General features: G+C 41.5%; 1 protein-coding gene across 3 annotated transcripts; it reads left to right on the top strand.

Annotated features, from left to right (window-relative positions):
• Positions 1 to 52067: 52067 nt before the first annotated feature.
• Positions 52068 to 113668, top strand: LOC147616524 (uncharacterized). 3 transcript variants are annotated; one of them, XM_086777605.1, is made up of 7 exons: positions 52086 to 52220; positions 52390 to 52420; positions 52507 to 53967; positions 96616 to 97332; positions 111396 to 112701; positions 112871 to 112914; positions 113005 to 113222. In XM_086777605.1, the coding sequence occupies exons 3-5, from the start codon at positions 52688 to 52690 to the stop codon at positions 112618 to 112620; spliced, it is 3222 nt and encodes a 1073-aa protein (XP_086633731.1). In that variant the 5' UTR covers positions 52086 to 52220; positions 52390 to 52420; positions 52507 to 52687; the 3' UTR covers positions 112621 to 112701; positions 112871 to 112914; positions 113005 to 113222. The 3 variants fall into 3 exon arrangements, with proteins under 3 accessions (XP_086633730.1, XP_086633731.1, XP_086633729.1); XM_086777603.1 differs by having other exon boundaries at positions 112871 to 113668; XM_086777604.1 differs by having other exon boundaries at positions 52068 to 52420; positions 112871 to 113668.
• The last annotated feature ends 30511 nt before the right edge of the window (positions 113669 to 144179 follow it).

Here is a 144179-nt window from a genome sequence, read left to right as displayed (position 1 = left end):
ATAATAGGCCAAGTAGACCATGATGTGGACTTGAAGCCAAAAGGGTTAACAACATCCATGCCCAAGCCAAGACGTAAGTGACAGGACTCACCTTTAAACTCTAGCCATTGATGCTCAACATGTTGCCATGCCTGTGAATCAGCTACGATCCTCATGATGCCATCAGCTAAGCAATGAGTTACATGTCATGTCATGAGTTCTACAATACCCTTACATTGAAACATGCGTTGGATGTGAGGAATGATAGGAAAGTGTCTCAACAACTTTTGAAAAATTTTGTCTCCTTTTTACAAATCATCTCTATAGCGGCTCTATTAACCTCTCTAAATGGCATGCAATCATTGGGACATGCGTGTATTTTTGTATAATCCATACCTAGCATAGATAGGAATTTATGAGACCCATCCTGTGAGTCTGGCAATAGATTTTGAGGGGGAAGAATTTTCTTGAGAAACCTACAACATAACATAAGAAATAATATCTACAAGGAGAGTATATAAACAAGAGACATTTTCTATTTAAGAGAATATATTGATTGGATCTTACCTAAGAAGACTTGTGATACTTGCATCACTCCATCCATAAGTTGTTGCAAATTTAATAGCTCCAAGTTTACTCAAAGTTTAGAGTACAAACATCCCTCATACAAAGGGGTTCTTGCCTCCCTACACAAGGTTTGCTCCCCTATTATGACATTGGAGCTATCTCTCTATCATGTATGATCTCTTCCGTTCAAATAAGTCATTCACCATGTCTTCCATGATGAGATCATCTTCCTCCTCATGTGGCAATGGTGGAGGCACCTCATTCATTAGTTGGCGAAGATGATTCTCAATCATCATGCTTTCCCAATGAAGCCTTGCCACCTTTCGCAATCTACCCAATGTCATTGAATGGTGGCATATTATGTAATAATCTCCTATGGTTCTCCTCCATATCATCATCCTTGGTCATGCAAATTCCTCATGAAGCCCATATGTACAGACATGCTCAATTGTTATACGACATTGTCGTATATATTGGCCCTTACATTGATTATACATACAACGTATTTTTTCTCTTAACCATGCTTTGGAACCAACATCCAGTCCTTGATCACTATCAGACATCTAAAATCAGGCCAAAACTGAATATGTATTACTATAAAGAGACATGAGCTATCCAGAATTGCCAGGTGGAAAGTTGCCAAGGGTTTTGCTGCTATGCAACATTTACAATAGTGAAATATTGCATCTCAACAAACAAAATTAGTAGCAAAACTTTACTTCTTAGCAGTGACCTACAAACTGGTACTCTCACCTAAATCGCCACCACCATGATTCCTGTCTACCTACCCCTTTGTCGTACATGGCTAGGACGACGAATGCAACAGCTCTTCCTCCCACTCAAGTCCTTCCACCTCTCCCTCCATCAAACCTCTCTTCCTCTCCAAGGTATGTGCTTCTCTCCCTCTCCTATTCTTCATTCCTTTCTTCTTTTCTCTCAAGATTTCATGGAAAGCTTCATTCCTTTCTTATTTTCAAGATTTCATGGAAAGCTTCAACCATGCTCTCTATGTGAGCTTTTCTTTTTCTTCCCCTCTCTTTCCTTTCTCTTTCTCCTCTCTTTTTGCCTTGCCCTAATCATAGATTTTACATAGAAGTGCTAATAGAGAGCTTTGATGGAGAGCTCTCCATCAAAGCTCTCTATTATACTTTCTGTGTAGAAACTAGGATTAGGGCAACAGAACCACCAAGCTTTCAATCATTTATGCATTAGGGTTAGGTTGAAGAAACTTACCTTGTTTTTCTACTCTTATCCTTCTCCACTTTCACTTCTCCTCTTGCTTTCTCATATGTTACAATGAAGTATACTTTCTATCTTTTTGTTTTATATTGTTGCTATTATGTTGGCTTATTCAAGTCAATAACCCACAACTCTAGCTTCTTAAGGTAAGAGCTCTCTCCTTTCTATTATGTTTTTAGGGCTTTTTAGGGTTTTGTGAATTTTTTAGGTCTCTGCATGCATAGAGCTCCCAATGCATGCATAGAACTCTCAATGCATGCATAGAGCTTTTAGGATTTTATATTTATTTTTAGGGTTTTATGACCTTAGGGTTAGCATAGAGCTCTCAATGCATGCATAGATCTCCTAATGCATGCATAGAGCTCCCAATTCATGCATAGATCTCCCAATGCATGCAATAGAGCTCTCCATGCGTGTATAGAGCATGCATAGATGTTTAATCTTATATTTAACCTACTAATTAATTTATTTAATCTTTTATTTTGTAGGTCTCAATGCTTGCATAGAGCTCTCAATGCATGCATAGATGCTTAATCTACTAATTACTTTGTTTAATATTTGGTTTTGTAGGTCTTTCACAAATCCTCTCCTTTGGCTTCACAAAAAAGAGGTAAGCCCTCTTTTTCTTTTAATTGTTTATGCTTTTATCTAAGTTTATTGCACCCTTGGGTGCCGGGTTTAGGTTTAGTTTAGGTTTGCAAGCTCTATGCATAGGCTTCTTGCAAGCTTTATACATAGGCTTGCATAAAGCTTGCATAGGCTTGTATAAAGCTTACCCATAGGGTTAGAGCTTACATAAGGCTTACTCATAGACTTAGAGATTTATGCATAGGCTTCTTGCAAGCTTATGCATAGGCTTAGAGCTTGCGTAGGCTTGCAAGCTCTATGCATAAAGCTTTATGCATAGTCTTCTTGCAAGTTCTATGCATACAATTTATGCATAGAGCTTTATGCATAGGCTTGGAAGATTTATGCATAGTCTTCTTGCAAGCTTTATGCATAGCCTTCTTGCAAGATCTATGCATAGGCTTTATGCATAAAGCTTGTATAGGCTTGCAAGCTCTATGCAAAAAGCTTTATGCATAGACTTGCAAGCTCTATTCATAAAGCTTTATGTATAGGCTTCTTGCAAGCTCTATACATAGGCTTGCATAAAGCTTATGTTTAATCATTTAATAACTTTGTTTAATCTTTTATTTTATAGCTCTTGCACTAATCCTTTCCTTTGGATTCACAAAAAGGAGGTAAGCTCTCTCCTTCTTTTAATTGCTTATGCAAGTTCTACCTTTATTGCACCCTTGGGTCCAGGTTTAGGTTTAGCGTAGGTCTACCTCTATGCATATACTCTATATATAGCTCTATGCATAGATCTCTACTTGTAAGCTCTATGCATAGAGCTTTATACATAAGGCTCTATGCATAGGCTTTATGCGTAAGCTCTATGCATAGAAATATTTATGCCTAAGGCTCTATACATAGGGTCTATTCCCATGCTTTATGCATATAATATATGCGTAGGCTCTATGCATAGAGCTTTATGCATAAGGCTCTATGCCCATGCTTTATGCATAGGGCCCATGAATAGGGCTTTATGCGTGGACTCTATGCATAGGCTCTATGCATAGAGATTTATGCATAAGGCTCTATGCATAGATCTTTATGCATAAGGCTCTATGCGTAGGCTCTATACATAAGGCTCTATGCATAAGTTTTATACATAAAGCCTTTATGAATAGCTATTTATGTATGTTTTATGCTTCAAGCAATTGACTCTTATGCATGTATTTGGGTTGGGTTATATGTATAGGCAATGTTGATCGTTCCATCGAGACCCAGATGTGGCAAATCTGCTCAATATCATCAACCAATGATATGGGTAGCAGGCATGGACTCAGTTCTCTCACAGACACAGATACGATTTGACAAAACCTTTTCACATACACATAGTCTATTATTTATGCATTTTGTACGTCAATTCCTTTAATCTTATATGCAGGCCAACATACCATCAAGCCAATCGACTCCATATGGGTAAACTACCCCATATGGGCAGTCGTCTCCATGGGGATAGTTCACTCCTTTGATAGGCGCAAGTTCAAGTGGTGCAGGTCTATCACCTTATGGATATGATGAGCCTACACCACCAAGTCAACTAGAAGCACCCTCACTTCCTCATCACGTCCATCTTCGACGACATAGTAGGGAGTCTTGGGGGGGCTAGTAGACATAGTAGTGAGGGGGAGCAAGCTGCTTTTACTTTGGAAAAAGCAGCACTAGATCTCCCGAGTCATCTCCCCAATGGGGGGTTTTTCATCCACTCATTTTGGTCCACCGCCAAGGAGAGCATTCCCACCATTTGATCCAAAAACCCACCATACAATGTGGATGTTGATAGATGCACGAGGGAAGCAAGTTATCAACCACATGCATGTACTTGCTAACCTGGACTTCACAAACTCCCTTAAGAAGTGGAAAGCCTAGGATGAGCTTTTAAAATAATATGTTACTGATGTGCTCAAGATTGAGTTTATTATTCCACATGTGGGCATCGCCTTCTCGGAGAACTCAATGAAGACGAGCAACTGGGTTTGTTGTTCCACATGTGGGCGTTGCCTTATCGGAGGACTCAATGAAGACGAGCATGAAGCTTTTGCTCTTTAATAGGAGAGAAAACATTAAGAGAGTGGCAAAGAACAATTTAGAAAAGCCAAGCATTTTCTCACAGGAGGAGTGGAGGCACGCATGAAGCTTTGTGAGAAAGCATCCATGTACTTTTCAACAACAAGCGGTGGTGCGTGCTTCGTGACTACAAAAGCAAGGGGCTTCACACTTTGGCTTGGTAGGAAAATTCTCCTTCATTGCTCACTTTTTGTAAGTATCTATTTTACTATTTTCCTTCTCCTGTTTCTTTTTTTTTGTACTATATTGTTTCCTTTAACTAATTGTATATTTTTTACTTTTTTTTTGTAGAGGGAGATTGTTGGGCATGATGCAAGAAAAGAGGAGTATGATTATAGATATAGAGCCCCCCATTTGTGGGCTTGGATGTGTATGCTAGGTGTACGCTTGAACGAGTCCGTTTTAGGGACTTAAGAAGAAAAGGTAAGTAGCTGCTATCATTCAAAGTTCATAACAATTAGTAATGATCTCGTGCATGCATGATTGCAAGATTTGAAAACTGAAGCTCAAGGTATTTGTGACAAAGTTGGTTTAAGTACAGATGCAATGATCTACAAAAAAATGGATGCAGGTTTATGTATCTCACTTTGATGTATGGTCCCCATTATGAGGAGTAGCCATGGTGCATATGTCTTTAGTGGGAACCCCGGCTTAGACGCCAATGGGATCATTATTGTGACCATTAATGATGGTTAGGAGATGGTCAGGTAAGTACGAGTGTTAGCTGGGGCCAGGGTTAAGCAACGGTATGAGGAATATTCCCTAGAAGATTCTGTCAGATACCAGGTCCATCATTAGTTGTTGGGAGGTGATCGGTGCGCCACGTTCTTAATACACGGGTGGTGACCGTGTCTATGCAGTCGTGTCTATGTAGTGTAACCGCCCTCATTGTATATGCATCTACCACATCGCCTCTACAATTCTATATATGGACATGATTGCCATGAGCTTAGGCATCCAATGTTCGTGAGTATCCACCCCCTTCTACACTTAGTACATCCTCCATCTAGAGTCTGTCTAGATTTCCATCTAAGCTCTACTTGAGAGCGCACGGGTCGACAACACCATCACTTGTACCTCTTTGGTATAATCATAATTTTTAATTCTCTCCATTGTGTATCTATTGCACTTTGTCTTACTATCTCTCTTTCCACTGTGTGCCATATTCTTATAGGGTATCAGAGCATAAGTGCTCTTAGCATGAATAGTGCATAAAGTTTAGTCTTTCTTTGCATAGAATCCTAGGAGTGATCTATTGCACGAGTCTTACACATTCATTCACCTACCCTCACGGAAGGCAAGCTTGATGGGACAAACTACACTCTCTAGAAATTCAAAATCAATGCCATTCTAGACTCTTATGAGAGCTCTTAGAAACTATTCTGGAAATGATGCAGAACCAGTGGGAAGTCCCGACCCCAACAACCCTACAAACATGCTTCTACACTCCAGATGCTACACTTCTTCGGACATGGAGAAGGCACAATGCTGACGCACTTTGTGCCGTTGTCACCAGCATAAGTGATTCTTTTCTCACTCTGATTCAATATACTACCAAGGCTATAGAGGCTTGGATCATACTGACAACTCAGTATGAGACTAGGAATCGTCACCAGTATAAGTGATTCTTTTCTCACTCTGATTCAATATACTACCAAGGCTGTAGAGGCTTGGATCATACTGAGAAATCAGTATGAGACTAGGAGTCAAACTAGGATTTAGAACCTAGAGAATCAGCTTGTGCTAAAAAGTTTGCTAAAGGAGAAGCTATTGAAGCATTTATCTCGTGGATAAAAAATCAACGAGATCAAATGGATGTTGTAGTTAGGGATTACACACACTAGTGATGAGTTGGCCTGAAGGTACATCTGAATTATTCTACAGAAGTATGATGGCTTGGCTACATCACTAAACACTCAGGTTAGAGTACCACCTTTATCATTTGATGAATTTAGTGCTATGTGACTTGAGGAGGAGATGCAATTGAAGACCCGCGATGGTGGTGATGCTACATTTTCGGCCCAATGCTAAAGGTAAAGGCACGACATCTTCTGATGAGAAGAAGAAGAAGTTTTAAGGGAGCTGCTATTATTGTGACAAGAAGGGTCACGTTGTCAAAGACTATAGAAAGAAGCAGGTTGACGAGAAGAACGGCACCTTGAAGTCTTCATGGAAGGGAAAGGAGTCAGTCATGTTGAGACCAAGCTTGAACTGGATCGCCATTGTTCATCTTCTCAAGATCTAGTTTTGTTGATGATTCATGGATTTTGGATAGTGGAGCATCCTGACACATAACCAGAGCAGGGTTGGTATAATTCCTAGAAGCCTCTACAGGAACCCATCAGTGTTGTTGTCGCTCGGGAATAATACTTTGGGCAAGCAACAACACAAGGCATTTCCACAGAAAAGCAACAATCGGGCGGCAAAGACTCCTCTAAAGATGCTACATGATGCTGATCTTTTGGTAAAATATCTACTACTACATTAGGGGGATCTTCTTACTTTATGCTGTTAGGCGACGATTACAATAGGAAAATGTGGGTTTATTTCCTTCGAGATTAGGCTAAAGCTTTTGGCAAGTTCAAACAGTGGCATAAGCTTATGGAAAATGAGACAGGAAAGAAGGTGAAGAAGTTTTGTAGAGATCAAGGAGGAGAATTCCTTTCAACAGAATTTGACAGCTACTACAAGGATAATGGCATCAAGCGCCAACTCACCACTTCTCACACACCTAAGCAAAATGGTGTTGTAGAACGTCGCAAATCAAACTGTCATGGAGATGGCTCGATGCATGTTGAAGGCAAAGGGTTTGCCCAATACATTGTGGGCTGAAGCAGTCAACACATCAGTTTATGTCCTCAATCGGAGCTACACAAAGGTACTCAAGGATGTTAAACCCCACCTCAAGAGGTCTACTTTGGTAAGAAACCTTTAATTTCTCATTTCAAAACATTTGGTTTGTGAATGTTATGTGTGTATTCTAGATGCATCCATGACCAAGCTAGATGCCAAAAGCAAGAAGTGTATCTTTCTTAGATATAGTCAAGAGTCAAAGACATATTGACTCTATGACATAGAGGCAAAGAAGATTGTGGCTAGCCGAGATGTGGTATTTGCAAAATAGCCACACTCAATAAAGGAAGAAGGTCCATCCTCTATCGGAGAAATAGTCCAACCCACCATTTAGATTTCCTCTCAAGGAGGAGGAGTTTTAAGAGGATGAAGACTCTCACACATCACAACAACTTACTGCTACACCACAAGGAAAGCCACTTCTAAAGTGGGGACAATAGCTCTTTGATAAGCGTAATCCAGTACCTGAGAAGCCATAATCTTCAGCAGATGGACTACATAGATCAAGGAGAATAGAGGAGCAGAGAAGAGAATCTGATCTCATTTTTAATTGGCTAAGATATGGGAACAGTGAAGGATCCAACCACCTTGGATGAAGCCTTAGCAAATCCAAAGTGGAAAGCCACGATGTAGTCTGAGTATGATAGCATCATAAAGAACAACACCTGGGAGCTAGTTGACCAACCACCAAACAGAAAGGTAATTGGTACCGAATGGGTTTGGAAAGCTAAGTATAAGGCTGATGGCTCACTTGAAAAATATAAATCTAGGTTGGATGCATAGGGATTTGCACAAGTAGAGGGTTTTGACTTTAATGAAACCTTTGCTCCCATAGCTCGTATGACAACTATCACAGTGGTACTTGCCTTGGCTGCTCACAAAAAGTGGCTAGTCTTTCACATGGATGTCAAATTAGCATTTCTGAATAGCCATCTCAAGGAGGAGGTATATGTAGCTCAGCCACCAGGTTTGGAGATACCCAAATCAGAAAACAAAGTTTGCAGAGGTTACAAAAGGAAATGTATAGGCTAAAGGAGAATCTTGTTTGACATGGGAGTTCAGATCAGGGAGGCTATAGTCTTGTTGTGCGACAATCAGAGTTGCATGGCTATCTCCAAGAACCTTGTGTTTCATTCTTGCGCGAAGCACATTGAGATTCAGTATCATGATGTGCAGGAACTGATAGAGGATGAGATAGTGGAACTCGAGTAAGTGGGAACCCCAACTTAGATACCGATGGGGTCATTATTGTGACCATTGATGATGGTTAGGAGATGGTTAGGGGTACAAGCGTTAGCTGGGGCCTGGGGTTAAGCGACAGTATGAAGAATATTCCCTATAATATTTTCTCGGATACAAGGTCCATCATTAGTGGGCGTGGTCGGTGGTCCGCATTCTTAATACGTAAGGGATGACTGTGTCTATGCAGTGTAATTGCCCTCGTTGTATACGCGTCTACCACACTGCCTAGAATACTATATATGGACATGGTTACCATGATCTTAGGCATCTAATGCTCGTGAGTATCCACGCCCTTCTACACTTAGTATATCCTCCATCCAGAGTTTATGTAGATCACAATCTAAACTCTACTTGAGTGTGCACGTGTGGATAGCACCATCATTTGTACCTCTTTGGTATAATCAAAATTTTTAATTCTCTCCATTGTGTATCTATTGCATTGTCTATTGTGCTTTGTCTTGCTATCTCTCTTTCCACTGTGCCATATTCTTATATTGGATGTGTGCAAATTACAAGCTGTAAATGGTGAAGTTCTATGATATGTCTATTAAAGAATGTGGTGGCACACTGAAATCTGTACTAAAACTTGATGAGAGTGAAATTGTGAAGAATCAAAAGATAGAAAGAGTAAGGTTGTTATATGTACATTTATATGTGGTATGTTATATACACATTATGTGTGCATATACTAGGAGGCTAACCCACATTAGGCTTGTGAGCATGGGAGCATGGGAACAAGCTCTAGTGGAGCATGGGTTAGGACTAACCTTAAGGGTTAAGGTTAGGGTCAGGCATCCAAGGGTCACACATGAGGAATGGAAAGTCAAGAGTCACTTGAGGGCCCTCCTATATAATAGGGGCATGGGGCACACTCAAGGGGGCTTGGGAGCTTGGAGCTTGAGGGCTTGGAGGCTTATGCTATGGTCTCTTGTGTAGAGGTCCATATCTACTCATCTACCATTTCACACTTTAGCTACATGACTTTAGCTCTGGAAAATACTGAAAATTACGAGATTTGAGGAAAAAAATCTCTAAAAATTCCTGGAAATTTCTTCTTGAAAATTTTTGGCTTTTCATCTTCCGGAAAACCTTTGGCTTTCCGTTTTCCTGAAACCTTTTGGCTTTCCGAATTCCGGAAAAACTTTTGATCTTCCGTATTCCGGAAACTTTTGACCTTTCACATTCCAAATTTTTTTTTTGTCTTTTCATTTTCCCAAAACTTTTGGCTTTCCGTATTCCGGGAAAATCGTTGGAATTCCGAAATTTTTTGACCGTTCGTATTCTAAATGTGTTCGGGGTAATTTAAAAATTTCAAAAAATTCCTGAAAATTAGTGAAAAATTAGACAAAGGTTATTTTAAATTTTGGAAAAATGTGGGGTTGGTGTTTGGCATGTGGCGTGTCCATTCGAGCGCCCGTAACCATACAAATTCTTTTAAAAATATATTTTTTGACCTAAAAAATTAGAAAAATCCATTAAAATTAAAAATTTTCATTGGATTTGAGAATTGTCGGGCGGAATCGAAAATTTCGTGAACAATGGGATTCTCAAGAAAAATTAGGAATATTCTAAAATTATTTTTAAAAATCTAAAAAATTGGTATTTTTAAAATATCGACAAATTTAATTGCTAAAAATTTTCTAAAAAAATATAAGTTTGGAATGCCATAAGATAGGTTTGGTGGAATTCAAAATTATTATATTTTGAGGCCCTAGAAAATTAGAAAAAATTAGGAAAAAAATCATGATAATTTTTTTTCTCGAGAATTTAATATTTTCGAGGGTTATTTAATGTTGAAGTATGTTTTCTCGAACTGACATTAGATATATGTGAGTTGTTCGCATATTATTAATACGATTATACCTCGTATTAATGGATATTTATGTTTGGATTAATTCTAAACGATGTATTCATGATTTTTTACCATTATTTAGCCATTCTTTTTGGACATGTTCCTTAATTTCTTTGATGGCTATAATTTGCGTTCAAAGTGTGTTTCACCTTTGACACTTTTCCATGATAATTTATTTTGCACTTATTTATGATTTATGCATAAACATGCATAAATCAGGCATAAACTCAACCACCTAACCACCCCCGAGCCCAAGGGATGCACACATGAATCATAAATGAAATACATCATACCTCTACCTTGATGTCCCATACCATCAAGAGGTATAACACAATCCAATAGCATGTAGCTAAAGTGTGAAATGGTAGATGAGTAGATATGGACCTCTACACAAGAGGCCATAGCATAAGCCTCCAAGCTCCCAAGCCCCCTTGAGTGTGCCCCATGCCCCTATTATATAGGAGGGCCCTCAAGTGACTCGTGACTTTCCATTCCTCATGTGTGACCCTTGGATGCCTGACCCTAACCTTAACCCTTAAGGTTAGTCCTAACCCATGCTCCACTAGAGCTTGTTCCCATGCTCCCATGCTCACAAGCCTAATGTAGGTTAGCCTCCTAGTATATGCACACATAATGTGTATATAATATAACACATATAATGTACATATAACAAAGGTTGACATTGATGAACATGGCATTGGATCCTTTCAAAAAGATCCTCATTACTTCAGTGTTCAATCTCAAAATGAAATTTGGTGGCTCGCAGCATTTGAGGTTCCAAAAGAGGATCATGAAATCCTAAATATATTTTTCAATCTTATAGAGATTCCTACTATGGTTTTGGAGACTACTCATTAGTGGAATGGCATCTTGGATGTGATCTAAAGATACTAAAGTACATGTTTGGTGTCTCAAATGCTATAAATGTAGAGTTCGCTTATTTGTATTGCATGCGCTCAAGGAAAAAGGGTAAGAATAGAAAGAAGGCATGGAATACACATATACAGGGAAGGATGGTGAACCGACTCGTGATCAATTCATATGGGATGGGAGAAAAATGGTTAGAGTGGATCCAAAGTGGCACCCTATATTTGACATTCCTTTAACACGAGTACTACATGTCATATGTAAAATTGTGGAAAATTTGGTTTATGAATATATATGTTTTGCATATAAGATGCAACCGATATCAAAGGCCCAAGAAATGTGTAAGAAGGCATGGAATACACATATACTAGGAAGGATGGTGAACCGACTCGTGATCAATTCATATGGGATGGGATAAAAATGGTTAGGGTGGATCCAAAGTGGCACCCTATATTTAACATTCCTTTAACACGAGTTCATCCTTGTACACTACATGTCATATGTAAAATTGTGGAAAATTTGGTTTATGAATATTATATATTTTGCATATAATATGCAACCGATATCGGTTGCATATAAGATGCAACCGATATCAAAGCTCGGGGGGTGCACCTCAAAAAATGTAAGTCTACCACGTGCGATCATTAGGTGGGGTTTTTTTAATCCAAAATATTGGGTAAATTTACAAAAATACAATTACAAGAGGTGTATTTTAATTGTACTTTGGAAAAAAACCCGTAAGTCTATAAAGAAAAAGGGGTAGTTTTATTAGCTCAAAATTCACAGATAAGGGGTTTTTTAAATACCCCTTAAACGCACGTCATAGGAGGGGCTTCCATATAGTGCACCCCCCGAGTATCAAAGGCCCAAGAAATCTGTAAGAGAGTGGAGGAGGTTCTTTCATGAGTGGGTCTACACAAAGGAAAAGTGAAAATCAAGAAATATGAGAGGAGGTCAGGTGCTAGTGGAAATGTGTCGAGTAAACGAAGTATTGGTGGAGCCTAGGCTAGAAAATTTTTATCACCACCAAAGAACCATGAAGGCCATTTATTAGGTCTTCAACCATGGAAGTATGAGGCATGGAGGAGGAAGCTACACATGGTTATCCCAGATTGTAATAATTATGGCGAGACTAGAATTGCAAAGGCTAATGTATTGATTGCCTTTGATAAGGTTGCTACACTTCTACAGAAAATGACATTCAACAAAGAAGATGCCAATGAATTTAAACAAGCTATGACCACATTTTACAAGTAAATCATGGAAGCATGGACATCAAGTAGCATAACACAGTATATGGTAAGATCCCCAATTTTGTATGTTCCTATGTTTTCTTATTGAAAATAACCACTGTGCATATACTATTGTGACCATTGATGATGGTTAAGAGATGGTTAGGGGTACAAGCGTTAGCTGGGGCCTGGGGTTAAGCGATAGTATGAAGAATATTCCCTATAATATTTTCTCGGATACAAGGTCCATCATTAGTGGGCGTGGTCGGTGGTCCGCGTTCTTAATACGTGAATGATGGCTGTGTCTATGCAATGTAATTGCCCTCGTTGTATACGCGTCTACCACACTACCTACAATCCTATATGGACATGGTTACCATGATCTTAGGCATCTAATGCTCGTGAGTATCCACGCCCTTCTACACTTAGTATATCCTCCATCCAGAGTTTATGTAGATCACAATCTAAACTCTACTTGAGTGCGAACGTGTGGATAGCACCATCATTTGTACCTCTTTGGTATAATCAAAATTTTTAATTCTCTCCATTGTGTATCTATTGCATTATCTATTGTGCTTTGTCTTGCTATCTCTCTTTCCACTGTGCCATATTCTTATATTGGATGTGTGCAAATTACAAGCTGTAAATGGTGAAGTTCTATGATATGTCTATTAAAGAATGTGGTGGCACACTGAAATTTGTACTAAAACTTGATGAGAGTGAAATTGTGAAGAATCAAAAGATAGAAAGAGTAAGGTTGACATTGATGAACATGGCATTGGATCCTTTCATAAAGATCCTCATTACTTCAGTGTTCAATCTAAAAATGAAATCTAGTGGCTCGCAGCATTTGAGGTTCCAAAAGAGGATCATGAGATCCTAAATATATTTTTCAATCTAATAGAGATTCCTACTATGGTTCAATATCAAAAAGCAGGTGAAATTCCACATGTGGATGGTTTTGGAGACTACTCATTAGTAGAATGGCATCTTGGAGGTGATCTAAGATACTAAAGTACATGTTTGGTGTCTCAAATGCTATAAATGTAGAGTTCGCTTATTTGTATTGCATGCACTCAAGGAAAAAGGGTAAGAATTGAAAGAAGGCATGGAATACACATATACTGGGAAGGATGGTGAACCGACTCGTGATCAATTCATATGGGATGGGAAAAAAATGGTTAGGGTGGATCCAAAGTGGCACCCTATATTTGACATTCCTTTAACACGAGTACTACATGTCATATGTAAAATTGTGGGAAATTTGGTTTATGAATATATATGTTTTGCATATAAGATGTAACCGATATCAAAGGCCCAAGAAATGTGTAAGAAGGCATGGAATACACATATACTAGGAAGGATGGTGAACCGACTCGTGAGATCAATTCATATGGGATGGGAGAAAAATGGTTAGGGTGGATCCAAAGTGGCACCCTATATTTGACATTCCTTTAACACAAGTTCATCCTTGTACACTACATGTCATATGTAAAATTGTGGGAAATCTGGTTTATGAATATTATATATTTTGCATATAATATGCAACCGATATCGGTTGCATATAAGATGCAACCGATATCAAAGGCCCAAGAAATCTGTAAGAGAGTGGTGGAGGTTCTTTCATGAGTGGGTCTACACAAAGGAAAAGTGAAAATCAAGAAATATGAGAAGAGGTCAGGTTCTAGTGGAAATGTGTCGAGTAAACGAAGTATTGGTGGAGCCTAGGCTAGAAAATTTTTATCACCACCAAAGAACCATGAAGGCCATTTATTAGGTCTTCAACCATGGAAGTATGAGGCATGGAGGAGGAAGCTACACATGGTTGTCCCAGATTGTAATAATTATGGCGAGACTAGAATTGCAAAGGCTAATGTATTGATTGCCTTTAATAAGGTTGCTACACTTCTACAGAAAATGACATTCAACAAAGAAGATGCCAATGAATTTAAACAAGCTATGACCACATTTTACAAGTAAATCATGGAAGCATGGACATCAAGTAGCATAACATATTATATGGTAAGATCCCCAATTTTGTATGTTCCTATGTTTTCTTATTGAAAATAACCACTGTGCATATACTATTGTGACCATTGATGATGGTTAGGAGATGGTTAGGGGTACAAGCATTAGCTGGGGCGGCCTGGGGTTAAGCGACAGTATGAAGAATATTTCCTATAATATTTTCTTGGATACAAGGTCCATCATTAGTGGGCGTGGTTGGTGGTCCGCGTTCTTAATACGTGAGCGATGACTGTGTCTATGCAGTGTAATTGCCCTCGTTGTATACGCGTCTACCACAGTACCTACAATACTATATATGGACATGATTACCATGATCTTAAGCATCTAATGCTCGTGAGTATCCACGCCCTTCTACACTTAGTATATCCTCCATCCAGAGTTTATGTAGATCACAATCTAAACTCTACTTGAGTGCGTACGTGTGGATAGCACCATCATTTGTACCTCTTTGGTATAATCAAAAATTTTAATTCTCTCCATTGTGTATCTATTCCATTATCTATTGTGCTTTGTCTTGCTATCTCTCTTTCCACTGTGCCATATTCTTATATTGGATGTGTGCAAATTACAAGCTGTAAATGGTGAAGTTCTATGATATGTCTGTTAAAGAATGTGGTGGCACACTGAAATTTATACTAAAACTTGATGAGAGTGAAATTGTGAAGAATCAAAAGATAGAAAGAGTAAGGTTGACCATGGCATTGGATCCTTTCATAAAGATCCTCATTACTTCATTGTTCAATCTAAAAATGAAATCTGGTGGCTCACAGCATTTGAGGTTCCAAAAGAGGATCATGAGATCCTAAATATATTTTTCAATCTAATAGAGATTCCTACTATGGTTCAATATCAAAAAGCAGGTGAAATTCCACATGTGGATGGTTTTGGAGACTACTCATTAGTGGAATGGCATCTTGGAGGTGATCTAAAGATACTAAAGTACATGTTTGGTGTCTCAAATGCTATAAATGTAGAGTTCGCTTATTTGTATTGCATGCGCTCAAGGAAAAAGAGTAAGAATGGAAAGAAGGCATGGAATACACATATACTAGGAAGGATGGTGAAGCGACTCGTGAGATCAATTCATATGGGATGGGAGAAAAATGGTTAGGGTGGATCCAAAGTGGCACCCTATATTTGACATTCCTTTAACACGAGTTCATCCTTGTACACTACATGTCATATGTAAAATTGTGGAAAATTTGGTTTATGAATATTATATGTTTTGCATGTAATATATGCAAGCGATATCAGTTGCATATAAGATGCAACTGATGCAACCGATATCAAAGGCCCAAGAAATGTGTAAGAGAGTGGAGGAGGTTCTTTCATGAGAGGGTCTACACAAAGGAAAAGTGAAAATCAAGAAATATGAGAAGAGGTCAGGTGCTAGTGGAAATGTGCCGAGTGAACGAAGTATTGGTGGAGCCTAGGCTAGAAAATTTTTATCACCACCAAAGAACCATGAAGGCCATTTATTAGGTCTTCAACCATGGAAGTATGAGGCATGGAGGAGGAAGCTACACATGGTTGTCCCAGATTGTAATAATTATGGCGAGACTAGAATTGCAAAGGCTAATGTATTGATTGCCTTTGATAAGGTTGCTACACTTCTACAGAAAATGACATTCAACAAAGAAGATGCCAATGAATTTAAACAAGCTATGACCACATTTTACAAGTAAATCATGGAAGCATGGACATCAAGTAGCATAAAACATTATATGGTAAGATCCCCAATTTTGTATGTTCCTATATTTTCTTATTGAAAATAACCACTGTGCATATACTATTGTCATTTTTATCCCAGCACATTTTGGAGGCTCATGGTCCCTACTTTGCAAAAATCAAGGAAGCTTAACTATCTGGTCTACCCAAGGAATGAAGCACTCACATTAGTAAGCTTGTTTGTGGATTTCAGAAGGCCACCTCGCATGGCAGTGGAATCCATGAAGTTAGTGCATTATTGAGGTAACTACTCATGTGGTGGTATAGGAGGATTGCAATTAAGATAGAGGAGAAAGAATCCAAATCCGATAGAGCACATTGAACTCATGAGACTTAGTGCTTTGGATATTAAAAATTTGATACTTCAATAAGCTTCACAATTATAAACCAGTGACTTGAATAAATTTTGATTTGTTTCAATTTACGCTTCACTGTATTCACCACCTTCCCTGGGATACTTTAAAATTTTGACATTAAAAACATGGATATAACAATAGAGCTAAATTAAAAAAACCCTGCTCATACTCCATGATCCATGATCAACAATTTTACTTCAAAAGTGTCATTGTAATACATTAAAAAATCAATTTTTCACTTGGGATGGGAGTCTACTACTACTCATGATCTTGCTGACTAGTATCCTCTTTAAAGATGGCTTGGCATCATCCTACAACTGTAAAATTGGCAAAACTCTCAGTCTTTTGAATCTAAGAAGCTCCCTTTTACCATTTCCACTTAGCATCTTGGGATCCCTGATCCCACATGTTAATCCATATGTGGTATAGGCTAAGTAATATTTTCTCCTTATAGTATGCACTACAAGGCCCTACCCGAAGATTCGCACTGCTAAAATTACTTCTCCAGAAGCATGATTTTGTCTACATTCCACCTGATGGGGTATCCCCCAAGATATCTAGACAATGTCTTGATTGAAAACAGTGTAAATTCAGCTTTATCCTTTGAAATTTTTTTGTGGAAATCGATTAATGTACTCTCCCAGCTAAGTCCTTTCCGAGTCCTCCCACTCGTGATCTTAATGTGCACACAAGAAAATAATCCTAATACATGACCAGCTACAAAACAAAGTTGTCCATAAGCCAACAAAACAAATGCAATATGAAGCTTCATCACAATATTCAAAATTATTGTAATCAGGCCTTATGATTCTTGTCATTAACAAGTGAATCATTTGTCCATATATTGATTGATGACTCAGCATCCAGGTTCTAACCTTTACAGTTGAAACCTTGGTAAGGTAGTCTTCACCCTACAAGCTTTCGGATTAATTGTGAGCAGTAATTGGGTACTAGACATAATAGTAATCCAACGTTATGTCAAGCTTCATATTCTTTAAATCTTTCCAGAGATTGTACTCAAAAGCTATCGTCTTTCCACATCTGGAATTTTTCTACTTTCCAGACTCCTGGATAGTATCATGGGTAAACTACCAAGACGATATGTACATGGTAGGGGTTTGCTCCCCCTTCTAACTGAAGCTTCGTGCTTCTTATGGCTTGTGTATAACTTCCAGCCTTTTCGGCGGCGGTTGCATATCGTCCAGCTGGATTTCTTTCATGCATCCTATGTAAACTGGCACTTTCTAGCTTCCTTCGTCCTTTGTGATTTCCTCTGGGATGTCGGATTCTTCGTACACTATCTGCAAATTGCTTCTTACTTTGGCCTTCACCACCACAGAAGTAGGGAACGATAAGCGTACTTGCCTTATTGTGCTTTGTTGATTGCAAAGTTATACTTGTCGTTCCCTACTTCTGACAGAAGTAGGGAATGACAAGCATACTTGCCTTACTATAACTTTGCTGATTGCAAAGTTATACCTGTCGAACGGACGACCCTCAACTAATTGGATTTGGGAAGGAACCTGTTGATTATTCTGAACTGCCCCTTGTTCTTCTTGCACTAACTTGGCAACTTGTCTTGAACATGCTTTTGTTTCACCTAATCTGTGGGTTTGTCCTTTGTCCTTGGCAAATCATGATTCTCTCTTGCCACTGGCTCCTATGAGCATGTCACGGCCAATATAGCCCATTGGCGGAGGATTGTCTTCCACCAGAAGAGGCTCAATCTAGACCATATTAATTTTTGAAGCCTAAGAAGTAGACCCCTCTACCTGACTTTGTTGTGATTCCCCTTGATGGTGCTTCTAGACCGGACATTCACCAGATATTAATAACAATGAAAATTACCACTGGGTTCACCTCTGGATCTTTCGTGCCCATAAAGATGATAAGGTGATGCGCCAACATTTACCGGATTGAAGGGCGCCATTTGTTGTATAGAAACACTGGGTTACACTAGACCTGCAGCTCGTTGTGGATGATAACACGACTATTGTATCTGCAAACCTCTATATGATGTGTGTTAGTCTCGTAGATTGCACAATACGCGGTTAGCTTGCACTCCTCCTTGGTATAGGCTTTCTTGGAGCTCTTGGCACACCAATCACGAGGATATAATCCAAATCCAGTCCCTCTTGCACTTCCTCTAGTGAACTTCACCAACATTGCCAACACAATCGTTCATTGACTTCCTTATTAAACTTCTAGCTCCAGTTCTTCTAGTTCTTGTGCTTTGAGTCTAAATCCGAGTCCACATCCAAAGTGTCCACTTCTTGGTCATCATCCGAGGAATCCAAATTGTTCTTATGCTTTCCCTTCTTAGAAGTACGACTTGTCAAGCTACGCTCAACATGCCAGTGTTGAGATATTGAGCTCAACTAGTGCGAACATTAATGACCCACCTAGGTGACAGCTTCCGTACTTTTATGCCACTAGCATGGTTGGTGAGATTATGGTCGATATGCCGCTAGTGGATGACAGGATGTGTGACAGCCACTTTAGAGTACTTGAGTTATGGCATAATTACAGCGCCAGCTCATATAGTCGGGCTCACACTATAGACCGACCACTTTGTATGCTTTTGTAGGGGAGTACTTTCCCTTCATGTATGTACTCTTATCCTTTAGTTATATGGTTGTAGAGAAAAGAAGAAGATGGAAGAAAATTTAGCCATCCATCTCTCTCGTGTGTGTGTGTGTGTGTGTGTGTGTGTGTGTGTGTGTGTTTGCTTGCAAGGAACTCAAGCTCTCTCTCTCCCCCCCACATTCTCTTTATGGTATGAGAGCTCCTGTGAGAGTTAAGGAGGCAAGCAAGAGGAAAGAACAAGTAAGGAAGCCATACACGGGTAAGAGCATCATCATCTCTTTCCCTTCTTACCCCTTGGTAGCTCTAGGAGCTACACATTTCGATTGTGGAGCTGTCTTCGCAGACTTGGAGGTGCCTATATGGTATATAGTATTTTCTACTAAAGTTTTACGGCCAAAATTATGTTTCGGGTGCATCTTAGTCTCTGTTTTATTGCTGCAAAGTATTTTTGATAGTTTTGGGAAGTTCTGGTTTAGAACTGTCTCTGGTCAAAATCTAGTTATTGTAGTGCAACAGTGCATTTTGGGAGTGCAGACGGTGTTTGCATATGTATTGTTGACATTGGGTGTATGTAAATGTACATTGGTCAGATCTGGTGACCTACATGAGGTTGTGTTGAAGTACCGCAGCAGTAGTCACATAAGATATTCCTATGTTATAGGTTGCATAAAGAAATTGTCTGTTGTAGTTTTTTGATTAGCAAGAAAACATGTATGCTGACAAAATCAATCAAATTATCAGTGTGGGAAGCTAGACAAAATTAACTTCCATACTTGGAAGTTCAGAATGACTAATTTCCTTATGGGTAAAGGATTTTGGGACTATGTCAAAGGAGACAATGAGGAGCCTCCTAAGTTGTTTGAAGAGAATGTCACTCTAGCAGACATAAAGGCATTCAAGGATTGGAACTAGGGTGCAAGGAAAGCCATGTATTGGATTTCAATTAATGTCAAAGACACAACGATAGGACACATACATGATGCCAACACTCCAACAATTATGTGGCAGAGCCTGGTATAGATGTTCTAGATCAATACAAAGGCAATAAAATTGCAACTAAAGCAAGAGCTGCATAATGTGAAAAAGAAAAGCATGTCTATCAATGAGTATTCTTTAAAGATCAAGGGCATTGTTGAATCCCTTGGGTCCATCAATGTATTGATGGAAGATGATGATTTGTGTCTGTTTAAATGATTTTGGCAAAGAGTACAAGCCATTCAAGACCTCCATTGCAGTTAGGGAGAATATTCCCAACTTTCGGAACTTGGTGTCTATGTTGATAATAGAAGAAAATTCACTAGGTGAGGACTCTTCTTCATAAATCAAGAACACATCGGAACAGGCCTTTTACTCTACTTTAGGTAGAGGTAGAGGTAGAGGTAGAAGTCGTGGTCAAGGCCAAGGTGGTAGCCAACAAGGAAATCAGAATTCTGGACAACAACAGTCTAATTATTCGGAGCAGCAGAAATCATACACATGTGGAAGAGGCTAGACTAGAGGCAAGGGGAGCTAAAGAGGCCGAGGTGGTTAACAAAGAAACTAGAATGCAAATAGCATAGAGTGCTATTATTGTGGCAAACTAGGGAACATGGCAAAGGACTGCTATAAAAAACAGAATGACATTAAAAGTGGAAAGTTGCAGCAAGGCAACTATGCATCATCTAGTAAACAGGGAGGTGATGAGATAGAAGTCAGGAGCTGTTTATGATGTAGTACATGCTCAGTTCCATAACAGGAGATGTGTCAGGATCTCAAGATACATGGTATGTGGATTCTAGCGTCTCTAACCACATGACCAGTCATGCTGAGTCATTTAGCGACATACAAAAAATGAAAAAACTTGGTTATGTAGAAACAAATAATGATACTACGCATCCTATTGCGCATGTTGGTAAAGTGCCATTATTTATGCAAGATGGCAAAATGAAGTACTTGGTAGATGTACTTCATGTTCCAAATATTACAAAGAACCTAGTTTCTGTTGGGGTGGACAGATTGAGCGGGGTTTGCAACAACAAGTGTGATTTAATCCTCAAGGATGTTTTGTGGAAGACATTAAAAATCATTGTCTTTTGGTTGCAAAGGGTAACAGAAATGGCAAGATGCTTACTTTGGATGTGAGCATACCTGAAGTAAAGGGAATCATGTTTGCGCATGGAACAGTTGTCGTTGTTGCAGACATTAACATATGGCACAAGCGCACTGGTCATGTGATGAAGTGAGAAAAAAGTTAGAGTCTAAGGTTCAAGATCTAGGGTTCTAGATCTAGGGTTCAGGGTCTAGGGTTTAGGATTTAGGGTTCAATGTCTAAGGTTCTAGATCTAGGGTTCAGGGTCTAGGGTTTAGGATCTAGGTTCAAGGTCTAGGGTTCAAGGTTTAGGATTTATGATTTATGGATTCAAGGGCTAGGGTTCAAGATTTAAGGTTAAAGGTCTAAGATTAAGGATCTAGGGTTCAGGGTCTAGCAATGTTTAGGGTTTATGGTTTAGGATTTTTATTTTAGGATTTGAGTTTTAGGATTTAGGGTTATGGTTTAAGACTTTGATTTTAGGATTTAAGGTTTAGGATCTAGGTTTTGGGATCTAGGATTTAGGGTTTATTCTTTGGGATCTAGGGTCTAGGGTTTGAGTTTTAGGATTTTAGGGTTTGAGTTTTAGGATTCAAGGTTTAGGGTCTAGGCTTTGGGATCTAGGATTTAGGGTTTAATCTAGGGTTTAGGGTTTATTCTAGGGTTTAGGGTTTATTCTTTGGGATCTAGGGTTTGGGGTTTGGGATTTAGGGTTCAGGGTTTGAGTTTCAGGGTTTAGGATATCAGGGCTTAGGCTCTCCCATGATAAAAGGATACTTGTAGGCACATGTGTGAATGTGCACATTTGTGTAATGCTATAACGTAATAATATAAATCCCAATCAAAGAGTATACCTCAAATTTGACATATGACTTGCTTCTTAAATATGAAGTACGGGTGGTCATGCCTCTTGTAAAATAAAGTGGGATATCTAGAGGATAAAGGATTATGATAATATTTTGATTTTATAGTTTATGAGTATATTTAAAAAAGTGATAAATATAATGAATTGAGCCATTTGATCCATTTTAATACATGTGCGTGTGTATGTGTGTGTTTCCAAACATGTGTGTGTGTGTGTGAGGGACCCGATTAAATGAAAGTAACATTTGCAGGTAAGGGCAGTATGGGTAGCAAGTATTATACTCATTGCATGCTTAGGCTAGCGTTGGTAGTAGTAGACACTCTTGCAATTGAACTGGAACTAATGCATAGCTTGAGTCCATTTATCTATGTTTAAGCTTCTCTTTACCTCTTCTCTCCATGTTCAATAATTGTGATTGCAAATGTGTTTTTGCAAAACAATATGACACACGTAAGATCCATAACTGTGGCACATCTCATGTTTTCTTGTATATTTGTTGAATGTGGCACCTGTGTACATTATCTCTCTATCTCTCTCTCTCTCTCTCTCTCCCTCAGATTAAGAATTGCAAATATGTTTTTGCAATATAATATGGCATACATAAGATCCATAGGTGTGGCACACCTCCTATTTTGTTGAATGTGACACATGTGCACATTCTCTCTCTCTCTCTCTCTCTCTCTCTCTCTCTCTCTCTCAAACTCTGAGAGAGAGAGAGAGAGAGAGAGAGAGAGAACTCTCAAACTCTCTCTCATAGTTAGAGAGAGTTAGAGAGAGAGTTTAAGAGTTTGATAGATACTCTCTCTCAGTCTCTCTTAGTCTCTCTCATAGTTAGAGAGAGTTAGAGAGAGAGTTTGAGAGTTTGAGAGATACTCTCTCTCAGTCTCTCTCTCTCTCTCTCTCTCTCTCTCTCTCTCTCTCTCTCTCTCTCTCTCTCTCTCTCTCTCTCTATATATATATATATATATATATATATATATATATATATATATATATATATAACTCTCAAACTCTAGAGAGAGAGAGAGAGAGTAAGAGATATAGTAAGAGGAAAGAGGGGGTGTGAGAGAATTACTTATGTTAAGAATGAATATGCCCAAGCTTGTAGATTAATCATTTTCTATAATAGCCTAGGTGAATTTTCTCTGTGTGTGTGTGTTATATAAGCTAAAAAAATATGATACATGTTTAAAATGCCTAGGGACTATGAATTGAAGCAAGATAGCCATACAAGGCAAACGAAGAGTTGACGAGAGAGAAAATAGAAATGCTATATAGCAAAAGGTTGTATTTGCTATATAGAATACATATGATATGTAGAAAAATACTTGATTTTGCTACTTATGCATGATGTTACTTTACTAGATAGACATCTATGGGCACCTAGTAAATTAAATTTACTAGTTAGAGAGCTAAAATTTCCTAGTTATTTACAACTAGGAAATCACCATAATTTTACTAGTTAGATAGAACTTTTCTATATAGCACCAACTTGTTTACAATCCCTTGTGATGTTAGAGTAAGAGAATACAATATGAGAATGAGCCCTGGTTACTCATATGTATACTTACACTAAACTTATATATATATATATATATATATATATATATATAGTTATCATATTTATATTTATAGTCAAAAATATCTTTACACTTATACTAATACTTATTCACTCATAGTTATTGTTTTTTTATATTAATAATTATATTCATAGTTAAAAATATCTTAATACTTATACTTATTCACTCAGAGTTATAGTTTTATTTATATTAATAATTATATTTATAGTTAAAAATATCTTTATACTTATACTAATACTTATTCACTCATACTTATAGTTTTGTTTATATTTATATTTATATTTATGGTTAAAATCTTTAATGGTGGGTGTAGCCTAATTAACAACATAATGATAATCCTAATAACTTAATCAAACTTGACTAGCACAATTAGGTTACAAGATAGAAACTTGTACTCATAGAGAGGCTTGAGAGCTGCTTGCGTTCATTGATTGAAAATTTTCCTTTTTATATGAGGAGGGTACACCTCTTACAAATGTGCTCATGTGGGATAATGTCCAAATGTGATGTGGCTTCATTCTCCTAATCCTAGTCCGCTACTCATACCTCGCCCTCAATGGCACCATAAATTTCAACACCCCCCTTGGTTCCATGATGTATAGGCTGTTGGGCAAGGCGGTTGGATGTGAACTACAAAAGATCCATTGCTTCCTCTTAATGCAACATGATACTCAAGGTAATCAAGTGTGGTGATATAAGATGTCGTCACTCCCCCCTGGGTGCATAAATTACTACTCTCGTGCTATTAGGTGTGATAAGAAAACACGATCTAAAGGACTAGGTCTACTCATCGGTGACCTTTTATAATCATGGGCTAAGGTGGTGAGGCTTGTCGATGTAGCTTTGGTTTAGAGGATATCCTCATCGGGGATCTTCTCTTTGCTTGATGAAGCCTCCACGTAGTTGGCCTTCTAGTTCTTTAGTCTGCATTCTTCTTTCTTGTGCTTCAGCTTGTTGTAATGTCCACGTTTGGGCTTGTGTTTGAGCTTGCATTCTCTTTTGAAGTGCCTTTTCCTTCCACAATGTTAGCATTCTTTTATGCCCTTGTTAGTGTAGAATGCTTGTTCTCTTGATGTACTTTGTATTCCATTCTTTAACTACTTCTCTTCTTCAAGTAGTGATGAAATACAACCCTCAAATGTTGGTTCAGGTAAATTCTTTAGAGTGGTCACTAGTGCACCATATTCCTTTGGGCATGCTTTTTTATAAGTATGGCAATTGCATCCTTTTCACCCATCTTCGCATAAATGCCATCCAACTGGGTCATGATACTTTTCATTTTGCTTATGAATTATGTTAGTAACTCATGAAATTCCATCTTTAAACCATAAAATTCTATTTCAAATGAATTTCCTGATTATTGGCCTTAGAACCAAATATTAAATTTAACTCATCCCATGCTTATTTGGCCGTGGTTTTGGAATTAATGTGATGAATAAGATTAATACCCAAGTGCAATCCAATTAATAATAGTGCTTGTTCATCTTTTTCAATCCAATCCTCAATTGGATTAATAGGTTCATTCTCCTTAATTAATTTCCATAACTTCTTGTGAATGAGAAGATACTTCATTTATGTGGCCTAGGTGTGAAATCCTGCCCCAGAGAACTTCTCAACATTCATGATAGTGCTTGATGCCATTGCAAAAGTCTTATCAGAGTTTGACTCTCAACAGTATCTAATTATGATTTTCAAGCTTAAGAAGTTGTAATAATGCAAGTGATTTGAAATGATTAGAGTGCAATGAATTGAAATTGGAGAGCCTTACAATAATTTAGGTTTCTAAATCTTCAATTTTTGCTCTAGTTTAGCTCAAATTTGACTAATTAATCACTAGTGACAATGATTAATGAAATCTAAAAGATTACTGCAAAACTACACCTTCTTGCATAGCTGATATCTCCTCCTACGTCCAGAATCATATTGCACTTAAATTTTATGGGCTCATAGAACACAATGTGGTTGAGCCATATCAATGATAAACAAGCAAGGTATAGTTTTCATTATTCCAAACAAAAGGGAAATACTGATATAATTCTCTATAAGGTTGAATTAGGGAAACCAAATAAGCATTGCAAATCTGAATTAGGGCAACCAAATGAGCTCTATGACAATAGTTCAAGAAGGAGAATAAAATGGCCAAAAGGCTTTTACAAATTCTAGTTGAATACCACCAAGGAAGAGGCCTTGTTAAGCAATGTAGTAGAGTGAGTAGAATTGGTTATAAAATAGTTTGAATGAATTAAGCAGATGTAGCTAGTCAAATACGTGATAAAGGGATTGGAAAAAATTGATGTCATTGTACAAGTTTCGTATAGTTCATTTTGGATATGTGCTAGAGTCAAAGCTTAGCTTCTTTGTCTACATGGGAACATGGCTATAAGACAAGCATGCTATTGATGGACCTACTCCACATTTAGATTGCATCCTCCATGAGAGCTATTATTTAGGAGGCCAAGTCCTAAAAGCATTGGGTTTATTGGTGCTTTGTAGATTTTTGTAAAGCTTTTGATGTTGTCCCCCAAATCATGCCTCCTTAGGTGTTTACAAGATTTGGGTGTACCCTTCAAGATGAATAGGGTATTTTAACACTTTATAATCCATCTACTAAGCCCCAAGGGGGCTTTGTCACAAAAGAAGTTCCTTAGCATGAACAAGAATGCCCCATCTCCACAACTCTGTTTGGGCTTTACATCAATGAGATCTCAGACTCTATTATCAAAACTAAGTGGCACAAGTTCTCTCCTTGCAATAAGTAGTAGGCATGCATGGATTTTTAAGGGCCATTTCTTGTCCTGCCAAATTCTAGTTATATGGGAACCAAAATAATCAAGGTGAAGAGACTTGATAATACGGAGGTTCAGGTCATGTTCACAGTGGATGCCATCAAGGATGTCTTGCATAATTCCTCACTAGTTATGACATAGCAACTAAAATAGTCAAGGTGAAGAGACCTAACAATACGGAGGTCGAGGTCATGAGTGATCACAAATGGATGCCATCAAGGGTGTCTTGCAACCTACCATCATAGACGTGGAAGCAAAAAGGCAAGCAAGAAGGAGGAACTACCTACCACTAGTAGATATGATGCACATATAAAGGACAAAAATGGCACCACAATCTCTAATGTCAAAGAGGCAGCATACTACAAGATCACTAATAGAGCCATGTCTATGCCACGCCCATAGACAATTACAAAATAGGATAAGTTACATATAGATCAACCAAATTATTGGTGGGAATATCACATCCATAGAGAGATGACCAACTACCTCAAGGTGTACTCATGTAAGATTGCAAACCCCTACTTGCTAACAAAAGTTATTAGCCACGTGGGTAGTGTGTCTTTGCTAGATGTAGTGGAGGAAGAGAATGTCCCCAAGGTCAATTGACTAAGAGAGCATCAAGGAGGTAGAGGAAATAGGAGAAGCCCTAATTACTAACATAAAGACCTTACTAAATACCTTGGGAGGTGCGAAGACCTCAAAAAAGCAAAGATGGAAGCTTGCATAAAAGAGAGGCGAGAAGATAGTAAAGCCTAAACCATAGCAGCAAGATGACAATGTAGAAGAAGAAGTGCACAATGACTTACCACCGTCTCCAATTAGAACATCCAAACCACTAAGTATACTTGGGGATAACACATAATTCTTAACATATGTGGACTCAATAGGAATAGAAGTGATGACATGCCATTGGACGACAACACAACGGGAATAAAAGTGATGGCATATACCATGGACGACAACACCATTTGACAATAATACCAAACACCATTGGTGTGGACGATAATACCATTGGATGACAACACCATTGGTGGACGATAACACAATGATTGTCCCCATATATGGAGGATATGCCACTATCCATAAAATGTCTGTGATTGCTTAGTATAGGTTTCAATAGTATATACAGTTGTTTGTTGAGACTACCATGGGTCAAAGTATTGTAGTGGCATTGCCTATGCCCAATAAATCTGTCCTTGTCTATGATAATGCTAATTCTTGTGGTCACAAAATTGATGCCTTGACAATGCCAATGTCTATGCCTATTGCCACAATACTAAATGCACAAATTTAAAGACAAGATATGAAGGTACATGTATAGCCACATAGAACATAAAGTAACTAAAAAATGACACAAGTCTCAACCTAGGCCATTGAAGCAATAGTAAGTGCACAAATAGAGACAAGACATGAAGGTACAAGTAAAATAGCCACATAGAACATAAAGCAACTAAAAACATGACGCAAGTCACAACCTAGGCCATTAAAAGTAAAGGTAAAGGGATATTGGAGATGAGAATCAGCTCTTTATGTACTATAATGGTTGACATGCACAAGGAGTTGGATGCCCAAAAGGAGTAAATGCAATAGCTATAGGAGGCCAAAATGCAGAGTAAGGATGCCAAGATGCAGAATGTCTTAGAGATCTCTCGTGGGCTACATCATCTCAAGAAGAATAAATAAAACTAGATTATATGCAAGAAAAGGTTACATATAGCAAGAGCCATGAAGAATATGTGGAAAGCCACCTAGTCTTCATGGTAACAGGAGCCATGAAGAATATGTGGAGAGCAAGATAGTGGAGCTCCAAACACAAGAAGACTCCCTTACTACACAAGAATACTTCCTTACTACACAAGTAGCTAACTTAAAAGAAACAATGGGAGTAGCATAATAAAGATCATGCTCTAGCACTCCAAGATTTGAATTCTAAGTACATGACAAGCCAAATTTGAGGTAAAAGCATTATATAAAGAGAAAGAAGGCATGCTAAAAATCCACTAAGTGCGTGGTCATATGGATGAGAAGCTCAAAGCTTTCCAAGAAGGATCAAATAAGTTGTAGGCTACCCTCCATACGTAATAAGAAACCAATAAGGTATAGGTCACCCTCCCAAAAGCACAAGACCAACTAGAGCTAGCATAGCAAACAACCAAAGCTTCCCAAGAAAAAATCAATAAGGTATAGGCCACCCTCTAGAAGCACAAGGCTAACTTGAGCTAGCACAATAGATAACAGAAGCCACAAGAAGAAGTATGAAGACTTTTTTATGACAAGGCAAGAAAGAGAAGATGTGTAGTGTCTTTAGAACAAAGGCTTGCCAATAGCACATGGCCATAGAACGAGAGAGGTGGCAAGATTACAAAAAGTGGATGCAAACCCTCACATCATGCATGTGCATAGGGTATCGTGTAGGATGGTCCATGGAGATAGGTGGGACCCAAGTGGGAGATTAAAAGAGACATTGAGGATGGAGGGGGTATGGATGATGGTGGTTGGGTAGGTATATGGGAGATGAAATATTTGAGGGGCATGGAAGATAGAAGGATGGAGGGGGCGGGAATGGGATGGGAGATGAAATATTTAAGGGGAATTGAAGAAGATAGGAGTATATGAAAAGTTGTATAAGAGACATGCTGATGATAGGCAAATGTCTTTTTATTGTTATTTTCCAAAACAAAACAAATAAGGAGTGCGTGAATGATAGAAGGAAAAAGTGGGTGATAGAAATGCATAGGAAATGGTGTTTCAAAACATGTACGAAGTTCTTTTACTAAGGTTGGTGAAGCCTCCAATTGGGCCTAATTACCTTGCTAAATCCTTTCATTTATGAGCTCTAATTAAACACCATTTATAGTAACTCTAATCAAAGATTAACTAACAAAAGGTATATATTGGATCAAGCATGAATTATACATTCTTCAAAGACCTAGTTATTAAAAAATTTAGTGCTAAATTATGGCTTTAATTACGGCATGCTTAAGCCATTACCTACCTCTTTTTTGATGCACTAACAATATTGGTTGTCTACCAATTACTATAGGGATTCTTAAAAAAAGTACCTTTTTGCAAGGCTTTATAAGCCTTGACAAAGGCTTTATAAGCCTTGAGAAAGGCGTTAATTGGCCTTATTTAGAAACCCAAATCATGCACTAGATGCAAAATGGTCGAAAGTTCACTTGATGGCTACTTCCCGTTGAAGTTTTAATGCCTTTATCATAAGGCTTTTTCAATGGATGCAAAATGCTTGGTAGTCCACTTGATGGCTACTTCCCACACTGAAGTTTCAATGCCTTGATTATAAGGATTTTTCAACCTTTTTGGTACTTTGAAGTGTTGAAATATACAAGTGAATAGGGTGTGTGCGGGAACAAGCCCTTGGCAAGACGCTGTAAAAGAGAATCTATAAATGTGAGAGCACCTGTGAAAAGGTGAGAAGTATCTACTGGGAGAGAATAAAGGGTAGCATGAGGAGATTTAGGAGGTGTGGAGATATTCTGGGAGAGGTGGAAAGAATCAAGCAAAAGAGATGGAGTGAATGAAGAAGAAATCAGTGGGATTAGATGCTTGGATGTAAACTCTATAAATTGAGGCATTGGCCTAATGAGAATTTGCTGGTTTTTTATTATCCATGCCTACATTAAGCTATCAATTAATTGCTCACTAATCACATCTTAATTATCATCTAATCTCTTTGTTAATGATGTTGATTCTAGCATTTGATCTACCATAGCTCATCACATTGCTGCAAATTCAACATGGTATCAGAGCCTAGCCTAGAATCCATCAAATTTATGAGCCCATTATCTTGCTAATTAGGATTAGTAGATGATTAAGAAATAATCATTTTTTAGTTGTTTTCAACAAGCTCTTTGCACCCCCAGCTAGTGGAGGGGCTTGATCTCCCTCCAGGAGCAACATTAGGGAAAGTGCTTCTAGGCAAGCATAGTCCAACCAGCCCATCAAATTGGCACGTCAAACTGCCAAGCAAAGCTCACGAAAATCGCGATTTAGTAGGCCCCGTTTTTCTGAGGGAAAAATGAAATGTCTTCTTCTCCAGATCAAATTTCTCTAATTCCTCTTGGCCCTAGGGGTTTTTAAGGGTGCTCTACAAGCCAATGAAGACAGATTTTGATTTGATCAAGTCTACAGTGAGATACAAGCTCTTCATCAAATCTGAAGGTGACTTTGGTAAAACAAAGATTAAGCATTCAATGTTTGGTCAAATCTTGTGTTTCTTGGCTTAATCCTCTACTAGAATAATTGCTATTGATGGCCTTGAAAGGATTTGAGCTCATTTGAACTCTAAGGCCTCAGATCTGGGCTCCCTACATACTCTATTTTTTGCACACAAAATAGAGGATTAATTTGCTAATCAGTGATTAATCACAACACTAATCACTATATTTTGGTACAATTGAGGGTTCAAATTAATCATTAGGTATCTGATACAGATCCCTATAACTTCATATTGCAATTCGGAGATGGTTTGATACTCCAACCATTCCGTACAGATTTGTTACCCTTGATTTAATGTAATTTTTGGTAAAATTATGCTGATAAATTTGTGGTAATCATCATCTTGCATTTACCACTTGGTTAATGCCTGCAAATCACATTCAAATTCAAGATTATTCATAGCCAGAGTTGCATTTGGGAATGTGCATAAGAATGAATGCTACATGCATTATGTATTGGGCACACATGGGTGATTACATCATTGTAAAAATGGGATCAGATGCTGCCCTTGTCCAGAATAAGGCAAGAGGTAAGACCTCCCACATAGATTTGGGTTTGCATTGCATAATGACACAAGATAAACATCAAAAGCCCAAAAGAACTGTCAACGATACATTAAAACATGTTGCTCATGGAGCAAGAATTGACGGACAAGCTTGTGGCCCCAGCCATGAAAGAAGAAGATCTCTTTCCAAGAGGAGGATCAACATCGAGAAGAAGAGCTAGAGGAAGCATTGAAGGAAGACATGGACGCGTGAAGAGAAGCTGCCACAACAAGAAGACTAAAAGAAGAGGAAGACATGGACGCGTGAAGAGAAGCTGCCACGACAAGAAGACTGAAGACAAGAGAAGATGTGAGGCTCCAAGAAGTGAGGAGCCATGTGAAAATCTCTGAGAGAGAGAGAGAGAGAGAGAGAGAGAGAGAGAGAGAGAGAAACCCCACAACCCAATGTAACCTGCCCCAACAGAGTAAAACCACCTCTGAGCCACCGATGATGTAGGCCATGTGGTAGATGTATGTGTGAGCACTTTAGTCAAGGTCACGGGCACTTGTAGTAGCCTTGGACACATAGAGAGAGAGAGTGTCAAGGACTATGAGTTTAGGGACTTGAGGCACTGGTCGCGGACTATCAAGTAAGAGGGAAACTTGGTATAGGGTCTAGGTGTGCTAGGAGTATTCACTTGAGGAGAGGTGTTGAAATATACAAGTGAATAGGGTGTGTGCGGGAATAAGCCCTTGGTAAAAGAGGCTATAAAAGAGAATCTGTAAATGTGAGAGAACCTGTGAAAAGGTGAGAAGTATCTACTGGGAGAGAATAAAGGGTAGCATGAGGAGATTTAGGAGGTGTGGAGATATTGTGGGAGAGGTGGAAAGAATCAAGCAAAAGAGGTGGAAAGAATCAAGCAAAAGAGGTGGAGTGAATCAAGGAGAAATCAGTGGGATTAGATGCTTGGATGTAAACTCTATAAATTGAGGCATTGGCCTAATGAGAATTTGTTGGTTTTTTATTATCCATGCCTACATTAAGATATCAATTAATTGCTCACTAATCATATCTTAATTATCATCTAATCTCTTTATTAATGATGTTGATTCTAGCATTTAATCCACCATAGCTCATCACATTGCTGTAAATTCAACATGAAGATGGTCATTAGAAGGGCCTAATAGTAGTCGATTTGAGCTTAAATTAGACATAATCAAAGCAAAATTCAAGTTAAACTTTTTATAGCCTAATTAAACAATGATTAATTTATCTTAATTAGCATAAATTATAGCTTTTTTAAGAAAGATAATTAAGATATTTTCATCTTGATTAACCACTTCACTAATCTTGATTAAAAGACTAGTATGAGCTTTAATTTATAGCTAGTTAACTTCATAACTAAGTGGTCGATTATCTTCTCAATGATAAGAGCAACTTTATTTGTAGGTTTTATTTTGGTATATATTTATAATTCTAAAAACAGATAGCTAAGTAAAATTAATTCTTGTCCTTAATAATATGATTATTTATATTATAAATAATACTATAGATACGTAATACTACAGATATATCATGTTCAATAAAATTATGTCATATATAACTTTTAGTAACAAGGCAAAGATGTTAACTATCCTAATATGGGATTGATCAAGGTGATAGACACAAGATTAAGCATAAGATAAAGGTGGGTTATACCACACTAAAAACTCCATGAGAGAGAGAGAGAGTAGCACACTCAGTACAAGATCTCTATTGCATTCACAATGAACCATACAATGATATAGGCCTTCTAGCCTTATCCTGCTTTACACATCATCATGCCATGTGGCACTCCCTTTTTCACTCTTTTGGTCAACAGTCACACACCAGACAATATCACTTGTGGCATTCTTATCTTACCACAATATCTTGCGCCTCTAGGGTGCTTTCCCACATATAGACAACACTGAAATTATATCTCTCAACACCCCCTCTTAATTGACGTGTTCCACAACTCACCCATCACCCATAACACCAATGTAGCATTGCCAAATGCAACGCGTCTCTCAACACTCCCCCTCAATCCAAAATTGGAGTGTTAGCCAACGAACGTGTGGTAGCAGAACTACTGAGTTCGATTTGAACATAGAAGTTCGGGTGGGAACCAACCCATGCGCATGCTCCTCGCACGTGCATCACCTATGCACACTATTACAAAACCATTTTGAGCTTCTCGGTGAGCTCGAGTATGGTTACCCTCATACCAATGGGTGAATACATATCTCGTTTTGAGCACACAGGCTCGGGCATAGTTGCCCTCACATATATGAGTGAAATAAATACAATGCCTTTTGGCCGAAGCCGGCGGGCAACGAACCCATATGTGTGTACATCTTCTTGTTTGGGGTAAGTGTGTGAATCCACCCTTAACTTTGTTAAGGATTAAACTTGTTTTTTTCATTTAGTTAAGAAAAAAAACAATTTGTTGCTAATCAACAGGGTCCACTTGTCTTGCTTCCATGTTGTTACACACTCACTGCACCCGCTATGCACTAGAATTGCAGTTACTCCTCTGGTCATCTTCCTAGTCACATTGTCAGTTGTGCAGCTTTCGTATGCCATAGCAAAAAATTCATGGTAACCTGATTAAGCTCGCCATAGCTGCTGCTCTTAAGCTTTTATGACAACGTTGCCACTTCTACTTGCAATCACACTTTGGTAATTTAAGGTTCTCATAAGCTATCGTCTCTCACAGCTCAATCTCCATGTTGCTTTGCTCTGCTTCTGTTGATGTGCTACTCCTGCTGTGAATCTAGATGATATTCTGCTACTTGTTGACTGTACTATTCGCGGGTCAAGCACAGACTCCTTGTCCCATACTTGCAAGCTTTTCTCATGGTCTCATACAGACCTTATATGTTACCAAAAAATCTGCCACCTCTCTTCTCTGGGCATGGCTGAGGAGTGTGCTAGCATCTCAAGTTGCCAATGATGTTGCTATCGCTTTGCAAAAGCTCAATGAAGGCTTCTGGTCTCTAAGACACTCTTTCATAAATGTGCCTTTTGTTTGAAGTCATTATGGCTTCCACATGTAACTTGCAAGCTCTATGCTTTCTTCTCTATGGGGACATAGACCCGTTTTGTCACCTCCGCTCTGTCTAAAATAAACATTGGCTTTGCTTTCATTTCTCCAAGATGGTCGTTGCTCTTGAAGAAGGTTTCACTTTTTGTTGCAATACTCTTTTCCTCAAACAACTCTTTGTGAGCTTTTCCATGCTGCTATGACCTTCATTAGCTCTTAATTGAGCTTTTCTTCTTGCCTCAATCTTTAGAACTCCTTAATCTTGAGGTACCTAGCACCATTAGTATGGCTACATTGAGCTCTCCATTGAGCTCCAAATTTTGCATGCTTCTCCTCTTTGCATGCTAAACCTTGAAGGGTGATTCTCAACACGGTTTCTCTTGAAACCAAAGGTGCATACCATCATGAAAGCCATCAATAGCGTCCACACTAGTTTGCTCATCTTCCATGAGCAAATTTGCAGCACTACCCCTTTCTTTTGATGTGCTCAAGATGGGCTCCATCCTCAGCCCATAACCACTTATCCCTTGCTTGGATAAGCCTACACCTACTTATGCTCTTTGCCAAATGCTAGGAATCAAAGGCCTACCACATAGCAACCCTTCACAAATACGAGCATTCTTCCATGCTCAAACACCAAATTAGAGGCAAAAATACCAAAATACCTTAACAAATCTCCTTGGCAGCTTCCTTGTTGACATAGAATACTCCATAGCCTTCATACCTATTGAAAATTCTTATTTCAGCTTCTTTGATGAGCAGGCTTCTTTGATGATGAGCAGCTTCTTTGATGATGAGCAGGCTCTCCATGTTGCAAAACTCCCATTTGCAACTCTCTGGGGAGCTTCTTTGATGTCGATGAAGACTTCATAGTCTTCATATTACTAAGAGCTCCATTTGCAGCTTCCATGCCAGCTTCAAGACTCTCTCCAATCACCAACATAATCTCTCTCCAAATGCAATACTGATGACAATGAATGCGCTAAATTTTTTCATAATAAAATAAAAATAATGCTTATTAGTCTATCCATTTTGTGAAAATCTCCTAATGCTATGCTTTGGCACAACAAAGCTTTTCTTAATACTCCCCCTTGGTGCCAAGTTGTCCAATTTCTCTTAGGTCAAAGGTTGAACTTGTCCATGTTTTCTTGGCTCAACAATTCAACTTGGCTTCTGTAGTGGCTTTTAGAGGTCACACTTCAACCTATGAGCTAAGATAAAGTGGACAAGTTAGCACTAAGGGAGAGTGTTGAGAAAAGTGGTGCCAAAGCATGGCACTGGAAGATTTCCATAAAATGGGCTTGTCTTTGCCTATACCCTACAACTTGTACACAAGGCAAAAGCAAATGCCAATGCTGAGGTAAACGACAATGGCTCTGATACCATGTTGGAAATTAGGTGTCCAGAGAGGTCACCCATCTCAGTTTTGTTCACGCTAATGCACGCTTAACTGGATGTTTCCCACGAGTTGGTCTAGCCATCCAAATCCCAAAACCTTAAGGTAATGGAGGACCTCCAGTATATCCATTTTGTGGAAATATCCTATTGCTACGCTTTGGCACCACTGTTCTCAATACTCTTTCTACATTGTCACACATGGAGACATAAACCCTATCGTATATATATGCATAAGAAAAAGGAATACATGTGTATGTTTCTACATGAGTTATCACACATGTAGACCTAAATCGTATTGTATATATATGCATAAGAAAAAAGGAATACATGTGTATGTTTCCACATGAGTTATCACTCATGTAAACCTAAACCATATTATATATATATTTACAAGAAAAAGGAATACATGTGTATATTTTCTTTATACAAAATTTAACCCAAAAGTTAGATTTGTTTCTACATCTTATCCTTGACTCCTATCCTCCAACTAAAACTGGCTATAAACTATCTAGCTTTCTAAACACACATTTGTACCTAGGGTTTCCTTTAAAGAGTGTCCTTTAAGATATCACATTTGTACCTAGGGTTTCCTTTAAAGAGTGTCCTTTAAGATATCACATAGAACATAAGATATTCAACAACAAATAACCCAAGTTTCCCATAAATAAGGGTGGGAGAGGCTAGTTAGCCAACTCCATGTCCAACATTTTTCAGCTTTCTAAACACACATTTGTACTGATGGTTTTCTTTAAAGAGTGTCCTTTAAGATATCACGTAGAACATAAGATATTCAGCAAACAACAAATAACCCGAATTTCCCATAAATAGGGTGGGAGAGGCTAGTTAACCAGCTCAAAAGATCATGAAGAACGTAAGATATCCAACAACAAATAACCCAGATTTCCCATAAATAAGGGTGGGAGAGGCTAGTTAGCTAGCTCCATGGTCAACATTTTCCGACACTTGTTTGCTCTCATCAATATATAGTGCCTAGCCCAATCAATTTGCACTTGGGTGTCCATACCTTGATGCCCAATCAATCCACACTTGGTTGCCCTTGCCTTATTGGCTTGGCCACCGAACAGTTGACCATAGCATTGTAAAATTGATTTACCAAATTTGTAGGAGTTATGATCCATCACATTCTCCCCTGCTAAACTCACAACTATCCTTGACTCCTCAATATCTCTAGAGACAAGTACTACAAAATTGATTTACCAAATTTGTAGGAGTTATACATGTATCACGTTTCTTCCCTACTAGACTCACAACTATCGTCGATTCTTCACTATCTACAGACAAGTATAGAAACTCCAATCAAAGTGCAAAGGTATTGTGATTAGCTTGATATTGGAAAATCACTTAAAACTAATTCTAAAAGGTAACATTCCTACCATGCCTTGTCATTTTGTGAGAGCATCCTTCTATATAAGCTGTGCAAGATTTGCCTCCTATTTAACTCCCTTCAAAATTTAAGGTAACTCCACCCACTAATGTTTTGGCTCAAATGGATCACTAAATCCAATGCACTTGTCCAAATGACAAAATACCATCCATGCACTACTTATCAATGTTTTATCAAAAATGCATGCACTCATATGCTTAGATCAACACCCACACCATCCATGTCTTAGTCTTCTTGAGGTATACCTTTATGTGGTTGAACATACTCCAAGACATACAAACTTTTGATAGAACTTCAATCCATAGTTACATAGAATTTAAGATATCTATCTCATGTTGTTATGAGGATGAATTCATGGAATATTTTATGTATTCCCATGTTGTGTAAATTATGGATTCTTAAAAGAATTCATGGAATATTTATATTCCCCTATTTTCATGTTATGAATTCTCTCAGATGGGTTTAGATTGGGATGCCTTTCTAAACCCGGGTGATCGTAGCTTACTTTACGCGTAAACAGGTGAATCCGTACATGCATGGAAAGTATTGGTTGCGTCATCTTGTTGATATGAACTTTTATATGGATGTTTATTTTAATCAATTAATTTATTACTTGATTGGCTATTTGATGCAAGTCCAAGGTAGTCTATTTTTACATACAATTGAATTTATCAAAATGGACCATGGGGTGGGTTGTAGAACGACACTATTTATCATGTCCTCTAATGGTGCAACAATGACATCAAAAACTAAAGACACTTCATCCAACTGTGCAAATGGATATGAAGAGATCTCTTACATTATCATAAAAACTAAATCAACCACAAGTAAATATAAAGACCCTCAATATAGCTCCTTTAATGGCTGTGAAGAGACTCTCTCAAATTTTTGGCTTGAAACTTTCATCTTCTATGATCATGGCCTTGGGAAAGGGAACCATTTACAAAAAAAAAAACCCAACCGTGCGACCTAATTTGGCTAGGATAAGCCTATGGGTAGGAAAATGATTAAATACTAGAAAGTGGGTGGACCCAAGAAGCAATTACTTTCCAAACCGAAACAAATTTGTATCTTTTAGAACAAGAAAAACTTGAGCAAACAATGAATATTTTTAAACATAAAGCAAAGAAATTATCTTAATTTTTACGCATGTTGGCGAAAAATATACCTTTTCCATTGTATTTTTTATTTGGATATTTCGTTGTATTGACTCTTTTTTCTTTTCAAAAGAATAGTGTTTTTTGAAATTGTAAGTTATTTTGTGAAAGTAATGTGCCTAACACTTTGGCAAAAATGATGCTTTTTCAACTTTGTTTTCTAAAAAATGCAACTAACTTGCGTTTTTTAAAACCTACGCATTTTTTAACCTATGCGTTTTTTAAATGTTTTTTCACACAAAAATAAATAAATTGTTTGCACGATTTTGATATCATTTTTCATGACTTGTTGCTAAGCAACATTATAAGCATAAAGAGTTTCATGCATAAGATGTAATACTATGCGTAAAGAGAATATGCATAAGAGCATAAAGAGCTTCATGCATACGATGTATGCATAAAGAGCATATGCATAATAAGCTTGTGCATAGCCTCTTATACATAATGCACATTCTCTTATGTATTATGCATGAAATCTTACACATTAAATCTCTTATGCAAAATCTATGATGTATAAAGCTATTAGTCTCTATACAAATCCTACTTTAATGCATAAAGCTATTAGTCTGTATACAAATCCTATACTTAAATTCATAATCTATGATGTATAAAGCTATTAATCTCTATACAAATCCTATACTTAAATGCTATAAAAGTAAATGGGGGCCTAGTAGACTGAAAGAGACTTTGATAAGAAGAAGGTAAAAGAAGATATGACAAGTATTGTTAGTAGAAAAGGAAGGATAAGATTTTTAAAAAACTTGAAATTATCTATATCTTTAAAAACATAGATAGAAAAGCACGGATAAGGTTTTTAAAAATCTTCAAATTATCTATATCTTAAAAAACATAAAACATCATATTCTAATCTTTTAAAAAATAAAAATAAGAGAACATTTTATTAACTTTACGATTTCCACTTTAGCACGTAGCCTATTTGACACTGTGCCAAATCTATAGCCGAAGCCATCTCTAAAAATTTGACCTCCTGGCCACCATCCCCTAATGAATACATGGACGTCGGGTGCTCGGGTGCTCCCAACCATGGATCCTCCTCATAATGGGAGGTGTAATGACCCACATTCAAATATAGTTATATAAATATATGATTATAGATTTTGAGTAGCTCTCTACTTTGCCTTAGAAAGGTAAGCTGTTTTTCTTGAGGGTTCTCATGGGGAGCTTACCCTTGGGCTTTGAGATGCCCAAAGGAGCACGGCCTTAGGGGAGATTTCTAAGATGCAGGGCTAAGGATGAAGACTCTTGGCATGCCATGCCTTGTTATCAAGATTATGTGGACATTCTTCAATAGATGGGCTACACATATATGGATCGAGGAGCGGAAGTGCGTTGTAGGTATACCTTGAACAAATGGGCCACACATATATGGATCTAGGGGTGGAAGTTCATAGTAGGTATACCGTGAACAAATGGCTACACATATCTGGATCGAGGAGTGGAAGTGCGTAGTAGGTATACCTTGAACAAATGGGCTACACATATATGGATCGAGGTGTGGAAGTGTGTAGTAGTTAGGTATACCTTGAACAAATGGGCTACACATATATGGATCAAGGAGTGGAAGTGCGTAGTAGGTAATAGGTACACCTCTTACTAAACCTAAGACAAGTAATGAAACTAGTGATCAAAAGAGGGGTAATTTTTCTTACTGGAAAAATAATTAAAGGCTAAGTGGCTTGAAGAGGTTCTAAGTAGCAAGTTATTGGGAGTCTACTTTGCCTTAAAAAGGTAAGGTGTCCCTACTATTGAAGAGGCTCTAAGTAGCAAGTTACTTTGCCTTAAAAAGTTAAGGTGTTCCTATTGAGGGTTCTCATGGGGGCCTTACCCTTGGGCTTTAGATGCTTAAAGGAATATGATCTTAGGGAGATGCTAACATGCCTTGCTATCAAGTCTATGTGGACATCCTTGAACATATGGGTTGTAAGATAACCCGATCCCATTACCGTGAGCATAGTCAAGGATGTAATGACCAAGAGGAGAGGTGAGAATAATGTTAACAATCTAACTCCCATATACAACTGAATGGCTAATTTTTCCTTGTGAGGGTGCCTGAACCTAATCAAGCACGATGCCCTAAATTAAACAATTGAACCAAAGGTTACTTGTGAAGAAATATTAATGAGATGGGATTATAAAGTATGGAAAGAATATGTAGCACCAAACTTCACCATAATCCAAATTGAAACAATACATAAAATTACAATCCAAAGAAAAATCATGTATATTACATGGCATGAAGTACACAACATTATATGGCAAAAAAAGGCTTCCTTAAAAAAAGTAGCGTGATAAGTTTTGATTAACCCATATGGAAACATATAACATATTGGCAAAACATGTTAATGCTTGTAAGGAATCCCTAAACTAGCAGGAACACATGTTAAACTAATAGTAAACCATCCAAGTGTGCCAACCAACATTATTATACATTATCCCCCAAAACAATATAGGTATCATAGAAAGTGTTTCAGAGTGGTAATTCTTAGCCTTTAAATGGACACATACCATCATACATGTGCAAGTCATGACATATGATTAATGTCCAAGTGTTCCAATTGACATTATTGTACATAATCCCCCAAAGTGTTGTAGGTACCAAAGCAAGTGTTTCATGATATATGATTAATGTCCAAGTGTTCAAAATATTGTAGGTACCATATTAAATGAAAGCAAGTGTTTCATGATATATGATTAATGTCCAAGTGTTCAAAATATTGTAGGTACCATATTAAATGAAAGCAAGTGTTTCATTTATGTTCTATTATAAGGGTAAGCTATTTTGAGTGGTGATTCTTAGCCTTTATATGGGATAACCAACCATGCATAGCAAGTCATGACATTTGATTAATGGTGGTCACTTATTAGCCTAAATGTTTTTAACACATGAATGACATTGCATGTTGATCTTGTCATGGTGGCTCATTTGATACAAAGAAATGCATGCTGATGTGAATTTTACCATGCTATAATTAGAGCATCGTTGACATGAAGTTTGCTAATCGCATTTGCATCCATCGTGCACAATATTAACAAGATCCCAATGCATTGCTCATGTTTTCCTTTTATGAACACATCCCATCAACACATTTGATCATTTCTCACTATCTTGAAAAAATGTTCATAAGTGTTATATCGAAACATTGTTTTGGCTTATGGCTACTTAGTAAAAATGCTTTTTATATGTTTAAAGACTTCAAATATCAATTACATGAAGAGTTGGTTTTCATAGCTCGTTGCACATGAATCTCCTTGGACTAGATTGTTGTGCAATTCAAAAGCTATATATCTTGAGAAGAAATGAAATTTTGGTGATTGCTCAACTACTGTTCCTTGAAATCAATGCAACCATGCAAAAATGAGTTACATAAATCAAGGGAAAATAGGGGGGAAGAAAGTACATTGTTGTGTAAACATTATGAAATATAACTAGAGTCACTAGTCAAGGTAAAGAGACAAAGAGATTTTGTCTTTAACTTCGATCAATTGATCATAAAGTCTTTACCAAAATTTGACTTCTCTTTGTGTACAATTGATCATTTCTCACTATCCCAAAATTTGACTTATGAACCTTTTTTCAAGATAGTGAGAAATGATCAAATGTGTTGATGGGATGTGTTCATAAAAGGAAAACATGAGCAATGCATTGGGATCTTGTTAATATTGTGCACGATGGATGCAAATGCGATTAGCAAACTTGACTAGTGACTCTAGTTATATTTCATAATGAACACATCCCATCAACACATTTGATCATTTCTCACTATCTTGAAAAAATGTTCATAAGTGTTATATCGAAACATTGTTTTGGCTTATGGCTACTTAGTAAAAATTCTTTTTATATGTTTAAAGACTTCAAATATCAATTACATGAAGAGTTGGTTTTTATAGCTCGTTGCACATGAATCTCCTTCGACTAGATTGTTGTGCAATTCAAAAGCTATATATCTTGTAAGAAGAAATGAAATTTTGGTGATTGCTCAACTACTGTTCCTTGAAATCAATGCAACCATGCAAAAATGAGTTACATAAATCAAGGGAAAATAGGGGGGAAGAAAGTACATTGTTGTGTAAACATTATGAAATATAACTAGAGTCACTAGTCAAGGTAAAGAGACAAAGAGATTTTGTCTTTAGCTTCGATCAATTGATCATAAAGTCTTTACCAAAATTTGACTTCTCTTTGTGTACAATTGCACTATATCTCACTTTGATGACCAAGATTGGGCCATCTATTCAAAGATCAGTGCAATTCAAATGGGTGCGCGGTGCCATATATGCGAAACATTTTATCACAACAAAGTTCATAAAAGTAGTTGGTTATATCAAGACACCTTGATTCAAAGAGAGGTGCCAAGATTATGGCATGAGCCCTCAATGAGTGGTGCTTTGGCATGGGTTGGATTTTGATGCATTAAGGCCAAGCCATAATTCAAGCTACCAAGGTGGCCTCAACAAGGAAATGGAATAGGTGTACAAGGGAAGGAGGAGGTCTCTCTCTCTCTCTCTCTCTCTCTCTCTCTCTCTCTCTCTCTCTCTCTCACACACACACACACACACACACACACACCCCTCTTCTTCTACTTTATTGTTCTTCCCTTTTCTTCTACCCTCTTGTTTTCCCACCCAACCCCCCACAAGCAAAAGTAGGTTCTTGATCATGTTTTAGGTCTTAGCTACCTAATGTTTGTATTTGGGTCCCATGGATAGTATTCAGGCTACATCCACATTAATTAATTAGTGTCGGCAAAAGCGGGCATGATCTGCCTAAGATCTAGGACTTGGCTTAGACCATAGTTTTTTTTAAATAACACCGAGCTCGCATGCAGGTATTGTCGTGTGTGTGTGTGTGTGTGTTCGCGACAATGCCATTCTCTCTCTCTCCGGCGTGCTTACAAGTATATCTCCAGGGCGTCTCTCTCTCTCTCTCTCTCTCTCTCTCTCTCTCTCTCTCGGGCGTAGAGCCTCAAAATGGCACACTCAGCGGGCTTATAAAGCCTTCATCGAAGCATCGAGAAAAGAGAGCTCGGGAATGTTCGTGAAGCATCAAATCCGCGACTTTCCACACTAAGGTAGCCACAATGCCTTTCATTTTCAAAAGCTAAGGTTCAAGCTAATTAATGTGTCAACAAAATCTCGGTCCCATCTCTATATTATCTTAAGGAAGAGTTTCACAAAGTTGCCATGTGGTAAGAATTTGGAGGTCCGGGAGGAAAGAGAGGAAGAGGTTTGGGTAGAATTTGAATTTGGAGTTTCAACAAAAGACCTTCGGGTTGCCGGCTAGTATAAATAAATTGGAGTGTTAGCCAAACGTGTGTGCGCATGTCTACCATCTTAGTCATGGAGTCCATTTTGAGTCAACTCGCTCATAGCAGAACTACTGAGTTTGATTTAAACATAGAAGTTTGGGTGGGAACCAACCCATGCGCATGCACCTCGCACGTGCATCACCTATGCACACTATTACAAAACCATTTTGAGCTTCTCGGTGAGCTCGAGTATGGTTACCCTCATACCAATGGGTGAATAACACATCTCGTTTTGAGCACACAGGCTCGGGCATAGTTGCCCTCACGTATATGGGTGAAATAAATACAATGCCTTTTGGCCGAAGCCGACGGCGGGCAACGAACCCATATGTGTGTACATCTTCTTGTTTGGGGTAAGTGTGTGAATCCACCCTTAACTTTGTTAAGGGTTAAACTTGTTTTTTTCATTTAGTTAAGAAAAAAAACAATTTGTTGCTAATCAATGGGGTCCACTTGTCATGCTTCCATGTTGTTGCATGCTCACTGCACCCGCTACTACGCGCTAGAATTGCAGTTACTCCTCTGGTCATCTTCCTAGTCACGTTGTCAGTTGTGCAGCTTTCGTACGCCATAGCCAAAAATGCATGGTAACCTGATTAAGCTCGCCATAGATGTTGCTCTTAAGCTTTTATGGCAACGTTGCCACTTCTACTTGCAATCACACTTTGGTAATTTAAGGTTCTCATAAGCTATCGTCTTTCACAGCTCAATCTCCGTGTTGCTTTTCTCTGCTTCTGTTGATGTGCTGCTCTTGCTGTGAATCTAGATGATATTTTGCTACTTGTTGACTGTTCGCGGGTTAAGCACAGACTCCTTGTCCCATACTTGCATGCTTTTCTCATGGTCTCATATACAGACCTTGTATGTTACCAAAAAATCTGCCACCTCTCTTCTCTCGGCATGGCTGAGGAGTGTGCTAGCATCTCAAGTTGCCAATGATGCTGTTACTATTGCTTTGCAAAAGCTCAATGAAGGCTTCTGGTCTCTACGACACTCTTTCATAAATGTGCCTTTTGTTTGAAGTCATTATGGCTTCCACATGTAACTTGCAAGCTCTATGCTTTCTTCTCTATGGGGACATAGACCCGTTTTTTCACCTCCGCTCTGTCTAAAATAAACATTGGCTTTGCTTTCATTTCTCCAAGATGGTCGTTGCTCTTGAAGAAGGCTTCACTTGCAGTTCCTTTTGTTGCAATACTCTTTGCCTCAAACAACTCTTTGTGAGCTTTTCCATGCTGCTATGACCTTCATTAGCTCTTAATTGAGCTTTTCTTCTTGCCTCAATCTTTAGAACTCCTTAATCTTGAGGTACCTAGCACCGTTAGTATGGCATGGTGATAGACACAAGATTAAACATAAGATTAAGGTGGGTTACACCACACTAAAAACTCCAAGAGAGAGAGAGAGAGTAGCACACTTAACACAAGATCTCTATTGCATTCACAATGAACCATATAATGATATAGGCCTTCTAGCCTTATCTCACTTTACACATCATCATGCCATGTGGCACTCCCTTTTCCACTCTTTTGGTCAACACTCACACACCATACAATATCACATGTGGCATTCTTATCTTACCACAATATCTTGCACCTCTAGGGTGCTTTCCCACATACACACAACACTACGATTACATCTCTCAACAAAAGACTCTATGCTCCCTTAGATCTCTCTTTCTTTCTCTATATATTTTTTAAAAAAAATGCTTCTAGGGACATGACCAAGAACAAGAGCACAAGCCAATGGAGCTAGGGCAGGGTGGGGGATGGTAAAGTAGCATAATAGGGCATGCCAAGGTAGAGAGAGAATATGCCCTATATAGTGGACCCTCGGTCTTAGTAGCCTTACTCTACCTTTGTGCAGTATCATCCATGGATAATTCTTTTTCTCCCTCCCTCCCTCCCCTCTCTCTCTCTCTCTCTCTCTCTCTCTCTCCCCCCCATTAATCTCATTAGTGGTTGGACAAGCATGATCAATAAGGTAGGGTAGATGTGTTAATGCTATCTATTTCTTGTGCCCACTACCTTTTTGCATAGTGACTCTCTCTCTCTCTCTCTCTCTCTCTCTCTCTCTCTCATTTCATCTAATTGAGTTCATTAGTGGTGGAGGATAAATCTTAAGTGTGTAGATGATGACTATTTCCTCTCCCACTACTTTTTTTGCATGACATATCTATGTCTTAGTGTGTGTATGTGTCACACACACACACACACACACTATATTAGCTCATGAGTTATCACATGTAGCCCTAAACCCTATCATATATATATATGTATATATATGTATGTATGTATGTATGTATGTATGCATAAGGAAAAGGAATACGTGTGTAGGTTTCTTTATATAAAAGGTAACCCAAAAGGTACATCTCTTTCTGCATCTTACCCTTAGTTATCACACAAGACCTAAAACCTACCATACATATATGCATAATCCAAAGGCAGATTTCTTTCATAGAAATTGGGTGGGGTACATGTCTCGAGAGTTCACCCATCCTAATTGTCTTCATGCTAATGCATGCTTAACTAGATGTTTCCACAAATTGGTCTAGCCATCCAGACCCCAAAACCATAAGGCAATGGAGGACATTTAGTCTATCCATTTTGTGAAAATCTCCTAATGCTATGCTTTGGCACAACAAAGCTTTTCTTAATACTCCCCCTTGGTGCCAAGTTGTCCAATTTCTCTTAGGTCAAAGGTTGAACTTGTCCATGTTTTCTTGGCTCAACAATTCAACTTGGCTTCTGTAGTGGCTTAGAGGTCACACTTTAACCTATGAGCTAAGATAAAGTGGACAAGTTTGCACTAAGGGAGAGTGTTGAGAAAAGTGGGGCACTAGAAGATTTCCATAAAATATATAGACCATAACTTCAACCTCTAAGCTAATAAAAAGAGGACAAGTTGGCACCAAGGAGTTGAGAAAAGTGGTGCCAAAGCATAGCACTAGGAGGTTTCCACAAAATGGATAGACCTAGCAACGGTCTATCTATTTTGTGGAAACCTCCTAGTGCTACGCTTTGAGTGGTGCCAACTTGTCCACTTTTTCTTAGCTCTGATGTTGAAGTGTGACCTCTAAGTCACTACATAAGCCAAGTTGAGCCTTTGAGGCAAGAAAACATGGACAAGATCAACTTTTAAGCTAAGAAAAAGTGGACAAGTTGGTACCAAGGAGGAGTGTTGAGAAAAGCGGTGCCAAAGTGTAGCTCTAAGCGATTTTCACACAACTACAGAGGCTGTAGCACAAGGGACGGCTTGGCTCAAAGGTTGTAGCATGACGGATGGCTTGTTTACTTAGAGGCTGCGAGTAGCTTGGGCTCAAAGGCGCTTTGGCTTGGTTTATGGCTCTAACCAGCTTGGCTCAGAGGCACATGGTAAGCTTGGGCTCATAGGCTCATGGGCTTGTCTTTGCCTATACCCTACAACTTGTACACAAGGCAAAAGCAAATGCCAACGCTGAGGTAGATGACAATGGCTCTGATACCATGTTGGAAATTGGGTGTCCCGAGAGGTCACCCATCTCAGTTTTGTTCACGCTAATGCACGCTTAACTGGATGTTTCCCACGAACTGGTCTAGCCATCCAAATCCTAAAACCTTAAGGTAATGGAGGACCTCCCGTATATCCATTTTGTGGAAATATCCTATTGCTACGCTTTGGTACCACTGTTCTCAATACTCTTTCTACATTGTCACACATGGAGACATAAACCCTATCGTATATATATGCATAAGAAAAAGGAATACATGTGTATGTTTCTACATCAGTTATCACACATGTAGACCTAAACCGTATTGTATATATATGCATAAGAAAAAAGGAATACATGTGTATGTTTCCACATGAGTTATCACTCATGTAAACCTAAACCATATTATATATATATTTACAAGAAAAAGGAATACATGTGTATATTTTCTTTATACAAAATTTAACCCAAAAGTTAGATTTGTTTCTACGTCTTATCCTTGACTCCTATCCTCCAACTAAAACTGTGGCTATAAACTATCCAGCTTTCTAAACACACATTTGTACCTAGGGTTTCCTTTAAAGAGTGTCCTTTAAGATATCACGTAGAACATAAGATATTCAACAACAAATAACCCAAGTTTCCCATAAATAAGGGTGGGAGAGGCTAGTTAGCCAACTCCATGTCCAACATTTTTCAGCTTTCTAAACACACATTTGTACCGATGGTTTTCTTTAAAGAGTGTCCTTTAAGATATCACGTAGAACATAAGATATTCAGCAAACAAATAACCCGAATTTCCCATAAATAAGGGTGGGAGAGGCTAGTTAACCAGCAGCTCCATGTCCAACATTTTCCCATTTGTTACTATAACTAGAGACACTTGTTTTCTCTCATCAATATATAGTGCCTAGCCCAATCAATTTGCACTTGGGTGTCCATACCTTATCAATGTATAGTGTTGATGCCCAATCAATCCACACTTGGTTGCCCTTGCCTTATTGGCTTGGCCACCCACCGAACAGTTGACCATAGCATTGTAAAATTGATTTACCAAATTTGTAGGAGTTATGATCCATCACATTCTCCCTTGCTAAACTCACAACTATCCTTGACTCCTCAATATCTCTAGAGACAAGTACTACAGAATTGATTTACCGAATTTGTAGGAGTTATACATGTATCACGTTTCTTCCCTACTAAACTCACAACTATTGTCGATTCTTCACTATCTACAGACAAGTATAGAAACTCCAATCAAAGTGCAAAGGTATAGTGATTAGCTTGATATTGGAAAATCACTTAAAACTAATTCTCAAAGCTAACATTCCTACCATGCCTTGTCATTTTGTGAGAGCATCCTTCTATATAAGCTGTGCAAGATTTGCCTCCTATTTAACTCCCTTCAAAATTTAAGGTAACTCCACCCACTAATGTTTTGGCTCAAATGGATCACTAAATCCAATGCACTTGTCCAAATGACAAAATACCATCCATGCACTACTTATCAATGTTTTATCAAAAATGCATGCACTCATATGCTTAGATCAACACCCACACCATCCATGTCTTGGTCTTCTTGATGTATACCTTTCTGTGGTTGAACATACTCCAAGACATACAAACTTTTGATAGAACTTCAATCCATAGTTACATAGAATTTAAGATATCTATCTCATGTTGTTATGAGGATGAATTCATGGAATATTTTATGTATTCCCATGTTGTGTAAATTATGGATTCTTAAAAGAATTCATGGAATATTTATATTCCCGTGTTTTCATGTTATGAATTCTCTCAGACGGGTTTAGATTGGGATGCCTTTCTAAACCCGGGTGATCGTAGCTTACTTTATGCGTACGCGGGTGAATCCGTACATGCATGGAAAGTATTGGTTGCATTGTCTTGTTGATATGAACTTTTATATGGATGTTTATTTTAATCAATTAATTTATTACTTGATTGGCTAGTTGATGCAAGTGCAAATCATTGGATATGACATGCATATCTATCGACACCCAACGTTGAGTCTCATAAAAGATATTCCTGACACCAGCAACTCGCTTCCATTATCCAAAATGATTGTTATGAATAATTTAAGGTTGATTATTATTATAATTATCTTTATTAAAATTTAAATAATATAAAATATCAAAGTAAAAATAATATACTTTTATATTATATAATAATAATATATGTATACTAAAAAGCTAATTGATAGAAAAAGTAAATTTTTCTTAAAATAGGCCTCTCCAAGGTAGTCTATTTTTACATACAATTGAATTTATCAAAATGGCCCATGGGGTGGGTTGTAGAACGACACTATGTATCATGTCCTCTAGTGGTGCAACAATGACATCAAAAACTAAAGACACTTCATCCAACTGTGCAAATGGATATGAAGAGATCTCTTACATTATCATAAAAACTAAATCAACCACAAGTAAATATAAAGACCCTCAATATAGCTCCTTTAATGGCTGTGAAGAGACTCTCTCAAATTTTTGGCTTGAAACTTTCATCTTCTATGATCACGGCCTTGGGAAAGGGAACCATTTACAAAAAAAAAACCCAACCCCGTGACCTAATTTGGCTAGGATAAACCTATGGGTAGGAAAATGATTAAATACTAGAAAGTGGGTGGACCCAAGAAGCAATTACTTTCCAAACCGAAACAAATTTGTATCTTTTAGAACAAGAAAAACTTGAGCAAACAATGAATGTTTTTAAACATAAAGCAAAGAAATTATCTTAATTTTTATGCATGTTGGCCAAAAATACACCTTTTCCATTGTATTTTTTATTTGGATTTTTTGTTGTACTGACATGCAAAAATGAGTTACATAAATCAAGGGAAAATAGGGGGGGAAGAAAGTACATTGTTGTGTAAACATTATGAAATATAACTAGAGTCACTAGTCAAGGTAAAGAGACAAAGAGAAGTCAAATTTTGGTAAAGCCTTTATGATCAATTGATCGAAGTTTGCTAATCGCATTTGCATCCATCGTGCACAATATTAACAAGATCCCAATGCATTGCTCATGTTTTCCTTTTATGAACACATCCCATCAACACATTTGATCATTTCTCACTATCTTGAAAAAAGGTTCATAAGTGTTATATCGAAACATTGTTTTGGCTTATGGCTACTTTGTAAAATTGCTTTTTATATGTTTAAAGACTTCAAATATCAATTACATGAAGAGTTGGTTTTTATAGCTCGTTGCACATGAATCTCCTTGGACTAGATTGTTGTGCAATACAAAAGCTATATATCTTGTAAGAAGAAATGAAATTTTGGTGATTGCTCAACTACTGTTCCTTGAAATCAATGCAACCATGCAAAAATGAGTTACATAAATCAAGGGAAAATAGGGGGGAAGAAAGTACGTTGTTGTGTAAACATTATGAAATATAACTAGAGTCACTAGTCAAGGTAAAGAGACAAAGAGATTTTGTCTTTAGCTTCAATCAATTGATAATAAAGTCTTTACCAAAATTTGACTTCTCTTTGTGTACAATTGCACTATCTCTCACTTTGATGACAAAGATTGGGCCATCTATTCAAAGATCATTGCAATTCAAATGGGTGCGCGGTGCCATATATGCGAAACATTTTATCACAACAAAGTTCATAAAAGTAGTTGGTTATATCAAGACACCTTGATTCAAAGAGAGCAGCCAAGATTATGGCATGAGCCCTCAATGAGTGGTGCTTTGGCATGGGTTGGATTTTGATGCATTAAGGCCAAGCCATAATTCAAGCTACCAAGGTGGCCTCAACAAGGAAATGGAATAGGTGTACAAGGGAAGGAGGAGGTCTCTCTCTCTCTCTCTCTCTCTCTCTCTCTCACACACACACACACACACACACACCTCTTCTTCTACTTTATTGTTCTTCCCTTTTCTTCTACCCTCTTGTTTTCCCACCCAATCCCCCACAAGCAAAAGTAGGTTCTTGATCATGTTTTAGGTCTTAGCTACCTAATGTGTGTATTTGGGTCCCATGGATAGTATTCAGGCTACGTCCACATTAATTAATTAGTGTCGGCAAAAGCGGGCACGGTCTGCCTAAGATCCAGGACTTGGCTTAGACCATAGTTTTTTTTAAATAACACCGAGCTCGCATGCAGGTATTGTCGTGTGTGTGTGTGTGTGTGTGTGTGTGTGTGTTCGCGGCAATGCCATTCTCTCTCTCTCCAGCATGCTTACAAGTATATCTCCAGGGCGTCTCTCTCACTCACTCACTCTCTCTCTCTCTCGGGGGCGTAGAGCCTCTAAATGGCACTCAGCGGGCTTATAAAGCCTTCATCGAAGCATCGAGAAAAGAGAGCTCGGGAATGTTCGTGAAGCATCAAATCCGCGACTTCCCACACTAAGGTAGCCACAATGCCTTTCATTTTCAAAAGCTAAGGTTCAAGCTAATTAATGTGTCAACAAAATCTCCGTCCCATCTCTATATTATCTTAAGGAAGAGTTTCACAAAGTTGCCATGTGGTAAAAATTTGGAGGTTCAGGAAGGAGAGGAAGAGGTTTGGGTAGAATTTGAATTTGGAATTTCAAAAGACTTGCGAAGCACGGGTTGCCGGCTAGTATAAATAATAGTTGGCCATAAAGAAATCCTTGTGCCATATGAGATGATGTCACTCCTAAAAATTATAGATTATCCTTTGTCTTAAATGCAAGGTGTGGCCAAAAAGGTTAAAGAATGTTTGATTGTCCACACGTGGGCACGTGTCAGACATCGATACTGCAAGTACGCATCGAGCGGCCAAGGCGAGTCCTGCAGGCCATTAACTGAAAGTTACAGCTCCAAAAAGCTTCGAGCCAAAATTAGCAGGCGTCTTCCTCGTCGACTTGCGAACAGGTCAATTTCTGCATTCCCTTTTTCCCCAATTTTTTTCTCGTCATGGTGCTTAATTAACTTAGCCCAACTATTATTATTTTTCGCTCCCTCTTCAATTTGCAGAAGAACGATTACCATAAAAAGAAATAAATAAATATAAATTTTTACCAGGTGGAGCAAAAAGCTTGATGCGCTTTGGATTAAAAGAGCTGCTCTACAGTGAAAGACAAAACCACGCGTTTTCGGACAGGGATCGCAGAGAAAGTCCTGACTCCTGAACCAGAATTTTGCTTAGTGGGTCAATTGCAGAATGGAGAAACTGGTGCTTTTTCTGCTCAACACAAAAAACTGTGCTTTTTTCTTCTGTTGAGTCACTTGCAAACACGCAGTCGTGTGCTTTTTTCATGTTGGGTCTGTTCTTTTCTCATGTTGAGTCGCTTGCAAACGCAAAAATCTGTGTTTTTCGTTTGATGGGTCATTTGCAAATGCAGGAATCCGTGCTTTTTTCAAGTTGGGCCACTGGTAAACTCCGACGCCTGCAAGTGTGCGAATTGATGCTTTTTAAATTTTGCGGTTGTAAAACTGTATTTTTTGATGGCCATGTGCAGAACAAGCTTCATGAGGGTTTGGGCAGCTGCCAATCAAAGCGCATTAATTACTAGAAGTTCGATTATCAGCTGTGCAACACTTTGGCAGGTTCACAGTGTTAAATTGTGGTAAAGTAGCCGGAGTAAGCTCCTGCTGAAGGTGCATGTGCTTTTCAGAGATTTGAAGAGGCTTGGCTCCAGCATGGATACAGAATCAAATATGAGTTGCATCAGAGAAGTGGCCATTGCATGGATCGCTGGGCGGCAGAATGAGTTAGGATCAATCACCATGAGCTTTGTTGACATGTCTGATTCTTCTATCATACTGGAAGCCAATGGCAGGTTAATACAGATTGTTATCCCATCATCTTTCTGTATGGTGGGATGCCAATCCACTGCTACAACTTCGTCTGATGAGGTCTTTCTTGTAACCACCATGGGATCTAAATCGGATGAAGTTTTTGAAAACGCACTCATGACACTCAATGAGAAGCTAGAGCGCGTGGACATTCAGCCGGATGCACTAAGCCAAGTGCTAGATTATTTGTTTCTAGCATTGCAAAAGTATGAAGCCAGGAGAGGGGAAAGGTTGCAGAAGGGGGTGACAGGAGATGCCAAGGAAGTGAGCTCAGAAGACCGAAATCCGGTAGCCAAAGATGGCGATGATGACGATGATTCACTTAGTGGTGGTGAAGAGTCTGACATGGCGGTTGACTCTGATGACGACTCTCCGGATCACTACGGCTATGATCTAGCAGCTTGTGAGAATGTAAATAGTGCAGTGCAATTGCAGTATCGGTCTAAGGGTTTTCTATATGCCATGGCTGAAGATGCAAGGCTACGGAGTGAATTTGCACAGGAGATAGCTGATTGGAAAGAGCCAGATTCCACTGTTTTTGATTGCAGTAAATTTATACGGTGGTGTATTGTGAAGCCAGATCCCAAATTGCTCAATGTACATCTACTCATCCACATTGGTGGTATTGTTCGGGATGATGATGCGGCATCAGCTCTTGGTTTCTTTCTAGATACACCCGTGAAAATTTCTCTGCAGTTTAGTAAGGAATTATGGGCGCAAGTGGATTACAAACCAGATGCCCACCCAATGAACCTTGACGGATTGCAAGTTACACAGGAAGCGCCCACATGCTGGAAAGGCCCTGCAGAGGAGTCTGATGAAGAGCCCCAGAAGCTGAGGTTCAAGGATCAAACTCATCTGTACGGGATTGAAGTGCTTTTGCCAGAGTTGATCTGTTCTTACTTTGAGTTTTTGGTGAACAAGACTATCACAACAAGAAATAAGCAGCAGAGCCAAGAGCTTTTAAGTGAGCTTCAACAGTTTACTTCTATGGAGAATCTGTTTGAAGGTCTCTTGTGTTTCCTATGTGTTCGATTCAGGGCGCTTCCAGATTGGTGTGTAGTTTGTTGGAACTCTCTTCCTTATTCGGTATGCCGGTTACGCACTTGCGACAGGGAATTCTGGTCAGTGTTCTCATCACTTATGTTATCTGCTTGTAGCACAACATGGTTTCTTTCACGATTAGGGTTGAATGCAAGTTTTCATTTTAGCACATGCTTGAGTTGTGACCAGTGTGGATGTGATCTTGGAAGTTGGACCTACTGCTTACCTTGTCACATGTGCGTCCTTGCTGTACTTGTTATGTGCCTTGTGGAGCTTTCTATCTTCTAGCCACTAGCAGTAGTAGTGTTGGCTCTTACAAATTTTAGGGGCTGTATAAGAGGACAGATTTCTTACTGTATCCAATGAGCAGAGAATACAAAAACAAAGAGCAGCTTATAGCATATTTATGAGCTATGCTAACCCGCGTCACTTTTTATTGAATGCATTGCTCCCAGGTGACTGCTATATAGCAGTCATGCTTATATTACAAACAAATAGCTTATCAGTAACCTACTACTAATCTCTATATTAATGTGTGAGCAATGCTCCAAATTACAAAGAATGTTTCACAACTAATTGTGAGCCTAAGCCATAGGGTGACCAATTGCAGAAGAAGCCCAAGTTGATGAAAATGCTAAACGCTTATTGAATTCTGCTGTACTCTGTCTTCAAACTCATGCTTATGAGCATTCGGGCTGCTTGACTGCTACAGCTTGTTCCTCTGTAGAACAATAGATGAATTCCACTTCCTTTTCTTGAATCTTTCCACGAACAAAATGATAATGAACTTCAATATGCTTTGTTCTCTCATGAAAACTGTGTTCTTTCCAAGTTGAATACAGCTTTGGCTGTCACAAAATATTGGAGTTGGGTCGTGTTGATTCTTGTAGCCACCAAGGGTGCCCACATGGACTATCCACTACAACGGACCATCCACACATGGACCATCCACCGCAAAGTGACGGTGTGACAGTGAGTCAACGGAGGTGTCAAACATTGGGATCATCGAGTGAAGATGCACTATTTGTGGAAATATGCCATTTTATCCAGCCCAAAAAGGGCACCTTTGGATATTTTTGGTTTTTATTGTCTTGTGCTGCTGGCTGCCACTTCACCTTGACCGACCAGCAGCCCTTCACTCATATAAAAGACTCCAACGTTTTCTTCAATCACAAATACATCAAGTCTTGCTGCTGTTGGTGCAGGCCGCCTACATCAGGTGCAACTGTCAGAATACGCGGCGGAGATGATGACAAAATCTGGAAACACTAGAGCAAGAACAGTGCAGAAAAACAGCACAAGAGAAGGAGAGAGATAGAGGCGTGTAACTGTGCTCTATATACACAAGAAGATCCCGAATACAACACAATACAAGACAATAAGTGGCAAGGGCTGTGGGGCCATTTTTATAGTAGTCGGCCTGCAACAGAGGCAGCCGACAGGCTCTGAATCTCCACGACCAGCCACATATACCAGTCGGCCAGCTGTCCTGAGTCAGCTAGCACAGAACTGAAGCCGGGTACTTGCAGGTATAGTCGGCCAGAAGATAGATCCTCTTGCCAGCTCAGGATTGCCACCCAAGCCACAAAAAAATGGGGGAAAAATACGGGGAGTGAGGAAAAATGAGAAAACACCTACAAGGGCGGGCACACCCACAATAGAGACCCTGGTGTATCAGTAAAGACAGGAGATGACTTCTAGCACCCCCTCTCAGCTCCTGGCTGTGAAACCAACCACAGGGAGTTGGAGTGCCGCCTAAGCAAAGCCTGAGATAGTGACTTTGTGAAGACGTCCACCGTATTGTCCTCCGTCGAATAGAACTCTAGCAAGATGTCATTAGCAATGATCTGTTCACGAACAAAGTGCCTCTGGATGACCGTGGGTTCCTCCAATGGAAGTCCAATCTTGCCATGCAACCTCTGCAACCTCACCACCTCACAAGCAGCACCACAAGCAGCCCGGTACTTTGCCTTTGTCGACAAGGCAAGAGATAGCTGCCTCTTACTGCTCCATAAAATTGCTCCTGAGCGTGAAGTAGATCTCCTTGTGTTTGGACCTCCTCCCCAATCTGAGTCACTCCAACCGTGGCGGTAGACTCCATCCATCAATCCCCCTCGTGTGTAAAAGAGACCAAGATCCTTCGCATGCTGCAGAAACCACAAGATACGCAATCTTGCCTCCCAAAGAGTCATCTGCAACCATGAGCTCAATAGCCTCAGGAAGCTCCCGTCTAATTTGGTATCCATCAACCAAATCAATAAACCATTCTGCTTCCGAGTCAAAGATGCCTCACCTGTTACGGTGGGATGCCAAGTCCTGGAAACCTGCTGAAGACCACTCAAGGCCTTCGGAAACCTGTAACCAACCCTCTCTGAATCCGGAACCACAAAGCCTGGAGAATGTGCAACATCCACCTCCTTCTGCAAGTAATCAACTGCCACTTGCCTGGCTTTCCAATAGGTCCTCGTGGAAAGAACTTCCTCATCTACAGGAGTTTCTTTGTCCCGAATACTACGAGCATAAGTTACCTGTAAAGTTTCCTCTGACTGACGAACACAAGAACTACCAACATCTGTACTGGGAAGTTCCTGCCAACTGTTGCCATGAACTGGCAAGCTATCCTCCAGCTGGTCCCGGAAAGCTTGCACCTGCAGCGTATCCACACTTAAGTGGCGAGCTCTGGGAGTCTTCTTTTAGCCATAAACACTCCTGGAAACATGTTGATGCAAATTTCCTTAGAGAACTGGCCGACTATTGGTCGGCCAGCAGTCTTGGCTTTTAATCCATAAAACGCAGTGCCGCCTCGGGTTGGTGCAGCCGCCTCTGGTTGGTCAGCCGCCTCTGGTCTGGTCCAGCCGCCCACCTTCTGTAAGCAGCCGACACCTCATGGGTTCCTTCTTTGTTCCGCCGGCAGTGCATCATCCATGCCGTGGCTCCAAGTCCAAGCTACTACCTCATCTTCACCCTGATGCTCCTAAAGTCTGGTTCATACTCTTTATCTGGCTACCTCTTCTGGACCAGCACCTAAGAATGTCCATGGCATCTTTCATGCACATGACATCCCCCTCTGCTAAACTTGATGACGGGATTCCAAACTGTTCTTGGATGACTGTTGAAACCGATCCCGTCAAGTGGGAAAGACTCCGTTGGACACCCACACGCGTAATAGCACAACTTAATATCACAATTTGAAGTGGACAACTTAATAACAACTTGAAATTGAAATGAAATGAAATGGATAGATGGACACCAGCACTGGGGCCGGAACGGGTCGACCCCCCCCTCAATATATGATATATTTATTGGGAGTATTTAACAAATACAATGCTCCATGGGTTCCAAGAACCAGATGATGTCCATGTACATATGAATACAGTACCAAAGAAATAGGCCCGTAGTAGATGCTCGAAGCAGAACAACCACTAGCGTGGTCCAGTCTCTACGGTCCTGTGCTTTCACTGGACTCCGCGGAGAGCGCGTCAATGGTGTTCCGAGACCATGCACAAACAGGCGCTCTCGTACTAACGCCTGGCTCTCCCGATCTCAGCACCTTTGGACCGAGGTTCTCCAATAGCTTGGACTACCCGGCACCGAACGGGTGTTACCGTGGGGAATGAATCCCTTATCAGATTTGACACAAAGTACTTTACTTAAATCTGAAATTCACGTACTTGTGGATTGTAGTTGGAAGACCAAAATTCATGGTGTCAATATGCAGTTACTTGAGAGAAACACTATGATGCAGTAGCTTGTCGAGAGGAGTAGCTGCCTGAAGAAAAGTATGGCCTCGTGGCTGCAGACGCACATCTACCAAAAGGAGGAACAGCAGCTACACATGGAAGGTACAGCCTGCTGGTGGTGGACAACGATCTGGATGCAAAGCACCACTTGTTGGTGATGTACACGCAGCCTGCTGGTGTTGGATACGGCCGGCTGCTTTGGTAGGCTGCGTAGAAAGATGGAGAAGACACTGGCGCCTGCAGGAGATGGACAGCGGCGTATGGAACCGCCTGGCCGCTTCAGGTGGGGGCAGCCGCCTGTAGATAGTGGGCAGCCGCCAGGAGTGAGTACAGAAGCGCAACTGGTACAGCAGCCGCGTGTAGATGTACAGCCGCCAGCAGTGAGTACAGAAGCGCAACTGGTACAGCAGCTGCCTGTAGATGTACAGCCGACTGTACGGAAGGTAGAGCAGCCTGTGGAGATGCAGTCACCTGGGGGAGAGAGAGTACGCAGCCTGCGCTTGCTTGTAGTAGTGCAGAGAGTACAGCCGCCGGTTGGAGGAGGGAGAAGCAGCCGCTTGAGCGAATACAACCGCCTGTAGCCTTCGTGAAGATGGCGCCGTTTGTAAAAAAACAAAAAAAAACAAAGAGATGATCGCCAGCATGCATTCGATGGAGGTGATGGCTTTCTTTTATTAAGGTTGGAGAGGGAGTAATATGACTAGTGATTTGGCTGGCTCCCCCACGCTTGCATGTGGGTGGCCAGTTCCAAAGGGGTGTGGTAGGTGACCATGCCCACTCCCACACACACTTAAGTGGGGCTCCCCACCTTGGCCCCTAAGTGGGTGCCCACTTTTAAGTGAGTGTGAACAAACGACCTTATAAATCAAAAGGTTAGAGATTAAGGTATTAAATTAACATGTGCAATATACTTACCACCTGTTCACATGCACCAAAACTCGTCAGAAGACAGAGCAGACTTCACAACTCACTGGCAGGCGTCCCCACTCAGTAAGTAACACGTCAAGCAGGCAAACACAAAAATACAAGTCATGCGAAACAGTTTCAAACATGCAAAACATGTGTGCATGTGCAAATAGTATCATGGACATATCTCCCGTTCATGGAACAAGTACAAAATATCCGTCGGCACAAAAATGGCACAACGTAAAATATAAAACCTGGTCTTCCTATGGAGTGACAGTCCCATAGGTAAGACACAGTTCTAGGCACGAGTCTCCCTATGGAGTGACAGTCCCATAAGCAAAACACGGCACGAATACTGGTTCTTCCATGGCGTGACAATCCCATGGGTCGAACACAGTCCAGGTCATACACGGGTGGCACCAATCTGGCTCCCGTCCATACGACACCTTCCTGCTAACACACGGGTGGCACCAGTCTGGCTCCCGTCCATGTCAGCAAAATACTGGCCTCTTCACATGAGACACCGGCCTAGCCTCAAGTGAACAAGACACAAAAATTGGAGATGGACCAAATGGTTGGCCAATTGGTGACATCCCCCCGAGCTTCTAAAGAGTTGTCCTCAACTGAAAAGCCTCAAGATATGCCTGCAACAACTGTGGGTAGTCAACAAATAATCCTCATTTACCCACTTTGTATCAATAGGCAAATAATTCTTAAACTTCACAAGGTATCTCCTGGAAAGCTTTGCTGCAGGTAGGTTTTGCTCCTTGTGAAAAACAATCTGTTCTGGCTGGAGGATCTCCTCAAGCTCTTCAATCTCTGGTGGATCTTCTGTGACAGGCTCATCAGGATCTGGCCCCTTATATTTCCGAAATAGACTCACATGAAAAGCATTGTGAATCTTCCAGTGACTAGGTAAAGCAAGCCTGTAGGACACTTCATTGATCTTCTGAATCACCTTGAAGGGTCCATAATAGCGAGGAGAAGCTTAGGATATGATCCTTCTCGTCCTGGCCTCTTTCGAAGCTCGTGAGTGTCCCATTCCACACGTCATGTGTACACATAAGGGGTGCATTCCACTTTGAGTTTCTTGCATGGGGTTACAGCATCAACCTTGGGGGATTCCACCTCCTTTAGTCCCGTCACCCTCACATAAAGAGCCTTTAGTCCTGTCACCCTCACATGAAGAGCACGGAACTTCCTCCTCTTCTCCTCTTCCAAGATATCATGTATAATGGGGGTGGGGGTGGGGTGTTTTCTTACCACTTCTGTACATTCTTTCTCTAATTCTTGCTTAACCACTGCGGCCCACCCTTTCTCCATCTTCTTTGTGGCCACTAAACCTTCCTGCAATTTAATTTTCAGGCTTTCAACCTCCCAGGCAAGAGAGGGACCCTTCTTCACCTTCTTTGACTTCCATGTCCCTTCTATGCTTGTCAACAGCCATTTTATGCTTATCCTGAGATCTTGCAATGGCTGTCCGTACCTGACCAAAGGCTACATCCAAGTCACGAACATATTCATCAGCTGCAAAAATCTCATCCTTGGTACGAAGGATGGGTGGCAATACCACTATGCCATAGATAATCTCGAACAGAGCCTTTCTCGTGGAAGCATGGATTGTATTGTTGTAGGCAAACTCAACAGATGGAAGATACTTCTCCCATGCAGTCTTTTGATCTGCCACATAACATTTCAACAAATCCAACACGGCTGAATTTGTAGCTTCACTTTGGCCATCCGTTTGGGGATGATAAGCTGATGAAAACTCAAGTTTAGTACCCATATTATCAAATAAAGCCCTCCAAAAGGGGCTTGTAGTCCTGGGATCTCTATCCCCAACAATGGATTTAGGCATACCATGATGCTTGAAAATATTAGCAAGAAAAAGCTTTACCATATGATCAGCTTGCTTTAATGGTTTTCTTGACGGGCAAGAAATGAGCTTGCTTGCTAAACCTATCCACAACGGTCCAAATAGCATCATTCCCATGTTGGGATCTAGGCAAATCCATAATAAAATCCATAGTAATACTTTCCCAAGGTTGCGAGGGAATAGGCAATGGCTGAAGCAAACCTGGAGGTTTTTGCCTTTCAAATTTCACCTTTTGGCAAGTAATACATGCACGCACATAAGCCTCAATGTCTTTACGCATGCTTGGCCAAAAGAAATATCTCTCAATCATGCGTGTAGTAGGCATGATACCTCTATGACCAGCATAAGGTGGAGCGTGACATTCCTCCATAACCTTTGGACGCAAATCCTTCACCACACACAGACAATTATCCTTCATAAGATAACCCTCGTTGATAACATAAGAGGCCTGCGAATGACCAGCCATCAAATCAGTCCATATATGGCGAAAATCAGCATCCAAATGATGCAAATCTCGCATAGCAGATAAGTCTCCATGAGAGGCCACTGAGACTGCAGCTACATAGGCCTCCTGGATAGTGCATCGGCCACTACATTTTTCTTTCCTGGAGTATGCACAATCTGAAAATGAAACATGGAAAGAAAGTTTGCCATTCTCATCTGCTTCTCTGAAAGCTTTGTTTGAGATAAAAAGTATCTCAAGCTTTGATGATCTGTCTTGATTACAAATTCAGCCCCAAGAAGATAATGTTTCCATATCTTTAAGGCATGAATTACAGCCAAGAGCTCTTTCTCATAGATATCCATATGAAGCTCAGCATCATGCAAACGACGGCTCTCGTATGCAACTGCATGCCCTTCTTGATTTAGGACAGCTCCTATACAATCACCACAAGCATCACATTCAACTACGAATGACTTGTGCAAGTCAGGAACAATCAAAACTGGACCACATATGATAGCATGCTTGAGCTGCAAGAAAGCATCCTGTTCTTTTGAAGTCCATTTGAAAGTGATTTTCTTCTTTGTGAGATCATGTAGAGGAGTGGCTATCATAGCAAAATGCCTGATGAAACGCCTATAATACAAACATAATCCCAGAAAACTACGTACTTGATGTACGTTTTGCAATTCGGGCCAATTCCAAATGGTCTCTATCTTTGCAGGATCCATTGTAACTCCATCTTTGGATACAATATGACCCAGATAATGAATCTCTAAAAGGAAGAACTCACTTTTCTTGGCATTAATGAAAAGCTTATGCTTCCGCAACTCTTCAAATACTGTAACCAAATGAGTTCTGTGTTCCTGCTCATTCTTGGAGAAAACCAAGATATCATCAAAGAATACTCCTGTAAATTTGCGATGGGGTCGGAATATCCTATCCATTATACGATTAAACGTAGCAGGAGCATTGGTGAGACCAAAAGGCATTACCAAAAATTCATATAATCCGAAGGCTGTCCTGAATGCAGTTTTATGGACATCTTGTGGCACCACTCGTACCTGGTGATAACCACTCTTCAAATCAAGTCTGCTAAAACAAGCTGAGCCATGAAGCTTATCTAAAATATCATCAATACGCGGAATTGGGAATCTGTTCTTGATGGTAAGCTTGTTCAAAGCTCTATAGTCCACACACATACGGAATGAACCGTCCTTCTTTTGAACAAGAAGTACAGGAGAGCAATAAGGTGAGGAACTGGGCTGAACCAAACCTTTATCTAAAAGCTCGTTTATCTGCTTCATGATCTCTTCTTGTTGTGCAGCACTGACTTGGTATGCGGGTTTGTTGGGTGGAGAACTACCTGGCACAAGATCTCTGTGGTGATCTTCGGGCCTTTAGGGAGGTAATTCTCTTGGCAAAGTATCAGCAAAACAGTCATTGAATGCATAAAGAAAATTCAGCCTAGCATTAGACATAGCATCCACATTTTGATGATTTGGCACAAGGCTATCACGCACAAAAACCAAGTACGCAGAAAGACTCTTTTTGATTGCTTTATTAATTTGGATGTGTGATACAAGTGGGATGGAATCCCCTTCTTTGCTAGCATCAATAAATTGCATGCGGCCTTTATGCATAAAAGAAATCATATTAGACTTGTAGTCTTTGCGGGGCTCAAGCTTATGGTGCCACGGCTTGCCCAACAATACATCACATCCATTTAGTGGAGCAACTAGGAAATGTTCATTAACGTTTTCCATCCTTGGCACATTACTCTCTTTGCTCCGGGGTTAAGCCGAATTTGTTCTTCCTTGGGCCCTGATCTTTAGATGTGGTATTTTCAGCTTTACCACCCTTGTAGGTCTCCCGGAAGTTCTTTTTAGGTGGCTGTCCACCCTTTTGCAGATTTGGGACAGCCTTGTCTTTCCCCTTTGAACCTCCTTGATCCTGTTTAATCTTGAGTACCAGTTGCTCCATAGCAAGAGCAGAAGCTGTGAGCTGTTGCAAAGTATGTTTCGGGTGCAATTTAATGCCCGAACGATATGCTGGTTGCAGTCCAGAGGGAAACTTCCTTTTTCTTTCATCCTCAGTGATTTGCATAAAGGGAGTTACTTCCAGCAACACTTTCCCGAACTTGTTAACATACTGTTGCATGCTTTCATCATCTCTTTGCTCAAGCCTGTCCCACTTTTGAGTGAGAGTTTGCTCAGCATTTGGTGGCAAAAACTGAGCATAGAATCTATCCTTAAATTCCTTCCAGGTGCAAATGGGATCCTTGGTGATCTTTTCAGTGATCCACCAATGAGCAGCAGTCCCTTTAAAAAACATGCTAGCATGGTGTACCTTAGACTTCTCTGTGAAGTCCTCATCGCTAAAGGCAATGTCAAATTGTGCCACAAATGCTAACACTTTAGAAGCATCATGTTCTCCATGAAAGACATCAAACTTGACAGATTTGTCACCTGCTTTAAATTCCTTGAGCTTTTTGGCATGAGGCTCATGGTCTTCTCTTTTTCTTTTCCCCTTATCCAACGGGGCAACCCTATCTGCATGGGCTCCATGGGCCATCATAGAAGTTTCATGAGGCACGGTGGCATGTGCTCCACGAACTTGAAACTCAGATGCATGTGACTTTCCTGCATATGGCAATGTCTCTCCATGAGACAACTCAGAAGGCAAAATTTTTCTAGAAGCAGACCTGTCACCCTTACCATGGGATACATGTCTTGCATGCATGTGACTTTCATGCCCTCCATGAGCACTGGCATACATATATCTGTCAGGCTTTGTGCCTTGTGGAGAAGATGCATGTCGAGAGGTGACTGTCATCTCTTACCTTTGCATAAAAGATTTCAGCCTTTGAGATGCGGGATCTCCATGCTTCAAACGAGGTGGATTTTTGAATTTCAGCTCTCCGTCGTCCCCCTCTTTGATATCACCTTTGCGGAGGAGGTAGGCAAGTGCCAACTCCCTTGGCTTCTTGCCCACTTCCCGTGCCATAGACTCAAAAGTTACATCTACCATTGCATCAGCCTTCCTAGCTTCAATGGCACTTTGCACATGGGGATCTTCATGCAAAAATTTGCTCTTGTGCGTGCAAAAGTTTTCTCATATGTTCCATTTCAGCCCTCATTGCATCAGGCTCTTATTCAAGCATGACTGTCTTTCCTGGAGACAGTTGACCCTTTGATTCACTATCATTAACCCTTTCAAGGGGCTTGTGCCTTCCTCGCAGAGCATCAGAACCACGAGAGGCACTAGATGGACCCCTCGAATTAGGCACTTCCAAAGGGTTGCCTTGGCTGTCCATTGTGTTTAAGTGTGCTAAAAGCGGGGTGTCCAGTACACAGGTTCGTTTCCCCACTAAGAAGAGGGAAACAACCGTGCTCTGATACCAATGAAACCGATCCCGTCAAGTGGGAAAGACTCCGTTGGACACTCACACGCGTAATAGCACAACTTAATATCACAATTTGAAATGGACAACTTAATAACAACTTGAAATTGAAATGAAATGAAATGGATAGATGGACACCAGCACTGGGGCCGGAACGGGCCGACCCCCCCCTCAATATATGATATATTTATTGGGAGTATTTAACAAATACGATGCTCCATGGGTTCCAAGAACCAGATGATGTCCATGTACATATGAATACAGTACCAAACAAATAGGCTCGTAGTAGATGCTCGAAGCAGAACGACCACTAGCGTGGTCCAGTCTCTACGGTCCTGTGCTTTCACTGGACTCCGCGGAGAGCGCGTCAATGGTGTTCGGAGACCATGCACAAACAGGCGCTCTCGTACTAACGCCTGGCTCTCCCGATCTCAGCACCTTTGGACCGAGGTTCTCCAATAGCTTGGACTACCCGGCACCGAACGGGTGTTACCGTGGGGAATGAATCCCTTATCAGATTTGACACAAAGTACTTTACTTAAATCTGAAATTCACTTACTTGTGGATTGTAGTTGGAAGACCAAAATTCATGGTGTCAATACGCAGTTACTTTGAGAGAAACACTATGATGCAGTAGCTTGTCGAGAGGAGTAGCTACCTGAAGAAAAGTATGGCCTCGTGGCTGCAAAAGCACATCTACCAAAAGGAGGAACAACAGCTACACATGGAAGAAAAGTATGGCCTCGTGGCTGCAGTAGCTTGTCGAGAGGAGTAGCTGCCTGAAGAAAAGTATGGCCTCGTGGCTGCAGAAGCACATCTACCAAAAGGAGGAACAGCAGCTACACATGGAAGGTACAGCCTACTGGTGGTGGACAACGATCTGGATGCAAAGCACCACTTGTTGGTGATGTACACACAGCCTGCTCTAGTGTTGGACACACAGCCGGCTGCTTTGGTAGGCTGCGTAGAAAGATGGAGAAGACACTGGCCCCTGTGGGAGATGGACAGCGGCGTATAGAACTGCCTGGCTGCTTCTGGTGGGGGCAGCTGCCAGCAGCGAGTACAGAAGCGCAACTGGTACAGCAGCTGCCTGTAGATGTACAGCCGCCAGCAGCGAGTACAGAAGCGCAACTGGTACAGCAGCCGCCTGTACGGAAGGTAGAGCAGCCTGTGGAGATGCAGTCGCCTGGGAGAGAGAGAGTACGCAGCCTGCGCTTGCTTGCAGTGCAGAGAGTACAGCCGCCGGTTGGAGGAGGGAGAAGCAGCTGCCTGAGCGAATACAACCGCCTGTAGCCTTCGTGAAGATGGCGCCGTTTGTAAAAAACAAAAAAAAACAAAGAGATGATCACTAGCATGCATTCGATGGAGGTGATGGCTTTCTTTTATTAAGGTTGGAGAGGGAGTAATACGACTAGTGATTTGGCTGGCCCCCCCACGCTTGCATGTGGGTGGCCAGTTCCAAAGGGGTGTGGTAGGTGACCATGCCCACTCCCACACACACTTAAGTGGGGCTCCCCACCTTGGCCCCTAAGTGGGTGCCCACTTTTAAGTGAGTGTGAACAAATGACCTTATAAATCAAAAGGTTAGAGATTAAGGTATTAAATTAACATGTGCAATATACTTACCACTTGTTCACATGCACCAAAACTCGTCAGAAGACACAGCAGACTTCACGACTCGCTGGCAGGCGTCCCCGCTCAGTAAGTAACACGTCAAGCAGGCAAACACAAAAATACAAGTCATGCAAAAACAGTTTCAAACATGCAAAACATGTGTGCATGTGCAAATAGTATCATGGACATATCTCCCGTTCATGGAACAAGTACAAAATATCTGTCGGCACAAAAATGGCACGACGTAAAATATAAAACTTGGTCTTCCTATGGAGTGACAGTCCCATAGGTAAGACACAGTTCTAGGCACGAGTCTCCCTATGGAGTGACAGTTCCATAAGCAAAACACGGCACGAATACTGGTTCTTCTTCCATGGCGTGACAATCCCATGGGTCGAACACAGTCTAGGTCATACACGGGTGGCACCAGTCTGGCTTCCGTCCATACGACACCTTCCTGCTAACACACGGGTGGCACCAGTCTGGCTCTCGTCCATGTCAGCAAAATACTGGCCTCTTCACATGAGACACCGGCTTGGCCTCAAGTGAACGAGACACAAAAACTAGAAATGGACCAAATGGTCGGCCAATTGGTGACAATTGTTATCATCCCAATCTTTTCTCGAAGTCCCTTAGTCATCCATCCATCCCTGGCAAACCTTTTTCTTTGAAAGTCCGGCCCGTTCTCCAAAACCACTCTGTCTCAGAATAAGATCTATGCATCTGTTCCATCTAGTCCACAATCCATTCCTGCCCTGACTCTGAACACTATCTTGGTCTTCATTCCTGAGAAATGAGTCTGGCACTCTCACATCACCCTTGGAGGATAAACCTCCCTTGGGACCGTTGCTCGAGAACATATCTGGCTCACAGGACTGCCATCCTCTTTGGCTTTGTGGAACACCACCAACAAACCTCCTAGGAGCTCTTCTCGATTCTGTGTTCCTTGCCTTGGGCTTCGTATCCATGTACTTTCTTATACCTTGGACCTGTACACCATCATATGGGACTGATTCAATGTTTAGCTTTGCTGAGCCTGATGTTCTGATACCAATGTAACACGCGGAAGCTCTGGGAGTCTTCTTTCAGCCCTAAACACTCTTGGAAACATGCTGATGCAAAACGCAAATATGGAGAGAGAGTAGAGAGAGAGAGATGCTGGAAATTCAGTATATTTATATAGTACAAAAAGGGTACTCTGCTACAGCCCTAGGTTGTCTTCATAAAAGGGTGATAAACACCAAAATCCTGGTCCCTACTTGGACCCTAAAGGACTCAATCCCTAAAGGACTGAATGAGTACAATGATGAGCTACCTTGCCTATTTATAGGCCTTTTTTATTTCCTTGGAGAACTGGCCGGCTGTTGGTCGGCCAGCAGTCTTGGCTTTTAATCCATAAAACGCAGCGCCGCCTCGGGTTGGTCCAGCTGCCTTTGGTTGGTCAGCCGCCTCTGTTCTAGTCCAGCCGCCCACCTTCTGTTAGCAACCGACAGTTCATGGGTTCCTTCCTGGTTCAATCGACAGCGCATCATCCATGCCCTGGCTCCAAGTCCAAGCTACTACCTCATCTACACCCTGATGCTCCTAAAGTCTGGTTCATACTCTTTATCTGGCTGCCTCTTCTAGACCAGCACCTGAGAATGTCCATGGCATCTTTCATGCACATGACAAGAGTGCTGAAAGTTTGTAAACTCCATGCCTTGTCCCGCGGGGACTCGAGAGCAACAAAATGCTCATCAAACTCCACCCATACACTAGTCTTGCAAACCTGATGCACTAACAGATGAAAACCAAGTGTGGGAACATACAACACCTGGGAGGAATGCTTCCCCCCTTTGCCATCGGGAACTATCTCCAACTTGCCCCCCTCACTGTGAATTGGGATAGTGGATGTATCCCTAGTAAGAATGTGACCAGAATACCTGCAGAAATCCTGTAAATCTGAACGGGAAGGAGTCATGTGCTTGGAAGCACCACTGTCTAGAATCCACTCCCGAGTATCTGTATAGCGGAGTCCTCCAGTCTCCGCCTTGCGTGAAGAAAATGAAACATTGGTGTCCATCACCTCCAGGTGCACAAAAGCTGGAGTCTTCACGATTGCCCCTTCTCGGCGTTCCACTTGGGACACTATCTCCAATAGTGGCATTTCTCGCCACAATCATTACAGGTCCTCTCTGCCTTTAGTTTCTTGCGGTCAGCGTCGGACTTCTCCTCAGAAGACTTCTCCAGTGAAGCCTTCCCTTTGCCCTTGGTACGGCCTTTCGACCGTTGGCCAGTTAAGGCCTCCGAACCTCCCCCCTGTGGAGGGTTCTAGAATCTTTCCTCCTGGTCCAAGACCATGGGCACAAGCTCCTCCCACGTGATGGTGCTGAGCTTGCCACTGGTAATCAAAGACCAGTAAAATGCTGAGTATTAAGAGGGCAAATGCAACAGCAATGTTATGGCCATATCCTCTGATGATATCTCCTTCCCAGCTTGAAGAACTTCCTGCTGAAGAGCCTGCAGCTTGCTAATGCGCTCCCGCATCGTCAACGACTTTGCAGGACTCATAACCCGTATCTATACTTCCAAGAAAATCCTCTTCATGGGCGATACCATGTTATAAAGAGAAGCCAAATGCTGCCATATACCTCTGGCCAGCGTCATATGCTTTATATGATTGATTACTTGCGGTGTGCAGTTGAGGAAGATGAATGCTCAGGCATTGACACGATCCCACAATTGTGCCTGAGCCTCCCGGTCCTTACGAATTGACGGTAACTTCCCTTTCTCTACCTCCGACCGTGGAACCCCAACAACGATGAAATCAGCAAGGTCGTACGACTCCAGAACAGATTCCATCATAACCTTCCATATGCCATAGTTGTTCCCGTCCAACTGATGGTCCACTGGGAACGTGGGGAGTGTAGGGATCTTCACATGCCTCTCAGCCATCTCTAACAAATCTGCCATTGCAGGGATGTAACTGAAAAAGAGTGGGTGGGTGGGAACAAAGAAGAACTTAACCTGCAAGTGGCTGTCCAGCAAATCAGCCCGCCTTCCTCTTGCTTCTCGTCTTCCCGAATAGTCCGAAACAGTCCACCAATCAACAACGCAACAGTCCCCCTCTTGCTCACACAACTCCCAAGAACTATCAAGAGCCTTGGGCTTTGGTACCATGTCAGAATACGCAGCGGAGATGATGACAAAATCTGGAAACACTAGAGCAAGAACAGTGCAGAAAAACAGCACAAGAGTAGGAGAGAGATAGAGGTGTGTAACTCTGCTCTATATACACAAGAGGATCCCGAATACAACACAATACAAGACAATACGTGGCAAGGGCTGTGGGGCCATTTTATATGGCCCCCATACAGTAGTCGGCCTGCAACAGAGGCAGCCGATAGGCTCTGAATCTCCATGACCAGCCACATATACCAGTCGGCCAACTATCCTGAGTCGGCCTTCACAGAACTGAAGTCGGGTATTTGCAGGTACAGTCGGCCAGAAGATAGATCCTCTTGCGAGCTCAGGACTGCCACCCAAGCCATAGAAAAATGGGGGAAAAATACGGGGAGTGAGGAAAAATGAGAAAACACCTACAAGGGCGGGCACACCCACAACAGAGGCCCTGGTGTATCAGTAAAGACAGGAGATGACTTCTAACAGCAGCTTCAGCGTTTTTTTGCTGCTGGACTGGCCGCCTACATCAGGTGCAGCTTCAGCGTTTTTCTGCTGCTGGACTGGCCGCCTACACCAGGGGTGTCTTCGGTAAGTACAGGTTCAGGAGAGGACACAGGTGTAGGAGAGGGTGTGTCCTGGATATAGCTGAACTCATATGGGCCCTCAGCCATAAGCCACCACCGTAAGAAAAATTACTGAAAGACGGTGAAGTGTGTCTAGCAGATATGAATTGGTGTCTTCAACCCGTAACAAGTGATATTGGCCCATGATGTATGCTTTGCCCGAAAAATAATGAAGTGGCGGGTTTCTGAAGTATAAAAATGCTACATGTTAATGTTTACAGGCACAAGGAAAGATCACACCTGATGACAGCTTACAGAGATTGAATGTTGCCAAGAAGGAACTGCAAGTGTTCTCCTAGAGAAGAGCCCATGATGCTGAACGGCAGGTTTCTTCTTTGTGTGAGAGAACAAAGCGGCATACATGCCTGGTGAGTGTTTCGTTTGCTTTGCTTTTGCTGCCCAGACAGGCTGCGATGGATGGTAGGCGCCTCTTCGTGGATGTTTTTCACATGCTGGTCGGCCTTATGTACGCGGCCGTTAGCCGGCTGGTCGAGGCTATGTGGAAGGCTTAAGTATAAGCCTTAAGTTATAAGGCTTGAAAAAAAAACTTAATCGTTTTTTTTTTCTTTGGTTTTTTGAAACGTCACGTTTAAAAAAAAACGTGAATAGTCATGACCCGAAAGGTGGCGCCCCCCTTTGATGATGATGATTTAGCCCAGAAGGATGCGATCAAGACCTCCAGGGAGATAAGGGGCAACGTGCTAGCACATGGATGCAACCTTGATGTGAGTCTATGCACATCCCTGATGAAAGGGTGTGACTCTTGAATGAATAGTTATGTCCTTTCGACATAGAGATGTGCCTTTTGATCAATAGATGTCTCTTTGAAGAGATGTGTCCTTTGGTGATGACCCATATGACAGGGTGTGACCCTTCACTGGTGTCCTTTCAATGATTAAGAGTAATTAGGGATAATTAAGAGATTAAGTTTCAATCGTGACACTTTCTCCCATGGTGATCTCGCCAAAGAAGAAGACCAATAAGATCCGTGTCTTTGTGGACTTCCTATCTCTCAACAAAGCTACTATCAAGGATGGATTTCCCATCCCATTCATGGATCAGGTCTTAGAGGATGTGGCCGGGCATGCTCTCTACAGCTTTATGGATGGGTTTAGTGGCTATAACCAAGTCGCCATCCACCCGGATGATCGGGCCAAGATGGCTTTCGACATCCAATGGGGTACCTATGTCTGCAATTCAGGCTCTGTAATGCTTTGGCCACTTTCCAACGGCTTGTCACCAATATCTTCAGGGAGTACCTCCTCAGCTTTCTCCATACTTTCATTGGCGATTTTTCTAATTTCACTGGTATGCAACTTGTCTCTAGGGTAGAGGCCTTTTCAGAACATCTTTCTCAATTAGCTCTAGTCTTTGCCAAATGTCAGTCCTCCCGACTGCGCCTTAACCCCTTTAAGTGGTCCAGGGCATTCTCCTAGTCTTTGCCAAATGTCAGTCCTCCCGACTCCGCCTTAACCCCTTTAAGTGTCATTTCTTAGTGGTCCAGGGCATTCTCCTAGGTCATATCATCTCTTCCGAAGGCTTGGCTCCCGACCCAGATAAAATAGTTGCCATCCTTCGTCTTCCTCCTCCAATCACAAAAGACACTCAGGTTTTTGTTGGACACACCGGCTACCATCGTCGTTTCATTGACATGTATGTCGACGTGGCTCTTCCACTCACTTGCCTAGTCAAGCCATCCACCATTTTCCAGTGGTCCGACCCGGCCTCTACTGCATTCTCTTACCTTAAAAAGTGCCTAACTGAAGCTCCCATCCTCATTCCTCCCGACGGGACGTTAATCTTCCATGTCCATACCCATGCTAGGCTCACTGTTGTCAGTGTGGTACTTACTCAACCCAGTGAGAAATACAAGATGGACAGACCCATCTATTATGCTAGCCGCCTTCTCGCACCTGCTCAACAGAACTATGCCACCACTGAGAGGGAAGGCTTGGCTATTGTGTATGCTTGCCAGAAGTTCTGTCACTATCTCTTGGGCTCCCACTTCATTGTCATCTCGGACCACCATGCCCTAAATTATCTTTTCAATAAACCACAGGTGGTAGGTCGGGTTTGGCGGTGGCTGCTGCTTTTTCAAGAATTCGACTTTGAGATCCTCCTCCGACCAAGCAAAGATCATGTCATGGCAGACCACCTTTCCTGTATCAACACAGGGGAGCTTGCAAACAGGTATTGAGGATGACCTTCTTGATAGTGTTCTTTTCAAAGTTGATGTTGCTCCGGATTGGTACGGGGATATCCTTGCTTTTCTTTCTACAGGACACTTTCCAGTGGGTGCTAGTCCCATGACTTCTGGAGAAAAGCTGTCCCTTCCAAATCATAGCTGGCCAACTCTACAAGGCTGGTGATGATGGTGTTTTACGCAAGTGTGTCAGTCCTTATGAAGTGCCACACCTGGTCGAAGATGCACTCTCTGGCCCTAGTGGTGGTAACCATCCCGGACACATCTCGGGCGTCCTTCTTTTCCAACATGGCCTATGGTGGCCCACCATGTTCAAAGATTCTATCAAGTTTGCAAAATCTTGTGATAGTTGCCAAAGGTGCGGGCCCAAACCCACCCGTCAAAATCACCGGCCCCTTCAGATTTCCCTAGCTTGGTCTCCATTTGAGAAATGGGGTCTTGATTTCATGGGGCCCCAGTGGCACATCCTAGCAGATGCATATACATTCTTGTCGCCACCGATTACGCGACCAAGTGGGCAGATGCCAGAGCCACCGAGGATTGCCCGGCCAACACGGTAGCTTGTTTCTTATATGAGCACATCCTTGTCCACTTTGGTTGCCCCTTGGAAATCACCAATGAGGTTCCCACTTTGTCAACGAAATCATCACCACCTTACTGAGAAACTATAAGATCTTCCACCGCAAGTCATGTGCTTATTACCCCCGGGCCAATGGGTAGGCGGAAAGCACCAATAAGGTGCTCTGTCACTTACTCCACAAGATGTGCCATCAACATCCTAGTCACTAGTCAGAGGCCCTTCTCGGCACCTTATGGGCTTACCAAACCGCCTTCAAAGCCACTACATGGCATAGCCCCTTTCAGGTAGTTCACGGCTTAGAGGCCGTTCTACGATCCAACCTATAGAATACTTGCTCCAACTTATTGCAATGTTCATGCCTGGAACTGAAAATACAAATGTCATCTAAAAAACTCTGACAAAGTGATCTAAGAATGGTGCAAGTACTTCATCCGATCTTTGTTGGTACCATGAAGGAGCATTCATGAAGGAGCATTTGTTAAACCAATTGGCATAACCTTGTAACAAAAACAATCCCAGGGTGTGATAAAGGTTGTCTTCTCTTGATCTTCAAGTGCAGAATATCCATCACAAATGCTATATCACTCATGCTCTGCAACTTTATCCAAAATATCATCAAGAAATGGCAAAGGGTAACGATTCCTTTTTACAGCTGTATTCAATGGTTTATAATCCACACACACTCGCCACCTTCCATCGTTTTTGGATCTAATCACAACTGGGTTACCCCAGTCCGAATTTTTAATGTGATAGATAAAACTAGCTTTCAAAAGTTTATGTACCTCTTCCTTAAGTACTTGAATTTCTTCTTTTGGATCACTGGTTTTACACCCTCCTTTAGTTCAATCTTGAGCGGTTCAAATGCAAATCCCCTTATCTCTTCATTGAAGTGATAAAAAGATTAGGAAATTTGGCAAACATAGCAAGATACTGTTGTCTCTCCTTTGATGTAAGACATCACTCAACATCTTCTCTACTAGCTCCTGCAGTTGAGGTGTGGAAGCTTTTGGCTGCATTAGGTTCTCCATGGTTTCAAATCTTCACTCTTCTTCAGCTTCATACACGGCCGTGAGTTAAACTTCTTGTGGATCTTCCTCTCCAAGTATGAAGGATACTTGTCCATTTTCTGCCTCAAAATCATCATTGTTCTCTTCCTCACTTTCACTTTCTGTCTCTTCCCCTTTAGCACTCCGTTCCTCTTCTTTGTTCAGCTCCATGTGACTTACCATGTCGAAGCTCATCCTTTTCCCAGTATTGGTATGCATAGTTATTACCCCCCTTCCTCGATTCTGGATAGCACCCACCTTCCGCAACCAGGGCCGCTCCAAGATGAGAGGATAAGCGCCCAATCCTGCTGGCATAACATGATAGTTGATTTTACAATGCACATTAAAAACCTCCACATCTAAGATAGTCACAATGTCCAAACATTTCACTTTAACACGATTTACTAGTCTCATCCTGAAACTAGATTGAGAGGCAATCTTTAACCCAAGTTTTTCCATACAAGACTGGGTAATTACACAAATTTGAGCTCTCCCATCAATATAGTATTTATCTTGGCCAGCGTGCCTGTGGATTGTTCCTGAATAAATTCTTGAAAGGAGGCGGGGTCTGTTTCCCGCTTAGTGTGGTGTACTATGCAAGATCCCTATTCCTTTCTCTCGCCTCCCTCTCTCTCTCTCTCTATCATTATCTTTTCGATACGTGGTTGAATGTGTCACTACACGCCTCGTGGGCTTACAGTGGTATTAGAGCAAGGATTTTAATGAAGAAACTTTCTAGGGTGATAGAGCCATGTCGAGACCAAAGGGAAACCAAGGGCCTAATGAAGGGAACAACTATGAGGCCGATCCAGGACTTTAGGATGGGAACCAAGGTCATCAGAAGAGTACCATGACTTTCAGTAGTTCAGGCGATTTCTCAGAGACGAAGTAGTCCTTGCTTGGAGAACCGAGAGGAAATAGGACCAAAGAAGGGCTCAAATGTTGGAAGAATTCATTGGGGAAAGAGCCACCAAACTGAAGGAGTTAAAGCTGCTAAAGCTTATCTGAGAAGGATCTAGAGCTACTTGGCGTATTTCTCGTGGAGGAGACATGGAGGCTACTCATAGGCCTACTATCTCAAATGCCGCTTCCTTGGGACAAGTAAGGGAAAGGAAGGCAAAGAAGCCAGAGAGATCGGAATATCATGAGATTGACATCATGCCAGGAAGTTCGATGAGTGGTTTGCAGTGGTGCTTAGCCCATTGCATGTTTCGACAAATAAAGCTGTGGAATCTTTGTTGACCAAAGTTGAAACAAAACCCTTTTGAAGCATTGAGATTTGAAGCTAGCAAAGGACCGGTGTTTGTTATTCTAAACCTTTTTGTGGTTGAACATGATGAGATTGCATTGGAGCACTCTTGAACCAAGCAGGACATAACAAGAAAGCAGATGCATTATCTCGGAGACCCTTGAGCCATGCGGTTTCTATGGATTACCATATGGATTTCACTTTGGTGAAGGATCCTTATGCTCCCAAAGAGGATTTCAAAGATATTTTGGAAGAGATTGTAGATTAGAGATTTGGTGACTTTTTTATGTCATCAAGTAGGGTTTGCTTATGATGCAAACCTAGGTTGTGTGACAAAGGAATTGAGGACAAAGTAATGGAAGAGTACCATGCTCCTCCCTACATGGGTCATAGAGACACCTTGACTACACTTCAAGCTTTGGAGAGCTACTTCGATTGGCCTACTATGAGAAAGGACATTGAACTTTATGATTCGAGAATGTTTGGTTTGTCAGAGGGTCAATTTCGATCAACCAACACCAGCAAGACTATTACACCCATTGATTGCCAAAGTCAAGGAATGATGGTATATGGACCCTCTTCCGGAAACCAAGAAGATCTATCATGTTACCCAGAGAAGCCTGTATTGGATTTCGCAATCGGGCGGTCACTGTGACCAAATGGCCTAGATGACTGTATTGGATTTCATAGTCGGGCGGTCAATGCGACCAGATGGCCCAGATGACTATGCAAGAATTCTCGGGCGGTCCTAGTGACCAGATGGCCTTGAGTGAGAGTCTAAGTGGTTTCCCTCGGGAACCGGATTGCTCAGTACGGTTTCAATGAAACCAGACAGGACAATCCATGAACACGAGGATCATTACTTGTGCACTGCATACTGATGTATGTTTGAATTTCTTTGACTTCATGTGCTGTTTTTAATGTGTGAACGATGCTTGGATTTATGGCATGTGATAGTCCACTAGGCTCCAGACTACCTGGCTAGTACATGGAATACCTAGTAGATGCGAATGATGCATACTTGTTTCTTGCCTAGCTTCTATCTAGTTTTTGTAGGAGGTAAGTATGCATTTATTTTATCCAACACATGTGATAGGCCATGAAGAAGTACCATCAAGAACAAAGCCATTGGTTGAAGAAAAGAGATGTTGCCAAATGAGCAGATTAAACCACAAACATGAGGAAAGACTAGATGCACAAGCTCACCAGATGGGGCTAGTACTTTGGAACATATGGATGTGCTTGGAACACTTGCAGTCCGCAATTGAGGACAACTACGATATAAGAGGCAGGGAATGTAACTATGTGGCCCTCCTAGCTCTATTTCTCATGATGAAACCCATGCCCAGATACCAGACAGGTGGAAGAAGACACGGGGACCGGGTCCATAAGATTTGATTAAGAAAAAGCACCATTCTTGGTCAAAAAGCAAGAAAAAGTAAAAAGTCAAACAAGGTTGACCGCGAGCCAAGGGCACCATTGGAAAGAGGAGACTAAGCCGGACCAAAAAGCTAAAAGCCGCTTTTTCAAAAAGCAGCTCCAGGGCCAAAAGCAAGGCTCTGAAGCTAGAAAAGCAAAACAAGAACTTTTAACTAAAGTTGAGTAATATTTTACTATTAAAAAGACCAAAAGCAAAGTAAGAGGCAAAAGCATCACTTTTTGGCAAAAAGCAAGGCTTCCCCAAGTATAAAAGAAGCATAGGGCAGCTAACCTACACACACACACACACACACACACACACGCACACACACACAACCTCAAGCACAGAGAAACGTGAGTGCTGGAAAAGATGTACTCAATAATAATCAAATGAAAGTACAAGTGAGTACATATAGTAGCCTAGGGCAAAGTGCCCAACACACATAAGTGTGTTCACGCGGGAAAAAACCTGTGTCCCCCCTCAAGTGAACGGTGTGAACTGGAAGCAGGGTGATAAAGCTGTGAATGCTACCTTGCACTATGCTCCCTAGTAAGAGTGATCAAGAGAGATCACGGTGGCAAAGATGAACTGTAGTGCCAATGGAAAAGCAAGCACTATATGACGGGGAAATAGAGAAGCCCCAATGTCATAGTGCTAATGTTAGAGCACAGTAGTACATAAACACGTCACCTGAAATACATGGCAAAGATCAAGTGGACATCAACTGCATCAAATCAAGAGGCATCGCATAATACCCCCCCTTGAAGGCAAGCATCCAAATGCCAAGCTGAACTGCATGTAATCCACATCAATGACAACAAGAGAGCAAAGCATAGCTCTGTAAGTGCACCAGTGATAAGCATAAGAAGAGGTAGCAGATATACGCATGTGTAAAGGCAACAGGATGCAAAAGTCATGCGTGTGAGACATGCAATGTAAATTGCAAGAGAGAAACTCATCAATGGAGGATCCGATGAGGAAAAATCAGCAATGGTAGGGCTGATAAAAGAAAAAATTCAGCAATGGGAAAAGCTGAAAATCGGGGGCTCGAGGCGGGCATTAGCCAATGCTATGAGAGGATGGGTAAACTCTCAGCGATGCCATGATCAGTGGCATGTATGGCAAGTGTAAAGATGCATAATCCCACAATGAATAATATACATGTGACATGTCAAAACCATGAGAGCAAGCCAACACTGGCCAAGTGTGTAGGAGGCACTCCCAGTAGACATCACATGTGAGAAAGTGACGATGTCAACACTGTAGAAACAATCCCGCTGCAAGGCATCTCCAATAGACATCACATAAGAGAAAGCGTCTAGCATAGACAAGCATAAGGGTCAACAAGCATAAGTGACCATGAGGCATCACCAACTGCATGTGGGCAAGTAAAATTCCCCCCCTGAAATGCATCTGCCAGACAATGCATACCAAGGAGTACAGACTATAGAGCATAGTCATCAAAAGCAACGGCATCAAAAGACATCTTTGCAGGTGATGAAGATGTAAGGGTCAAGGTTGATACATGTGTAGCCAAATTGGCCTGATTTGCACCTGTGGAAGAAGATGCCAGCTTCTTCCTTTTTTCACTCTCAATACGCTTCCTGCATTCCTTTATGGTGTGCCGTGTTTTCCAGCAATAATTACAGCGCTTTTTCTTTTCAGGCTTGTCCTCTGTCTTGGGAGGATCCGATGGGCTAGGTTTAGGCCAATATCTATTCCCATGAAAGGGAACAGCCATTGCTGACTCACTAGACATCATGTTGTTCCTGTTGGAATGAGATTGCTCTTCACTAAGCAAGAGAGTCACAAGGTTGTCAAAAGTGACCGCATTAGGTGCATTGCCAACCAACAACCGCAAAGTGCTATTTACGTATCATGAAACAGAGATTGAAACAAGTGGGCAAATGTTGTCTCAAGCTTTCTTTCCATAGTTTTGGACCTTTTTCTAAAGTTAAGAAGCTCAGTGATGTCTCCATGAAGTTAAAGTTGCCTAACAATTGGACGATGCATGATGTTTTTCATGTTTCTTGGCTAAAACCATATGTTGGACCAAAAGTTTTTGATGTTTCAAATGAACAATAGCCAGACGTGGTTGACGAAGGAGAAGTCATTGAGTCTGGGCAGATCCTTCTTTATCGTTGGCAGCGGTGTGCAGATGGCAACACCCTAATGACTTCTCCATGGTGCCACAAGTAGATTGAGCCGACACCCCCCCGACCATAGATCGCAACACCCTCATGACTTTCTCCATTGTTACATGACCATTACATGGCATCTTGAGAATGAGATAGGCACTTAGGCTCGATAGTTGTGGTCACGACTGGAGCACTTGTTTATTGTGGCACCTTTTTTTTTACCTCTTGAGCATCTATGGGTGAGAAGGAGAAGACACAGGCAGACATTATGTTTTTATAGCACAGACCAATGGGGAAGCTTAGTTTGCTTCTATAGGATATTTTGTGCTTCCTTGCCCTACCAAACCCTTGGCAGACATTATGTTTTTATAGCATAGGCGACTTGTGAGAGCAGATTTCTTGATAGCTTCTTGATTTGTATGTGCTCGTAATGCCTTAGCTGAACAACTTGGACCATAATTCTCCTTGATTACCCGGACTTGTGGTAGACCAATCCGAAGGAGTAGATCCGGACCATTGCAGGGTTGATCTGAGGGAGAGAACCCAAAAGTGGTTGATCTCTAGGGAGGTTCAGACGGAGATACAAACCTTGGAGACATATACATTGGTGTCCCATTTGGTACACGATATCTGATAGATTATTGTTTTGGATATTTGAGTGAGTCCAGTTTTGTAGATGGGTGATTTCCTTCTAGGTAAAATCCCTTACCTGTAGAGAAGAATTGATTGTAGAGACCATTGACTTGGGAGACCAGAGAGTCTTCTTTGGCTGGTCTTGCTAAGTAACCTTGAGTTTGTTTAGATGAACTCTTGGATGCGGATGTACTTTGGTGTTTATTCCGTGACCCATGTGTTGCAAAGTGGGAACTCACATATTTTGTGGGGATCCTAGTGATGCAAGCTACTTGGTGTGAACCAAGAGAGTATGTGAAGGATCGATAGCATGACTTCGATAGTGCTATGTATACTATGCACTTATCTAATTTTATTTTGCCGACAGAGTTGTCATTATCGATAGTTCTTTCGTACATCGAGGAATGTAATTAGTTAGTCCGTACATGTACATCGAGGAATGTCATTAGTTAGTCTTGGATAGATAGACGCCGATCAGGAAGCCTCGACGAAGGAATTTCATTAGGCATCTGCTTCGATTGCAATCCATGTGTGTCACAGTGAGTGCTAGTGACAGGATTTTGTGACTACTTGTAGTTACTTATTGCTTTCTCGTACGATCATTGATCTTGCATATTTTAAGTTTCCAATGGTAACCTTAGATCATGTTTTTGATCGAGCACATTTCTTGGATGTAGTGCACAAGATCTCAAGGATGGTTTATTCAAGCATCTTTTGACATAGCGTTTCTGGCTTTAAGCTAGGCATAGTCACAGGGGACGGAGGGGACGGAGCCTTGGAACGCCGGGATCGCGAAACGGGACGGCGCAGGGACAGGGACGGACGGGGACGGACGGACGTCCCCCGACGGACGTTTCTCACAGGGGACGGCGACGGGGACGGCACAGGGACGGCGACGCCTGTGCGGGGATGGCACTGTGCGGGGACGGCAGAGAGCCGTTGCGCCTGCCGTTGCTGCGTTTTTGGCCGTTGCGCCTGCTTGCCGCCTGCCTGCTCCTTTCGAGCCGTTTATGGCTGTTGTCTCTCTCTCTCTTGCCCTTGAGGCTTTCCTCTCTCTCTCTTGCCTATCTATATAAGAACAAGCCTCTTGCTATTTTTCTTGAATGAATTTGTGCCTGCCCGTTTCTAGCCGTTTATGGCTGTTACTTCTTGTTGCTATTTTTCTTGAATGTGATGATCTGTACGTACAACTGAATCTGCTCCAAGAAGATAATGTCTCCAAGTCCGATAAGCATGCACGATTGCCAAAAACTCCTTATCATACACAGGATACCTGCTTTGAATGGCTGAAAACTTCCTACTGTCAAACGCAATGACACGATCATTCTGCATCAAAACTCCACCAAAAGCATGATCTGAGGCATCTGTCATTACATCAAAGGGCTGGGTGGGATCTGCAATGGCCAAGACCGGGGTTGTCGTCAAGCATGCTTGAGATCGTTGAAGGATTGCTCAGCTTCAGAAGACCACTGAAATTTGTCCAGCTTTGTCAATTCTGTCAAAGGGGCAGCAATCTCTGAAAACCTATGCACCTTGCTGTGATAAAAGCTAGCAAGTCCCAAGAAAGATTGAACATTTGAAATGGTGAGAGGCAAAGGCCAATCCACAATTGCCTGAATCTTCTTAGGATCTACTGCAATCCCATTAGCAGAAATGATGTGACCAAGATATTCCACATGGTTCTTGAAAAATTCGCTCTTCTTCTTGTTGATGTCCAGCACATTGGTGCGTAGTACTTCAAAGACAATCTGTAAATGCTCTTTGTGATCGACCATAGATTGGCTAGAAACCAGAATATCATCGAGATAAACGATCACAAACTTGTCCAAGTACGGCCCAAAAATTTCATTCATCAGGGGCATGAAAGTGACCGGGGCATTGGTTAACCCAAAAGGTATGACCAAGAATTCATAATGGCCATATTTTGTCCGAAAGGTTGTCTTGTATTCATCACCATTACGGATACGAATTTGATGATAGTCGGACTTCAAATCAATCTTGGAAAACACCTTTGCACCAAGCAGCTGGTCGAACAACTCATCGATGCGAGGCAAAGGGAATTTGTTCTTGATTGTCAGCTTGTTGAGAGCACGGTAATCAATGCAAAGCCGCATTGATCCATCCTTCTTTTTGACAAGCAAAACCGGGGCTCCAAAGGGACTTATGTTGGGGCGGATGTGACCTTTGTCCAGCAACTCCTGTAATTGCCTTTGTATCTCTTGAGATTCAGAGTAAGAAACACGGTATGGAGCTTGGGTTGGAGGAGGTTGACCTGGGATAAGATCAATCGGGTGATCCACAGGACGACGAGGAGGCAATGTCGTCGGAAGATCATTCGGAAACAGATCCTGAAAAGGCTTGAAGAAGGGTTGCTCCAAGTAAGCAGTTGTTGGCGGACGAGGCATTTGACTTGCAGGGCAGAAACAACAGTGATGGGTTTGGCACTGAAAAGGCCACGAAGTTCCAGCTCTCGACCATCATGGTATAATTGGATTGAATGAGAACGAAAGTTGATCACTGGATCATATCGATACAGCCAAGATTGTCCGAGTATCATGTCATAATGTGACAACGGCATCACTGAAAAGAACTGAAGCTGTTGCACCTTTTTGTTACAATTAAGGAAGGAACCATCAGCAAGCTCTACTTGAAAAGCATCCACAAAATGTCGGGTCTGTAAGCGAAGCTTGTGAACCAAAGAAGTGCCCACAAAATTAGTGGAACAGCCACTGTCCACCAGCACATTGATGGGATGGTCGCCAATGAAACCCAGAAGACTAAGGACCTGCTTGGAAAGATTCACCGGAACAGGGTTGGTACTTTGGCCATTGTTTATTCCACGTCGCAGTAGACTTGCCATCTGAAATCCTGCGTCGCCACCAAAGGAAGGCGGTATCTTTCAAGAGGGTACTGACCAATGCCACCTTTTTATTTTCGGGCAATTCGGTATTTGAGAAATAAACCTCCATCTTGTAGAACCAGTGATCTATTAACCGCTTATCGCGGCGGCCATTGTAGGGCTGAGGTAACTTGATATCCATCTTTCTTGTCTATGCTGTGTTGATTAATTTATGCAAAAGTTTGAGTTCAACATTGTCTACCTCGGCGGTCGGATCGGGAGGAGTTGAGGGATCGTCCTGCTGGCCCACCGAAGATGATGATGAAGTTGGTGAACGCGATCGACGCGCTCGTTGTGACTTCCTGGATCCCTCGCGCTGGTGTTGGTGCCATTGTTGTATGCCTTCCATTTGTGATCGCATTGATGCTATACCGTCGAAAAGGGCCCTTTGCAAGTCCTCCATCTGTTGTTGAAGAGTGGTCATCTGCAAGGCCTCCATCTGAGGATCGGCGGGTGGCACGTTGTCGTGCGAAGTTCACATCTGGAGAACTCAGAGAGAGTACTGAGGTGAAGCAAGAAAGGTCCACCCGGGATGTAGGATGGAAGGAACAGCTGCTGGAGAGGAGTAACGGGATCCTCGTACTCAAAGTCGGGGTCCTCCACTTCCTCGGGATCGTCCTCGGAGGTTACTTCGTCTGCTTCCACTTCCTCGTTTGGTTCCGCCAAAGGGCTGGGCACCAGAGATAATGGAGTATAATCGGGGACGAAGATCTCACAGTAGAATGTCACAGGAGGGCGCGTGGAGGAGATATTGCGGAGGCCATCCACACTGCACTCTGGAAGAAAGCGTGCCAACCGAGGGTACCGTGACAGGAAGTACTCGAAATGAGCAAGATGTAGTGGCTCACAGGTGAGGAAAATAGTCCAGATCGCCCAAGTGTCGGGTTCAGTTACATGCGAGCTGTTGACATGTATGCGGTACACCTGTGAGGCCGGGGCTACTGGGATAGGAGAGTCCGGGAGACTTGGAATCCACCCAGCATCGGCGGAAAGTGACACCGGTTCCAGAGTGGGGGCACGAAGAGGCTGTTGTCATGTGCACAGTGTGTATCTACCGTGTGCTATACGCATGCAAGACTAGTTTCGAGGCTTGGGGAAGCTTGGAACTAGGCAGGCTAATTGACGAGCTGAGTTAGGGATATACTAACGGGCGGGCACTCAAGTATGGACGGGCGGGCGGCCAAGTGTGGACGCCCGATGACCGGCCAAGAGCCTATAAAAGGGTGGCCAAGGTTAGTTATTGCATATAGAGAGTCTCGCGAGTTTGTGAGAGCTCTATGGTCTTGGAGCCTGGATCTAGTGCAGACGTGCACCTGCTTTATGCAGCCGAGGCCGGCAGCGATCTCGAGGCCCGGGAGGGCAGCTTCGGGCGGTATGGGACGTCGCGAGGAGGAGATTGGTCGGTACGTCAACCTAGTTAGCTCAGCTCGTGGCTCGGTGGGGACAACCAAGATTGTGGGCTCGCCCACAGCTGTCATGGTTGGGAGGTGAGTCAGGCCTGCACCCCTTGCTTGTTTGTTTGTTCGTTTGTTTGCAGGATTCGAGTTTCGAACCAAGATCGATCACGAGGGGATCGGTGGGGATTTGACAGTGGTATCAGAGCATACCTCGTGAATGAGCAAGTCGGTAGGTAGAGAAGAAGAGGTCGAAGAACGGTATGTGTTAAAAAGCTTGCTGTTTTTCTGTGCATACTGCAGTTTTCAGATTTAGTATGTGTTTTTTCTTCATCAAAGAACCCCATGTCGATGGGAGATGGTAGGTTTAGTAGGGTTGATTGCTTTGCAAAGAAGAGGCCTTGTGTGCAGTCGCATAACTTGCAGGGAGAGAAAATAGAAAAAAAAAGAAAAAAAGCACGTTTATTGCTTTTCGTTGATTTTCCTTGAACGAACGAGAGAGAGAGTGAGAGAGAGAGTGTGCGAAGCGACCGCTGTCCTGCTGGTCATGTGCGTTGGCCGGGTGCTGTTCGATGCTGCAGGGTGTAGTGGGCGCAACGGTATGGGCGGCCAGGACCAGTCGGCTGGCAGGCGCCTAGGCTTGCGTGGCCAGGTCTGCCAAGCCAGGCGGCCAGGCTAGCGCAGCCAGCCAGGCCTCCGCAGGCGCCCCAGCTAGGCCTACGCAGCCTAGCGCAGCCGGCCCAGGCCTACGCAGGCGCCCAGCCAGGCCCTGTAGGCAGCCCAGCACGGGTAACACATCTGGCTGGTGCAGACTCACACGAAGGCGCTCGAGCGAAGGTACAGGCGACGGCTGCACCACAGCTGACGTCAGCATCCGCCGAGAGCAAAAGATGGCGCCGGCAGTCCACCGTCAGGCTAATCCAAGAGGGAAGCGAAAAAAAAAAAACGCAAGTAAAGCATTACGTTTTTTTAATGCTTTCGTTTTTTGTTTTTTTAGGGGAGTTCAAAATATTTAAATTTTAAAAGAACCCCCTCTCTAAGGTTTTCAAGGTGTTTATTTTTTTTAGAACAAAGAATATATATATATATATATATATATTCAAAAAAAAACACAAAAGCTAAAGCAAAAGCTCAGCATAGCTTTTTGAGATTTAAAATCAGATCTTTTTGACGATTTTGTGTCAAAATCAAATTTTCAAGAGTTCAAAGTAGCTCTCGAAGCTTCTTCGACGGAACGTCAAGCACAAATCGTAGCCCAGATGCAGGCTTTGCAGAACTCCATCGCTCTCTTGACCACTACCCTCTCTACTTTTTCGGGAATGGATACCTTGGCTTCTGCTTTAGGCTCCAATATTACTCCGGAACCGTTCGGGGGCGAGCAAAAGCAGAGAACCAAGGAGATCGTGGACACTTGGCTACATAAGTGGCAAGTTCACTTTCAGTTTCATCCATATGATGATGGAAAGAAGATCCAGTTAGCAGCAGGTTTCCTGTCCGGCAAAGCTTTGCTTTGGTGGAAGGAACTCAACCCTAAGCCGACGACTTGGGCACAATTCGAAGACATTTTCAAGAAAGAGGATGATTATGATGTTGTTGCCCGGTTTTCAGCTTTGACCATGACCTCGCAGCACCTCACTTATGAGGTCTACCTCCAGAAGTTTCGTGACTTGTAGATGAAAGCTACAAAGATGGATCCCACTACTCTTTTGGGATTTTTCGTAGCTGGTTTACCAGACTCGTACCGATTACAGGTTAAAAATAAAAAATGTAAAACTTTGGACAAGGCCATTCATTCAGCTTGTATCTATGATGATACGATGGTCTCTTCCAAATCGAAACCCGTTACCGAGCAGGGGAACAAGCATAAAAGAAAGTTCTCTGCACCTATGGCTAACACGACTGAAGGCAAGTCTTCGGACCAACCTTCGAAGAATACAAGTTCGACACCAGCGAATAAGAAACGACTCCTTAGGGCTTTGAAGCTCAAGAAGGAAGGACGTTGTTTTATCTGCGAAGAAAAAGGACACATGCGTAATGAGTGCCCGAAGCAAAAGGGTACTAAGTCAAATGCAGGACCCAAGCTAAAGGCAGCTAACCAGTTGTCTTTGACAGGTACGTCAATTACTGTACTTTCTCGCCCTAGTACTTGTTCTGATTGTCTGTTCAATTCTAAGGTATTTGGCATGCATGATCTTCTCCGAGTTTATGGAGAAGTGAATGGCCATAAGGTTCACATTCTTTTAGACCCTGGCAGTTCGCATAACTTTGCTAACTACAAACTTGTGCAGAAATTGAGTCTTGATACGACACTCAGCGACCATACCTATGAGGTACGTCTACCTGCGGGAAGACAAGTTTGGGATCGCAAGGTGGAGATGCTTCCAATCCAGATTCAGGACTACAAAGATACTCTAGAATGCTATGTTATGCATCTGGAAAATGTAGACTTGTTATTAGGGATTGAGTGGTTTAAGACTCTTGACGTCCAGATAGATTGGTCTAGTCATATTTTTTCTTTTCAGCATAGGGACACCAAGTATAGTATTTTAGGTGATTGTATTCATCCCTCTCAGGGACCTCTTGTAACGCGCGGAAGCTCTGGGTAGTCTTCTTTCAGCCCTAAACACTCTTGGAAACCTTCTGATGCGAAAACGCACCATCTGATGCAAAAACGTAGGTAGAGAGAGAGTAGAGAGAGAGAGTAGAGAGAGAGAGTAAGAAGTGTTGGAATTTCAGTATATACTATGTACAAAAAAGGTACAGATCTTTGCAGCCATGGGCTGCCTTCATAAAAAGGTGATTAACCCTAATTTCTGCCCCCTATGGGACCCCTAGTGATCCAATCCCCTAGTGGGATGAATGAGTAAAACATGGAGCACTTGGTGCCTTTTATAGCACTCTTGGACAAGGTAGGAGCTGGCCGACTGCTGGTCGGCCAGTTTTAATTCATTAAATCCCTTTAATTCAGCCGACTGGTCCTGGTTCTGGCGCCTGCCTGCTGCCCTTATCTGCTGGCTCAGCCGACCACTCCAGTATGCTGCCGACAGCTCTTTGACCATGCTGATGTCAGCCGACAGCATCCCTTTGGTTCTTTCTCCAAGCCTTGCTTCAGTCTGCACTGCAGAGGTGCTCTGAGTTCTGTGCTCCATCATCCTGGTTCTTCTCCTGGGTTCATACTCTTTATCTGGTTGCCTCTTCTGGATCTAGCTCTCAGAATGTCCATGGCATTACTGATGCACATGACATCCCCCTCTGCTAAACTTGATGACGGGAATCCAACCTGCTCTTGGATGACTGTCATCATCCCAATCCTGTTCCGAAGTCCCTCTGTCATCATCCATCCCTGGCAAACCTTTTTTCTCTGAAAATCCGTTCTGTTCTCCAACCCACTCTGTCTCTGATGAAGATCTATGCATCTGGTCTTCCTCTAGTCCACAATCCATTCCTGCCCTGACTCTGAACACCGTCTTGGTCTTCGTTCCTGGAACTGAGTCTGGCACTCTCACATCACCCTTGGAGGATCAACCTCCCTTTGGACCGTTCCCTTAGAACCCATCTGGCTCACGGAACTGCCATCCCCATCTGGCACTGTGGAACACCACCAACAAACCTCCTGGGAGTTCTTCCCGATCTGTGCTCCTCGCCTTGGGCTTCGAATCCGTGTACTTTCCTGTACCTTGGACCTGTACACCATCATATGGGACTGAATCAGTGTTTAGCTTTGCTGAGCCTGATGCTCTGATACCAATGTAACGCGCGGAAGCTCTGGGTAGTCTTCTTTCAGCCCTAAACACTCTTGGAAACCTTCTGATGCGAAAACGCACCATCTGATGCAAAAACGCAGGTAGAGAGAGAGTAAGAAGTGCTGGAATTTCAGTATATACTATGTACAAAAAAGGTACAGATCTTTGCATCCATGGGCTGCCTTCATAAAAAGGTGATTAACCCTAATTTCTGCCCCCTATGGGACCCCTAGTGATCCAATCCCCTAGTGGGATGAATGAGTAAAACATGGAGCAGTTGGTGCCTTTTATAGCACTCTTGGACAAGGTAGGAGCTGGCCGACTGCTGGTCGGCCAGTTTTAATTCATTAAATCCCTTTAATTCAGCCGACTGGTCCTGGTTCTGGCGCCTGCCTGTTGCCCTTATCTGCTGGCTCAGCCGACCACTCCAGTATGCTGCCGACAGCTCTTTGACCATGCTGATGTCAGCCGACAGCATCCCTTTGGTTCTTTCTCCAAGCCTTGCTTCAGTCTGCACTGCAGAGGTGCTCTGAGTTCTGTGCTCCATCATCCTGGTTCTTCTCCTGGGTTCATACTCTTTATCTGGTTGCCTCTTCTGGATCTAGCTCTCAGAATGTCCATGGCATTACTGATGCACATGACACCTCTTGTAAATACAATTGATTTTGGAAATATAATGGATTCTTCTTTGTATACCGCTTTCCATTGTGTATTGATTCCACTTTCTTCTTTTCTCATCCCTTCCATGGATGTGAATGAATTAAGTGTGTTTGAAAGCACAGAATTACAGAAGATACTTGATTCGTTTCAAGACGTATTTCCTAAGGAACTGCCATCAGGTTTACCACCTGAACGGGCAGTAGATCATCGTATTGACTTGATCCCTGGTGCTCATCCTGTGAGTATTCCACCTTATAGGATGAGCCAAGCTGAGGAAGATGAGTTGGCTAAACAACTCGAAGATTATTTGAGGATGGGCCAGATCCGTCCAAGTAAATCACCTTGGGGTGCACCTGTGTTGCTTAGGAGAAAGAAGGACAATACATAGAGAATGTGTATAGATTACAAAAGATTGAACAAGCTGACCATTAAGAACCGTTATCCTCTCCCTAGATCAGATGACCTGATTGACCGGTTAGCAGGAGCAAAATATTTCACGAAGATAGATTTACGTATTGGCTATCACCAGATACGTATTCATGAAAGGCATGTCGAAAGAACCGCCTTTCGGACTAGGTATGGCCATTACGAGTTTCTCGTATTACCTTTTGGGTTAACCAATGCTCCAGCCACTTTCCAGCAAATGATGAACGATCTTTTTCGTGAACATTTGGGGAAATTTGTGGTGGTGTTCCTGGATGATATTTTGATTTATAGTCGTACTCTTGAGGATCATGTCAGACACCTCACGATTGTCTTATCTATTTTAAGACAGAATCGACTATATGCTAAATTGAGTAAATGTGAGTTCTTTATGACCGACATCATTTACTTGGGACACAAGATCACTAGAGATGGATTGAGCATTGACTATGACCGAGTTCAGAAGGTTTTGGACTAGCCTATACCACGAACAGTGAAACAACTTCGTTCTTTTCTCGGTTTTGTTGTTTTTCTTCGGAAATCTGTACGGGAGTACTCTCAGCTCACACTACCGATGACCGACTTATTGAAAGGTCGTGGACGTAAGTCCAATCAGCCTATCACTTGGAATAACGATTTGGATATGGCCTTCAGACTTTTGAAAGATAAAGTCAAGGAAGCACCTATCTTAGCATTGCCTGATCCTAGTCGGCCTTATGTTCTTGAAACTGATGCCAGTGACTATGCTATCGGGGCTGCTTAATTTCAAGATGGTAGACCTGTTGTTTTTGAAAGTAAAAAGCTAGACGACACTCAATCTCGTTGGCCAACCCTTGAGAAGGAGCTTTATGCTGTGATTCATGCTCTCAAGGTTTGGAGACATTATTTATATGGCTCCAAGTTTGTGGTATTGACTGATCATCAGTCAATCAAGTATGTGTGTGATGCGGATGATTTGAGAGGCAGGAAAGCTCGTTGGGCAGAGTTAATGCAAGATTTTGATTTTGTGATCCGTTATCGGAAAGGGTCCATGAATAATATTGCAGATGCGCTTAGTCGGATTAGAGAGGTGAATACTTTGTCGTTCACCGAGATTTCTACTGACTTATTTCAGTCATTGAGAGGGCTTTGCAGGACTGATAGTTATTTTGGTCCATTTTGGCAGAAGATCCAGGACGGGATCCTTGCAAGAAATAAAGTAAGAAATTACTGACACATAATGAACTGCATCCATAATTTAAGAATTTCCTTTAAGTGATCTTGGCAATGACGTGAAGAAATCCATGGTAATTTTTTTCGTTATTCTTTTATATTTCACAAGGTTTGCGAAGTCCAACAGCAGTGGCTACTAGGCAATCACGTGTTCTCAATGAAAAGACTTCATATCCATCTCATGCCTAAGCAAACCGCCCTATGCTGCTAATTCCACAACAGTGTAGATGGTTCCTTTTGGGTTCAGATGATGGGCAGCACTTTTTTGCTATTCATGGTCCTCCTCTTAGCAAAGAAGGTGTTAAGACAGTTGCGGCATTGTTCATTCAGATCCTGTGATCAGACTTCTGACTTTTACTGTCAGCTTGATGAGATGAGAGGTGCTCCTTGCATTCCCCTGCGGGATTTTGAGAAAGCATATGATAGAGTCGATTGGGGATTTCTCAGGACTGAATCGGAGGTGTTTCATGCTTATATAGAGATGCTCACAGCTGTATACTTGCATGTGGTGACAGAGGAGTGCGCTTCCAGATCTCTCGGTTTGTACATGAAGGATGCCCCTTGTCCCCTTTGCTATATCTCATAATTGCTAAGGCTATGAGCATATATCTTTGCTCCACTGCCGGAGCTTCTGGTTTGAGTCTGCCCTTACACAGAGAAGAAGAGTTGCTAGACTCACTGCTATGTATATAGAGGCCTCTCACATCTGCCTATGCTCTTTGCAGATTGCCCTGGAGGAGTTTTGTTTAGCTGCTGGAGCTCTTATCAATTGGCATTAAGTCAATGGGCCTTTGGATTAGTGACTCGCAAAGAGTCAACTGAGGTGCAGAGCTTGGATTTACTTGGATTGAAGGAGGTCGTAAAGAGAGTTGAAGAAAGCAGTGAGTTAGAGAATACTTGGGATGTTATGTTGGGATTGATAGCAGTTCACACCAGTACTTGCCAGTATTAGGAAGGGGAATGATCGAGTACATCCCTGGTAAGCATAACCCAGTTTAATGGACACATTTCAGGTAATCCAAAAAGTGTGCCTATCCCAATCAATGTCTGGCTAGAACTTGTGAAACCATTGAATTCCCAAAATAATGTCTGCTCTTACAAGAGGAGCAATCATAGAATCTCACACAAATTCGATGCCCTAAATAACTAGTTTAGTACCTTGAGCTTCAAACTTGATACTCGTTGTCATGCCTCTGCTAAATTCCTCTACCTTCTTGTCTACTGAAGTCAATAGGAACTGGGCTCGCCGAGCAGCGTGTTCCGTAACCACATTCTCCGTGCTACCACTATTGAGCAGTTTATTGCACCCATACTCCTGGTCTTGGTCGCCCTTCTACTTATCTTCGAGCTCCCGGCTAATGATTGCACCAACCAAAGAACCGGGATCTGAAAAACTAGAGGCAATTGTCGAGGTCTGTGGGAGCGGGGCTCACCATGGAAGCCGTGGAGGGTGGGGTGATAGTCTTCTTTCGACAATCCTTAGAAGTGTGTCCTTTTGTATGACAAAAGAAACACCTACTCTCCTTCTTGTATTGGGCTGTTTCTTCTACACTCAGCTTACCACTGGTCTTTGCCTACTTGAGCTTTTTGGTTTTGAGTCATCTTGGGCGCATTAGTCGAGTTCTGGGAGCCAGAGGCTTCTGTGCTTTGTCCTAGGGAAGACCCTGTCTAGTTCTGGCTTCCCCCCCCCCCCCCCCCCGAGGTGGGTGCCTTGGGAGTGGAAGGTTGGGAAGTCGGGGGCTTTCCTCCATTGTACTTCATCTCAGCGCTCTGCCTGAGCGAGAGTGCATTCTTGAAGGTGGGCGGTCAAAACATACGCACTTCCCATTGGATTTGAGTGTCAAGGCCATAGAGGAATTGCTCTTTCTTGTCCTTATCAAAAATGCCCAATTGCAAACATAAGTTCGAAATTTTGTTGGCATAGTGCAAGACTGGTTGCGTGTTTTGACATGCCCCCTAAACTCGTCTTCGAGTCAATTGAAGACGAATTCATCCCAAACATAATCTACCACACAATAGCTGGTGTGGACATGAGCCTACTCCGTCCACCATGGGATGGCCTCACCTCTAAATATCAACTAGCCAAAATCACTCTGTTAGTATCATTCTTCTTAACAGCAGCAAAATAAGCTTCGAATTGATGCAGCCAAGAATAAAGGGTCGTGGGGTCAAGTTTACCATTATACTTACTGAAGGTCATCCTCTCGGGAGGATGAATGGAGGAAGAAATTGGTGTCGCTCTTGCGTCTAAAGCCACAAGAAATATTTTTTCCTCATGTATCATCTCGCATCTTCTTGTGTGGCAGCACGGGATGCAGCTCCACGGTCTTCTATCAATTGAATCTCCAATGCTCGCATCTGCAACTCAAGTGGTGAGCTTGGCTACGGTAGTAATCCTGTAGGAGGGTTACCCGGGCGAGGATCCGCTATCGGGTTTTGGGGGGGGGGGGGGGGAGAGAGAGAGAGAGAGAGAGAGAGAGAGAGAGAGAGAGAGAGGATGAGACAGATAAAAAGGGATTGGACTACGGGTTCTGTCTTCTAGGGCCAAGATCTATGCCTTCTACTATTCGAACTTGGTGTTTTGGTTTGCAACTGCTCACATCATAGTTTGGAACATTTCGTGCACACTCATGTCTGCCGTCTCCAAAGGATTGCCTAGTGTTTCTTGTTTCGGATTTCTTTGTTCTCTCTGATCGTCGAAGTTCACCATGGTAGGAATAGTCACGTCCTTTTCGGACTGTAACAAAACCATCCACTATGCTTGTGGGAGACTTTTCGGAGGCCAAAAACCAACCGTCCTTCGAGGGACAAGAGTCACACCGAAAGGGGTGGTCTTCCATGGGGTAGCCCACAGTTTGGCCAAGCCACAAGGGCTGGTCGACTGGGTTGCCCAGGCCATAGGGTTGGCGGACAGGCTGGCCAAGCCACAAAGGCTGGCCGCCTTGCTGTCCAGGCCTCCCTAGGGCTGGCCAACAGCATGTCCAGCCATACTCTTGGCTGTTGGGCATTGGCCACAGGTCACCTAGACGCTTAGGGTGGTCCACAAGGGATACCCCTTGATAGGCAAGGGTCTAATACCCTTTTTGGGGTGGCGCAAAGGGCTTCCCCTTCTTCTACATGCAAATACGTGCTTCCTACTCAGATGCTTGGTAGCTGGCTACAAGCTGAACACCTTGAATGCCTGTCATCATTCCAGAGGGTGACTCACAGTATACGGACTGGCATTGCTTCATGTGCGGGACTTGCACACCCGACCAAGACCATATATGGGACTTGTACACCTGACCTTGGACACTTAGAGTGGAACCCTGGCTGACTCTTCCTGGACTGGGGCTCACAAGGGACCAGTTTCCACTCCAGGTCCTACACCTGGTGTATAGATATGTCCACGTGGCATCCAAGTGCGGGATGCACGTGAAAGAACGCATAACCACAGAGTACCACGTGCACGTAGCCCGCAGATGGAGGCCAACAACCGGCCGGGGTCCCCCTCCCCACCCGAAGATCCCATGAGACCACCAATAAGGTGGGGGATGAGGGGAGACCAAGGGGCATTGTCACGATTGTGACGTATGTATGTATCAGATCCTCTCTTCATTGCTGATTTCTGTTGCAGATGCAAAGAGTAACCAGCCAAGGGAACCCCTACTCTCGACTGGTTGCGACTCTTCGCCAAAGGATGTACCTCTTCATCGAATAGCCACACCCCTTCGACGAATGGTTGTATCCCTTGATGAATGGTTGTGCCTCTACATCGAATAGACACATCCCTTAGCCTTAAGTTGTATCCTTTCGTCTATCGTCAAAGGATAGCCTCTTCAAATGTGTCTCTTCATCTCCTATATAAGAGACCTATTGTGCTCAGTTTAATCAATTCAATTCAATCTTCTCTCAAGTGTTCTCTTGAAGTCTCTTGTTCTCTAAGTTAAGTACTTAAGTAGTAATTAGTACACAATATGAGGGATTAACAACATAATCCTCACAGTGGTATCAGAGCTAAAACCTTTCCTACCCGTGGGTTGTGAAGTCCTCACCCTCTTCGTGGCACTCCCTCATCCACCCCTCTTCTCAGTGTTGTATGGAAGTAGCGGAGCGATGGTGGACTTGGCGTAAAGCTTTGCCCATGGTGATGTAAAATAATAATAATAATAATAATAATAATAATAAATCCACACCCATACACACGTACCTTGTGTGTCTCAGAGAGGGAACCCTTTCTGCAGACCTGGATTACTCCCTCCCTGCTGCCGGTGGTGGTAGCCGTTCGCTGCATGTCAGGACCCCCCCCCCTCGCTTCATTCGTTGCAGGCCATGAGCCCCCTCCTCGCTTCGTTCGCTGCAGGCCATGAGCCCCCTCTTTGCATCGTGCAGATGCAGCTGGCAGCGCCTTTTCGAAGAGGCGCACCCCCTCTTCCGGTCGGGTACGTGACGATTCCAGGCCACCGTCACCCTTAAGCTATAAACCAAAAAAAACCAAAAAAAAAACCAAAAAAAAAAAGAGAGAGCACGCTACGTGGCATTTTGGTCTCTAATCAATAATAATAAAAAAAGGTGTGCGTGAGTGTGGAGCGCCCCCCCCCTTTCGGCAATTCGACGGTTACCCCCCCCCCCCTCCCCGGGACGGCTGTCAGGATGCCGCCGACTGCGCTTTCGTCTTCATCCTCTCTCCCGGCTCTATCCACGTCACACTGTGTGTGCGCTCTTGCCATCCACGTGCATGCTTCATGGAGAATTTTCCGGAGGAGCCCTACATGCACATCCCCTACCTGAGTTACATCAACGAGATCCTCGAGGCTCTCCTTCCCGAGCACAGTTGTCAAATCCCCACGGATCCCCTCGTGATCGATCTTGGTTCGAAACTCGAATCCTGCAAACAAACGAACAAACAAACAAGCAAGGGGGTGCAGGCCTGACTCACCTTCCAACCATGATAGTTGTGGGCGAGCCACGAGCTGAGCTAACTAGGTTGACGTACCGACCAATCTCCTCCTCGCGACGTCCCATACCGCCACGAAGCTGCCCTCCCGGGCCTCGAGATTGCTGTCGGCCTCGGCTGCATAAAGCAGGTGCACGTCTGCACTAGATCCAGGCTCCAAGACCATAGAGCTCTCACAAACTCGTGAGACTCTCTATATGCAATAACTAACCTTGGTCACTCTTTTATAGGCTCTCGGCCGGTCATCGGGCGTCCACACTTGGCCGCCCGCCCGTCCATACTTGGGTGCCCGCCCGTTAGTATATCCCTAACTCAGCTCGTCAATCAGCCTGCCTAGTTCCAAGCTTCCCCAAGCCTCGAAACTAGTCTTGCATGCGTATAGCACACAGTAGATACACACTGTGCACATGACATACTCCCCTTCCTCTAAGAGCTCACTCTTGAGCTCACTAAAAAGCCAGGGTAATCTCTCTGAAGAGAAGTCAATGTCTCCCATGAAGCGTTCTCCTCAACACGATCCTTCCACTTGATCTTGTATTCCGTGATAAGCGTATGACGCAATCTTCGTTCACAAAAGCCAAGAATCTTTTCAGGTTCGTGCGGAACAAATGTCATGTCCTGGATATCGATAATTTCTTGAGGAGTAACTAACTGATCTGCTCCACCCAGTACTTCCTTCAGTCTACTGACATGAAATATAGGATGAACTTTCACATGAGAAGGCAAATCTAATTCATATGCAACTGAACCAATCCGTCGTGTAACACGAAATGGTCCACAGTATCTAGGGAATAATTTCGGAGATCTACCTGTCCGTAAAGTCTCGGAATCTTTCGGAACTCGCAAATACACCATGGTTCCTTCCAGAGAACTCTCTAGGTGAACGATGTCTATTAGAATAAAACTTGTCTCGGTCTTGAGTACTTCTAATAGATTCCTTTGCAACTTGTAACATTTTCTGCATATCTTGCAAAAAATTACGTGCTGCAACATGTTGAAGTCCTGAGAATCCTACTGTAACAGGTGATCTTGGTTGAAAACCATACATAAGCATAAAAGGACTAAACACTGTACTCGTATGCTTAGTACTGTTATATGCAAATTCTAACATAGGAAGATAATCCTCCCATGAACTCTGTCTTTTGGATACATATGCTCGAAGCATATCCTCCAAAATCTGATTCACTCTTTCAGTCTGGCCATCAGATTGAGGATGATAAGAGGAACTCAAATTCAAAGTTGTTTCCAACTTCTCGAAAACAAGTTTCCAAAAATCACTCGTAAACTTAGAGTCCCTATCACTGACTATGTCCTGCGGTAACCCGTACAGTCTAAACAATTGCTCGATAAACTGCCGAGCTAATTGCGTAGCTGTAATAGTCTTCCGGGTCGGTAAAAATCTAGCCATTTTTGTCCAGCGATCTACCACAACCCAAATAGAATCATGGCCTTGATGCATTTTTGGCAGTCTGGTAATAAAATCCATGGAAATACTTTCCCATTTATTACCTGGGATTTGCAAAGGATGCAACAACCTAGCCTGTCTAAAACGTTCAGCTTTATTTGCCTGACAAATTTGACACTTGAGAACATAATCTTCTACATACCCTTTCATCTTCGGCCAATAAAAAGTGTGTTTCACTAATGATAGTGTTCTGTGTACCCCAGGGTGTCCAGCAGAAGGGGCATCGTGACACTCCCGCAGAATCTTGGACCTAATGTCCAGGATTTGTGGTACACACATTTTGTCATTACGGAACAGTAAACCATTCCGAATCATCCACTGGCCTCCTGCAGCCTAAATGGTAGACTGCTCAGTCATCGAGTCTTGGTCAATCAATGAGTATGTGAAGAGGGATCATGGAAAATTATTACTTCTTCAAGATGTGGCTGTTATTCTCTCCTAGAAAACATGCACCTGAATTAGAAGTATACCTGTCCCTCTGGACCAATCTACAAGTTTGGATCTCTTGACAAGGGCACTTGCCAATGTTTTGAAAATCGTTTAGTGGAAGAAAAACCTGTCTATGATATGATTGCACTTCGAGCATGCACTTCGAGCAGTACCACAATATTGGCACCATCACTTTTTCTTTGCATTTCTCTTCAAATTGGTGAGTGTAACAACATCAGTTTAAAGGCCTTTGCATACATTTGCAGGTCATATGTACATTATCCGAAATTCTGTAATTGCCATTAAAAGATCATGCATATATGCTCATTGGTCATTGGCGAAAAAGATATAGAGAAATCTTTTATACTAGGCTCTAGCTATTATAGTTTTGATGCTTCATATGGTATGTGTAGATTTATGTGAAAAACAAGTAAAGAGGGATCCTGGTAATCATGCTTTTTGCTTTGTTACCAGCATGTGCAAATCTTGACCCAACATGTGATAAAGTTCTTGTTGGTTTTGTTGTATACAGTCTCTTCAGGTTTGAGGAACTTGGATTGGGGACGCCTGTACTGCAGGAAGTGCAAAACACTCCAGAAGTCATCGATTTTGAACTCTCTCTTGCTATTGTTGCAACATACAGCACCAGGGATGTGTTTGAGCCGTTTCCTGCCTTTTTGTTGGAGCGAGAGGAGATCCGTGGCCGAAGTGGCTGGTTCAGCAAGGTGGAAAGAGTAGACTATTCTGCCAACACTGCACAGACTGCAGCACGTCTATCTTATCACCAATCTTCTGTGTACAAAGGTGCAGAGAACACATGCCCAAACAAAAATTTGCATGTGCTCAGAGATGTTTTGCAATCATATCCCCCGGAAGTGGTGATGAAAGATTGCCGGGATGAGGTCACCTTGAAGAAAACCTTGACAAAGTTTTGGGAAAAGAAGCTGGAGTCAGGCAGGCAGACTATGAAAGGCAAAAGGCCTGAAGAGCCAGAGGGGAGCTCTGAATGGACAAAGAAGTTATGGCTTCCTTATGATGTGATACGATTCATACTATCTACAAGCAGGCTGACATTGCATCTCTTAAAGGCTGATGAGAAGTTTGGGTTTTTAAATGCACACTATCAGTTTGCTGTTTTGCATGACAGTCCTGAAAGGGAGGCTTACTTTGAACAGCGCCGGATTCAACAGGGGGGCTCTTTCTTTGCTTTCCATGGGAGTGCGGCAGAAAATTGGTTCTCAATCTTGAGGTTGGACTTTTTTTTCACACATTTTTGAGTATTCAAAGTCATGGAGTCTATTTCCTACGTTGCATACTTGCACACCCACATACACACATAGTTGCAATGATATGCATATGATTCATAAACCAGGTGCTGTCAAATGTACTGAAAAATTGTGTATGATATGCATGCATGCTTTGTGGTTTGGGTTGGGAATTTTTCCAGCATTTTAGCGTTTAGCCTACAAAATTGTAATAGTGTTTAGCCTACAAAACTGTAATAGTTTTTGTCAAATCACAAGATCTGTCCATGTCACATCTCCCACAGGTGCAAGTTGGATCAGTGTTGCATACTCTTCATGCCTGCATGTCAACATGAAGCTAGATTAAGAAGCTCATGCGATGTCTGTTCACCTGCAGCGTGTAGCTCGCTAATGATGCATGGTTAGTCCCCGGATTTACGTGCTCAACATGCATGGGTTGCATTGCATTTTTCTCTTGCAAACAAGTCTTGCTTTGTGTTGGGATTGGGGAATTACACCTTTGGGGCTTTGTTATGGTTGAAATTTGGGACCTTTTGTTGAAAAATGGGGCAAGTGGTCTTTTCATAAGCTTTTGCAATGAAGATATTAGGGCTTTCAAAACATTCTCCCCATTCTGAAATTTCTCTTTTTGGGCAATTGGGCTTCTTTTCTAGGCTTTTGCAGTTCTTTTTGTATGCTTATGAGTGGCATTTATAAAAAAATTGAAGGGGTCTAGACTCTACAGGCACTAAAATGTCTTCCGAATGATAGCCTAAGTATGATTGGCAGGACCTGGGATTTCATATGGGCTTCAAAAGAAATGGCATGATATTTTGAAGGATTTTCTGGTTGGATTACCAGACTTTGAGAAGAAATATGTTCAGTCTATTATTATCCTAGTCGAGTGACATGGTCAGTTGGGTCCAATCAGACTAAATGTAGGGAGGCCAATGTGGGTTGAGACCTAGCATACGACTGCTTGTGGGTACCCTAGAATGGTTTAATTTTAACCTGGCTGTGTTGTCAAGTTGAAGGTATGATATCTTTGGCAATGCCCCTTGCCAGGATGAAATCACCAAATGAATTATCGTAATTGTCAAATTGGGGATCATTGTGCACATTGGTATATGTAAAGAAGACCATAGGATGCACTTGACCATTGTAAACAGGGCACGAGTTTACTCGCTAACATCCTGAACTAGCCTTAAGATTTGTTATATGTAAAGAAGACCATAGGATGCACTTGACCATTGTAAACAGGGCACGAGTTTACTCACTAACATCCTGCACTAGCCTTAAGAAATGAGGCAAATAGGATTTGTTTTTTGGAGATGCAAAATATTTTTTCCTATGATCCATTTCCTTCTCTCATTTGCTTGCTCATCCCTACGCATTTTTCAGAGCGAACCGATCGTTTCAAGTTCTAAAGGATCTTTTGCACTCTTTCTGCCCTTCAAATTTGCACAAACACTACATACACCCATTCTTACCTTTATAATGATGGATACATTGTTGAAATGGATCTTCCATAGCCTTGTTAAGTAAGAGTAATTGGTGAGTTGATGTAAGCCCAACCTGATTTTGATCCAAATCCAAAAAACTTTGGAAGAACCACTGTGCCCCAAGCACGGTTAGCAACCACAGATCCAAAGCATCCCACTGGGTCCAAAAAAGCATCCTCCAAAACAACAAGCCTGAAGAACTAGCAGGGGGAGGAGCATCCTCAGAAGCATCACAAAGAGATGTAGAGATAGACTCCTCACAATGAGGAAGGGAAGCAGGAATATAAACTATAGTGGTAACAAAGTCCTCAAAAGCATCACAGATAGTAGAAGACTGTTTCCGAAGTAGAACCAGATCCCAAGAATCAGCAAAACAAATAAAGGATCCATGTGAAAGGATCACACCGCAAGGGCAAAAATACCCTCCTTGTTCTTCAAACACTGCAAAGAACACAAGCTTGGAGAAAATAAACTCTGCTCAGGATCTCTGAAAAGATCATTGCTCTCCTCCAAAATCTATAAACTCCTGTCACATAAGAAAGTCTCCACAGAAACAAACAGCTCCCGAAGCTAATCCTCAAGTGAAGTAGCTGGAGATAGGCCCCCTTTGAGTTTAGAAAACTCCTGTGAGAAGCCAAACGCAGCCAAAACATTGCTACCCAGCAAAAATAGCACTCCACCGCCAACAGAAGGCAAGGAACATTAAGAAACCGGGAAACCGTGTAGGCCAGGAACAAAACACGGGTATAGATGCTCCAAAATCAGCAAAATGCTGACTGAAATCTGAAATTCAGAATCCTCCTCAAGTACCAAACTGTCTCCAAAGCCACAATCCAAACAAGAAACCCCCTCTGCAAGTGATCTGTGTCCACTGGAGAAGAAAACGCAGCCAAACAAGCGCTACAAACCTGAAAATTCAAGCTAACCAGTGTCCACACCTCCTATGAGGAAAAACGCTGAACAGAAGGCACCTTCGGGTCCAGTAGAGGAAGCCCAGGTGAAGGTAGAGCTACCAGCAAGATTGGGTCAGAAAAATGCAGCAACCATGGCTGCAAATCTGAAAACGCAGAGGTATTCAGGGCAGTAGAAAGGGCTGAATCTGGAAACGCAGAAGAAATAGGTACTCCCAAGCCTCAGATCAGCAAATCAGCATCAAAAACCTGTAGAAGAAAAAAACGCAGCAAATATGTTGCTGCTGGCCTGTACAAAACAGGCGACCAGCACTAAGGGGGGGTATGAATGCTGAGAACGGCTGCAAACTGCTGTAGACAGCCACCTGTAGAAAAACACAGCACACTAGGTGCTGCTGCCTTGAAAACAGTGCATAAAACAGGTGTTCTCAGAGGTCAAAGTGATGAAGAAAGACCACAAGCTGCTAAGAAGAAACGCCTGGAAGAGGCAGGTGACCAACAGCACTTCTGAGAAAAAACGCAGATCTGTCCACCTTGCTGAAAACGCAAAAACGCAGGAGGGAGAGGAGGGAGCATCCAACACTGAAGATCATTGGCGCTCTGATACCATGATAGAATGTGCAGCGGAAGAAGGGAAAGTGGAAACACAGGAGAGAAAGAAAGAAGAAAGAAAGCTGTATTAACGTCTACTAGAGGCCGAACTCGACCTATGAGACAAATCAAGGTACAACTGTCAATGTCTTCTGGATGTCTAGAAAAAAAAAGGACAAAATGAACATGAAATAAAGTATGAAAGTACTGAGCTAGTGGGGGGGGTGTGATGGATGGAGCACTACTGCTAGAGGCTCAGTGTGCAACCTATATGCGTAGGCTATACGAGAGAGAGAGAGAGAGAGAGAGAGAGAGAGAGAGAGAGAGAGAGATGGAGAGGAAACACAGGTGAGAACTTGCTCTCAATATCATCACCAAAAGGAATACATGTCCCGAGCAAGAGGGGAGAACTTCGTATGTGAGGGACTGCAGCTAGACAAGCTAGGCAAGCAATGAATATATGAGGGAGGCATGCCGGCTATATATCATAGTCACAAGGGACGGGGGACGGGGACGGGGACGGGACGGGGGACGGCCTTATGTAGGGAACGGGGACGGGGGTAGGAACGGCACTTAAAAATTACTTTGTCAGTACCACCCACTCGCCTATACGGGCAAAGCTTGCATGTCCATGGCTGTGCACCACCTCCATGAGAGGATGGGGTGTGATTGACCTCATCCCATCATGTCCATCTCGTTGTCCTTCTACGGGTAGTTGGAACTTGAAGAGCCACTGAGGAGGATGCCATGGATGATGGATGCCTCCTTGTCACTTGATAGCTTGAGAGAGAGAGAGAGAGAGAGAGAGAGAGAGAGAGAGAGAGACCGAACTCGGCCTATGAGACAAATCGGAGTACCTGTATGGGGTATCCTCTGTCATCCCAACAAAATGAAAAAGTACTGAACTAAAAAGTTGAATCTGGGTGTGCAATAAGTACAATGGGTGGTGAAGGGGATGGAGCTCTACTACTAGGAGAATGCAAAGCTATCATGACAAGTCATGGGGAGTGGTTCAAGGAGATGAAAAACCTTGAAAGATCAGGTTTTGTGGAAATAGGGGATGACACTGCTCATCCAATTGCCCATGTTGGAGATGTGCCATTGTCTATGCAGGATGACAAAGTGAAGTACCTTGCAGATGTACTTCATGTTCCGAACATAACAAAGAATCTGGTTTCAGTTGGCCAGATGATTGAGCAGGGTTTGCAGGTTCGGTTTAATCCTGATGGTTGTTATGTTGAAGACTTTAAAGACAAGTGCAGGTTGGTTGCAAAAGGTAACAGAGTGGGCAGAATGTTTACATTGAATGTAAACATGCCTGAAGTGAGTATTGCGATGTTTTCAAATGGTTCAGGAATTGTTGCAGACACAGACATTTGGCATAAAAGAATTGGACATGTGAATGTGCAGAGAATGAAGTCTATGCAGACTAAAGGAATTGTGACAGGGCTGCCAAAGTTTAAAGTTGAAGGTATGCAGAAAATATGTGAAGCATGGCAATTTGGAAAGCAAACAAAGCATGTATTTTCATGTGACAGAAATGTGAGCAGAAATGCACTAGATGTTGTGCATTCAGATGTATGGGGTTCTACGAAGACCATGTCTATGGGAGGCTGCAGGTATTATGTGACATTTATTGATGACCACACAAGAAAAGTATGGGTATACTTCATAAAGGAGAAGGGTGAGGTGTTCACTCATTTTCAGAATTTCAGAGTTATGGTTGAAAAGCAAACAGGGAAATATGTAAAGTGCCTAAGGTCAGATAGAGGGGGAGAGTACTTCTCCAATGAGTTCTCTGAATTTTTGAAGAAGAATGGTATTCGGAGACAATTTACATGCAGATATACTCCGCAGCAAAATGGAGTTGCTGAGCGGAAAAACAGGCACATTGCTGAGATTACGCGAGCATTGATGGGCGAGAAGAATATGCCGCCTAGCTATTGGGCTGAGACTGTTTCTACAACAGTTTACATCATGAACAGGACTCCAACAACAGCCATACATGATTTTTTTTTTTTCCCGAGAAAAGATCCTTTCATTAGTTATATAAAAAACGCCCGTAGGGCTACAAAAGATCTCGCCTACTCATAAGAGAGACAGAGCAGTGAATACAACATGGCAGCCCGGGAGACTCTCCCTAGGTGCTGCAAAATACAAGCATCAGTACAAAGAACTGAGAGGCTAAATCATACAATAGGGGGGGGGGGGGGAAGAGCCAAACAGGTGGCGTGTAGTGCCAACGGGGGGATCCCGTGTGTAAGGTGTAGAAAGGGCCACAGCGCCAACTGGTGTGAAAGGCCTGGCGCAGTAAGGTCGCCTCATCCGAGTCTCCCCGGATGCGGTCGTACTGTCCTCGCAGGGTGTGGATCAACTCCTGCCAAATCCCCCGTACAGTCTCTGCTGGTGGCTCCAATCTCCCCTCAAAGGCCGTAAAGCACCGGGCCCTCCAGGTAAACCAGATGGTGAGGCTGCTGAGGAGCTCCCATCGTAAATCCCTCTCCTGTGTGCCACTCGTACTCCCCGGGGTCCCACTGTAGCCGGGCCAAGGGGCGCGCTGCATATACCCATATGCGCCAATCCGGGAGCACATCAGCAGGGTCGGGGTCAATATGCCACTTCCGAGAAGCGGCGGCCACTACCCGAATCCTCTGAATGGTGCACTTTGCAACCAAAGGCGACTCCACCTCCACTCTCTGGAGTCTGCCCGCATCCTGAATCTCATAGTCGAGGCAACTGCCATCCTCAGTGCAAGCTCTGACAGCAATCAGGATCTCCAACTGTGTAAAGGCTCCCATCCACCGTGGGTCCACTGGCTCGAGAGGCGTGAACCACTCCTCTGTGAGTGCCTCCTGAATATCATCCCTCATAATCAACCCCCCTCTGAAGTGACTCAGCCTCTCCACTTGGATCTCCTCTGGTAGACTGCAGAAGGCCTGCCAATCTCCAAAACTACGAGCTGGGCCTGCCGCTAAAGGCCCCCAGGCTAGCCGAGGCCGAGAACCCAGCATATGACCCTGCTCTGTGCGAACCGCGGGGCTCTAGATGAGCGGTTGTCTGGCCCGCTCCTCAACACAAGAAGGAGGTCGCTGTGAGTTCCCCGGTCTCAGCAGCTCCCAAGCTCTCAGGATACTCAAAGCAAATCTGTCCTCCCATCCTCTACTGAGGCCTGTCCTCCTCATCTCTATAAAGATCCAGCGAATCTCTGGTGCCCAAGTGCCCCCTGCTGGAGGCGCCCGAGCCTGCAGCAGCCGCTGCAAGAGGAGCTCTTTCCAAGGCTCAGCACCTGGAAGCAACCCCCGAACGATAAGCTTCCCCAATAAAGCTCTACTCTGATCGACTGGATCTATAATACCCAAACCTCCCTGAGCCAGCGGAAGTGTAATAACTGCCCATGCAACCTTTGCCCGAGCTGGCTGACCGTTCCGCCCAGACCACAAAAAGTTCCTGATCAGCCTAGCCATACATGATGTAACTCCAGAGGAGAGGTTTACTGGCAGAAAACTTGATTTGTCTCATCTGAAAGTCTTTGGATGCATTGCATATGTGCATGTGCCAGATGAGCTGAGAACTAAGCTGGATCCAAAAGCTGAAAAATGTGTGTTTATTGGATATTCCCTTGAGCAAAAGGAATACAAGTGTTATAACGCTGCTACACGTGAGTTGAGGGTAAGCAGGGATGTTTTTGATGAGATGAGCAGCTGGTATGCTGTTGAAAAAGCTGTTGGGGCTGATGTGAGTGGAAATGTGGTTGCACAAAATGCAAGTCAGCAATCACAGTCTTTGAGTGGACCAGGAGAGTCCTCATCTAGTGGTTCAATTGATAGACTATGGAGTGGCAGGCTGCGTCATAATACCAGTCCTGCAAATGTGATTAGTACATCACATAAAGGCAAAGAGAAAGCGATTGAGCCCCTTAGTATGTCTGACATTTCTGCAGGGCATTCTCATGTTGATGGAGAGTCTAGTGGCTCAGAGATGAGCCTTGATGAGGATCATGGGATACCAGCTATGAGAACACCTCGTGTAAAGAAGGCTATGGAAGCCATGAATGCAAAGCTGCGAAGATCTGGGAGAGTGAAAAATCCTGTGCAGAGGTTTACCTATGATGGTTATGTGGCACATCACTATGCATACATGGCAAAAGTTGTACAGGTTGTAGAGCCCACATGCATTGATGAGATTGTCGAAAATGTGTGTCGGGAGAAAGCTATGGATGAGGAGATGGATGCACTATATGGAAATGAGACTTGGGATCTAGTGCAATTGCCTGAAGGCAAGAAAGCCATTGGATGCAAGTAGGTGTACAAAGTAAAACATAACAGTGATGGAAGCATAAGTAGGTACAAGGCTAGATTGGTAGCCAAAGGATATGCGCAGATATATGGCATTGATTATGAGGAAACTTTCAGCCCAGTTGCCAAGATGACAATAGCGAGAGTTGTGATAGCAGTGGCTGCGTCAAAGCAATGTTCTTTACATCAGATGGATGTAAAGAATGCATTCTTGCATGGAGATTTGCAGGAAGAGGTGTATATGTTGCAGCCACCTGGTTATGAGGATGTGAGTCACCCCGAGCATGTTTGCAGATTGAAGAAAGCCTTGTATGGCTTAAAACAAGAACTAAGAGCATGGTCTAACAAGATTTTTGAATATCTTATCACTATTGGCTTTCATATAGCCAATGCAGATTTCTCGCTGTATGTGAGACACAGTGATAGAGGGGTTGTGCTTGTTGTCATCTATGTAGCTGACCTGATCATTACGGGGGACCATGATGGAGAGATCTTTGATGTAAAGATCTTACTTAGACAAAAGTTTGAGATGAAGGATCTGGGGGAGCTCAGATATTTCTTGGGCATTGAGGTGATTAGGTCACCACATGGTATTGGATTACTGCAGAGATAGTATGGCTTGGACATGTTGTCCAAGTATGGTATGACAGGCTATAAGTCTATCTCAGTGCCATTGGATCAGAATGGCAAGTTGAGTGCAGATTCAAAAGAGATTTTGGAGGACCCTACTATGTATAGGCGCATAGTAGGAAGCTTGATCTACATGACGATCACCACGCTAGATTTGAGTTATGCTGTTGGGTTGGTGAGTCAGTTTATGCAAGTTCCTCGAAAGCCGCATTTGGATGCATTGAGACGCATATTAAGGTATGTGAGGTCTACTTTGCATTGTGGACTATTTTATGAAACTGGGACAGAGATATATGTACATGGGTACACAGATGCTGATTGGGCTGGTAGTATCTTAGATAGAAGATCTACTAGTGGCTTCATGTTTTCTTTGGGGAGTGCTGCTGTGACTTGGAGTAGCAAGAAGCAGCCTATGGTTGCTCTATCTAGTATAGAGGCCGAGTACAGAGGTGCTGCTATGGCAGCATGTGAGGTAGCTTGGTTGAGAAAGCTACTTGCAGATTTGGGTCTATCAGTGGATAGACAAGTTGTCATTTTCTGTGACAACATTAGCAGTATACAGTTGGCCAGGAACCCAGTTTTTCATGCTCGCACGAAGCATATAGAGGTCCACTACCATTTTGTCACAGAGAAGGTTTTGGCAGGAGACGTTGATCTTGTTTATGTCAGTACACAGGATTAGGTCGCTGACATCTTCACCAAAGCATTGGTTACGGAGAAGCTCCGCAGATTCAGGGCTTCGCTTGGTGTACATGAGATGGAGTTGAGATCGAGGGGGAGTGTTGAGATATCGAGCTCATCTGGTGAGGCGGTGGACACTGATGACCCGCCTGGGGGATAGGCCCCACACTTACACCACTGGCATAGTTGGTGAGATCATGGGTGATATGCGGCCACTGGGATGACAGGCTGTGTGACAGCCATTCTAGAGACTGGCATAGTTATAGCGCCAGCTCATTTAGTTGGGTTCACACTATAGAGAACCCTAGTATGTATTTGGTTGAGTATCTTTTCATATTGTGTGTACTCTTATCTTTGTATATGGTGTGTTGAGTGTTGTGTGAAGAAGAAGAAGCGTCTTGCTCCTTCTCAGGTGTGACATGATCCTTGAGATTCAGTGGTTGTGCGAGTATGCACCCATTCTTGATTGAAGGCAGGACACCTTCACTATCATTGAAGGTTTGTTTGAGCCTCCTATCATTCGCGGGGATTGGAGCATTCAAGTTATTTCCCACCTTCAAGCCAGTAGAGCCTATTAGAAAGGGAGCTGAGTGTGCGATGATCTATATCCGCCCACGGTAGATAGCGACATCCACCGTGACTCCATTAGAGCCACAGATGATAGGCCTCCTCCAGTAGTTTCAGGATATCATGTTGAGGGATGATCTTCCACCAAGACCCCCACCCTCTCGTTCTGAAGACCATCGTATCAATTTAGTATCTGGAGTTGAGCCACCCAGTTAGTTTACATATCGTCTTTCCAAGGTGTTGGAAGCTGAGTTGGAGACGCAACTAGCACAGTTGCTTAGGTCTGGTTTCATCATGCCTTCATTCTCTCTATTTGCTGCACCAATTCTTTTTGTGGAGAAGAAAGATAAGACTTATGCCAAGGATAGAGTACATCCTTGAAAGACTCAGCGTTGCTAAGTACTTCAGCAAAATCGACCTCAAAAGTGGCTATCATCAAGTCAAATTTTTCGAGGCCGATATCCCAAAGACAGCCTTTCATTATGAGTTTGTGGTCATGCCTTTTTGGTTTGACCAATGCACTGGTGACATTCAACAAGATGATGTCACGAGTCTTCGCCGTACTCATCGGTGTATGTCTATTCATTTTTTTGGATGACATTCTTTTTTTTTTTGCCACTGCAAAACAACAGTGAAAGGTGTGCAGAAGGTCTTGCAGCTTTTGCGAGACAACGAACTCTACATTAATGCAAAGAAGAGCATATTTAGAGTTCAAGAAGTCCAGTACTTGGGCTATGTGATCGGTTCGGACGACATTGGCCTTGACCCTGAGAAGATAAAGGCAATTCTCGATTGGGATGTTCCAAGAGATACGTTCCTTCGTGGGCTTGTGCCAAGCGTATAGCTCATATATGGATCGGTTTTCTAACCTTGCACACAGCACCATTGACAAATTTGCGCAAAGGAGTGAAGACTAGAAGATGAAAGTTTTAATCACAACTAAGGCTTTGGAGGCATTCTTTGTTCTGCAAAAGGCGGCTTCTGAAGCACCAATCCTTAAACTCGCATCATGGAATGATCTCTTCGAGGTGATCACCGACGGTAGTAATCTCGCCATAGGAGCAGTTTTGCAACAAGAAGGCAGACCTGTGGCGTATTACAACAGAAAATTAAATGATGTAGAAAAAAAATATTCTATCTATAACAAAGAGTTACTAGGGGTTATCACAGCTTTGAAACAATGGAAACCTTTTCTTTATATAAGGGAATTAATTGTGAAGATAGACCACCAGGTCTTGAAGTGATTGCAAACTATGCCAAGTGTCCAGTGGAGCGATAGACAGCACTGGTGGAGTCAGTTGTTCCAACAGTTTGGTGGAATGATTGAGTATGTACCAGGTAAGAACAACCTTGTAGCGGATGCTCTGAGTCACAAAGGTAGTATTTTGACAGTACAGGAGTCCACTGTGTTGGAGATACAAGGAAAAGATTTAGACACTATGAAGACACAGTATATAGATTTTCCAGAATTCGAAACTCCTTACAGTATGGTCCTTTATTCAGAATCGGGTCATTATATCGTTCAAGACGGTTGGCTCTTTTACAAGGGTCAACTCTGTGAAAAGACCGGCACTCCTCCATGATGTCCATGATTCACTTGTTGGTGGTCATTGCGGGATCAACATTACCTTGGAGAAGTTAGAAAGATTGTTTTACTGGCCGAAGATGCGCAGGGATGTGTACGACTATGTTTCCGCATGTTCCATATGTTAAAAAGGGAAAGTACCTCATACCAAACAGGCAGGGCTGCTTCAGTCATTGTCCATTCTTGAGGGTTCGTTTCATGACATTTCGATGGATTTTGTTGGACCCCTTCTCGCATCTACTGGATCTTGGAATACTCAGTGTATGATGATAGTTGACAGATTCAGTAAATTTTGTATGCTTATACCATGTAAGCAGATGGCCACAACAGAAGATATAGCTTGACTTTTTCTCCCACATTGGTATCCAGTTTATGGCTACTTCAGATCGGGATCCAAAGTTTACATCTCACTTCTAGCGAGCTCTGTTCATTAACTTTGGTACCAAATTGCAATTGTCCAGTGCATTTCATCTCTAGACCGATGACCAAATTGACATTTACAATCAGTTGGCTTTCGATGTGCTTAAAGCGTACTGCCATGATCAGCAGTCGAAGTGGAAGCTTCATCTCCCGTTGGTACAGGCAATTCTCAATGACACACTCATCCAGTGTTGGTAGAACTTCATCGAGGCAGCCTTTGGTCGAAGATTTTCATCCCTTCTCATGCGGATGATATCTCCTTCCCAACAAGACGACAAACTTTTTCAGCCATCATTGAGTCCGTCAAAGAGTGTCTTACCAAAGCTCAAAAGGCTTACACTAGACAAGCAAACAAGTCACGGAGAGACGTCAATTTCAAAGAAGGTGAATGGGTTTATTTAAGGATCATGAAGCAAAGGCTCAAGCAAGTGGGCAAGCGCTGTCCAAAGTTGTCATTCAGAAGTTTTGGTCCTTTTCCCATCATCAAGAAGATAAGCGATGTCGCCATGCAACTCAAATTGCGAGATAGTTGGACGATGCGCAATGTCTTCCACATCTCTTGGTTAAAGCCTTATATTGGACCTTCATTGCAGAATGTTCCAAAAGAGCAGCAGCCAGAAATGGTTGATGAAGCAGAGGTGATAGAGCTGGAACAGATTCTTCTACATTGCTGGAAGCATGGTTCTGGACGACGTCTTCGCCAATTTTAGACAAAGGTCAAAGATCGAGGGACCCATGAAGCCGTTTGGCTGGATGAAGAATTATTCTTGGAGTGTCCACAGTTATCGGCGGACTATCTCGAAGCTATGAACCTGCCGCCAAGCTGAGCAGAAGGGAATGTAACGTGCACCCATGCACTGTGGTGCACAGTGACAAACTGGCTCATCAACAATGCAAGAATCACGTATGGAAGTAGTATCGTTTAGGATATTTTGTTGTATGTCGTGACCCCTTGTGAGCCCCCGAGGGGCCAGCCCTAAGGCCAAGCCCTATGGCCAGCCGACCAGCATTTAATGCTAGTCGTGGGCATTTTCTGCAGGCCGACAGGCTGTTAAGGCAGCCGACTAGCATCCTTGCATCATATAAAAAGGCAAGTCATGTTCAGTCCCATAAATCATCAGGTAAAATCAGAGATAATCAAGAAAAGTCAAGCATGTATGCTTAGGCTCCAGCCTTTGCATACCTACAGCCACTCTTGTGCTTTCAGCCCAAGGCAAAGAAGCTCAGTCTCTTCAGGAGTATTCAGCACACCAACCCTTAGTCTCAGGCCGGTGTATTCTCTTGAAGGTCGCTTCACAGTCGCCTACAGCTTATGCACAGTTTTGCCCAGCGTTTGGTTGCTTTGTCCTTGCGTTTGGCAGTCAGTAAATCAGTTTGTCCACTTAGTCTTGTGGACACAATTCAGCTTGTATACAGTTCTCCAGAAGAAGAAATAACGTAAATAATCTTTCTTGCAGGCAGGGGCACGTGGGGCCGTGCGGGGGGGGGGGGGGGGGGGGGGGGGGGGGGGGGGGCGCTTCGGTGGGTAATTCGGGACCCCATCAGGTGTTGTCTCTACTACGTCTGTTTCAGATTAATGTATGATGTTTTGAGGGATTGCTAAAGACTCACTAAACTCAGGTTTAAAGAAAGGCTTTGTTGTTTCACACAGTCCTAGCTCGGCGCATGCTACAAGAAGAACCTATGCTTAGGTTATAGCACTGGTGACTACATTTGGCATCACGCAAACCTGCATACACCCTCTCTTATGCACTCTGTCTCTCTCTCCCCTCCCTCCAGAACCACACGTTTGAAGCATGCGTGCTAGGAAACTGAAAAAGCACCATACCTGTTCAACCAAGATCAAAACCCTATCAAATACCACAAGGAAAATACTTGGGATTCTCGACATACTTGCGACCATGCATGAGACATGCAAACCTTGCTTTTACGCTTCCCATGTTTAGGCTCGATTTGATACCAACTAAAAGATTTCCCAAGATCTCTATAAACACATGCAACAAGATTAGTACCAAATAGAAGGGCTGCAGGCTAGCTTACCTCCCAATGATAGGTCCACGTCCACAGACCACCACGGAGCCTATAGGCTAAGGTTCCACCGTGGACTGAGTTCCAAGCCAAGTCCTAGGCTTGCTGGTCCAATAGTACAATGCAATCTCAATAGGCTCACCCCACTTATATAGCCATAAAGTCAACCTATAAATAGTTGTCAACTTAATAATTGCTTTTAACTTATGGGATCCTCTATTAAACCCTTAGCCCATGAAATTCTAGCATGCTACACTAATTCTCAAGGTCCCCTAACCCAAGATTAGGCTCTCTAACCATGTGGTTAGTGTCAGGTAAATAATGCCTCCATATAGGCACACTCCTCCCGCATACCAAGCACTTCCCATGCATGCATGCTTGCACACCTGCATACGTGCACACTTCCCACACAATCATCTTTGTGCACCTACATACACGCACACCCTCACACAGTTCACAGATTCATGTTTGCACACCTACATTCACGCACATCCCCACACATCTAGAAACATGCACACCTTCTCACGTATGCATGCTTGCACACCGCCTCACATGTGCATGCTTGCACACCTAGATACAGGCACACTTTTCACAAATACACACTTCTTATGCATGCACATTTACACACCTACATACATGCACACCTCCGACACACCTGTATACATTTGCACTTCACACATGCATGCACCAACATAACACACACTCTTACGCATGCATGCTTCACACCTACATACTTGCACACTTGCAGGATATAAACAGCATTTAATACATATATTCATCGTGTAATGGTCACATTATCACATGCCCCCATTGATATTGCTAGCACATATATGACTGAAAAAACATTTTTGGTTGCAGGAATGGTTTAAGGTGCTTAAGCAACACGTCGTTTATGAGCAGTGGTGCATCATATGGGACTGGCATTTATCTTGGAGCTCAAACAGCGACTTCTCTGCATTATTGCACCTGCAAGGGACCCGGATGGAGCCATGGAGTTTTAAAAGAAGGCTTTTGCGTGCTGGCAATATGTGAGGTTATCAATGGATCAATAAGATGTACAGAGGCTGTTCCCAATTCCAACTTGCATGCAATGTCAACGATGTATGCTTTTTCACGTGGCATCATGGTGGTTCCGCCTGAATATGAAAAGGATGTTGCAATACGTTACATAATTGTTTTGAAAGCACCGCAACTTTATCCTCATTTTTCTATTAATGGTACGATGATGTCAGAGAACATTGATCTGATGGAGCATTACCGAGCTCTAAGATCGGCATATGCTCTACGGCAAGAAGGGCAGCGGCGGGCACGCAGGGAGGCACGCTGGCTGTATCTGCTGTCAGTCCTTCGTCAGCAGAAGAAAGAGAGAGAAGAGGAAAGCGAATCGAAGAGTCATGCAAGTGTCTCTAGGAAAGTGGATACACAAGCAGAGCAATCACAATCACAAGCACAAGCCCCTTTGCAAAACCTGTCGATTTCTGTAAATAGTAAAACAGCACCTGCCACGAGTGCCATTCAGGCTATTGCCAGGGAGTACAAGAACATAGTAAAACAAATAAAGGCGGCCAGAGAAGAAAGGTCGCAATCTACTGATGAAGACCTTTCTATCCTGGCTGGTATTGAGGTTAGCTTACCAGATGAGAGCAACCTTTGCCGCTGGCATGTGAGCCTCAGCCAATTCCTATTCAAAAGGTTTCCTTTGTACAAGGACCTTATTGACTGTGCACGGCAATGGAACATGCCAGAAGTGTCAGTCAAGCTGGAATGTGTTTTCCCTTCAACTTATCCATTTGCCCCACCGTTTGTACGTGTTATCTCACCAAGGTTCAGTTTTCACACCGGGCATGTTACAGTCGGAGGTAGTATCTGCATGGAACTTCTCACAGAGAGCGGATGGAGCCCAGTATGCTCATTTGAGAGCGTGATTGTACAGATTGTAAATGCCATGATTGAAGGTGGGGGACGCCTTGACAAGGCTGCATGTCTCTCTTGTACTGAATATAGTGAGCGTGAGGCCAGGGAAGCTTTCAATCGTGTTGCCCGTGACCATGGATGGATTGGGGGAGGCAAAGCAAAATTCTAACGCAAAAGGAGCAAGAGTACCAATGTTATTAAACATGTAAAAACAGTATGAAGTATCATTTTGCTCTGCTCATTTCTTCAGGTGAAGTATCTTACCATCATGTGGAAGGTTCACTTCTCCCTTTCAAAGGCATATGCATTTTATAGCTCATCACAATAATACTCTTTTTTCACAAGCTTTGGGAAGTGTATCTACATGCTTAATCACAAGCTTGGTGGGTGTGTATTTACATTTAAAGTTTTTGTTGCAGGGTGGAGATATGGCTTGGCCAGTTATATACCTTAAGATGATGAGGTGACAAGGAACTTGAATAAATCCTACCACTACAGTGCGTGTACAGTTTGTAGTGTACCTCTGCTTCACTGATACTAATGTGTATGACAGGAATTTCCTAACGTCAGCGGGTTGCCATTGGATTCATCTAGTCTACTGTTCCTGCACCCTCCTCCTGGTACCTTTAGGGTCATTTTCATTTATCTAGTTAATTGCAGAGACTAAAGCGAGAAGCCTTGCAAGTCCAGCATTATCTAACATTAACCCTTGGGTCAAGAGCCCTATGTAGAGTGTTTGTTTTTGGAATAAGTGTTTGCTACCTTTCTACATACGATTTGTGCTGGCATATGGTTCTGCTAACAAGTATCAGTAACCATGGAAGGCCTCTTGATGGAAAACTATGTTTGCCTTACTTTAGTAATCGATAATTAAGGACAACATTGTATGACAATTGGTATGGTAAGATACAGTTGTTGAAAAATGCGATAACTGTATTTATATACGTGGGTCGAAAGCAATCGGGGGGCTAGAGTGCACTGGTGTTTCTGATCAAAACAGACATTAACGTCTAGATGACAGCATGACTGTAAGATGAGACTGCAATTGCTACTTCCTTGTGGGCTTCTTCCTTTTTCTCCTTGGCCCATGCATGCACCATTCTAGGCACTCCTTAGCATCAGGAATTGAAACCACAGAGGGGGCTGGCAAAGGTTCTCTTATAGAGAAACCATTTTCTTGTTTTGAAGAAAATGAATAAAATCAAGAAACTTCTCTCCCCAATATTATTGGCAGGTGGCATCAACAGTTCTCATGATAAAGATGAAAGTGAGTTTTGCCAAGTTGGCACCAGCCCAGCGGCTGTAGAATCTGCATGTCACAAACCAAACAAAGGTCTTTGAAATGATAGCATATGGCTTTATTGTATATTTATGATTTGGGGCTATTGTTGAAAAGTTAAGTATGATTAATATGCCATTTAAGTGTTTTTTGTTTTTGTTTTTGTTTTTCGAGCCAGGGTCAGGGGTGGCTGGAGCTGTCCCTGGGCTTGAACAGCGAAATGCTTTTGTCATTAACTTTGCCGAAAGCGGTCCATTTAAGTGTGCAATGTGTCCCAAGTCATGTGCATCTCTCTACATGACTTCAACACATTTCACACTTAAATGACATTAATCTTACTCAACTACACCCTTCCCTTTTATGCCATGTTATAATATGTGTTTTTTTTGGGGTCTTCGTCATGAGTATAACTTGGAGAGAGAGATAGAGAGAGAGAGAGGCCCAATGGGTCTAAGACCCCCATATGTGTAAACTTGAGATCATAAACATGGAGATAATAACAAAAGTTCCAAAGCAAAGTAGACTTGTGTATTACGTAGGTTCTACATGTAATAAATGAGAGAGAGAGAGAGAGAGAGAGAGAATTGCATCAGTATAAAATCAACAAGGATATGGAAGGAAGATAGCTGAAATTGAAAGGCCCACTTCAAAGTTGTGGCTTCTTGCGATGACGGTGTCTTCAAGATTATTGTAGTCACTTTGGCCTTGAAACTTGCAAAATGTTGTATTCTAAACCTACCTAGTCCCTTTGGCCCTTGAAATAAAGTAAGTGCAAAACTCTTGCTCACGGTGTTAATGAGCATTTTACATATGATAGAAAGCAGGAGAAGCTAATTATATGTGACATGAAAGTCTTCAGATCAATGGTTGATATTTATGGGTCGATAGTTGAGTAACGTTATGATAATTTTGTTTATGGTGTACAATTATGTACTTGTTGATAAAGATCATGCAACTTTGAAGTGGTGTGAAGTGTAAGAGAAGAACATGATACGAGCAACACGCTCACCAATGAACGTGAACACTACAATGTGTCATTGTGATCCATAGCTCCTAGAAGTCATGGAGGATAGAGCCACAACAATCTCCTATGTAATGTAGGAGTGTTATATGAATGTCATGAAGAGAAAACCAACTAGCTTGTTGCTTGCAAAGAAAGCTTGCAAGCTAGTTGGCTTGCTTGCCAAGAAGAACCACATCTAGTTGGTTAGAAAATTGGACAGCTAGCTAAGTAGTCTACGCCCTTCAGAGAGGCAACTATGGGGAGAGTTGAAGAGGAAGGTTGATGATGCAGAAGCAAGGGTAGAGTTTGCAAAAGCCATGGCAGAGGATGTACAAGCTTTGGGAGACCAAGCAACACTGAGGTGGAGCAAGCATGAGGGCAGGATAAGGAAGCTGAGGCCCAAGCAAGGGTTCCTCCAAAATCGTGTTGTTAGGGATTCTCTATCTGATTCCTACTCTCTCCCATTCCTACTTGATTCTCAAGCTTTCTTGTAGAGCTAGCTTGATTCCTCTTCAACTCTCCCCATAGTTGCCTCTGTGCTTTGAGGGCAGTGTCAGGTGCATAGCAATGTTCATTCATTATGAAGATAAACCAAATCTTCTTTCTTTTGCACTCTTCATGCATGTGTGGACTTCGTTTGCTTGTGTAGTTAGGACCCAACAACCCATGGGCATGTTCATCATTGGGAAAGTGTGAAAACATGGGTGGACATCAACTTTTGGTCATTGTCTTTTGTGATAGAAAAGAATGGTTGGAGATTATTTATGGAGAAAAACATGAGCTAACTCTCCCTCCTTTTACTAAAAACTACACCTTTTTCTAGCCATCTTCATGGTATATTCAAGCAAGGCTGTGACCTCAATCTTCTTCTCCAAGCATTGTATAAGGTATGGGCTCACTCCATGCAAGATTTTGAAGCATACTTGTAGGTATTCAGGTCAACAAAGCTCCCTAAATTAATGAGAAGAAGAAATTTGGCATTTTAATATGGGTCAAATTGTACTAGAATACTAAGGAATCAACTCATAAGGCTTTGGGCATGAAATAACAATGTATTTGGATTATTTTCATGCCAAGGTTTGATGCAAACCAGCTCATTAGGGTGGGAAAAATGCAGCTCAAAGGCAAGCAATTTTTGGGAGAGTTTTATGTGAAAACATGATACCTTTTTTAAAAACTTGCTTGTGGTTAAGTGAATGGTGAATGTGTAAAACATTGGAATTGGGAAAAGTTCATGGATTCTTTGACTTTGTATGAGTAAATGAATCTCACATTTTAAATAAAATATACAACAATTGAAGAAGCTACAAATTAACTTGCTTGTGTGTTACAGCCATTTTTGACATGTGAATATACTCGGAATCAAATGTATGAGTGGATAGATATATGTTCAAGGTTGGAACACTCTTGAATGATCATCTACAACTTGATTTGTAGAGTTTAGAAGGTTGGGCTTTGCCTTGGAAGTGGTTTACATAAATTTTAATTTACTTGGGTTGTTACAGGTGCTTGCATTATGTATGGGGGATGCTAGTTTGTATTGAATCACATGTGAAAATCTTGACACAAGCATGGAAATTCAGAATGTAAAATTGGTGGGTACATAAATGTGGGGATTAATAACAGGTGAAGATAAGTAGGCGAAACTCAATCACGCGATAAACATGGCAACAATATAAAACTTGGATGGGAAGGGCTCGAAAGGTTCTATATTGGATCTTGATTAGTGTCAGTAATGGAGCAGGGAAAGGCCATCGGAAGAAGCCCCCTTTCCCACGAGGAAGATGGGAAGTTAGCACCGCTAGAGCCATCTTCCCCTAGTGGAAAGGCCGACCGATGGCCTTTTCAGACTGTGATGGTCATGGGGAGTGGAACATTAAACAAAGATGACTGCCAAGCCAATAAAATTATCCCCATCAGCAGGCTGGAAATCATTTTGTATAGATGTTGATAGCCAAGCAAATCATGTTATTCCACATCAGCAAGTTGCAAATTTTAAATTAATGTTGACAGCTAAGTGTAGGAGATTTGGATTCCTTGAAATAAAGTGTCATGATTTAGTAGCTCAGATCTTCCCTCCCATGACGGTATGATATGCTATAGGATGCAAAGAACCCAAAGGAAGTATGTGATAGACTCACACAGATATACATGCAAGCAACACTAGAGCTCGAAAGGTGCAACTCAAGTAAGAGATACCTGGAATTTCAAGAGGGGAAATGCCCATTAGTGACTATGTGACGAAGATCGAGGGGATAAAGTTGATGAATTCGGTACTATTCGTGCTATGGTAGATGATGATGGCCTTGTGTAGCCTCACAAAGAAATTTATTGGGTGAGATTATAAATCTTCTTGAGACTTCGATATGAGTGAGGTTTCTATTCAAAATTTTAGGAGTTTGCTCATATAAAGGTAAAGGAAGTAGGGATAATTCCTTAAAGAGGAAGATGTATCCACCAAAACATCTTCCTCAAAGAGGAAGATGTTTTGGTGGATACAAGTGGCCAATGGCAACGATAATAACACAACAACAACATGGACATGCTAGAGGATCTCGAGGCTACCATAGAGGTATAGGTAAATGAGAGGTAGAGATACATGGTCTAAATCAACCAAGAGGTTTGGATGCTTTTATTATGGTTAGCAAGACCACATGGCCAATGATTTACAAGAAGACATTAGGAGCAGCAAGATAACTATGCATCTTCAAGCAAAGTTAATGGTGGTGAGCAAGAGGATAACTTGTTTGGAATGAAGCACACTTTGGGGTCATCCATGATTGAAGCTTCAAAGTAGGATGTATGGTATGTAGACTCGAGAGCACCTAATCATAGAAGACATTAGGAGCGGTAAGATAACTATGCATCTTCAAGCAAAGTTAGTGGTGAGCAAGAGGATAACTTGCTTGGAATGAAGCACACTTTGGGATCATCCATGATTGAAGCTTCAAAGTAGGATGCATGGCATGTAGACTCGGGAGCACCTAATCATATGATTTGCTATGGGGAATGGTTTCATGATGTGAAACATTTGTCTATTCTAGGATATGTATCCACATATGTGATGACACCTTGCATATATCCACATGTTTGCCTCACATTCTATCATGCAATTGAGAAATGTGCCATTGAGAATGCAAGGTGGCAAGTTCAAGAATTTAAATGATGTGTTACATGTGCCAACAATTACAAAAAGCCTTGTTTCAATTGGTCAAATAGTAGACAAATGTCTACAATTGAGATTTAATTTATATGGTTGCTTTGTTGAGGATCTCAACAATAAGTGCAGGTTGATTACCAACAAAGAGAAAAATATTTGCATGCTTTTTACATTGGATGTAAGCATACTAGACATAAATGCAGCCATGTTTGCAAAAAGAATGGCATGCTTTTTACATTGGATGTAAAAATGCTAGACATAAATGTAGCCATGTTTGCAAATAGTTAAGGTATCATAAGAAGTTGAAGAAGTTTCAGACAAACCAAGGTAGAGATTTCACATTAGGTGAATTTAACATCGTGGTGGTGGAGAGTTCAGATAGACTAGGGTTGTGAGTTTACATCAGGTGTATTCAATGCCTACTGCAAGGAAGCCATTTTTACAAATGGTAAAAAGGTGTCATAAAAAGTTGAAGAAGTTTCGGATAAACCAAGGTGGAGAGTCTACATCATCAGGGTGAATACAATATCTACTACAAGGAGCATGGGATCAAGAGACACTTGACCATTTCTAGTTCCCATCAAAATGATGTGGTGGAGGAACAAAAGCACTACATGGTCGTAGAGATGACGTAATGCTGAAGCGAATGGATTATATCTAATACCTTTTTGGCCAAGGTAGATAACACCCACAACGGTGTTAAGGTGGTGAAAGGGAAAGACTCCTCAATAGGCCTATTTTGGTAAGAAGCTATCATATTTTAGAACTTTTGGGTGTAATTATTTTATACACTCATCATCAACCAAGGACTCAGTGGGATGTAGAAAGCATAACTTCCTAGGGTAATTTGTAGGCAAAGGATTACAAACTATGTGACCCTAGAGGCAAGGAAGATTGTCCGGGTTAGTTGAGATGTGGTGTTTAACAACCCCATCAAGAGTGGCCAAGGAGGTTGGGTCCCTCTATTATCCATTATCAAAGACATATCCCAAAATATTGTGGTTAGCCGAGATGTGGTGTTTGTGGAAGAACCCCATTAGGTGGCCAAGGAGGCTCCCTCCACATTATCTAACAACTACAAAGATGTAGCCCAATAGACATAACCACCAGATGCAATATCGTTGCTCTCACTTCAATTGTGAAGGGGACTAAACAAAAGACCCAAGCTTTTTGATGCATGGATGAGACAACCATATCCAAAGTGTGTGAAGTAGATCCTTGATAGGAAAACTCCCTTGACTCTAGATGATGAGCCAATAGCTATTCGTCGAAGAGTTAAAGAGATTAAAGGAGCAAAAAGGGCACATGCTCACATTGTTAGGTGCATGAGCCAACAAGGTTAGAGGCAGCATAGGCATATCCAAACTAGAATAGGTCCATCCCGAATGACTATGACTCCATCATAAAGAACGACACTTGAGATCTTGTGGACCATTTAGAGAGATGCCACTAGGTGGGTTTAGAAGGCTAAATGGTACATTGAAGAAGAATAAGGAGTGTGTGAAGGACTTTACATAGGTCAAGGAATTTGATTATCCAAGAGACATTCACCCTCATAGATAGATTGACCACCATTCACTAGCTTTGGTTGCTCTCATGAGAAGCTGAGAAGTGGCATGTTATGTGAACGGATGGCTTTCAGAATAGACATTTAGAGGAGGTGTATTGTGAACAACCCCTAGGATTTGACTATATTTAACTATCATGAGAGATTTACCCCCATAGATAGATTGACCACCATTCACTAGCTTTGGCACCTCATGATGAGAAATGGCCAATAATGCGAATGGATGTCTTTTTGAATGGACATCTAGAGGAGATGTATTGAACAACCCTAGGATTTCTGATGCTGCCTAATTTGAAAGGTAATTTTATGAAAACATTATATATGAGCTAAAACAGGTCCACCAAGCTTGGTATATACATGCAGATCAACAAATATTTTATGAGTATTGGTCTTTCAAAAATCCCATCATGTGCAAATTTATACATTTTCTTAGAGCAAGGTTGGTACAATGTGGATGACCTCATTTTATTAGGGAGCCATGAGGAGAAGATTTTGTAGACTAAGGAGATGTTAAGTTTAGTGATTGAGATGATGGTAAACCTCCATGAGGATAATATCTAATAGACTCCCTTATCCCTCTCTTGGAGTGGCAATCCTCACAAGAAATTGTCACAATGCTATGCCTAGCTATTAAGCATACTCACAAGCATGATCATAAGTATACTTCATGAGAGCGTGACCATAGTTTGCTCATAGATGTGAGGTTTTCTCACAACCTATACATATAGCTTTTGCATGGGCCATGAAGATATTTTTCTCATGGGCATGAAGATACTTTGCTCATGGGAATTATCATAGTTTTCTTACACAACACAAAGATAGTTTTCTCATGGATCATGAAAATAGTTTGCCCACTGAGATTGTGAAGATAGTTTAAACACTCACAAATGGTGAGGGTAGTTTACTTACACACCACGAAGATATTTTAGTCACACGTTGTTAATTATAATAACATGGTCATGATGACACTAATTGAACTTGTGAGCTTAGCTAGCTAGATGTGAGCTTAACTACATGCGATTCATGAAAAAAATAGGCAAAACCCTTAAATGTGCTTGACGTGCACAAATTTTTGATGAACTAACTTAAGGGTTGGGATCAAATAGTCCCTTGAGCAACCAGTTGGTCCCAAATCCTTGAGCAACCAACTTTAAGGTGCATGATCCTTTAAGTTTTAAGCTCACAAAAAGGCAAATGACCACAAAAATAGAGTCCCATATGTAGTTCCAAATGTTCATGTGCACAATCACGTGGCTTTCCCATTTTCCACAAGCATCATGGACAAGCATGGATAGCCTCCACAATGTCTCAATAAGTGGCACTCCACCATCCAATGATATCTTAGTTCCCCCCCCCCCCCCCCCAATAATAAGCTCCATGAAAAATTAGGTGAACCCCAATGGACCTAGAAGTATGGCAACAATCTTCAACCATTATTTTAACCCAATTCGTGTCCTTTAGTTTGCACAACTAGTGGTCCATGAGTATCCCCTCAATGTCAAGACTTGTTTGAGAGGTAGATTTACACAACAAGGGTATCTCAATAATTAGCTCCCTACCCTACATCTTTCACAAGAGACTAAAAACCTTGGCCAAACACAAGCTCACATAACACTTGCTATACAAGATTTCCATTATCAACCTCCCTCCCTAGAGTATGTCACAAGTTATTTTCCATTATCGATATATGTACTCCGTCCCTAGAGTATACCAAAGTCATGCTAGGTATGGCACAAGTTATATTCTGTGAAGTTGGACCCGACAATGTGTGATATAGACATAAGTCTCAAATTGACTTACAGGAGAAGTTCAATGGCATTGGTGATTTAAGACTACACCTTGAATTGTTCAAGAAAATTTACAAATTGTTTAGAGATGTTGATGAATTCACAAGATCCAAGACTTTGGTCCATGCCTTCATGGTAAAGCAACCTCGTGGTTAAGATCACTAAAGCAAGAAGATAAAGGAAACTTTAATGCATCAAAGATAGCCATAATTATTGTGTTCGCATCATCGTGGAGACCAAGATGAGCCAAGTTATCATTGTGTTCACACCATATAGCCCAAGATGAGCTATGTCATCATTGTGTTCACACCATGCAACCCAAGATAAGCGAGGTCATATAATGATCCATAATCAAATACAAACCAAAGGAAATACTTCAAGAATACAAACATAGGGAAAGGTTGAATTTTGATCGATGAGAGGGAAAGGATGAGCAACAAATAGATTTTGGATTATTTTAATTTAAGGACTTTTAAGCTACAAATTTTGAGCGAGGAGAGGGAAAGGTTGAGCAGCAAAAACAGATATATCATTTTAGGTTAAGAGCTTTTCGGCTACACATTCTCTTGCTGCTGATACAGGACCAACCTTGTTTAATCAATACATCAAATAGGACATCTACCTAAATGATAATATGTGCAAAATAATATTGAGCCAAAACTTGGCAAACATGCCAATTAAAATATTGTAGATATTTACCTCATCTAGGTCAATGCAAGAAAACAAAGGGGGAACACCAATAAGAGGCTTGACTGTAGAGCAACCTAATGCTTCACTTCTTAGATGTATGAGGTAATAATAACGAAAAGAGAATCATGAGTGGGATCTACACAAGAAAACCCATAACTCTACTCCATAAAGAGACATTTTTTATTGTGTACATGTTGGCATGCATGTTGGCATGCAATCACATCCAAGGCCTCCTATATTGTGTGTATTGCATATGACTTGGTGAGACCATATATAGCATCACAATGCTATTACCAATGCACTTCACAAGCCCTAACCCACTACCAGCCACTCTATTATCCATTGGCATTACCAACCTTAGTATCACAATAGATAACCATAGCATCGACAATGAAAAAAACCTACAAATGGATCTATTAAGAATTCATGTTGAGGGTTAATGCAACTAGGTATCATAGTAGTGTAAGATGGTAAGAATGTGGAGAACCAAAACTCCAAAATCCTTGACCCAACCATGTCGTCAATCAAGATGATAACCAACAAGTGTTCCTCAAGCCGATGCACAACCTTCATACATGTCCTTGTAGGGAAATCAACCTTGTTGTAATGTCGTCAGCATGACCCTCATGCCATATGTGTGGAGTTGACTATGTGTATAAAGATTGACATCTAAGAGTTATGACTAGCTCTAAATTTGAAGTCTTGCCTATTAGACCCTTGAATTTTCATAGCACCCAATAATCCAATACCATCACTATTTTATTGAATGTAGTGACTAAACTAAAAGAAAGGACCTACCAAAGAAGCTGCCATCACAATTTTATTGAATGTAATGACTATGCTATCAAGGAAAAGAAAGGATCTACCAAAGAAGCTACAAATTCCTGCTTAAAATATGGAAAAATTTTGATTAAACAAAGCTTCCACCTCAAAAGTGGCAAAAGGAAAGGAAAAGAATATAGTCGATATATTTGCCAATAGTGGTTTAAAAAAGAGAGCTCTAAATAAATATTGTGAAAAGTGATAATCTATATCGCACCTAAATGGATATGGCCGTACCACCATATCTAATGCCTACTAAAGCAAAGCTTAGGATATGATCCTTGATGTGCCAATAATTGTGAGTACTACCAGTGCTAAAGGCTCATTAAGAACCTAAACATAAAGTGACTACCCTAACCCCTTGGAAGAAAAGAGAAATTGGACAAGGCCATATAATTAATAAAATAATGTCAAGATGAATTTGAAGAGGGTCTCAAGAAAAACAAGGCTACAAATACAACCCAACCAAATGCAGTGCAAGTTGGTCCTAGTAAATGATTCCTATGAATGCACCGCACATTGGTCCTAGTAAATGACCCCTATAAATGCAGTGCACATTGGTCCTAGTAAATGACCCCTATAAATGAAGTGCACGTTGGTCCTAGTAAACAACTCCTATAAATGCAGTGCACATTGTAAATGACTCCACATCTGATCGACAAACTCTTACAATTATGATCTTGACAGCAACCACCACTGCATGCACTCCTACCACTTGTCACCCTATGGTTGGTTATAATTATTAGACAATGGATATCATCTTGGATCACTCTTTTCACTTCTTCCATCCAAGTTTGTGCTTCTTTGGTGTTTCTCAGTGTGCTATTATGTTAGTTGAATGTGCTTCCTCTTGATTTTTTGACTTCTCGTCTTTTACACTCTCAAGTCCACTTCAATCTTCCACTCAGCCTGGCGATCTTGATCTCCTTACTATGACCTCTCATCATAGACATGCTTTGGTTGACCCCATCCACCCTAGTCACTTTACTATCGGCTCCTTGTTTCAAACTTGATCTTGGAATAGCTCTTCAGCTTCTCGAGTGAGGCTTTCATTCTCTCGGGATTTCATTCATTGTGCATCATCCTTGGGGCAAACGTGGATGATCTAATCTCAAGTTGTAGTAGCTTGTTGGTTTACTACATTAGTTCCCAGCTTCATTTTTCCAACTATTGCACAATGTCTTGAGTCATTTTATATTTTGAATCCAAAAGCTTCTTATCTTTACTATTTCTCACATCTTTCATGCCTAAGCTAAACTCTTCCATGTATAATTGAATAGTTTTCTTCAATATTGTGGCTCCTCTTCTCCAATCCTTTAGATCTTAAACAATTGAGCAGTATTCTTCAGTATCAATAGGCTCATGCTTCCAATGATATAGAACATGATAGAAATTTGGGAAGGCATCATCATGAGGTCCAAGTGCATAGGGCACTTGCTGTGGAGGTGGCAAATGATTCATCACTATTGCCAATATCTCGTTTTCTTGTAGGATTAAGGCCTCAATCATATGATGTGCATAACGGAATGCCTGCAATGGTGTGCTTCCTTCAAGCTTGATCGTCTTTTTTTGTTCTCACCCAAACGGCCTACATATGCATTCCACCCAATTATTAGCTCTCTAATTCCTACTAGTAGTAGCTCCACACTCCTCCTGATATATTTGAAATGTGTAGTTATTGCTCTAGCCAGTGGAGGGAAGGAGCTTTATCATCTTTGGCCATCTTGTAAATAGGATATGTGTCTAGCAACTATATTCATCGAGGATGTGTATATGGTATGTAAGGTATCGACGAGTAGGCTACCTTAGTAATTAGCCATCCTTGCTTAATCTTGTGGGAAACTTTGATGCTTTTCTTCTATGAATTCCTTAAACAATTTTGATGCCCCAACTTTTTTTACTTTTGTTCTTCACTTCTCCTCAGCTCTTTGTTGATCAAGAGATTTCTTTTTTGTGTCTTTTCTTCCACCTTTTCCTTTCCTTTACTAGTCTCCTTGTCCTTGCTTGACTTTCCTTTGTTCTCGGGTGGACCTCCACTTCTTCTCGAGTTACATTGACCACTTTGTCCTCCTGAAGCACCTTGATTTTTCTTGGAACTTCCACATGGGTCTCCTACACCGAAACCTCCTTGATATTTGGAGTTACCTACTCCTAAGCCTCCATCTTCTCCTGACTATGTTCGGCCTTCTCCACTTGAATTCCCCTCTTTTGTATCTTTGAGATTTGAATCATCTTTTTCTTCCTCATCATCTGAGGACTTCTTGGCCTCATTGATTTCCATTTCATCTAATTCTTTCAACACTTCTTCACAGCCTTCTTAGAAGACTCGGCTTTTTCCTTGTCATCTTGGATGAATTCATAAACTCGGTCTTCTTTTTGTTTTGGAGGAGTGGCTTGCTGATGTACACGAATAAGGATGTCACCATGCTTTCTCAAGTGCCCCGACCTTCATGCATTCTGTGATCTCTTTGAGTGCTTGAAAATATATAGTTATGTCCCCTGCTTGCTTGACTAGCTTACGTAAGATATGGTCGTGAAAATTCATGGCCACTCATTTGTCGAAGTGTGCCATTACATGTGTTGAGATTTATATTAATTTCAATTTTCTCTTTCAATAGGAGATTGAATTGAAAATATATAGTTATGTCCCCTCCTTGCTTGACTAGCTCACTCAAAAGCTCAACGTTTGCCTCTTCTAGATGCAATGTCAACTCCCTACTCCCTTCTTGCAGTTCAAAACTTTAGACCTCTAAAGCTCTCATATTTTCTTTCTTAGCATATAGCTATTGTGGTGGTAGTTCAATAACTTCCTTTTGCTTGAGCTCAAAAATATTAGCTGACGTGAGCCTTGCCCTTAATGAACCCTCCCTCAAGTTTATGGCATCTTGTGAAACTCTGGGCTCAAGTTTGGGCTCCAATACTGGTAGCCTTGGGTAACATACCTCCTCTATTTTTGGCTTTGTTGTTCCTTACCTTTAGGAAATTTCTACCTACTTCCCTCAAGGAAGGTATCCTACTTCCCTCAAGGATTGATCATAGATATTCTACAAATTATCCTTGCTTGTTCTAGAGCATTTTGCTTGCCTTCTTTGTTGGTTTGTTCTTGGGCTTTTAATTTAGCCTCCTCCTTTCTTTTTCTTGGTTTGCCTTGCCCTCTTTGGTGATCTCTTCTTTTAGGCTTCAGACCAGTATATCTCTGCTCATCCCATTGAGGCTTTGGATGTGATTTCCTCTGCTCTGTTCCCATCTCTTCTTGCCTGATCCAGTCTTTGTTGTGCTTTTTTAAGTTCTCCCTTGCTTTTTTCAAGTTTTTCCCGAGATGTTTGTGGTTGTGAAGTGCTTGTCTCTTCTTCTCTTCCCTCATTTTATCAGCTTCAACCTTGGCCTTTTCCTTTTCTTCAAGCTCTTTCCTATGGGCTTCTTTGCTTTTCAGCTTGTGTTTTTTTCTCAGTTTCTTCCTTCTACCTCTCGGCTTCTTTTTCCAATTGTGTTTGAAGATCCTCTTCCTTTTTGTGTAGTAGCTTGTCTAGTTCTACTTTCCTCTGGGTTTTCCTTTGTGCTTCCTGAGCCTTCCTCCAACCTTGTCTTTTTCCTACTTGTCTCCTATTCCTTCCTCTTCTCCTCGCCTTCATTTTTTTTCTTTGACATCTTGGCCTCCTACTCTCCTTCCTTTAAGATACATGTTTTTCTCAGTGAGAATCACACATTGGAAGCTATTGGCCACATCTAGAAGGAGTTTGACCATTTTCCTTGATGTTCCCATCTCCCATTTCTTAATTAACATTACCTTTAATCTCTTTAATTTCTTCAAATTTTGTCAGAGATGGTGTTGATTCCTTGGTGTGTGAGGCCTTTTTCTTGCTCCCGGTAGGCTATCATATGTGTCCTTGCTCAATTCCTCATCCTATAGATAGAGATAATCCTTAATATTCTGTAAAGATAGTTTCACCTTGTGCTCGACTATGAATATGTATTGCCCTTTGTCGCATAGTTGTAGTTATCCACCACTGCCTCCCTGTGGCAATGTACAATTGAAGTGGAAACCACTGTAGGTTATAGAAGTTGTCTCAAGATGACCTAGATCGAGTAGAATTTGTAGCCACCATCATCTCCTACTACTACCTTGGCTGCCTATAGAGGTAGATAATTAACCACCACCATGACTGCACAATAGTAGTTAAAAAGGATTTGATAGTTTGACAGAAATAGTGATGGCATAGTAGATTGTCGACCAGTCGAGCCTTTCTAGGAAGCCGAGAGAGATGAGGGATTTGGAGGAGTCATATGGGTATGTAAAACCTTACAACATAGAGCTTACGTGTATAGTGAGCAAACATATAGAATTAAAATCACACAGATAGAAATAGGGGTAATTAGGGGGTGTGTTCAAGTTGTAGTCTTGGTTGGTGTAAAAGATCTAGTTGTATAATCAATTTTGAGGTAATATATATACTTATTATTGGTTCCAAAAAAAATACACAGATAGAAATAGCAATGAAAGTGTTTTTGTATTCATATTTATGATGTCGAAACATGGCGTTTTCTTATTGTTCAATGTCACGTAGCCGGTGTGTGATTCTCATAGAGTGATACTATGACATGTTGTTGGCCATCTTTTTGGTGTGGCAATTTCTCCACTTGTGTGTATTGATGGATCTTGCACCGCGTTGCATATTCGAACACGATAATTATGGTGTATTTGGAAATTATTGCCCCTTATCCACCTTCGTAATTTGAATATTCCTATGATGATTTATCATAATAACCTTTTGTTTTTGAAAAGTCAAAATCCTAAATATCTGAGTCGATCTTCTGGTTATTTGCCACTAGCAATTCTTTTACAAGGTTGGCATGTTTTCTTTGAACTTTTGTATTTTGAGTGCTATGGTTAGACTCTCAACATCCCAAACTTTCGAGTTACATGTTTCCACAAGGTTAATTTTTATGAGTTCCTTATCTTTGAGTTTCCACTGTTTACTGACTATCCTTGCCTTGTTCTTTCTAAGTATCTTCCCTTGTCTATTTTCCCCTTCTTCCTTTCCTCCCTCTTTTGGTCTTTTGCCTCCCTTTCTTGTTCCTTTGGGCTGGATTGTTTTGTTGTCTTTTCCTTGATTCGAGTAATCCTTATTTTGACTTCCAACTTGCCTTTGGCCATACCCTTATGCTTGATTTTTACTCTCAAGCTCTTCTTGGCTTCAATCTCAAAATTAACTTGATCTTTTGTCATCCTTCCTTTATTTTTTCTTAAGATTGCCTTCACATTCGTCTTCTGTCTATAGGCAAAGTTGAACTTGAGCCACCATAAGAATGCTGATTTTAATTTTACTTGCATTGTAGAATCCTACCAAAAGATTTCTTGTATTAGTATACACATGGTGCACCTTATATAGGCATGACCAAGCTAACTTAAGGTTTGGCTTCTTGGGTCATCCCAAGTTTTGGAAGACTAAATCTCCCTTTTTAAATTCTTAGTGTTTAATGTTCTTATCATGCCATTCTCCTTGCTCCTCTCGTGAACTTATTGCTTCATTGGTTTCTTCCTCTCTTATCCCAGGTCTTTCTTTTGTAGTGGTTGAACTTATTCCCGTGCTCAAGAATAATTAAGTTCTAACTCTTGGTCTAGGAGTCCCTAAAAGTTCCCTCCTTGAAAAATTAAAAGGCACTCTTCTTAGTAGTGGGTATTCTTGGTAGATTCGTGTATTGGTTCATTTGCCTCCTTCCTCAACAAGGAAGGAGTATGAGGTAGCCTTATCTCGTCTTCTTCTTTTCGTAATTCCTTGATGATATTTGTTGCTTCTTTTTAATGGCAACCCATTCCCACAACTTTTTTATTACCAGTTCCATGTCTGCTCTTTGCTCCTCCCTTTGGGATGACTTAACTCTCCTAGTCATTCTTGCCATTGTTCAAGTGATTACCCTAGCTTTTGGCTCTTGGATTTCTTCAATTACTAGGTGCACTCTTGGCCCTTAGTTACTTTCTCTACCTTCTTTGGGAAATCTCTAGAGCAAAATGTCCTTCCTTTCCACACGCGTAACATCTCATATTTGCTTTGATGAATCTTTTGTCACCTCATCTTCCTGCCCCTCTATCCACTATTGTTTCTCTTATGATCATTCTTAAGTCTACTGCTTTTCTATCCTCATCCATGATTTAGCACTTTAGTAGACCTTGGTTAGGTGGCCTGGATTGTCATAGTAACTACACCTGATGTAATCCTTTGTCGAGTGGCCAGATATTTTGCACTTAGTATAATGTGCATGTGCATGATGATGGGTGCACACATGAATGTAAATGTGCATGCATGAATTGCGAAGGTGTGTGTACATGCACATGCACATGTGAATATAAATATGTGTGCAAGTGAAATTGCACGTGCATGTAAATGTGTGTGCACATGCATGATTTTAGTTATTTTTTGAGGTTTCTTGTTAATTTTTTTTAAATTTTTGTATTTTTTATCATTCATGGTGAAGGTAGTAGCTGTACACTTGAGTGCGCCACCGCCGAGGGGGATGAGGGGGGGGGGGACTACCATATATACACATGGGCTTAGGGTTCAGGCTACCTTACGAGCGCTTAGCTGGCGAAAGCATAGAATCATATGATAAAAGCTTGGATGCCACCCGCCAGTCGACTTTTGCTGGCATCGTGCTTGATTTAGCTTTATTTTTCCAATTCCACACAGGTGGTATGGGGTCGTGGTAGTGATCTTTTTGAGCCCTCAGGTTACTAGATGGTGCCATGAAAGTGTGTGCATAGTTCTGTTTAGGGTTTAGCACTATGGGTGGCTCTTCTTTAATGAGAACACGGATGGGTAGGGCCACTACACATGGGCAAGGTATTGCCTCTTGCTGCTTGGAGTCCACAAACTCTTTCGACTTTTGTGAAGGTGGCATCGGCCCGTAAGTCGAGGTGGAAGCCACTACTTTCTATTCTTGCTTGACCTTTATAGTTGGCACATCGAGGGCATGGTTTTTGTTCTCCATTCCATCTTTGTTCTAGTGTTTGATGGCATAGTTACAGAGGCTTGTGGTGTAGGTTTTTTTGACTTTGGAACCTAAATATAGGGGTTTCCTTTGTAGAAGCCTTATGCTTCTAACAACATGGTTGTAGAGGCTTATGGTGCAGGTTTTCTTGACTTTGGAGCCCCAAATATAGGGGTTCCCTTCGTAGAAGCCTTGTGCTCCTAACAGCTTGGTTAGGACCTAAATGTATATGCAACTGCTGGGCTCGAACTAGGGCTTGAGGTCATGAGACCTGACTCTCTTTAATTTTGGAGAAAAGTGTCCGTGGGGATTTTGGTACCCAAATGGAAGGATTTTCATCTCGTTTGAAGCCTTGATCTTCTAATATCTTGACTACTTTCCTTGGCTAGCCAAGGTGCTCTGGGTACCCACTCCTTAGTGACCTCCCTAAAGGATTCTTGCTATCATTCAGAAAGAAGAAGAATGGGACTCTTAGATTGTGCACCGATCATGGGTTGAAGCAGCTTAGTTTAAGTATCATATTCCTAGGATAGATGAGCATTTAGACTGCTTATATGGAGCCCAGAAAGATATCATATTCCTATGATAGATAAGCATTTAGACCATTTGCATGGAGCCTAGATATTCACAAAGATTAACTTGTAGTTGAGATATTATCAGATCGAGATTAAGGAGTACGATATTCTTAAGACGACTTTTAATACTTGATATATAGATATTATGAGTTCACAGACAGTAGTCCAAGTTAGATTGATGAATGCCTTTGCTACTTGTAATTGATTGATGCAAGAAAGCTTCAGAGAGCATCTCGATGATTTTTTTTTGTCTTCTTTGTTGTTATTTTGGTTTACTCCAAGAATGTTGTTGCGCATTCATGAGCACGTGTATAAAGTCTTGGAAACTCTTAGAAAACATAAACTTTTCTCCAAGAACAGTAAGTGTACCAATCAAATTAAATATTTAGGATTCATAGTATTGAGAGATAGTATACGAGCTGATCCTGCAAAGGTGTAAGCTGTCGTTGATTAGCCCAGAGAGCTAAATATGGTAAAGGAAGTTAGAGGATTCCTAGGATTAATAGGGTGGTATCGTATTTTTAGGCTCCAATGGATACCCTCTATGTGCACTTTGCATCAATAAACTAAATGTGTAACCACTTGGATCAATTACATATCCAAGTACATCCATGCTTACATCCTCTATCACAATGTCACCTAAGTCAAAGGGAAAACTCAAATCCCATCCTTGTGACCATAGTAATGATCCACAGTGTCATCCACTCGTGTTGAAGGGAAAATTCAAGAGCCCATCCTTGTGACCATACTGATGATCCTTCATTAACATCCACAATGTCATGGGCATCCATATTAACCACATTAATGACATGATCCACATAATGCTCAAACATCAAGACCACTATCATGATGATTCCCATATACATAAGAATCATCCAATACTTTATGATCATCATGTACATAAGCATCATCCAATGCTTCATAATTATCATGTGAATTATGTCCCAATCCATGAAATGTCTCCATTTCACAAAAGGTAACATCTCCAAGAGTGTAAATAGATGAAGAATGTGACAAAGCTAATTTCTACTAGCACATCTACACATTTGGGTTGAGGCACATAGGCTTTGGGTATGGGCTAGTAGGGACATACTTTAGAATTAGTAGCTATATAAGTCACTTAATAGACAACTATTGTTCTTTTTTGACAATTATGATCTTGGATATCTTTGGATACCTTAAGACATCTTTAGCTTTCTCTTTAATCCAAGCTAATCATAGGTTAATCATCCTAATCTAGCTAATCCAAGGCTAATCTAGATGTAGCCTTCTTTCATTAGTATCAAAGCTCTTGGCTTAGATCTTGATTTATTTTATTAGAGAGTCATTAGTACTTAATCCATTTTTGAATTAGTACTTTTACACAGTTTTCATAATTTTTTTATAATTTTATTTTGAGTGGATTAGCAATGGGATTAATGGTAATCATTTTTAGGTATATGCTAATTATAGATTTCAAAAGCCCTAATTCTTTCACAGATTTGAGAGAATCTTGATTTTCATATTAAATATAGGAGGGATGGCTTCTTGTCAAGGAGGAGGGGGTGGAGAAGGAGGTAGAAGAGGGGGGCTCTTGTGGAGGAGAAGGGATAGGGGAGGAGAAGGGAGTGGAGTGTGCTAAATATTCATAGGGAGGGAAGAGGAGAAAGAGGGTTTGGCTCACTTTACGATAGTTTGATGTTGCTCATTTGCTGTGATGTCCACTCTCTCTTTTGCTTACAATATATCCTTTTCATTTCATCTTCATGAATGATATGGGTGGGGTGGTTTCTAAACCTATCACCTTTTTGGCTCTACGACGGCTTTGGGAACCCATTCTAAGAACTAAGACAATGATTAGAAGAGCTAAGAAGAGGATTAGAAGAGCTAAGAGTATTAGAACACCTAAGACAAGGTTAAGAAGAGATTAAAAGAGCTTAGAGGATTATAAGGGATTATAAGAGTGCTAGGAACTATGGCTATGGTGATCTTAAGGTCAAACCATGCATGATAGGGTTAAAAATTGAGCAAAAGTAGACAAGTTTGGCCAAATCTTTACCAAATGGGCACTGTGGGACAGGGTGTGGATTGTTTTTTTTTTTTTCAATTTGGCCAATTGCATGTGAAATCGAAATTAAAAAATGGAAAATCGTGAGATATGGTTCGCCACCTTAGGTTTTTAGGGTTTGCATAGCTTTGGTAAGAGCTTTTCTACCTTTCTAAGCCTTGCCATGCTAAGGAGGTGGATGTGAAGTAAAAACAAGCAAAATGGCACCTTGAAGCAATGAAACACAGTTGACACAACGCTTCTTCGTCTCTTATCGATGGTGCCATTTTCTATCAAGCTTGTCTCTTCCATATTATCTTGCTCTTGCAAAGGATAAGTGATCCATTTCTTTCAACCTTTCTTGAAATCTTGATCCATAGAGATTAAACAGTTGAGATTACTAGCTTAATGGGGACATTAATGCATAACCTTGCCCATTCATTTGGTCAAGCTTTTTAATGAAAATTAATTTTCATTAATGTATAACCTCATCCATTCATTTGATCAAGAACATGAGATCTTCATGGATTTGTGCATGCATTCATCATGAATCAAGCTTATGGACATCAATGCATAATCTTTTTCACCCATTTGATCAAGAACATGAGCTTCTTCATGGAGTTGTGCATGCATTTGGTCTCTATCATGCATATTTGGCATTCAGGGATTGGCTTTAACATTGGGAAGTGTCCAAGGCAAGTCCTTGAGGTTGTATCATTGGCAAGTAACCATTTGGAGTTCCCCTTTGCAAGCTTCTTCATCACTGGCATTAAAATCTTGTAATAAATGAGATTGAATCTTGTATTAGCATATAACTATAAATGCCTATGATAAGTGAACTCTCACATACTTGATTACAAGCTCTTGGTTATATTCAAATTTTAAATTACAAAATGTTTGTAGAATCTATTATGTTGAGAGGGTACCTTTGGCATTGGTGAAGAGGCCAAAGGGGAGCATGTATTGAAACTTTCATGCGCTGTGAGTGCCTTGGTAAAGTGGTACAAAAGGGGATTAGATACATTGGATATGAAGACATGGCCCTAACCCTTGCCATCAGATTCTAAACCTTGGTAAGAGGGTTAGAAGACTTGGCTGAGAGATTGACAAGTAGCATACAATGATTAGTATTGGCATTGGTATCAATTGACAATGAGTATGCAAACAATACAAATGAAATGTCATAGTTGGTTTCATTAAGGCTTTGCAATTGATTCCCAGCCAAAATTTATCCCATTTTTAATGGAAACACTTGATGTACATCGATTGATGCAATGGATAGATATACATTGATTGAGGCATTATTGATCAATGGATAGATGTACATTTATTGAGGCATTATAGATCAATGGATTGTTGCCATGGACAAAGAGATGCTTCGGATGCATGATTTTAGGGTTTTGGCTTGATAGTTTTTACAGTAGAAGATAAAACTCTAATTCGGCATAAGAGGTTTTGGATTGAATTAAAAGTGGATATAGGGTTGGATTCCCCATCCTTTAAGCTCTAATTTCAGCCCTTAACCTCTCCATTCGGACACTTGGCTAATCGTCTACGCCGTATTTTGTACTGGCTAACCTATTTTCTACAATTTTGATCCACTTTAACTGAACCAAAATTGACTTCATAGTTGGATAGTACACTCTTAGACCATCCTATAGAGGTCAATAACTCCCAAATCGGATATTGTTTTGGGGGTCGAAAGGGAAACCAGCTGACTTTTAACACACAAAAAAAGTCAAAACAGATAGTATTGACCTAGTCAAAAGTGATTTCACATGTCGGTAATACACTCTAATACCATTCCAAAGAGCTATATAACAATTTATTTGGAGTTTGGGACCATATTCAAAGTGCAAAAGCACTAAATCATGGAAAATTGGGCGCATCAATCGAAGGCACAATTAACATTTAAGGTCCAAGGGGAGCCTATATGTGATCATAAGGATGTGGATGCCTCTATGCCTAGGGTGGAAGCAAATTTAAGAAACCAATATTTGTGTCCATGTTATATTTCTACAAGAATGCAAGGTGTTGATAAGGGTTCAAACTATCTCAATGTTTATCGTTTAGACGATGGCATCTTCCATCAGTATGAGAGGGCATATAAGCACATGCTTTTGTGAGTACAAAGATCTATGAAATTTTAGTATTTCATAGACATTTTGAAGCACGAAAATGTATGTTCACGATGGACGCAAAAGGAGATACCATGTCATTTTGGTAATTGCAAAGGAACAAATATGGTTTGAATGGTGAAGAAGTCTCATCCAAAGTTATAATGAAGTGGGATAAGATTTTCTTCCTTGACCATTTACAATGGAATGAAGAATCTAAAAAGGCAAATTGGGTGACTTCTCAGGTGGGACAAAGCATTGTGGCACAAAGAGTTTGTTTATGTGAAAGAGATAGAGGGTTGGGAGAATTTATCCTACTACATAGTGTAACATTTTGTTCAATTGCATGAAAGAAAAGTTTTGGGGAAGATCAATGTATGAAGCTTGTACAAAGTGGGAATCTCCAAGACTATGTCAAAAAGTTTTGGTATCTTTCTTTCTTTGTTGGTGGCTATAATGAGAAGGTGGTAACAAAGGCGTTTGTGAATGGATTTCATGTTGATATCCATCATATAGTGCAAAGTATGATTGATGAAGTCAACAACTATATTTTTGGAGAAGTCATACTATTTGCTGGAATAGTGGGACAGCCATATAAAACTCAAACAAGAAAAAGGTTTGATGCATTTGAGTAATCAAGGGTGCTTGTCTGATGATGAAGATGATGCAAATGGTGTGAGGTCCAATCTACTTTTGGTCTTTGAGCAACCTAGTGTACATGTTTTGGAAAAGAATAAGGTTTCATGATGCTAGTTTCTTACAAAGGGCCAAAAGGGAGAAGAGTATACATGGATGGTCCACTTATAACCATGGATGCCCAAGAAAGAAGTAAAGGTGACTAAATTTTGTGCACACATGTTTGATATGAAGACTCATTCATATGGTAATGACATCCATAAGGAAGCTGATGTTGAGCTTGATGCATATACTCTACATTCTTTTCCCACATCTACATCAAGTCTAAATGCTAACCCAAAAACCATAAATTTTCACATCACCATTGGTCATTAAATGTGGATGACCTATTTGCTTATGACCATTGGGAGGATAAATATGATGACATCGATTATGTTGTTGATGCAAAAGCATTGAAGGTTTGGACTCTTGGGGATTTTATGTTGCACGGATTTCAGAATCTTGAGGATGGGATGGAATGCCATGTGTCTACATTATGATTATGTGAAGATTACACAAGTGACATCGATTATGTTGTTGATGCAAAAGCATTGAAGGTTTGGACTCTTGGGGATTTTATGTTGCACGGATTTCAGAATCTTGAGGATGGGATGGAATGCCATGTGTCTACATTATGATTATGTGAAGATTACACAAGTGAACATCATGCTAGAACCTTACATCATGCAATGGTGGGCATATCTTCCATGAGGATGTGGAGATAATGGATGACCAAGTAGATGCATGAGAATGGTGAAAGTGTGGAAATCCATGCTCAAGATAGTGAGGCAACACATGAAGAATGCATGTGAATATGATGATCTTGAAAATGGGAGTGCGCTTTAGTCCAAGAATATATGGGAAGTTACTATTATTATAAAAGTGATGTATGTGTTGAAAATTCAGCAAACCCTTTATCATCACTTATGGGACACTATTCCCATGATTGATTATGGAGAAAAATCTTAAGACCATAGTGAATTGGTTGATCATACCATTGTAGATGTATGCTCAAATCATAACTTGTTGCCAAATGATAGTACAACTCATGGGATTGTCGAGATGGATGTTGACATACAAGGCAAGAATATGAGAGTGGTGACATACAAGGCAAGAATATGAGAGTGGTGATGAATTGGATAGATTTTGTAAGGAGCTATCATCTTTGCATGATATGGAGTTACTTGCCTTGATGTAATCCTTATTAGATTGCTATATTGGATTATCATGCAAATCTTGTGAAACATCTATGATAATACCTACATTCATGGACTCATCTATTCCTACATCCATGGACTCATCTTAACTTAGACGATTAGCCTAGATTAGAGAGAAAGTTAAAGATGTCTGAAGGTATCCAAAGATATCCAAGATTATAATGGTAAAAAAGGTACAATAGTTGTATACTAAGTGACTTATATAGCCATTTATTCTAAGGTATGTCCACACTAGCCCATGCCCAAAACCTATGTGCATTAACCCCAAAGTGTACATGTGCTAGTGGAAAATAGCTTTGTTATGAACCATCCCCTCCTACGATGATTTTGTCCTCAAAATTAAAGGGTGGTCGTGTATAACAAACACATACAATATACAAAGACATCTAAAGATGATTGTCAATGTCGTCATCAAGGACATATGACCCCTCCTAGATCAAATGGAAAGAAATGTAGTACAATGCTAATGATGAAGCTAAAAATATGTCATCAAGGGTCAAATGTGAAACTAAGGAATTGCCTGATCATAGCCACCATAGATCTCGTGCCACCTGAATCAAAAGGGTAAGTCGTATCACCCCAAGTGTCACGAGCATTTGGCTACCGCACCTAGATCGAATATGAAGTGACATTGCCCCACCATCAAAAAGTGGTCACAAGAAAACTTGAATCAAATAGAAATCCATGAGATGTGCCACTAAGGTCATGGTCTAGATATCCACCAAAATTGAAGAAGAATGTGTTGTGATGGTGTGCGCAATAAGCACAAGGGTCTCAAGATGATCTCTGGTATGACCAAAAGTGAATGCCCAATAAACTAAATCCACATCCATACATAAGCATTCACAAGCATCACAAGAGAATGCCTCATAATCCAAGTCAATGCCTTGACTAAAAACTCATTTATCATCACACATGTATGGTATGCCTCTATCAATGGTGCCTCCATAATCACTGGATCTATGAAACTAAATGCAAAGCTCTCAAAATCATAATCCATGTGATCTATGTGCATACTCATGCCTCGCTCATGAGGTCTCATCTCAATGAAATCATCACTACCCTCTTACACTATATCTAATTGCTAAAAAACATGAACTATATCCAAATGAATGCTGCAAGGAACACTATGAAACGAGATGAAAACTAGGAGTAGTGGTAGATCCATAGATATTCCCACATGTGAACTCTCTAGAGGAATAGCACAACATATCTAACATAAGAATCTTAGGCCTAAACTCCTCATGGTTCATTGTATGCTCATGGGTATTCTATGGAGTATCTTTACCCTTCTATACAATAGATAAATACTCAAGATCTTTGTATACAATAGATGAATACTCAAGATCCTTTAGTCAGTCCTCACTATGATGTTTAGAGAAGTAGGTAGACATACTAGACATACCATCATTTACGATGCTCGATGTGATCAATGCCATCCCTACCCTCGAGATCATGCCCACATGATCCAACTCACACACAACACCATCACATATATCATCATCACGTGCATGTGTAGTATCAATTCTATGTGTATATGTATCATCATGTGCACGTGTATCAATATCATCATATGTGTGTGTGTGCAATACATCATCATGTGTATGTATATGAGATACATCATAATCATCATCATCTGTGTGATGTCAGTGTGGTATACATCCTTAGTAATGTAATCACAACTACTCAAGAATGTCGGATACTTGAATAGGCGACCATAGGAATCATCCCAACTGAGAAAATCTGCCCATCTGCCTCCAAGAAGTATCTCAATGACCAACAATCAAGCGATCGTCGAATGTGCTAATGAACATGTGTAGACAATAAACTTTGTAGCTCCATCCTCCATCTACTCACTGGTGTTCCAAGACCACGCACAAACAGGCGCTCTCGTACTAACGCCTAGCTCTCTCGATCTCAGCACCTTTATGAAGGACGTGCACACTTTCTCTCTTGGTCTACCTTGACTAGCTTTTCTATCAGGACTTCTTGTGTAAAACCAACATCAGAACTAGCCTCTACCTTCCTACTCCTCTTCTTGGCATACCATTCCCCAACAGGATTGCCAAAAGTGTTGGTGTCCAGTCTGAGCACTTATGTGGTACTAGACCACCTAGTCGGCTCCTGAAGAGCAGCAACTAATGCAACTGTGCCCAATGCAACAAGCTAATGCTAGCGCATTGAGCTCTTGGGAAGTTAATCGTGACTGCAAGTATGTTAGATCCTAGGTCCATCATGATTCCGGATAGAAGTTCATGTCCATAAAGGAATGCACTTAACACAGAATGGATACAAAATAGACATAACTATGTAGTGTAGAATAGATACAAGTTAGAGACCTACCCATGAGACATTCTTTAGTATTAGCTTGAACTCACAATAGTACAATACACTGGCAAAACTTAACTCATGAACTCTTCAACTCAACTATCCACTTAGTTCTCTATTCTCTAATCCACACATACGGGAATAATCTCCTTTTTCTGCTTACATCCATTAGAGTACTACCTGTTAACAAGAAAATAGTACAAAGTTATTACAAAGCAAGAAAGCTTAACCCATAAAATTTTGCTACAAACGGGACAATCTAGGCGGTAGCCAAACGGGTTGGTTGGCCACCAACATCTTGGTTCACCATCTTTAGCCCTAGAAGGGATCCACATGTGGTGCACGTACCCCCCTACACAAGCAAGCTGATGATAAAGGACATCCATATCCATGTCTTGGGCACACAATATGGAGTGGATGAAATCTCGAGAACCATGAGGAAGTTAGGTATGCCCACTAAGAGAACCAAAAACATCATAAAAGAGTTGAAACTCCATGTGTTAGCAATAAACAAGTGTCATGCTGACGTAAGTATCTTATGAACCATAGCTTATGTGATCATTTTCCAATCTAATCTGGGGGAATGTAGCTATAAAAGTGCATACAGCTCCGTCTGGGTCATCTCTAGAAAGCAAGTGCCATGCTCAATGTGTACTGCTTTCGGGCTACTCTCTTATGTAAAGATTTCTTGAAAATTGGCAAGACACGAGAACTTTCCTCCCAACGTTTTCTATCAAAGTCTTTAAGGGATTGGTTTAACCTACAATCATATCTAGGTGCTCAACCCACTACTCTTCCATCATGTAGTACCCTAAGATCATTAGCATCCAGACTTTGCCTTCTACTAGACCCAACCCTAAGTGTGCGTGTGTGGTGCTATGGAAAGGATGTGAGATGTAGCACTCACTTGAGGTAGTTATGATTGCCAAATGGCCCATAGAGCTGCCAATATACTCCTCTTAATTGATGTATATGAACTATGCACACTACTCAAGACTACCATGCTAGCTCTCCTCTCTCTTCTACCACCTCAATGTGGAAATGTGCCCTACACTCCACCATGCCGGGATACTCGATCAATGAAGTGAGCATGGCTGTATGTGATGAGGATGTGAGATCCTTGAAATAGGATTTGGAGATTCTTGCTAAATCCTTTTGATTAGTGCTTCGTTTCATTAACTCTATTCATAAACCTTGGGTTTCTTCTATAATTGCTTAGTTTCTAAGGAAATGACTTTAATGTTACAAAAGTACTCCTCAAGCTCATTAGACCATGAAAACTCTACTTGTTGAGTCAGTTTTTGCAAGGGGTGAAGTAACTCTGAGGCTAAGTAAATGAAGCATGACATGTACTTCACCTTTTGAATGAATGAGATGGCCTCCTTGAGACTCTTTGGAGATGGTAGGTCGATAAGAGCCTTTGCCTTTGTAGGATCCACCTCAATGCCTTTGGAAGAAACCTTATGACCCAGCAAGATTACTTCATCCTCACCAATATGACATTTGTCGGGATTGAGTTGGCCCCCCATGTCGTAGAGTTTCTTCAAGCCTTCTTCCACCCTCTGCACATGCAATGACTTAGAGCTATAGATGCAAAAATCATCTATGAACACTCTAATGGATTTCCCAAATAATGCTTGAAACACCATGTTCATGAAACGTTGAAATGTCGCTGGAGCGTTGGTTAGACCAAATGGCATGACTCTGAAAGCATAACAACCCCAAGGAGTGATGAAGGTTGTTTTCAATTGATCCTCCAATGCAATCCCAATTTGAAAGTAACCCGAGTAGCTATCACATATTGTATACTTCTCATGACCTGCTACCTCATTTAGGATCTCATCTTGAAATGGGAGAGGAAAGTGGTCCCTTTTTGTCGCCTCGTTGAGTGGACGATAGTCCACACACACCCTCCATTTGCCGTTCTTCTTGGGAGTGACCACGACGGGAGAGACCCACTCTGAATTTTCTACAGGATATATGAATCCCACTGCTAGAAGCTTCCTCACCTCTTTGAGTAGTGCTTGCTCCTTGATGACTCCTAGTCTTCGTAGCTTTTGTGCCTTAGGTTTGGCTTCTGGCTTTAGCTCGATCTTGTGTTGAATGGCCTCTACGCCACGCACATCTGTGTAATCTTTAGCAAAAAACTTGGGAAATTTTCTTAGTACACATTTAAACTCCTCTCCTTCCTCCGATGTAAGCGTTTTTGAGAGCATAGCATCAAACATTTCTTCATCATGCACAATTTGGTCTTCTTGAGAGCCTACCTCCTCCAAACCTTGACAGGGTGTCTCTTTGTCTTTTGCTCTGAATCTTACCCCCATGACTTCAATGGAAGACTCCTCGTCCATAGTGCTACTGCTGCTTTCTTCCTCGGAGGCGTCATCGGTCCAATCCTCCTCTGTTTCGCCTTGAGAAGATTCTTCATTTATCTCCTCTTGTCATTGCTCCTTCATGTCAAAAATAATCTTCTTACGATTTTCATTCCTACAAATTAACTTTCCATTTTCCGGCTATCAGTATATAGCCTATTGTATGTGTTTGTCATACATGACCACCCTTTAATTTTGAGGACAAAAACATCATAGGAGGGGATGGTTCATAACAAAGCTATTTTCCACTAGCACATGTACACTTTGGGGTTAAGGCACATAGGTTTTGGGCATGGGCTAGTGTGGACATACCTTAGAATAAATGGCTATATAAGTCACTTAGTATACAACTATTGTACATTTTTTACCATTATAATCTTGGATATCTTTGGATACCTTTAGACATCTTTAACTTTCTCTCTAATCTAGGCTAATCGTCTAAGTTAAGATGAGTCCATGGATGTAGGAATAGATGAGTCCATGAATGTAGGCATTATCATAGATGTTTCACAAGATTTGCTTGATAATCCAATATAGCAATCTAATAAGGATTACATCAAGGCAAGTAACTCCATATCATGCAAAGATGATAGCTCCTTATAATAAAAGCTATCCAATTCATCACCACTCTCATATTCTTGCCTTATATGTCACCACTATCATATTCTTGCCAAGAAGAAGAAGAACTGGTAGTTGTGGGAAAGATGTCTCTCAAATACATGAAGTTCAAGGGCAAGAGTGAGGAGAATCTAGATGCTCACATCTTTGCCACATTCTTGGCCACCTAAGCTCCATTGCCACAAAAGATAGAGTGGAAAAAGGATGTAGTGAATTATGTTCGTCAATGCCTTATTTATCAAAAGATTAAAGTTAAAAGAATTAAATTACCTAGGAAACTATATTCCTTGGATATTCCAACAATGAAATGGAAGCACATTAGTATGGATTTCATCATCGAGATACCTTCTAGTTCTAGATATGACTCCATATTTGTAGTTATTTTGATAGACTTACTAAGGTAACTGCACATCTTATACCAGTTAAGATGACCTTCATTGCCTTAGATATAGCCAAGATATTCTTGTGAGAGATCTTTCATTTACATGGATTACCTTGTATGATTGTGAGCGATAGAGATGTAAAATATACTTCTTGATTCTGGACATCATTCTTTGAAGCAGTTCCTTGATCTTAGCATAGCTTATCATCCTGAGCTTGATGATCAAACTAAAAGAGTTAATCGAGTTATCAAAGACACCCTTACAGCTTTCTATGGTCGCGAGCCAAAATGATGCTTAAACTACTTACATCTGGTAGAATTTTCTTATAATGCCTCTTATCATATTGGTATAAGTCCTTTCAAATCTCTGTAAGGTCCAGATTACCTTATAGCTTTTACTTAGTCTAATCCTCTAATTAAGGTAGAGATTTTGAGGCAAATGCTTGATGAAATGGACAACCAAATGTAGTCCATAAGAAAACATATCAAAGCCACTCAAGATAGACAAAAACATTATGTAGATCCAAAGAGATTCAGTCGAGATTTTGAAGAAGGCAACATGATTTTTCTTTGTGTACGATCTAGCAAGAGAAGTTCTTTATCCTTGGGAAGCAAAAAAAAGTTATCACCAAGATATTGTGGACCTTATGTTATCCCCAGAGATTAGGCTTATGAGTCGTTTCTTCCTCCGTATCTTAAGGTTCACAATGTCTTTCATGTGTGTCCGCCTACTACTATGAAGAAGTACATCTGAACACTGAGCATATTTTAGAGGATGATCACATCATCATGCTAGCATAAGGCCATATGGAGTTGGAACTTGAAGAGATTATGGATGTTTGTGAAAAACCTCTACAAAACATGATTTTGAGGGAATGCTTTGGTTAAATGGAAGTTTTTCCCTATTAAAGATGCAACTTGGAAAAAACAGGAGGATCTAGCCAAAGATAATCCTCATTTTTTAATATAAGGATGTCTCGATGCTTAAGTGGGGAATGATATAAGATCCCTCCTAACCGTGCAAAGAAAAAATGTTAAGTAAAAGAAAATTGGCCCAAAAATAATAAAATGGTGTACTGTTAGAATAAGAAAAAATGTGTAATGGAATGTGCACATGGGGAAATTGCTCAAATATGAGTAAAGCCCTTGATAAATTAAATTTTAGGTTAGAACCTTGATATTTTATAAGGTTTATATTCCCAAAAAATGATAAAGGTGTAATTACACATGTGCACTCATGTGTGTGTGTGTGTGTGTGTGTGTGTGTGTGTGTGTGTGTGTGTGTGTGTGTGTGACCTTGTGTGAAAGTTCTAGATCCCAAAAGAATTTGTAAAATTTGAGTCTATAATTAAATCTAGAATGTGGGGTTTACCCTAGGACCATAGAATGGGAAAAAATAATATTAGCACATTGGAGAGAATAAATTAAATAGGCTTAGAGCCTAAGTGTGTGTACTCTTGGGGAAAATAAATTAAATAATCTAAGGTTCTAAGGTTTAGGTAAAACCCATGGTTTGAGAAAAGCAAGTGGAATTGAGGAGGTGCTACGTGGAAAATGGTACGTGGTAATATACACATGGTTAGGTTGGTGGAAAACAATCCATGGTTTGAATGGTTTGTTTATAAGTGCATGGATGCATGAAACCAGTGTCGTTCTTGTCTCTATTTGTTAACAAATAGTAAGTCTTAATTCACTAAAATTCAAGCCCACAAAATGGGCAATATGCATGTGAGCATGATGTATGGCCCACCAAAAATTGAGTAGCGTTAACTCCTAGAGCACTAGTGGTGCATGCATAGGCTAGAATACCTATAAAAGGCCTTCTTCCCAAGCAAGAGATCCATGAATTTTTTTGAAGCTCCTTATGCTGTCATATTCATCTTATAACTCCTCTCATGCAAGTACAAGTAGTACTTTCTAGTTTAGGCAGTAGTAGGCCTTGTATTTTGTGCATTCCCACACCTTTATGAGGGATTTTGGGCACTGAAACTGAGGAGGAAAATTTGTGGATTTCTCAAGCTATTTGGAGCTTCTCTCTTCATCCCCTGGTAAGCCTACACATCTCTATATTTAACCACATTTTAAGTAGGTACCCCAAGCACTTTTAAGTTTTTGATTTTTTG

This window comes from Cibotium barometz, chromosome 38 (assembly GCF_041138505.1).
Source record: "Cibotium barometz isolate CiBa-2024 chromosome 38, ASM4113850v1, whole genome shotgun sequence".
Taxonomy (NCBI): domain Eukaryota; kingdom Viridiplantae; phylum Streptophyta; class Polypodiopsida; order Cyatheales; family Cibotiaceae; genus Cibotium; species Cibotium barometz.
Note: the sequence above shows the minus strand (reverse complement) of the source record. Positions and strands in the feature narration are given on the sequence as shown.

What these genes read in the sequence shown, in the direction of transcription:
- LOC147616524 (XM_086777604.1), top strand. Translation starts at nt 52,688, where the DNA reads ATGGATACAGAATCAAATATGAGTTGCATCAGAGAAGTGGCCATTGCA. An exon ending in ACTTGCGACAGGGAATTCTG is followed by an intron (nt 53,968 to 96,615) that starts GTCAGTGTTCTC and finishes TGTTGTATACAG; the next exon opens with TCTCTTCAGGTTTGAGGAAC. An exon ending in AATTGGTTCTCAATCTTGAG is followed by an intron (nt 97,333 to 111,395) that starts GTTGGACTTTTT and finishes TTTTGGTTGCAG; the next exon opens with GAATGGTTTAAGGTGCTTAA.